Source organism: Pholcus phalangioides, unplaced genomic scaffold (assembly GCF_987345545.1).
Source record: "Pholcus phalangioides strain wild (caught in Gottingen) unplaced genomic scaffold, Ppha-v1.0 ptg000009l_1, whole genome shotgun sequence".
Taxonomy (NCBI): domain Eukaryota; kingdom Metazoa; phylum Arthropoda; class Arachnida; order Araneae; family Pholcidae; genus Pholcus; species Pholcus phalangioides.
Window position 1 is genome coordinate 49033360 of NW_028301602.1, and position 137851 is coordinate 49171210.

General features: G+C 36.6%; 3 protein-coding genes, 1 long non-coding RNA gene and 1 other non-coding gene across 8 annotated transcripts; 3 read left to right on the top strand and 2 right to left on the bottom strand.

Annotated features, from left to right (window-relative positions):
• Nucleotides 1-7321: 7321 nt before the first annotated feature.
• Nucleotides 7322-19098, bottom strand: LOC149083248 (zinc finger MYM-type protein 1-like). Its single transcript, XM_089236461.1, has 3 exons — nt 16626-19098; nt 11834-12068; nt 7322-8656 (listed from the first exon to the last, which is right to left on the bottom strand). The coding sequence occupies exon 1, from the start codon at nt 18849-18851 to the stop codon at nt 16662-16664; it is 2190 nt and encodes a 729-aa protein (XP_089092587.1). The 5' UTR covers nt 18852-19098; the 3' UTR covers nt 7322-8656; nt 11834-12068; nt 16626-16661.
• Nucleotides 19099-20026: 928 nt separating this feature from the next.
• On the top strand, nt 20027-20377 carry LOC149083249 (uncharacterized). Its single transcript, XM_089236798.1, has one exon. The coding sequence runs from the start codon at nt 20027-20029 to the stop codon at nt 20375-20377; it is 351 nt and encodes a 116-aa protein (XP_089092924.1).
• Nucleotides 20378-23709: 3332 nt separating this feature from the next.
• On the top strand, nt 23710-103455 carry bonsai (28S ribosomal protein S15, mitochondrial). Of its 4 annotated transcripts, none has more exons than XM_089236465.1 (7): nt 23721-24052; nt 37069-37144; nt 39686-39733; nt 52881-52929; nt 87340-87424; nt 91586-91644; nt 103310-103455. In XM_089236465.1, the coding sequence occupies exons 1-7, from the start codon at nt 23830-23832 to the stop codon at nt 103319-103321; spliced, it is 552 nt and encodes a 183-aa protein (XP_089092591.1). In that variant the 5' UTR covers nt 23721-23829; the 3' UTR covers nt 103322-103455. The 4 variants fall into 4 exon arrangements, with proteins under 4 accessions (XP_089092590.1, XP_089092591.1, XP_089092588.1 ...); XM_089236462.1 differs by lacking the exon at nt 103310-103455 and adding an exon at nt 94297-97488; XM_089236464.1 differs by lacking the exons at nt 39686-39733; nt 103310-103455 and adding an exon at nt 94297-97488 and having other exon boundaries at nt 23710-24052.
• On the top strand, nt 58466-58539 carry TRNAS-GGA (transfer RNA serine (anticodon GGA)). The gene has a single exon. It is a non-coding gene; the product is annotated as a tRNA-Ser (tRNA).
• On the bottom strand, nt 102465-103420 carry LOC149083252 (uncharacterized). The gene is made up of 2 exons (XR_016193227.1): nt 103290-103420; nt 102465-102749 (listed from the first exon to the last, which is right to left on the bottom strand). It is a non-coding gene; the product is annotated as an uncharacterized LOC149083252 (long non-coding RNA).
• Nucleotides 103456-137851: the final 34396 nt, after the last annotated feature.

Below are 137851 nucleotides of genomic sequence, written 5' to 3' on the forward strand. Positions count from 1 at the left end.
ATATCGCTGCCCTTTACAGCTTCACCTTTGTTTATTTTTCTACTAGCTCGAAAGTTACTTGCCGAACTATGGCGACACGGGTTTTTATCGACGTATTCAAAAAATACACAGGTTGCAGTGAAGACCTCCGGGACAAAGTCACCCTGATCTTCCTCCTCTGCAGTAATATAATTGTCATATGCTGCCAATAAGACATTAAAATTTCGGCTATCTGACAATCCGCACCCTCAGCAGATATTTCTCTTGGTTGTTTGTCATAATATCCACCCAACCATGACAAAAGCTTAATTTCAAACCCGTGGGTGTCCACAGCTGTTTTAAAATCCCTTCCAAAAATTTCATTTGCATTTCCCTTTAAAACAATAAAATGTAAATCCTTCCCCAAACTCGCGTCCAAAATAGGGCAAAATTTCAACATATTGCGCAGACAAGTTTGCAAGTGCACTCACCTGTTTTTCCGGATAAATCCAACTGCAAGGTCAATAATAGGGTCATCATCCAGCCCAGTCAGCGCCCACAGGCCACAAACGTCCTCAGAGAAAAACTCCCTCGATTGAACCTATAACACTGAAAAACACAGCAACGCCAGAGCTCCGGACTTGAAATAAAATATGCGATATTCAGCGGCTCGACGGCCCGCTCAAGCATGAACCTTCCCGAAGATGACTTCTCCAAGCTCCCGTCCAAAACCATCTAGCGACTTCTATTTAGTATAGTACACTCATGTCCATAAATTAAGGATAATTCAGAATCACACGAAATCAATATCTAAAGTAAAAATTTCACCTGTAGAATCATCACACACATCTGCAAGAATGGTATGCAAATTTCAGGAAGCCACCAGATGATGCCGATAGTACGTCACAATGACGAGAGTGGTATATAAGAGAGGGGTATATAAGGAATGGTGGCAAAGAAGTGAAATTGTTCACAAGAGTTCTGTAAGGCGCTCAGTGCCATAAGCGAATAGTTATGACACAGAGAACGCATGTGGATGATTTTTTACGTGGTAGAATTATCGGCCGCCCGGAATGTGGGCGTCTTCAGATGGAAGTATCCGAGGAACTTGGAATTGCCCAAAGTATCATCTCTAGGCTTTGGCAACGATTCCAAGATAACGGAAATGTCAGTAGACGTTACAGTACAGGTCGCCCCCGAGTTACAACGCCGAATGAAGACCGGTATTTGGCAGTAACTGCTAAAAGAAGCAGACGGAGCACAGCATCTGACCTGTCTCGTCAGCTATCTGCAGCCACGGGTACCACAGTTTCAAGGCAAACCGTGTACAGACGTTTGGGAGATATTGGTCTATATGCTCGCAGGCCTGTCAGATGTGATCCGCTCACGGCAACTCACTGTCTGCAGAGATTACCCTGGAGTAGAGAACATGCAATGTGGACATCGTCACAGTGGGCTTGTGTGATGTTTTCCGACGAGTCCAAGTTTAGCTTGCAGTCTGATTCACATCGGACTTTCATATGGAGAACGCCAGGTACCCGTTACCACCAAGACAACATCATTGAACGACACCGTTACGGTGGTGCAGCATTGCTCGTTTGGGGTGGAATTATACTGGGTTCCAGAACAGATCTGCATGTTCAAACCGGAACCATAAAAGCCCAAATTTATCTTGACATCATTCTGGAACAACATGTATGTTTGTTTAGGGGTGCCATGGGCACAGAATTTGCGTTTATGGATGACAACGCCCGTCCTCACCGAGCAAACATCGTAAACGAATGCCTTGAATCTGAGGATGTAACCCGTATGGAATGGCCAGCATTCTCACCTGACTTGAATCTGATAGAGCATGTGTAGGACATGCTTGGCCGACGAGTTGCAGCCCGTCAACCCCCTCCTACATGTATAACGGAACTTCGGAGAGCATTGCTTGCTGAGTGCGTTGTACGGACTGTATTTCATCGCATGGGAGACATACAATGTATTAATCATCACACCAACCATGTAATGTTAACGAGTAGCATTGTTTTTATTGTTAACGGGCAGTACTTTCATTATTGTTTCATTTCGCCGACTGCCAAAGGTTTTGGTTACCCTACTGCAACATTGAATCTAAACATCCCAATAAAGTAAACATCCCAAATGCCGTGATCGATTTAATTCATAAACTTACGAATTTTGTGCTCTATTAGATATCATTGCGCTGTGAAACTAAGTCAATAACCACAGGCCCGTGTAAATGACAAGTCCAAGGAAACAAAGATAAAACAGTTAATTATTCTTTAATTATTAGGCTACTATAAATAAGGGCATTAAATATACGATTTACAAATAGAAGCTAGGATAGTGCATTACATATTTTCAATTTACATGGAGAGTCATAAATGGTTCGTAAAGTCGGAAGTGTGACTTACCCCATATCATTAAGAAGATCCACCTTTCGATTTCGTTTAAGCTCTTTATGCCCATCTTGGACCTTTCTCGCGGATCCTGATAAGTATTCCGAGCTCACTCACTCTCCTCCTTGCTTATCCACTCACACTCTCCTTGACTTCCTCTCCACTCTTCAAAAACTTCATATATAATATTTTTCTTTGGCTATCCGCCTACTCCTACCTATATTCCATAAACTTCATCTCATTCGCTAATTCCGATTTTCTTTCCTAAATTTTCTTTACCAAACTTCTCTTCACTTTACATTATTGGCTAACATTTTCCTATGGACATGCGTTTCATTGGCTACTGCTATCCCTTTGGTTCGGTTGACGTTCCTGTGGGAACTATTCCCGGAATTCGCAAATCTCCTTTCACCTAATACCATCTGCTCTAACCCTGGACTTTCTCGCGCTTTTACGTGTATACAAAATTCTGACCAGCTGCAAATATCATTGAAATATGAGCGCGGCCGCTGAATTTTATTACCATATTCTTATACAACTTATACCGATTTCTTCCATAATGTCCTGCACCCTTTATGCGATTCATTTCAGTCCCCATATTTATAGATCTGTTTATCGCTACTTTTTATACTACTTCTTCGATTCTGTATTCCTTACGTACTACGCGCCAAATTTATAGGTTTCTTTCATGATCCATATTCTTTGGGACTCTAACTCCTAACACCTGGCTGGTATGGCTTTGAAATACATAATTTCAAAGTCCATCCTTTCATACCATTATTCCTCGAACGATACTATTATTTAACTTTGCTAATTCCTTTACAGTATAACAGTAATAGTAAGTTTTTGTAAAGAAGATATTTTTTACAGTTGCTCCAGGGAGCAAAAATCGTAGTTTTATTAATGGTATCATACATACACCATCGTTTTTGTTCTTTATCTTTTGTTTAATAAATGGGCTTTATGAATAAGTAACGTTTGTTTTGTTTCTGAACCTTTATTTGCCGGAGCTGGCATTATCCTCAATTTATGGACATGAGTGTAATATACTGCTAGAAAAACGGAGTGAACCATAAGCTCCAGGAGGGGGCAGACGTAAACTTTACTTCCGACTCGCCAGCACCTACAGCCCGTAACCAGCAGCCAGAGAGCTTCGAGCACCTTCAGCAAGCCGCAGAGAAGGAAGCGTTCGGCTCTACAGTGACTGGGGCCCTCAGTTATGTTGATTTCCAAAAATGTGTTGAATGTGCTCTTATTATCATTAGCTTCGCTGTGAAGAAGCCCGGACGGGCAACGTTTTGATGTTGGCCTGAGCATCTCCCATTGGCTGAGACGTGGTTCGATTCCCCATTGGTTGGAACCTGGAAAGATACATATTTCATCAGAAATGTTGATACAGATAATTTTCATAGCTCAATAACTAAGAATTGACGAGTTGACATTATTTTCAGTATTTTTTCTGAATGCTAAACGTATTGGCAACACTTCGAGTGTCTTACTAACGCATTAACGCACCAGTTCGAAGTTCCAGAAATTGTTTTAGTTCTGTTTCTGAGTTTCTACTTATTGTGCTGTGAGGGTGGTCCTCTTTAGCTCTTTATTTGACTTTGCCTTCATCAAAACATCGTAGGGAAAGGATTTTTAGATGCAATAACTCTATTTGAGTTCCGGTAATGTTATAACTGTGTCAAAAAATGTCGAAGAAAAGGATATGCAGCTTCAATTATGCACTCCAAAAAGAATTTAATTTCATCAAACTGGATGGCATTCAGAACGATTTGTCAAAAGTAATGTGTACACATTATGGTGCTCATTTTTCCGTTGCCCATGGAGGAAGAAATGACATCAATCAACATGTGTCGACCCAGCGGCACAAGAATGCCGCAAAGGCTATAGCTTCTGCTAAAACCATTAACTCTTTCGTAGTTAGACAAGATGATTATATCATGAAAGAAAAAATAGCGAGTGAAGCTCTTATAGCTTTTCATACTGTTCGCCATGGACAAAGTTTCCGGTCAAATGATTGTCTATCTAATTTAATTAGAAAATTGTACGAGACCAAATTTTCGTCCGCCCGTACAAAATCGAAGCAATAATTGTGAATGTTTTATCACCATACATACTAGACGAAGTGAAGCAGGACTTGAATGAAATCAAAAGTATTGCAGTTAGTATAGATGCATCGAACAGGCAGAACATAAAACTTTTTCCTATCATTGTGAGGTATTTCCCACCTTCAGGGTGTTCAAATCAAAATAATGGACTTTTCCTCCTTACCTGGTGAAACATCTGACTTGCAGAGTGCCATGTTAGAAGAGTTCATTTGGCTAGGAAAACAAAATTGTGTGCAGATAACTGCAACACCAACTTTGGCGGCTGCAGAAGACACGAGAAGAATAATGTTTGGCGGAATTTTCGAAGAAATATTGAAGCGGCAAATCATTGGATTGGTTGTGGTGCACATATTGTGCACAATTGCTTCCAGAGTGCTATTGACTGTCTACCTGTAGCTGTCGAATACCTCGCTGAGAAAATATATAACTATTTTCATGTGTATACAGTCAGAGTAGAAGAGCTGAAAAATTTTTATGAGTTTGTAGAAAACCACTACACTAAATTATTAGAACATGGACACACAAGATTCTTGTCCCTTATACCATCACTAGAGAAAATATTGAAAATGTTTGATGGGCTTCGTTCATATTTTCTATTTCAAGAGAAATGTCCTGTTATGTTGCGAAAATTGTTTGAAGATCCTTGTCTGAAGTTGTGGTTGACTTTCGTAAAAGATCAAATATTGTAACATTCCAAACATGCTTAAATTGCATTGAAAAAGAAAACATTTCAGCTACAGAAGTGGCGTTACAAATTGAAGAGCTCGTCTGCAACTTAGAGCTAAGAAAAAATGAATCATTTGTAACAAGTGATGTAAAAAAACAGCTGAAAAGTAAACGATGGAGAAATTAATGAAGAATATTTCTTCGAAATTGTTGGAGATTTCTATCAAACAAGTTTGGAATACATCAGAAAATGTGAAGAGAGTTTTGGCAACTCAGAGAAGTTCAAGTGGGTGCTATTAAACCAGGTACCTGAATGGAAAGATATACAGGACAGTCTGAATGAGGAATTCTTATCGCACACTGAAACAGATGAAGCTCGTGTATTTGATCAATGGTATGTTATAAGATGTATAATTTTGAGGGAACTAAATGCATGGAATGAAAGAAACATTTCTGTACCTGATAGATGGGTACAAATTTTTTCTGAATTGAAAAAATATATATTTATTATGAAGACGTCAATAACATTATTGAATTTATTCTTTGTCTTCCTGGGAGTACAGCTCCTGTGGAGCGAGTATTTTCACTTATGAATAATTTGTTGTCAAAGGAGAAATCTAGATTCAGTGTGGATACAATGCGGGCTCTGCTTATTGTTAGGCAAAACAATATTGTAACATGGAATGCGAGAAGTTTTATGATAAGGTGTTGAAAGATAAAAGTTTGCTTTTACGGGTAGCTTCATCAGATAAATAGCCTCTGCATTGTTATACCATGGATATCTTATTCTAATTTTTGCAAAAATTTACAATATTTTAGTTTATTTGTCTTGTTTTTTTTCAAATTTTATACTTATTCGGACACAGCGTATTTATTTGGAAGTTGTGAACGTGTAATAAAATATTTATTACCATTTTTGTCTTTGTTGTTGCATTGCACTTGCATAAAAGGTGAGTTGAAAAATTTTGAAATATTCAGTGAGACAGTAATTCTCAATTTAAACAATACCATACAGAATATTATGCTTTGACAGAAGTGTGTTGCTTTTCAGATTTGACAGGCAGCTGTGAACGAAAATTCATTTAACAGATTTTATTTAACATAGGATAGTGACTGATTTTTTTTTTGAACAAAACGTGGATACTGCCTATGAATTTCACAGAATATATACATATTTTTATTATATATAGCACGAAGTAGTTTTAAACATGTGAAAATGTTCTGCTAGCAGTCTTTTTTCCTTCACTTCAGGGAGAAAAGTTGAGTGAAGGATTGAAAAAATACATTTGTATCGAGATTACTGAGAAACAAATATTCTGAATTCTCCAAATCAACACAAAAGAACTCATTCTGAGTCTTTCAAACTTGGGGGATTAAAAACCGCTGTTTCTGGTACTTTAGATAATTTTGTGCCATAATTGGTGATTTAGCCGTAGTTTGTCAATAATTGGCGCAGTCCCGTATTTTCGTCGAGGAAATATGGTCATTCTAATTATATTGCATGAATATATCCACCTCAAAAGTGTGTCTGGCTCATTATTTTATATTTAATTTTCTGGGCTTTGTATTTGTAAAGGCGGTATTCACCGACATGGTTTAAACTATGGTCACAATTTTTTGATGAGAGATCGACACGGATTGGTTAAATTCAGGTTTTTAACCAATCTATATTGATCTCTTATCAAAAATTGTAACTATAGATTCAAACCATGTCGGTGAATACCGCCCACTGAGCTGTAAGTAAAGTGGAGTGAGGACTGCGCGAGCCGTCGTCCTACGCGACCGCATCACCCTTTTGGAGCGAACCGGGCAAAACATTTCCTGACCATGTTAATGCAATGGGGCAATTCCAAATACAAAACATGTACATTCCGTTTTTTTCACTTCTCGGCCAATAATTATGTATTCTTTATCTTCAAAAAAAAGTATAAAAATGACTACTTACTTTCGTACACGAAATACCCTTTCTTTTTCCAAAACTTAAGAGAAACTATTTTTTTATAAAAAAAAACAACATACATTTCTAATATTGTGTTTTGCATTTTGGTGATGGCTTCCACTTCGAAATTCGTATCAGTGAATATTTCCCATCGAGGAGATATTTCCGCGAATTAACTGCTGAAAAAAGAACTTTCAATGCAAGAAATGAAATAAAAATTAGAGAGAAAAAAAAGTGTTTAATATTTTTTTTCAAACATATATACAACAATGTGCACATACAATTTTTTCCAATAAACAATTTACAAACAGGTCCACAGAGAATAATTCGAATATTGAAATCACAATTCACAAGAGCACTCTATGTTTGCTATCAAATAATTACTTAGTTACAATGCAAACCTTTGTCTAGTATTTTACACAGACAAACTCTAAATTTGAAGCTCTACCTCTATGAAGGGATTTTTCCCTTTCCAACATATGCAATTATTCACAGCATATATAAGACAACATTCTTTAACATTTTCATTAGATTTATTTTCATCATGACTACAACTGCCATGTTTTCTCACATTGCAAGGGTACCAGAAACTGACACTTTTTCCTCTAATTAAGACTTTGTAATAATTATTGCATAAATAGCTCAGCAGTAATCAACACATTAAGAAAGATGACCAGGTGATGTCCCAAAATTTCAATAAAAGATGTTTCACAGGCGATACATTAGAATTTAAATGAACTTGAAACTATCCAAAAAAACTGCATTAAATTGGCATTTTCACAATTATGCAATCGAAGCTCAAGGGGGGGACCAGAGGTGCCAACATGAAGAAAGCAGGGCATTGTGTATTCATTAATTGGGGAGTTGACATGGAAGAACATGAAGTCACACAAATCAAATCTTACAGGACCTATCCTAATAGACAGTCAATTATTAGAGCACAATCCAGAGGAGTGCTTCCTTGTGCTGTAACATTTTCAACATACGAGAAAGCTTCACTCATGAAACCTGGGTAACATTCGGTAGAGCTCACCCATGATCTTAGCATCGCTGGGTGGAGAAGGGTAAACTTTCTTCACAAATTTATATATAATTATAAGAACAAGGAGAATAAAAATATAAAGTAAGTGCAAATTCTTTCATACACGATGTGTATCGTCTCCTACTCGGTTTCACATTTTTATTTTTTAGCTGATATACTAGGAGTTCAAATGGGACAACTCCAAAAGTGTCTTTTAACAAGGTAACAGTTTGCATGGGCATTCCACATACTTTTTGCACCGTTGTTAACATTGACGTAAGATCTGATATTTTTTTGTCCCTCCGTTTCAATCTTTACTGGATCAGTTTTATTTTGCGCCTCAGTTCAGCTTTGGTGGGACTATTTGACTTCGTCACTTCAGAATTGATCTGGAAAATTAGGGCAATCCTCCCTTAACAAAGTGACTGTAGCCAGTAGACTGTTGACAAAGGATAATGCTGTAGCAGCTGCTTCAAATTCATTTTTTAACATCTGATTCATCAGTGTTCGCCATGTTGTCATGATTGTGAACAGCAGTTTTCAACCTTTTAAAAATCTGCAAAAAAAAAAAATCCTAATTAAAATATTAATTTCATATACAGTAAAGCTCTTATAATGGCCACCTCCGAACTACTGCCATATTTTGTTGAAACCAAAGGATTCCGTCTCAGACTTAACATTACAAGTAACCTCCGATCAACTATTTCCGAACGAACACTTGACACGGAGTTGAAAAAATATAATTAGCACAATGAGAAAAATTAAAAAAAAAAATTCAAGTTGATTTTCAAGGCAGTTTTTTCATAAGAACGTCTTCAGCTATCGGACTGAACATAAAAATGCCCTGGAAAGAAGGTTTAAATTATTTTGGATGGTTCTGTTAGTGGCCGCTGTTAGGAGGTTTCACTGTAATTTTCCATTATAGAGTTTGCAAATGAAATTGTTTCTAATTTTTACGCGAAACACAGAAGTTGCCAAAGATTTTGAAAATTATATAAATATATATATATATAGATACATACCAGGGGCGTAGCCAGAAATTTCGTTCGGGGGGGGGGGGACCAAAGTGACAGAACAATGGATTTGGCCATTTTTTTCCGGTCATTTTCTCACATTTCGGGGGGGGGGGACCAGACCCCCAAGTTCCCCCCCCCCCTTCGCTACGCCCTTGATACATACATATTGCAATATAAAAGCTGTGTACTATGGTGCACAATGGCAATTTGATTGTTCGCTGCATAATTGAATACACTGGTTAATCCAATATTATGTGCCAGAACTGTTGATAACCATTTAAATCGTGTGCGGAAAATTCACCGCCAGCAATTCACCGCCGGAAAATTCACCGCCGGAAAATTCACCGACCAACAATTCACCGACAACAGTTCAATGCGAGTCAGTTAGCGAGGGAGTGAGCGATTGAGTTACTGAGTGAGTGACTCACTGAGTGACTGAGTGACCGGGTGATTGATCCAGTGACCGAGTGAGTGACCGAGTGAGTAAGTGATTGAGCGGGTGAGTGAGTCACCCAGTAGTGACTGAGTGACCGAGTAAGTGATTGAGCGGGTGAGTGAGTGACCCAGTGAGTGAGTGACAGAGTGAGTGAGTGACCCAGTAGTGACTGAGTGACCGAGTGAGTAAGTGATTAAGCGAGTGAGTGACCCAGTGAGTGAGTGACCCAGTGAGTGAGTGACAGAGTGAGTGAGTGACCCAGTAGTGACTGAGTGACCGAGTGAGTAAGTGATTGAGCGGGTGAGTGAGTGACCCAGTAGTGACTGAGTGACCGAGTGAGTAAGTGATTGATCGAGTCAGTGATTGAGCGGATGAGTGAGTGACCCAGTAGTGACTGAGTAACCGAGTGAGTAAGTGATTGATCGAGTCAGTGACTGAGCGGGTGAGTGAGTAACCCAGTAGTGACTGAGTGACCGAGTGAGTAAGTGATTGATCGAGTCAATCTTTAATTCGAGAAAATTTTAAATTTTTATTAATTTTAAAACGAATAAAATCCAGGGCCCACATCCAGTAACGGGGACCCAATACGCAGATATTTAGTGGGGCACCCAGACACTGGATTTATCTCGGGCTTCCGCTGTTGAAAATTCTACAATGTTAAACGACAGAAAAGAATGAGATTCATCCAGTGCCCCCAAAATGAAACGGGACCCCTGACTCGGAAGCCAATCGGGCATCCCCCCTGTGGGGGCCACTGCAAATATTCATTTTACCAACGAATAAAATCCACCCCCCCCCCCCACGCAATTACCCTTGACCGAATTCGCAAATTTTATGGGGTCCCAGACTGGATATACCTTGGGCTTCCACTATCGCAAGGACCCCTGGAAATGAAACCTTTTAACTTCCCCATGAAGGTATATGTGCAATCCCCCGGTACCCCGACCCTGTACGTTGGGAGCACTGGTGATATATGTATATTTTACGTACACATACCTCTCGGCATGACCCCCACGAGGGCAGGGCTGACAGGGGCCGGAACGTTTCTTATCGCTTTTTGATATTTTCACACTATAAATTAAGCACAGAGGGGCCCGTGAAAAAGCTGGTTTGAGGGCCCGCCATCCATTTCAGCTTAGGGGACCTGCTGTAGGATGTGGGAAACTCGGGGTACATGCACATTATTTGGTCCCGATGTGTCAAATGGGTCCCGATATATGCAAGAGTTAAATGAAAACTTGACCCCAAAATCGTAACCGACTTCCGTAACACGAAAACGTAACAAATTTCCATCACTCAAAAAACGTCACCGACTCCCGTAATAAAAAAATCGTCACTAATTTCCGTTGCATAGGAAGTATATATATACGTATAGAGTACATATAGATACGCACTAAGGCGGGATTCCTGAAAGTTCATCACGTGAAATCGCGGGTAACAGTTCATCATGAAAAAAATCCATTGGTTACTGATGATCAGCGATGTTTTTTATAACATCAAAGTGATAACAGGAGATGATTTTAAGCATTTTTAGGAAGTTAATTCATCGCGTATCCACTTACTTTATTATCTTTTAATTCTGTTATTATCCCTTTTAACATTTCATTAGAAGTTTCTGAGTAAAACCGAGTTAATGGAATTTTGTTGAATATACTATCTTGTATTGGGCAACAGCAAGTTGTAATTTATACAAATACAAGGCCACAACAGGCAAAATGCCCAGCGAGGTGGCTGAGAAAAAGATGCCCACAATAAATATGGATGTCATATATTTAAAAAATACAGCAACCCGAATCCGTATCATCTGAATTTCTTCTCATAAAGTCATTATTTAAACTTTCCGCCATATCTTTAGGATATGGCACTTACTCACTCACTAGATCGCTCACTCACTTAGCAGCTCGCTCACTCACTCACGGACTGACTTACTCGCTCATTGAATCGGTAACCCACTCGCTCACTCACTCACGGACTGACTTACTCGCTCACTGAATCACTTACTCACTCAGTCACTCACTCACTCAGTAACTCAATCGCTCATTCCCTCGCTGACTCGCATCGAACTGTCGTCGGTGAATTGTTGGTCGGTGAATTGCATGGCGGTGAATTGTTGGTCGGTGAATTTTCCTAGCGGTGAATTGCATGGCGGTGAATTGTTGGTCGGTGAATTGCATGGCGGTGAATTGTTGTCGGTGAATTTTCCGTAAACCCATTTAAATGGGGCCGATTGTACTTAAAGTTTTAAACCACTTAAACAAGAAAAAATAACTTGATATCTTACCAGTGGAGGGCGTTTAATAAGTGATCAGCGTCGCTTCTGCAAAGGTTGAGGGCGATGTGGAAAATTGAATATAGTAGAAACAGCATGTTCTTTCAAAAAGCGTTGAGAAGAGGACTTATAGCTGTCAGCTGCGAAATTCTAAGCTCAAATAACAAATGTTTTAGCAGGATGTCAAGACCTTCCTTTCACAGCTTCTACCCATTGTTTAAAAACTTCTGGGTTTCGAAGAGGGAACCTTTATTTAAAAAAAAAAGTATATTCATTACCAGGCTTCTCAAGAAAGCAATAGTATCAATCAATCATTGTTCATTATAGTAGCTTAACAATGATAATTGTTTGATGATTATAATACATTAACAATATAATTAGATGTGAACATAATTATAACACTTTGATGATTATGATTTTTCATATTTCGCTTTTCATATTTAGCAAAAACTGATGATGCAAATAATATTAATTGCATTTTACTACTCCTCATTCTCACATTATTTTTCCAAAATTATTTTTACCAGAAATAGAAAAGTTTAGGTAATTTGTTTCTTTGATATTTACACGGGATAATTTTAGTTCTTTAAGGCATTATCAGTTTTTTCAGACACAAATGCATATGAAGCATATTTCGTCAGTATTTCTGTAATAAAAATTGTAACCCCAACAGTAATAAGCAATTTCTACACGGTTTCAAAAAATATTTTTGAAGTTTAAAATTCATGCGATATTAATTTGTTATTTTGAATTATGCTCATTAAACAGAAATTGAACGTGAAATGAAAACTACATGCGTTTAATTTTACAATCTATATATATATAAAAACGAATGTATGTCTGTCTGTCCTTTATACATTACTAAACCGTTTATCCGATCGCCATGAAACCTTGGGAAGTTGTTGAGTACACTCCCGCGAAGGTTTCGGCATACTACATGTATCCTACGATAGGTGGCGCGCGTGTCGAAGGTTTCTGGCATAGTTGTGTAGCGGGTCTAGACAACGTTACTTTTTTACAATTTATGTTTTATTTTTACAATCATTATTTTTTATAATAATTATCATTTAACAGTTTTAAATCATTTTTTTGATTGATTTATATATTATATTTGATTATTATGTATTATGTACATATCGATTTATTAAAAAAAGAAATATTTAAAATATAACAAAAATCATCGAGCTTGGTGATACGACAATAAAATAATTATACTGGCAGCATTGAAGAAGAGGCAAACAATCGTAAAGGCATATGCATGTCTGAAACGCATTTTTTGAGAACCACAGTAAAAAAAATAAACATTCCGAAAAAGATTATTGGGGCCCAGGATCCATTCATCATGTTACTATCATTATGTTCGTTATCATTATAACGAACTGTATGACATATCCATGAATTTTTCCATTTATTTATTCAGCGAATTTATTTATTCGATTTTTTAGCGATTATTTATTTTCAGCGAATTTGCGAGCATAATCGACAGTTATGCCCCCCAAACGGAAATCGATTGGTCGATCTACATCTGAAGCGCGAAAGAAAAAGACATTACGAGCTTCAGAAAGAGACGAGCAACGGGAAGCAAGATTAGAATCCGATCGAGTACGCACTGCTCAGGCCCGTTCTTCTCAAACGAACGAGAATCGATATTGGAGACCGATCGAGTACGCCCGTGAATAAAACTATTGACTAACGAAGAGTAAGACTGGGAACCAATCGAGAACGCAATGTTCAATTCAGACGGACACTTCACGCTGATTTGAATCTTGCTGCGTCCCATTACGATGCTGATTATGATTACAGTCTTCATCGAAGTGTCGTTATTGGAAAAATGGACAAGTTATGCGAATTTTGCCGTGCATTGAAATTCAAGAATGAAACTCCAGGAATGTGCTACGCAGGTGGAAAAGTGAAATTGCCAGAATTGCATTTACCGCCCGAACCATTATCAACGTTGGTATCAGGTGACACAAGCCAGTCGAAACATTTCTTGGCAAACATACGCAAGTACAATTCATGTTTCCAAATGACATCGTTCGGTGCAACAAAAATCATACATGACAATTACGTGCCAACGTTCAAAATCCAAGGGCAAATTTATCATCGTGCTGGATCACTTCTACCACTGCCGGATTCAGATCACAAATTTCTCCAAATTTATTTCATGGGAACCACTGATGAACAAGTTGATCAACCTTGTCGATTCAATACCAGCACTAATCGAGAAATTGTTGCTGCGATTCAGAACTTATTCGATCAACACAACGAATTAGTTCGACTGTTCAGGACGGCCCTCGAGCGAATGCCAGCTGATGATTACGTTGTTGTCATTAGAGCTGACAAAACACCAGCCGGCCAACACGAAAGACAATACAACGCACCAACAATTAATGAAGTGGCGATCATCATAGTTGGCGAACAATTTAACTCGCGTGATATAGTTGTTCATCGCAGAGATAGTAATGTTCAGCGAGTCTCCGAAACTCAACGCTCATACGATGCATTGCAATATCAAATTTTATTCTGGCAAGGAGAAGGTGGATATCATTTCAACATCAAAATGAGAAATCCACAAACACATGAGACCAATAAGAAAGTCAGTGCCATGAATTACTATTCATATCGATTGATGATTCGTGAGAACCCAGACAATCACATTTTGAAATGTCGGCAATTGTTCCATCAATACATTGTCGATATGTATACAAAAATCGAGACCGAATGACTTCTCTTTATTCAATTGAATCAAACCAAACTGCGCTCAGAAGAATATATTCATTTACGCGCTGCAATTGCTACTGATGGTAATCCCAATGAACTGGGAAAAATGGTCATACTGCCAGCTACATTCACAGGAAGCCCACGGCACATACATGAATACTCACAAGATGCAATGACTTATGTTCGCGCATACGGCCGTCCAGATTTTTTCATAGCATTCACGTGCAATCCTACGTGGGAAGAAATTAAAGAACTTCTGTTGCCTGGACAATCGTCTTCGGATCGCCCTGACATCATCGCACGTGTGTTCAAACAAAAACTGAAATCTATGATGGATTTCATTGTCATATATCATGTTTTTGGGGAGACACGCTGTTGGATGTATTCCATTCAATGGCACAAAAGAGGATTACCGCATGCACACATTTTAATTTGGTTGATCGACAAAATTACACCAGACAAAATTGATGAAGCCATCTCAGCAGAAATACCAGATGTCCACATTGATTCAGGCTTATTCGAAGTCGTTACCAAAAAACATGATTCATGGTCCATGTGGCGCGATCAACAACAATTCTCCGTGCATGTAGGATGGAAAATGCACGAAACGCTATCCAAGAGACTTACACGCCGAAACTATCACTGGAAATGATGGATATCCACAATATCGTCGACGATCAACTGAAGATGGTGGCAAATTCATCACTCTAAAAGTGCGCAACAATGACATTGAAGTCGATAATCGTTGGGTTGTGCCGTATTCACCATTACTCTCAAAGACGTTCAAAGCACACATCAATGTCGAGTATTGCAATTCAGTGAAAATGGACAGCGCGTGCATTTTACAGCGGAAAATGTAGATGCAAGAGCATTTTCGCCACCGCAAACAACGTTAACTGCGTTCTTCGCATTGTGCACTGATCATTTGTTCGCAAGAACGCTACTTTACTCAGAAGTGCCAAAATACTACACATGGAATGCATCGGCGAAAAAGTTTCAACGTCGTAAACAGGGCAAACCAGTTGAAGGACATCCGAATTTATATTCGTCCGACGCGTTAGGCCGTCTGTATACAGTTCATCCAAACAATCAAGAATGTTTTTACTTGCGATTACTGTTAGTTAACGTACGTGGACCGAAATCCTTCCAAGAACTGAGAACAGTAAATGGTGAAGTATGTGTGACCTATCGAGAAGCTTGCCAAGAATTAAATCTATGCACATTGGGACACAGCACTTGCTGATTTATCGAATACTGCTCAACCACAGCAAATACGCACGTTATTTGCGATAATATTGAGAACGTGTTTCCCATCCAATCCGAAAGATCTTTGGGAAAAATACAGGGATTATATGAGTGAAGACATCCTACGTCGTTTGCGAGCAACGAATCCGGACATGCAATTCACACCAAATGTGTATAATGAGGCGTTGGTTTCGATCGAGGATATATGTTTGTCAATTGCTAACAAAGGATTGGTGCAGTTGGGAATGTGTGCACCAAATCGATCTGCAAATGACACTTATGATCGTAATTTGCAACGTGAAACACACTTCGATGTCGATGCTTAGGGTACATTTGTTGAAAAGAATCTTCCGAAATTGGTTCCAGAACAACGCATTGTATATGACACAATCATACAAGCAATTACGAATCAAAGCGGCGGATTGTACTTCATAGATGCACCCGGAGGTACAAGCAAAAATTTTCTCATTTCAATCATTTTGGCAACCATACGAACACGGAATAAAACTGAACTGGCAATTGCATCATCTGGAATTGCGGCAACACTTTTGGATGGTGGTCGAACAGCGCATTCAGCACTGAAATTGCCGTTGAATTTGCAAACCACTCAGGGCCCGATCATGACAAATCGGGGCCCTGGGCAAGGATACTTTTGGGGGCCCCCCTCCTCTCTAATCTAAAATAGATTTCTCGGGTGTAAAACGATATAAATTGCATATTTTTAGAATTTTTTGTCTGATCAAAAACTTTTGAACATAAAACTGAAAATTTAAACCATTTTGTTTCACGTGTACCCTTTAGTTATCAAGAAATAATAAAGTATGAGACAAATACTAACCACATCAATAAAATCACCAGTTGCGTGGCTAATGCATCACAAAAATGTTTTACTGTGAAGTAATTCACTTTTTTTTCTGCTTTTCATTTTCGCAAAATCAAGAATTACATTACTGAAATCCAATTTTTTTGTTACTTCTCCTTCAATGCAGAGTAATGCTAAAGAGCTTAGTTTTTCCTGCAGAATACTAGAGCGTATGGGAGACTTTAGACGCTTTAACAAAGAAAAGGATCTTTCACCAGAACAATTTGTTACTGGCAATGTTAAAAAAATTCTTATGGCACTATCAACATTGGAAAATGTCTCTTCCAGCTCTAAACATTTCAGTTTTTTAAACATATCTGCAATATTATATCCATCTTCCACAAGTGAAGAAAATTGCTGTAGCTCTTCAGGAAAAGAATCATCTAAATCCTGAGGGTAGGATTTTTGCAAAGAAATCGCTTTATCCATAAGTTTTGATTTCAACTTCATTTCACTCAGGCAAGCAAACTTTTTCGCTGTGCTATTATACGGCTCTTTACGAAAAGAAAGGTGTGAAATTAAAGCATCACAAACAGCATAATAAATACTTGATTTATAAGCTTCACGAGGTGTCAGGTCAACTTCACAGCTATGTACTGCATGAGGATCTTTGCTTCTTGGCTTTAATTTTTTTCTTGCTACATCGTAATCAACATCCGGCTCACACATATCTCTTGCTAATTTTTCATACTCCTCAAAATTGTCTCTCACATATTGAGTAAATTCAATTAAAGATTGGTACAAAAGTGTGACACGCGTTAAATTCATAGATGATTTTTGAAGTTCCACACTGGTTTGATTAAGCCTTTGTAAAAGGGTATCCCATACAACGATGTTCAGTACAGTTTCCAACTTTTTCAACGTTTTCAAAAGGGATTGTGCCTCCAATTTTGTGTATGCAGTTTCATTTTCTTCTGTACCTAATCTGTTAAGAGTAAGTACAATGGCATTATAGTTCTTCCTTAATGATTTAACGGCATGAGCATCAGCACACCACCTAGTACTACTGCGGTTCTTCAATGTTGAAAAATCGCCACGTTTTTTCAGTTCTTCATTTAGTATCTGCCACCTGTGTGTTGATGAAGAAAAGAAAGTATATATTTGTTGCACAAGACAAAAAAACTGTATTGCACCACTGCATGACTCAACAGCATTAACACCAACCAAGTTAAGAGAATGAGCTGCACAAGGAACAAAATCAGCGGAAGGATTTATGCTTTTTATTCGGGCTTGTAACCCAGAATATTTGCCGGCCATATTTGATGCATTGTCATAGCTTTGGCCACGACAATTTAATACATTGATTCCAGCATCTTTTAGAGTTGTTAAAACAATTTCTGCTAGGGTTTCTGATTTATGGCTGTACATTGGAACAAATTTCAGAAATCTTTCCACAGGTTCAGCTTCGACAACATATCGAATCACAAAACACAACTGATCAAGATGAGTAATATCTGGGGTAGAATCAATAATAATTGAGTAGTATTTGGCAAGCAGAATTTCATCAATGATTTGTTTTTCCACTTGTTTAGCCATTATATGAATAAACTGATCGATACATGTTGAGGACAAATAGCTTACATTTCCTTTGCCAGGATTCCCATATCTCTCCAAATGTTTTGAAAGAAATGGATCAAATTTGGCTATCACTTCTAAACAGCCTAAAAAATTTCCATTGTGCCTAGATCCAACAGTTTCATTATCACCAAAAAAAGGTAGACCCCGTATAGCCAAAAATTTCACAACAGCAACAACTCGTTTAAGCACAGACATCCAATACTTCGTCTCCTCTTCATATTGCTGTACCAAAGATGAATCAACTCTTTGTGAGACATTTGCCCGGAGTGACAGATCCATCATGGCTTGCTTATGTGAAGAAGAGTTTTCATGCTCTTTTAATCTGGTAGCAGCATGCTTCCAGTCCCAAAATCCTTCAATTAGCTGACCTTTACATGAGCTGTTGCTATTGGCATGTAGCAATTTGCACACCCAACAAAATAACATTTTCGATGAAGCTGACAAAACCAACCATTTCCTTAAAAGTTTTTCACCATTTCTTTTGGTATGATAAAATTGAGAAATAGTGAGACTTCTCTTCACACCTCCAAAAACTCTTTCAGTCTCCGATAGCAAATCGGTATTTTGAGGAGGGGGATTACATATAAAATATTCCACCATTTCATTATTAATAACAGTCCACATTGCTGGGTCTGGATAAAGAAAATTTTCATTTTTCTCAGTAGCAGCTAGGCTTACACAACTAGGCTTACTATCATCATCATCTTGAATCTCAACATTCCTCAAACATGCTCTGGAATTATCATATTCATTAATTATTGTTTCATCATCATCAGATTCAGCTTTAGATTGTTCATTACATGGCGCATTGACTTTTGCATGTGCTGCAAAATAATTTTTTAATGAACTAGCAATTTTTTTTTCCCCCTCATCTTTCTGTTTTTTCAACTTTCTCTTTGCAGAGCCAGATAAATAAGTTCGAGAGGACATAATTAAACTTATAATATTGAAGTTACCATTGAGCTATAAAATGCTAAACATGCTGAAAACAAACATTGTTTGCTTTTCTCTGTTATGGATTGTGATGCCTTTACAACGGCTAGCATCGCAGCACCGGTGCTTCTTCTCATCTGAGATTTAACTTTTTTTGGTATCAACAGAAAATTCCCTGAACCGACCAATCGGAACTCATTTTTCCTTTATTAGAAAAAGTAGTATTACAGTTGAATAATAGAAGTTCAATTTCTCTCCCAATAACTGTAAAAATATTTTATTAATGTAAAAAAAAAATTATATTTATAGTTTCTATTCTTTAAAAAGTTTAGATGCATTACAAAAACGAAATTCCTTTTTTTCTAAGTATTTAAGTTTTACTTAAAAAAAACAACTTTTCAGACTTTATTATTATAGATTTGGGGGCCCCCTTCAAGCGGGGGGCCCTGGGCAAAGTCCCGATTTGCCCATGCGATAATATGGCCCTGAAACCACTGAGACGCCAACATGCAATATCACCAAAAATTCCGGAATGAGCAAAGTTCTCCAAACATGTGAACTTATCATATGAAACGAATGCACAATGGCTCACTAAAAAGCATTGGAAGCGCGTTATCGTACACTGCAGGGGAAATGGACAGCCCTTCGGTGGAGCACTCATTTTATTGTCTGGTGATTTTCGACAAACTCTGCCAGTTATACCACGTTCAACACCCGCTGATGAACTTAATGCATGTCTCAAATCATCAGTTCTATGGCGACGTGTAAAGAAATTGACTTTGAAAACCAATATGCGTGTTTAACTACAAAATGGTGCATCCGTCGAACGTTTCGCAAAACAAATGCTGGATATTGGGAATGGGAAGATGGCAATCGACAGATCTACACAATGTATCACATTGCCAACAAACTTTTGTAAGATGAAATCAACCAAAGACGAATTGATTCAAAAGGTTTTCCCAAATATCGCGTGGAATCACAAAAATCATCAGTGGCTCAGTGCACGTGCTATATTAGCAGCTACGATTAACGATGTCAATGCCATCAATTTCAGCATTCAAAACGGAATACCAGGTGAAGCGACAACGTATAAGTCCATCGATACTGTGATGAATCAAGACGAAGTTGTCAATTACCCAACGGAATTCTTGAATTCACTCGATTTGCCACCGCACATTGTAACATTGAAAATTGGCGTGCCTATCATTCTTCTCTGAAACATCAATCCACCAGGACTTTGCAACGGTACAAGACTTTCGGTGAAAAAGATGATGAACAATGTCATCGAAGCTGCAATTTTGAATGGGAAATTCAAGGGAGAAGATGTACTGTTGCCACGTATTCCAATGATCCCAACAGATATGCCATTTGAATTCAAACGTTTACAGTTTCCGGTGCGACTCGCTTTTGCAATGACCATCAACAAAGCACAAGGACAATCGCTGCCAGTGTGTGGGCTAGATTTGGAGAATCCGTGCTTCTCACATGGACAACTGTATGTGGCCAGCTCACGCGTCGGAAAACCTTCTGATTTATTCGTGTACGCACCAGACGGAAAAACAAAAAATATCGTGTATCCACAAGCACTCTAATAAATAAATAGAATCAAAACGACGCTTTTTGAAAAGTTTTCCATGTGAATTTATGCATGAATTTTTCACATTATGGCTTATGTTCAGTAACAACAATAAGAAGAAAATGTTGGCTATAAATAGGGTAATAAAATGTCTGGTCATGTGATGGTCCAAAAGCCTATATGAAGACGTTAGAAAAGTTAAAAAGAAAGAAGAAATACGTAAGAGCATATTAAAGAAACGTTCAAACATAATACATACATCGAAAACGAAAAATTTCAAAAGGGTTATTTCATGTAATATGTTTTAAATCTGGTACGTTATTTGTTTTTTGTACAATTTTCTTTTTGCATTTTGTAATATTTTGCAATGTTTTCTTAATATTTAATAATATTTTTAATTTTTGTTAATTTTGAAAGGTTTTAATTCCTATAATTTTGAATATTTTTTATGTTATGCAATGTTATGTGTAGAATTATTTTTTGTGCAATTTTGTATAGTATTATTTTTGTGCAATTTTGGACAGTATTATTATTGCGTAATTTTCTATACTCTGGATATTTTCAATTTTCCACACTTTTGCATAGTTTCAATAAAAATGACACAATGTAAATTGAATGTTATCATAACGAGTTTCCTTGAATTCTGAGATCGCAGCAACGCGCGACGGGTAAGCTAGTTATAGTATAAAAATGAATGCATCTTTTAATATAAAACCACGTGTACTCACCTATGAAACCGAAGTTTATTTCCATCTTTCTTCAGTTTTCCCCATCGGTTGGTGCAATTATAGGCAGAACATGATATCAGCATTTGTGTATGTACAGATGGACGACTATATTAATGAAATAATATGAAAACAACTGAAAAAAATACCCGAAATGGAAGTTTCCCCTATTGTTTACATGCTAAAATAGCTATGTTTTGCCCGTCTCGCTCCGTCACGCCCACTTTTGTATTCCTCCGCGTCGGCTCGCGCACGTCTGTGTTATTGAACAGGCAGTCTTCACTCCAGTTTACTTATAGCCCAGTGCCCTCCAGTAATATAATCTCGATGAATTCCAAATACGGGACATCGCCAATTATTGCCAAGAATGACGCCAAAATTGAAAAAGTAACGACAAAGCCGCTTTGATTTTGGGGATGGTCATAGTAGCCAAAAGCCCTGTATAATTATTATTGTAAGCCGCTTGGATGCTGCCCTTTCTCCACTGAGCAGAGTTGCCAGATTGGCGGTTTTCCCGCCAAATTGGGCTGGTTTGAAAACGGTTCGGCGGGAAATTTTTGGCTTTGGCGGGTGGCGGTTTTTCCAAAATTGTGTTCATGGCGAATTTCTCCCTATTTTTCTTTATTTTTCTTTGCTGGCGCGGAAAGAAGTTTTGCTTTTTCACTTCAGTCCCCACCTCATGTTGTGTTTTCTTTCTGACAAGGCAGAAGGGATAGGGGGGGGGGAAATCTCACCCAACTATGGAAAGCCAGAACTTTCAACCACAATGCCTTTGCCACCCAATAATTGAAGGGACCGTAAAACAAAAACTTGGGAAACTGTCCTAGGCTCTAGATCAGTGGTTTTCAACCTTTATGATACCGCGGCCAATCGGTTATAATTTATCCAATGTGGTATAAGTAGGGTGACCATACATCCCGCATTTCCCGCGACAGTCCCGGTATTTTCTGTTTTTTTGGCCGTCCCGACTTTTTGGCAAAAGTGTCCCGGTTTTTCCTGTATTTCACACGAAGCCTACTTGAATTTTTATTCTTTATTGAAGTCAAAGATTGAAATTATTTTTCAACTCATAAATTATTTTAAGATAATTACAACTGTTACAACTCCCACATTTGCCTTGGTAAACGGCTTTTTTTTTCGTGGAATACATTTTAATCCACTGCAATTTGCAGTAATGCATCATTTCCCGCCATTGTGATTTTTCCGTAATTACAGCAATATTTGTCAACTTTGTTTGGTTTTAGCGTCGTTTTTGGCGATAATTGGCAATGTCCCGTATTTCTCTCGAGTAAATATGGTCAGCCTAAGTATAAGGGAAGTAGTATATCCAACACTATAAGGGAAATGGGAGACTTCAGTGACGTCACGAGCTTCGCGTGGAGGCCTTCTGCTATAGAAGGTGTTGCTCCGGCCCGACGGTTGGGAAACACAGTATCTAGACCACAGAAGCCTGTGAAAAAAACCGTAGCCTCGACAAACGTGAAGCTGGCAGGGCTCAAGCCCGGGAACCAGTTCTGTCTTAATGCATGGCCCGGGGGCCTCAAGAGAAGAGGGGCCTCAGAAAAACGAGAGGTAGTTGTATTTTTCGGGGATTTTCCATGTAGGGAATCAGAAAAATCACTTATCTCTCGGGGCCCATGATGCTCTTAAAATGGCCCTGCCAGGAACCCAGAAGAGTTCCTAAATTTTTTGTTTACTAGACCGTGAAAAATCTGGTCTGGAACCCATACCTAATTTTTTAATCATTGTGCCAAATTTCGTAGGCACCTATGCACAATTTGAGACAGTGCCGTCTTGACGCATGGGCCAACCCGGGCACGTCACGGAGGCCTTCAATGAAGAGCGGCGGGGAGGGATAAAAAATAAGATATGGTTAAGATTTGCGGGATTAAGCATGTGAATTGGTAAGTAAGCATTTGTAGTCTGGATGGAGGGCTGAGCAGAATCAATTTGCCCGAGGGCCCATGATGCTTTTAAAACGGCCGTGACTCCAGGCCATCTCTGGGCCGTTTTTCCAGGAGAGAGAATTTGTAGCCCTGACTTTCGCAAATTTTCAAAATCAATTCATTCGGTTAAAAAAAAAACATATTTTTTACGAAAAGGTGGAGGGGGGGGGGGGGAGTTAGTGACATAACAAGAAAAGAGAGCTATAAGCCACACCTTTGCAGACTAGAATATCGTCAAACTGTAGCTCGCTTGTTGCTTCATAGATGGCAGCACAAGCTGAAATATTTTGGGCTACTTTTTGTATACGATTTTGGCTGGAATTTTTTTAAAGACCTGGCAACTCTGCCACTGAGCTTCTCAGTGTCTTTCTTTTAATGGAACTTCATGTCAAGGCGTGATAATTAACTTGTATTTCAAAAGTATGTTGTTAGCTCTCGTGAAAAGGGGCCTCGTGACCATGAGGTCGTTCTCGATCTTGCACGGCCGCAAGAATCAGTCGCTTCGCTACCCGAAATGGCAGTTATTTCCAGTTTGCCACAACGTATCTGCTCGCAGATCCAAGAGACAAGTCAAAGAGAAACCCGTCGATTGGTTGCCGTTCCCTTGGACTATGCGACCAGTGTTCAGTGTTTTCGACAACAGCGGTACGCAACTTATAATTCAGGAACAGCTATAGTGTAATAATCCATTTTTTTTGGGGTGGGGGGAGAAAAATGTCCGAAGGCATGACGAGAAGTTGCCAAGAGTGAAATTAAATCATGCTTTTTCGAACGTCTTTTTTGCCGAGGAAAAAAATTGTCGCATGTGAATGCGTTTTGAATCGTGTGGTAGGTTTGGCGTAATAATGAAATTGTCATAAAAAATTTCGTCATGCAACTTGCAAATGCTCCCAGTATCATCGGAAGATTTAAAAAACGTATTCACATCAAAGAATAGTTATAGTAAAAGCCGTCTAATTTGGACACTCACTGGGTTCCCTCAAAATCAGTCCAAGTTGGAGAGATAATGAGTGATGGTGCTGAACTTAAATTTTCTGCAGTTGTAGACTTAAACCTTGCGGAAAAACCAAACAATATGACTTTCACCAATGTAATCAATTTTCACGTTTAATTTTAATGTTATTATTAATATAATATAAAGATGTTTCCTCCAGTTACTTTCAGTATGCTTAATTAGGAAGCTATTTTGCAAGAACTATAATAAAATTTAGGTGAATATAATATATTTAATGAAGCATAAATAATGCAGATTAATTAACGATGATTTGCGATATACAGGGTGTATATAATTAAGGTTCTGATTTCAAAACACTGTAAAAAAAAGAACGATTGTCAAAATGACTTGAAAATTGACATGAATATTCCTGAAGAAATATAATTTTATTAAGTGAAGGGAGAAAAAAAAAAAAGACTAAAATGTAAAATTAATGACATCATCCAACGAATGGGAAATTTGCTTGTAGAATGGAAACAATAGCCAGTCATGGCAGAATGATACCTTAATTATAGCATTGCACGATTTCATAATTCATGGAAACATCACAAAAGAAAATGAAGTAATTGAACAAATAACTACAACTTACTTAAGAAATGTTAAATATGTTGTCCACCGTGTGTTCTGGCTGTGAGGTGAAGGCGCAAAAATTCTTGTTTAACAGATCAGAGTATGCCATGGTCATGATATGTTCATGTGCTTGCAATTCACCTCTATTAAACCAAATGCACCCCCCACGTTAATATTCCTGAGGAACTTCTAACATATAGGGGATGCTCTGAAGCTTGCAATTCACCAAAGTTTGCGATCCGACCACTGTTCATAACATTTTGAGTTACCCTCTACAGCCAGAAGTTGCAAGGGTCAAATGAACTGATGGCCGGCCAGGTGTCGTGCAATCCTGTTATTGTCAAAATGGGTCTTAAGCAGCTACTTTGCTAGTATTGCAATGTGCATCTTGATAGAAGTTGTTCTATCCACACACTGATGCTGTGGAAGTGCCGAAATGATGTGGCTGCACACAATAGATTATACTGCAGGCCAAGTACAGCATCATCTACTTGCACATTTTGCACTACTTGCACTTTTTTTCTTTCGCTAAAGAAAATTCCATTGCTTCAGGAGTATCCATGCAAATTTCTAAGTCATTCTGACCAGTACTTATTGTATAGTTTTTGAATCAAAACTTCAATTATAATCACCCTGTATATAGCTGACAATTTTTCATAAATCTGTTATTATTATACAGTAGAACATTGATTAACTGGGCTTAACCATGAAAGTATAAAAAAAACTGTTGAATATTAAGACTGGGAGATATACAGTAGGAGATGTGCTACTTCTTGTGGGGAAAGAAAATGAAAATGTATGTGAGGTAATGTAACAACTAGTACACTAGTCTTTGTCCTTTAAGGACAGCTGGTGTCTTTATTGGATTATAGGACCACCTGCCCATAGCATGATGGTGTCACTACTGTTGCTGCTTCTTTGTGAAGGGAAAAAGAAACCTGTGAGAAGTACACCACTGCATTTAGATGTGTGATGCAATCCTTATTCATGAATTTGCTTAAGATCGAGCATCAGAATGTAGCCAAAGGTTAGAAAATGTGGCAAAAATGAGAAATTTTGGCTTTTGTATATAACTTCAAATAACTAAGATACTGCATATGAAAAATATACATATATTCTGGCCACTTTTATGAGACTTTTGAAAAAAAACCACTTATACTATTTAACGCCCAGGTAGAAAACCTGGGAGGGTCGTGAAAATACCAAGTTTTTTGTGTTCGAAGTGGACTCGTCCAAATTTCGGCCACTTCCCCTCTTCCACCACCCCTTCATTTCAATGGATTTTCGGGAGATAATTTGTCTACTGAAAACACCCCTTTCCTCACAGTATTATCTCTTTGTAAAATGCATTGAGTACCCTTAGTTCATTCTCAAGGAACATTCTAGTACATCAGCTTTTAAAATCCCATTGATAGGGCGTTGCAGTTGTCTTTCCCGTTCCCGCCTCTGACATGAGCTTTCATCTTCTTCCCCGTTGGTGACAAAAGCCCACCAAAACATACCCCCTAGCTGGGCCGACTTGAGGCGGTTATGGGCATTAACCTACTCGGCCGACTTCGGGCGATCTGGGCATTATAGAGTTAAAGATATACCATCAAAATATATCCCAAGAATATAAAATGGGATAAAAATGAAAAATTTTGGCTACTAATGAATCAATATGATAGTTTTCAAGGAAAAAATGATATTTAGGCCACTTTTATTTGACTTTTTGAAAAAAAACCACTTGGTTAAAACCAAACAACCCTGATTATTTCAGTCCCTTTTTGTAGAATATTCTCTAAAAGATTATTACCAGGAATTTTTCATCTCTAAATTAGATGCATAAAAATAATCCTGCAATTATGTTAGAATTATTGCAATGTGCAGTTTGCATAAAAAATTACGTTACTTAAGAGTTCGTGTTGTTCAAGATAGTCTGGTTATAATGACCTTCCCCCAATCATTCTGTCGAAAACATGGTAGGGGCCGTTCAAGTATTACGTAAGTAAATGTTTACTCATTTTTGACCCCACCCTTCCCCCACAATCAAAAATGAACTAAGTGGCACATTTACAGATCGCTTAAGTGTCCCGTGGTACAATTCCAGAACATTTACGCAGCTCGTGGCACATTTTTAGATGTGAAATATTATCACTTAAATGACCCGGGGAACAGCTGTCGTAAGGCCCGCCACTTGGCGATTTTTTGGTGCCACACATGTCTGATGGCCCGACGAAGTGTCACCAAGGCCGTCAGACACTACGGACGCCGAAAAAAAAAACATCAGCGTGCAAAACACATATAGAAACCACCAAGCATAAAAATAGAAAAAAATATCAGTTAAAAAAAATTACACCTGGCCCATTTTTTTAATAATAAAAAGATCGGGGCATAAGGAATTCCGGGCATAAATATTCTATGTATTAAAACTAAAACCCGGACTTTTTTTTTTTAATAAACGGATCCGGGCATGAAAAATTCTGTAGGTTCATTTTAAATAATAAACCGATAAAACAGAAGGCATAGCAATGGATGAATAACTAATAAATACAACGAAATAATAAAACGGTATGATACAACCTGAGCAGTAGATAATCCAAATAACTAGAGCTACAGAATTGAGGAATAATAATCAGAGACGTGCTGGAAATGGAACAACGGCTGTTTGGAATTTTTGAAAAAATGCGATGAACAAAAGAAGAAACAAAAATCCCGTTTGGTGAAGCCAGCGCCATGTAGTATCACCCAACGAAACCAGGAAGGTGTTAAAAAATACGGCAACCCAGAGAAGCATTATGACGGTCTTGGCGACTTATTGCGAGGGAAAAGTCGTGGCGGACCATACTGCATCTGTTCCCATAGTTTTAAAGCACTTAAGTGGTCCCCGGTGCGGTTCTACATCACTCAAGTTACCCGTGGCACATTCTCAGATTATTTAAGTGGTCTGCGGCATATAATTACGGATCACTTGAGTGATGCGTGGCACAGTTTCAGAGCACTTAAGTGGCCTGGACACATTTCCAGATCACTTGGATCCACAAAACATTTAGAGATCACTAAAGTGGTTCTGTAGGGCACTTATCAATTGGGGGGGGGGGATGTTACTTCAAGTGGCTACAAACTATCGAAAGGTTTTTCATGTTTTCGGCTCACAGAGTAAGATGTTATTAAGAATATTTCATATTTTATTTTCATAAAGGGTGATTGGCATTATCCAAACCCCCCTCGTCAGCAAATCGGAAACCTCTCTCTCTCTCTCTCTCCCCCCCCCCCCCCCCCCATCGATGATGATATGAATACTTGAACGGCTCCTCATATTGCGTAGTTGTTATATCAAGAATTATGCATATAGGATATTTCTTATACTAAAGCAGGACCGCATTAACCATGAAGCAAAATAATCCCAACTTAGGGCATCAAGAAAAAAGAAAAACCACAATGGTTTTTTTTTGTGTACAAATTTTTTCCAACATCAGCATCCGCCAGAAAATCTTAAAATTTTTGATTGATTGTATAGTTGAAGATATTCATCAAAAGAATGGCACAAATACGTACAACTTCTATAAAGTTAGCTTGAGCCATTTTAACAGCGTCATGGGGATCCCTTGACAAACTGATTTTTCTGAGCGGCCCTCTCTACCAGCTGAAAATTCCTGCCTATCAATTTGCATATTAACTCTCGCAAATTGTAAACAAATGTCCTGGATAGATCTTACTCATCTGTTGGGAGTGCATCACGTGTAAAAAAAAATTGCGGTTTTCTCTGCAAAGCATTCAGTCCAGTATGCTCGTAGTTTGAAATTTTGCATAAAAACATTTAAAAAATATATTTTTTTGCTTCTGCATAGGCTACACAGCCTAGTGCCACCTTTTTGTGGTTCGATCTAGAACTCTTAGAATATAGGTATGAAGATACTTTAGTTCGATCTACCGTAGAAGTAAAAGAAATGCTAACAGATTGCGACTCAAATGCATCGGAAGAATGAGTACCCAATGGTTATGGTTCACCAAACATCGTATAAACATCGTCAAACATCGTATGGTAAACATCGGCCATGCTACGATTCAGTGGTTGCATTTAAAGCCACTTTGTGAAATCCTAACAAGCAATCGATGGGAGAAAATATCTTTAAATGTTTTTAAAATATTTTGAAGAAAAAAAGTCTAAAGGCATTAAAACTATTCAAGTGCTTAGGGGTTTGAAATGTTTTAATGCGGCCCTGCATTAAAGCATTTGGTACTTGTATCATACCAGTCATTGTAATGGAACCAGGGTTGGTCTGATTTTGCCAAACCCGAAAAAACCCAGGTTAAAAAACCCAACAAAAACTACGCCTAAAAACTGCATTTACTCGCAAACAGTATACTTTCTAATGATGCTATTGCATTGTCATACTCTATCTCAAAAGAAATGCGCAAATAAATCTGTGTATTCAATGCTATTCAGGTTATAGGAGTTAGAAAAAAACCCTTGAAAAAACTCATTAAAAATTACACCTTAAAACCTCACTTGCAAACAGTATGTATTCTAATGATGTTATTCCATTGTCATACTCTATCTGCAGCTCCCACAAGGGTGGGGCTTGCAGGGCTCCAGCCCAGGACGAATCTTATTTTTTTACACTATAAATTCATTACAGGGGGTCCCATGAAAGATATCTGCCAAGGGGTCCTGACTCCAAGATGTGAGGGAGGGGTCATGACTCTTATCTTAGGAAAAACACTTAAATAAATCTATGCATTCAATGCTATTTATATTTCTTCCCATTATATTTTAAATGCCTTTTTTTTAGAAGTAAAAAAAAAAAAATTTTCATGAATGTTTTCTAACTCACAATTACCAATCCTTTTCAATAACACTTTTTGATTTGAGTGATCAAATTTTTTCACTAATTTCTTTGCTTTTTCACATCCAAGTTTGTTCCTCAGTTTTGACCATACCAGTCCAAAAGTAAAAAAAATACGCTCAATTGATGCAGATGTAATTGAATGCAGGTCTTTCAAAAATTTGCAAAAGTCTGCATTTAAAATCTTGTTTTTTTTTCTGCCTTGCAATGCATGATTTTCTACCACTTTTTTGCTTCAACTGACTATCACGTTTTGTGAAAACATTTATTGTTCCTGTATAGAAATCTGCATCTTCTATTTGAAACATCTTTAGTGCAATAACAAATTCTGTATTCAGTTTTTGGATCCATATTTCAGCGGAAGCTTCTTGTTCCTTAGTTAATCATTTTCCTCTCAAAGCAGCATCAGTCATATTTGCAAGGAAAGAAAATAAAGTTAGTGCTTCTTCAAAGCGAAGTGCAACACATTCCTTATACAAAGATAATTCTTTACTCTCCAATACATCTAGCCATATTTCTACTGTCTTTCGAAGAGTACAGCTATCTCTTTGTAAATTATCTCTAGGACTTTGCAGTACTCGATAACTGTACTTGCAAGTTGAGAAATTCTCTATAATCCTTTATCTAAAAACATAACAATACTTTTTTCAATTTCCTTATGTTCAATGGATATTTCTATGTATTTTTGGTAATTATGGATAAATGAAGATTCATAAAATGGGCTAAACATCCAAAAGCAAGGACATGTGGATGGTTTTGGACAATTAGGCCTATGTCATGAAATTTTTTTATTTTGTTCTTGTTATCGCAATCAGAAAAAACACTATTATACTCTTGCTTGATAGTATCCATAGCTATTTCAGCTCAGAATTCTGCTGTTTTCTTGTGCGAGTCACATTCTGCAGTCTCTATCTAGCTAGTGTGGATACTCACTGCAATGATGGAGGCAGCATTTGCATTTGGCCAACCATCCAACATCAGAGTGATAGTTGAATTTTTCAATTTCTCTGTCATTAGCATATCAACAGTTTTATCTGCTTCATCTAATAATGATCCAGCTAATTTCTTTCTATTAGGAGGGATATAACCCGGATGCAAAGCATTAATCATTTCTCTAAATGCATCACTATCGGCTATGTTAAAAGGTATATTACTAGCATAAAAAAATTTAGATACTTTTCGATCAATAACTAACCTCTGGCAGTAGTTTCAAAAATAAATTGTCATATTGGCCTTTGGTTTTTGATGTTCCGGCATCCGCAATAATATTCGAACTTCTGTGTGTATAAACATCATCTTCAAGATGTTGCTTTCTTTTCAATGAAGATGTCTCTTCAATGCATGAAGGTTCATTATCATCAGTGTTTGATGAACACAAAAGCAAGGAATTAGCTTCTGATTTCTTGCATTTATTCACATGAGCATGGATTCTTTTCACTTTTGCACTAACTATGGCATTGTAAAACTTACATAAGTCACTTGCCATTTGTTATCAGTTTTATTCACCATAGTCCATTCAATGGACTGTTTTCTTCCAGAACCTTCAGTCCTTGGCATTGCTGACTATTTTACCACCAAAACTTCTCTACACTTCTCTCAAAGTAAAATTTTAGAACTTGGACAGTTTATACACATAACTTGTGTAGCTAAACAGCAGAAAGAAATGGTGAAATGCTGTATCCAGGAGGAAAACATCCATTATCCAGTCCACTCGGATTGATGTGTTTCAGAATTTAGTTGCTTACAAATAATTTGTTAGGGTTTTTTTTTTTTTTTTTTTTTTTTAAATCACAGTTCTAATAAACTATACTCCTTATCATTTGGGAACAGTGTTTCTCCACTGGAGGTGTTTGAATTCTTATTATGCTTTAAGCACACATGAAACCAGCTAAAATTTTTATCAATATTGATTTAATGTTCTGTGATATTATTAATATACTTATATACATAATAATTGTCATAAATTACCCAGTCTATTATATTTATTTACAGCATATATAACTTCCTTTCCTTATGCTTCAATATCAAAAACTTGAAAAAGCACAGTGGGTTGGGTTTTTTTACTAACCCTGAATGGAACAGTCGTTATAACGTGGGGTCATTATAAGGAGCATTGACTGTAGCAATAAAAAAGTGCATTAGGTTAACATATTGTAGAACTCCATTTTTCTGGACCCCAGTTAACTGGTTTCCTTTGAGAAAAAAGGAAATCCGTAGAATCTGTATTTTGAACGTTTCTTAAAAGTGTGCTGGTGTTGTGATAGTGAATACACAGACAATGAGTCTGAGTGATAAACCTTCATAGTAATAGTGATAGCTACATACTAAAGCAAAAATTTTTTTTATTAAAAAACTTTTGTTTTTGTAAATTATCTTGATTGGGGGTCTGGTTCTAACTGATCCAGATAGTTGTATCTACTCTTTGACAGATTATTTTCACTAATATTTTACAAAATTCTTTCACAATCTCAGTTTTTCGAAATAAAATTAATGCGCCACGTCCATTTGTGTCAAACAGTGGTTCTGAAAGTGTCACAGCTCTTATGGATGTTGTGAGCCTTTGTCATGGGTGTCCTGATATCTTATTGTGTGGGTATTTTTTTACCCTTTCTGTCAGACAAGTTTGGTGGAGGGAATTTCTAGGATAAAGAAAACATTGAAATGAAAATAGAATCCTACTGCAATGAGAGATGGACGTAAACAAGTTCATTAACTGAAGGATGTACTTAGACAAGAAATGTATTCGGCTACTGAAAAAGGCAAAAGGGGGCAAAGAACACATTTTTTCTTAATTAGGTTTAAAATTGTAACAAGTGTTGAAAAAGAAAATTGTTTCTTTTAGTAATACAGTAAAACCTGTCTTTAACGGAATCACAAGGGACCGAGATTTTTTACTATTGAACACAGGTTTCCGCTTTATAGAGGTTCAATTGGCATAGTGTGTAAAATTATGTAACGATCTCAAAAAATTGAAATGAAATAAAATAAAAATGAATTAATGGAAAATAAAGTGAATAAATTATAAATATATATATATAAGTAAATTATAAGTAATGATTAAATATTTATCACTTGGTATGATGCATTTATAAAAATACATACTGCATTTACTTCACAACAGAATGTACTGTATATAGTCTAATGTTGAAAAACATTACAGTACACTACATACACTAACTATTTGCATCGCCAAATAGAATGTAAAAAATTAAAAACAGTACTATAAATAACTTTATTTTTACCAGTGGTCAATAATAGTCAATAACTGTATGCAGTTCACACCCTTTGCTGCCTGATTTTCAGTAAACAGTTTTGTTTCAGAAATTATATAAAAAATGCCTGAGTCATTATGGTATAAAGCGAAATTTCTGCAGTTCTCTGAAGGTTGCGACAGTATCTGTATAAAACTTTACCCTATACACTGTTTTGTCTTCTGAAAATGATGATGTTCATCTCATCTTCATCCACTTCTGTTTGACTCATTCTCTAAAATTTTCAATGAGAGTCTATATTTGTTGTGTCAGTTTCAGTTTGTACGTTGTCGTCTAGGTTTATATAATCCTCAGCACTGCGATCACAGAAAGCAGCGTTAGATGCAGTTTTGTAAGACCTGCATATATCATTTGGAAATTCAACCTTTGCACTGATTTCTTCTGTAGAAAAGCTTGTTTTTTCGAAGATTTTATAACAATTTTAGGAAGAAAATGCCTTACTACATGGCTTATTAAAATCTGCATCAAGTATGGAAACAGTTTTTGCTAATGTGGGGGAGGTTAGGTAGAACTTGTATTGGCAAGCAGAGATTGCATAAAAAAATTTCAGTAGACACTTCAACATTCTTTGTTATTCTATTGGTTTGGAAAACATTCATAGTGTCTGTATGAAATTTTCTGTTAAAAGCATGCAATTTTCCTTTCCATTTCTGTGTTAGACAGGTTCCGTTTAATCCAGGTTTTTTAATGTGTATTCTAGCATTCAAATCACAGGACCAATTTTTTTCCATTAAAGATGTTTCTGCTTAATATAGGTTGCATTAAAGATCGGTTTTACTGTATTAAAATGCAATACAGTAGGACTTGGATAATTTGAACTTGATTAATTCAAACTTTTACAAACTCTCGAGTTTTCTATGTAATTTTTGTTAAAATTTCTTGTGTAATTTGAATGTTTTGGATAATTCGAAGTTGGAGGGAAAAAATTATGATTAGTTGGGAAAAATTCTAAAAGAAGTCAAACTTTATTTTATTCGACCAAATGTTAAACAACATATTTTCAAAACAAAAAGTTTTGAATATTCAGTTTTTCTTTATTCCTTTCATAATTTAATGCCCATTTTCACATTGTTTGGCTGGAGGGCATCAAGAATATGTGCCACTTAATGCCGATTGTTTTTAATCTATAGATCAAGGTGCACCATTCAAAATCTGAATCTTTTTATAGTCAAACTACAAATTATAACATTTTGATGTAAGTATATTTCCTTGATAGCATAAAGAATGACAAGTGAAATTTGGAAAGCAGTGTCGTAACTGAATGATCATGAATTAATTGTTCCATAAATTAGGCTTTAAGCATGGTCAAAAAATTCTGCAGTGATATTCGTTCCAGAACAGTAGCTGGGATCAATTATTATAATTGTAAATAATTAAAATTCGGGAAACAGTTTTGTAACTGATGATAAAATTTTAATAATTGATAACTATTATCCCCACGTGAATGTTGATGATTAAGTTGCAATTTGTAGTCATTTTACAGATCCAGGATAAATTAATTGCATAATTCAAACTTTTTCCAGTGACTGGATTTCAATAACTGTTTATCATCATTAAATTTGATTGTCTGTATCATGACAATACAATCTTTCAATTACCTCAGTTTTAATATTTGTTTAAATAATAAATTGCATAGAGAGAGATAGATGGCTTTTTCTCAGCCCAAGATATTAAGGAAACATTTATTTTCTGGATACTATGCTGAGGTGAACTCGGAAAGAAAAGTCATCCGGTCTCTGCCAGGATGATGACCCAGGCCACAGAGTAATAATACTATAGAGTGCGCGCGAGGGGTTACAATGTGAAGCAAAGATCCGGAGTCACGTGACTCCAGTCGAAAGGCTGGTCAGGGAATCTCGCTGGCAATGCTTTCCTTATGGCTACTCGTATGACGATCTACACGGGCTGTCTTATTTTTGATTAGAATGGCCAACACTTGCGCAGCTTTCGGATGTTCTGAGCGGTTTAGGAAAGGGGGACCAGTATCCTTTCACAAGGGAATACTTTTTTGCTTATTCCTCTTCTTATAAATTAAAAATTGGAATATTAAATTGACGATGCAATGGATTTCTGACGTAATCTCAGTTTTTAACGACTCCATTTTGGATTTAATTCAATTAAAGTTCCAAGTTTTGGTAAAATTCAAATGTCATGAATCATTATTAAATGTTTTAATAGAATTTTTGGCAATAAATGATTGAAATTGTGAGTTTTATGAAGTTTTAACTGAAATATACGTCTCCGCAAGATTTGGCGAGATTTGGCGAGCTAGTGAGTTCATTCGAGTTTTGCTCAACTTGGAAGAAAATATGCTTTTCAGAAGGAGAAATTGATGAAAAATATTCTATTTAAATAGAATGTGAGGAAAACTTCCCCCCCCCCTCTAGACAATTGCAGTTTTGCATAAAAATGCATAACAACCTCTAAAAATAATAGTATTTTTACCCCTCTTCACACCTGAGATAAAGCTATTACAGAAAAGAAATTTTTTTATTCATTAATTTGTTTTTTGTATGTGAAATTGCCGCTTCAAACAAGAAAATTAATTATTCAATTGATTTTTTGAGTCAATATCTGTACTAAGACCTGAAGTCATATATTGTGTACCTCAGATGTTATCTTGAAAAAGAATCATTCTAAAAACGATTTAATACCTTAAATTAAGATTAACATATGCATACTTTTGGAGCGAAGAGATTACATATGTCACATATATATATATATGTGACATGTGTAAATATTATATTATATATATGAAATATTATATCCTAAAATATTATATATATATATATATATATATATACACACTTTAAGTTATTACATATATACTCTACATGGAATTTTAATTCTTATAATTTAGAGAAATTGATGATGAGATTCTGTAATTTTCTTGAGTAAAATCTATTTTAATCCTGAAATATTATGTAAGTGTTTACAGTTTTGTGTGATGAGGTTATAAAAGGTTTTTCAGGAATGTTAGAAATGAAACTTTTTCTTATTGTTTGAATATTGTTTCATGACTGAATATGGTATGAGTGTGAATGTGTTACATTACATAACATAATATGATGCATTATAATTAATTATACATTAATTATGAGTATATAGAGTAATTGTAATGTTCTGGAAAGATATATTTTTGTTTTAATGACCCCTAGTATAAATAAATTTTCGAAATTAAAAGCGACAAAGTGAATGAAGAGAATATTTAAAAATATAAATGAATTAGGCTTTACAACATATACGTTGTTCCGTTTTCCAATATTTGTTTATTTTATAGAATTTATTTTTTCAAATCTGATACTCCCTAAATATTTCACATAAAAATGAGTGAAATTCATTGAAAAAATGAAGGAAAGTTTTCATCAACTTGATCGAATTGAGTCAAATTTCGTTACAGCAACATCCTAGCTTCTGCGAAAACGCGCCAAATGTAATAGCGCAGAACCTGTTCTTTCCCCGACAATACTGCTCATCTTTTCTTCACGTTCGACAAGTTTTATGAATAGCGTGCGCGGTCTATTTATATCTTAAGTCTATGACCCAGGCCCTCTTGCCCAGTATGCAAGAGGGCCTGAGTTCAAGTCCCGTCGGAGACAGGATGACTTTTCCTTCTGAGTTCACCTCAGCATAATATCCAGAATATAAATGTTTCCTTAATAAATTGCATAATTGAAATGCATTATAATTTTGAGTTTTAAGAAAATCAATATTCGACCATTAAATATTTGGACAAAATCAATATTCGTCCCATCCCTACCTGTTTGAGACTTTAAGGTGGTGGTTACACTATTCTGGGGAGCTGTGATAAACATTATCAAGGGCAAGGAAGCTGCTGGTGACAAAAGTGTGAGAATCATTGCTGTAAGCTCATTCATGTGTAAGACACAATGGATGTCTCTAAAAAAATTGTTTTTTTTTAAAAAGCTCGAGCATGAAATAAGTTGTGATTTGGTGCATATATCAGATTGGAATTTTTTTTATTTATCCCATCAGGTGATCAGTTAAAAACGAGTGAAGTCGATGTGTCTCTTCTGAAAGTCGGTTTTGAATTTTCTGATGAATTGAAAATGTAAGTAACAGTGTTATTGGTTTGATTTATTTCTTGCATTCATAATTTTTTTTATGTTCCCATAGTGTGTGAGATAGTTACGATTTTTTTTTAAAAATTTGTGCGTAAATTTGTCTGTATAGCAAGACGTTGCTGAATTGTTATTTCTTTACAAATATCGGCATTATCAAATGTGTGGAGATTTCCATTTGAAAGGAAATAGTTCTGTCATAAATGCTCAGCTTTTCAAACATTTTTCCCTAGTTGTTGAAAAATATTTGAAAAGTTTTGCATTTGTGTAAAATTTCTGAAGGGATGATCTTTCTCAGAATAGGCATTTCCCATGGTGATGAATAGCATTTGCATACAGAAATGTCCTCTCCACTTGTTAATACAAGATTCATTGAGAGACTGGTTATTTGTGGAGATGAAGACCTCTTCATCTCCACAAATAACCAGTCTCTCAATGAATCTTGTATTGACAAGTGGAGAGGACACTTCTGTATGCATGTGGCCATCTGGTTGGCCTATGTCATTCACGAGCTATTAGTTGATTGCTACCACCGTCCATGTACGGTGCCTTTCAACATATATATATATACGCTCCAAGGTTGAAATGTTCTATCTGCTTCCATAGCTTAGATGGTAGAGCACTCGTCCGGCAAGTGAGAGACCGGGGTTCTAGTCCCCGTCGGGGCAGTGATGAATTTTCTTCCTTGTAATCTTCATCTCCACAAATAACCAGTCTCTCAATGAATCTTGTATGAATAGCATTGCCTAGAAAAATAGGAAGCTTCCCCGAATATAAAGAGGGAGGAAAAAACCCTCCTTTGTAATAGGAAATGTGAAAGCAGGGGGTGGGATTGGAACATCTAATAGTTGCACATACCAGCCAACCGTTACGATTTTGTCGTATTTAATATGATTTTAGCAAATTAATACGATTATACACTTTTGGTTCTAAAAATAAGATTTTTTTACCGAATTGTTAATTTTGACGTTTTCCTGCATATGTCATAAATTGGTCAGCGTTAGAAATCGATGGTCTGTTGAACGCAAAGCTGCTTGAAAGATCAAATGCAACTTTGATTGAAAGACATCACTCCGCAGAACCAGGGCTGTATTTATGTTTTTGCACCCCCCCCCCCCCACTCCCATTTCAGTTTTTTTTTTACCCCTACCATGCCATTACTAATAAATCATAAAAAAACAAAAGACAAAGTGATACTGTGTATATTTGCACCTAAATTTTACTTTTCTATCCTGTATTTGTATCCTATTCCGATCTATAATGATTGTCATATGCCGGGGTGAGGGATGCTCAACCCCTGCAGCCCACAGGCATCTACACATCGACGAAAAACACTAATAACTTTAATTTGAATGTATGGTGCATACATTCGAATATGAAAGTATCTCAGCCCCAATCAATGGTGTCGAGATACTTTCTACATACTTGGTTATAATCTAGCAGCAAAGTCAGTAATGCATTACATATTATCTTCAACCGCACGTCCTAAAGTGTATTTTGAAATAATGAAATACTTTTTCAAAATTGTTTCGTGTACCGATTAAAATTCTAGACAGGGGCCCGCCAGTGGTTTGTGCACTTGTGTGATTTAAATGCTTGCATTACTTGAATATGCAGATTGCATCCCACAATCGTCTGACGGTTTTCAAAATAGGAATAGCAAGAAAACTGTGACAGATATTAGTCATTCTTGCGGAATGTAAATGTGCGAAGTCAGGAATTTCAGCTACGTCATTCATGTTTCAAGGGATTGCATAGTTATTAAAATTACAAAAAAAAAAAAAATTTGTATGGACAAATCTGCGTCCAAAAACCAAATTAAATAGATGTTGCCCTGTTTCTTCTGATGCCAACAAAAAAAAAAAAATACCACGTTTCTAAATGCAATATTAGCAAAGATATCTGAATTCAAAAACGAAGAAAAGTTAGGAAAGAAGCGTTGTTCATTAGTTTTTGCTGCTTTTTTTCCCAACTTTCCACTAGTTTTCAAATTCAAATATCTCAGTGAATACCTAAAAAACATTGAAACTCTTATTAATGTAACTGTTTTTGTTTTTCCATTCCCTATGCTACTTTTATGTTGAAAGCTATATAATAAAAGAATATGAAAAACAAGCATGTAAAAATTTTTTTGAAAAGTTAATTTAGTATTTAAAAGGTTAGAACAATACATATTTTATAGATTTTCTCCTGTTATACCAAAATCAATTTTTTTGAAATTTTTTTATGTGATATTCAAAAATGAGCCATCTTAAAAATCAGTGACCGAAAATACACCACGAAACTTCACAGTTTCTAAAACTTGGCAGTTCATTGGTTTCCAGACAATTTTCCATAATTTCAATTCAACAGGTCTGAATAATCAAATTTATTATATTAAATTGATTCTAAATACGAATTACTGTGGGATTTACTGAGTAGCAATTAATTTTTTTTATTAGAATTAAAAACAAAATGAGCAATAACTAATATATATTTTATTGTGGTCTTTTGTTTCCATAATATTTCATTGCTTATGTTTTTTATTGCAGTGCACCTAGTTTCACACAGTACCGTATTTCTTGGAATAAGCACTACATGTATGTATGCGTCACTGTATCGAAGGAAAAAAGAACCATGAATATAATGACATTTTGTTTATGAACTTGACATAAGGCTCGCATCCACCGCACATTTCTGATATAAAATTTATTAAATGCTTATTTTTAATTTCGGAAATACTTGCTAAATGCTCAGTAATATTTGTCAAATGTTTGCCAATTTTAAAAATTCTACTCGGTCAATTGAGAGTTGAATATCATGTAATTCAATGGGCCAATCTCTTGGAAATTGGGTTTTTGAAACGAAAATGGATATACGCGTCACACCTCTCTCTAAAATAAGAAAATGTTATAAATTATCATTAAAGAAAACTCAAAATACAAAACGTATGAACTTATCAGAAATGAGTAGCTATATTTGATATTTACTTACTTTGTTTTCGTCGGGAAAGTGTAAAATGAAGAGTAGCTTTTTCCCGTTTTGTTGTAATCCTGCGTTTATAACCGAATGTAGTTTTGTGTGTAAAACTGTATGCAATTCATAAAAGTGTGGGTTCCGCTAAACTCTATATTTGCCTCCCCCTATTTTTCAGGAAAACTGTCCTTAGGACCAGCTGAATAGTCAGTCACATGACCTCGCCTACCACTCTTTACTATGATTTCTTTATTCCAATCAGTGACTGCAAACAGATGTTGTTCTGGGTTGACCAGCTTCATCACATTTCGGTTCCCAAACAAGTTTAAGAAAATTATATTGTAATCGAATTCATCCATTCAATTTATGCCCACTTAACACTGTTTCTATTCCCCCCCCACCCCCCCAAGATGGTCAACCATAGCTTGAAAACCATAGTACTGAAAACCTTGATCGAGAGGGCAAGAAGACTGTGAAGGAAAAGATCTAGGTAAAGAGATTGAGCACTTAAAATCAGTTTTCCGCTCTAATGGGTACACAAAAGACATCAAGAAAGCCTTACGCTCCATCAAGGAATCACCAACGGAAAATGAGCAGTCACAATCAATTGGAAAAGCTGTGCTGCCTTTTATCCCCGGAGTGACGACAAGAATCAGCAAGGTCATGAAAAAACATCATATAAAGACCATTTTCAAACCAACCAGAAAAATATGTGAAATGCTGCGATCAGCAAAAGACCACCGTGACCCTCTATCAACACCGGGGATCTACCGAATACACCTGTGGTCAGGTATATATTGGAACCACAAAAAGATCTGTGGCCACAAGAATAAAAGAGCACGAACGATGCTGCAGAATGGGCCAAACAGAAAAGTCGGCGGTGCATGCGCTTTACGACAACCACAGTGTACAGTTCAGTAAAACACAGGTAATAGCTAATGTTGACCACTTCTTCCCACGAATCTACAGAGAGGCTATTGAAATATACAAGCACAAAAACAGCTATAATAGAAGAGAAGAAACTTTGAAATTGAGCAGATCCTGGACACCAGCTCTCAGAAGAACAAGAACCTTCCCCTTCAAGATCCAGCAACAGAATGACGACAACAGCCAATCAGATAACTCCACATCTCTCGGGCCAATCAGGTTCTACCAGCATAACAACTGTTTACAATACGCTGCCAGCCATAGAATCAACTGACCAATCGCAAAACAATAGTGTAGTTCAAGCCACTTATGTGCATAAATACAACCTGAGACTCCGGAAAACTTGACTTTGATCCAGTTTATCAATTCTCCTGATGATGCCAACCACTAGTGTTGGGGAAACGTTGAGAACTAACTCAAACGGACGACTGGAACGGAACCCGAAAAAACAATTTTTATCAAATGATAGCCGCGAAAACCTTATCAACTATTTTACTTTGAATTCCAAAATGATGATACAATTTCCATTTGAGTTAAATATTTTATGTTATCATAAGAAAAATTTGCTAACCCTGGAGTAGGCTACTGAAGTAGCAGCAGTGACTTTATCACCACCTGCTGGGATGATAAAGTCTTGTAATTAAATAAGACACCAGCTGCCCTCTGAAGGACAAAGACCAAAGTCTTTATATCTTCACAAGCTATTATTATTTTTTAGAATCATCATCACAACAAGAAACACATCTAATATATCACCACCAGGCATTATATACATTAGGTTTTCAATTCTACTCTCTTCCATCTGCCTTTACAACAATTAGGTTGTAGCTGATAATTATTTCATTCTTTGTGATTTAATGCCTCATATTCTGGCTTTTTATCAGCAATTTTAAATTATTTCTTGGGAAAAATATATAGAGGCTTGTGTGTTAAATATTATGATGTAGATTTTTTTCACACATGTAAAACCATTTCATGTTTATCATACACATTAAATATATGTTTATTAAAATATATACTGTAAAAATCAAAGTAATTAAAAAAAATTTAACACTGTTGTGGTAAAATAACTTTATAATTAAGCATGTTAAAAAACTTCAGAAATTAATCTGTATATATAAGTATATGATTAATATTATCTGGAATTATCGAATACAAAATAATTCTTTATGTAAAAATATATCAGATTGTAAAAGTTCGTCTTTGCTGCATCATAAGAAATATTTATAGATCAATTAAAAGTGAAATTAATTATTTGGAATTTGAACACTTCTAAGAATCTGAACATGAAGGTTTAATTTAAAAAATTATTTTATTCACCAAAAACCTTTTTTTTTCACCAACTCCCATTTGACACTTTACATTAACATTTCTAATTATTTCATGAATTCATTTAATCGTAGAATTTTAAAATTTATTAATTGTTTTGAATTATTGCATCAACTACTCATGAAACTTAATTTAGTGAATACTGTAATAAATGTATGAGCGTACATGAAAAATAAAATATAAATAATGTAGTCATATAAGTGGAATTGTGTTTTGTTACTCGAATATATTAACTGTCAAAATAATTTTTACTTTTCTACAGTTTTCTTAATATATTAATGGGATTAAATTTTAAAAAAATTGAAAATTCATGCTGTGCATCCAAAAAAAAAATGTTTAAAAAATTGTGTTAAAAATAAAAAAAATAATAGTGGAAATTTCATTTGAATGTATTGAAAATCTGCAAAGTTATGATATATTTTCACAAATAATATTGTTTGAATGGGGTTAGCCTAAGAGACGTCATTCGTGAGGTTAGAAAACATTTTTTTTCTCAAAAAGTTTGAGATATGTACATGAAACTTTGCATGGTCAACAAGCATGGTAGAAACAATAAATAAAAAATAATAATTGGAATCCGGGATGCACTTCAGTATCTAGTTGAATGATTTGAAATCGGAACGATCCAGTCTTATTTCGATGAATTTTGTGTTGCGAGCCAGAATAAACATATTAACGGTCAAAAAACCATTATTTTTTTTCTCCAGTATTTTACTTCATATATTTAGGAGAAATTTAAAATAAAAGTTGTTTTGGTAACTGCTGTGCCTCTGGTCTAAAAATACGTTTGAAAAATTGTATTTTTTCTAACGAAACATTCCACAAAAACAAAGTTTACATAATTTTTTTGCATGTAAATTTCAAATATAAGTATGAATTATTTTTATTCATATTCTGCATGTTTTTGTGAACACTTTAGTGAAAATTTCACTTGAATATATTGAAAATTGAAAAAGTTATGATTTGTTTTCTCAAACAATGCCGATTAAAAATTAATACTCTGAAAAGTAATCTGCATCAGTTTTTGATCAATTTCAACATCTTTTTTCTCAAAAAGTTTTAGAGATATGCAAATAATATTTCACACGGTTAATAAGGATGGTAAATGCAACAAATAAAAAAAAATCATTGAAATCTGAGACTATGGGTGTCATTTCGGCATTTTGCCGGGTGATTTGAAATGGAATGACCCTAGACAGATTTTTCACTGTTCAAACAGACTTTTGTTAACTCTGAACTCTTTCACTGTCTACGTTACCATGTGCTAAAAATGAAAAAGCCTTCATCAAAACTGGAAAAATTTTGAATTTTGGGCTGCTGCTGCTTTCAAGGTTGCAAAGTTTGAATATGTCTGCCCAATATCCAACTATCTAATCTGTGAACTGATTTCACTTCTTGTAATTCTTTGCATAGTAGTGCACCCCATTCATCACACATAATTGATAGTTCTGTTGGTGATACAATGTTTAACAACATCCCAGCAATACGTGAGGGAGTGCAAAAAGCAAGAGAAGGGTGCAAACATTTCATTTTCTCCAACATGTTTTGGAAAGGTAGGACATTTATATATAATAGATATCTCAAAGAAGTTATGTATATAAAATGAGTATGGCCCTACGCCCCCCCCCCCCCACCAATGCAGGGGCGGACCATGCGGCCATATTGCGCGCCGCTCTAGGTGGTGTGCCAAATGGGGATGAAAGGGCGAAAAAAGCTTTGTCGACCAAAAAAAATGTGGTCAGTAGTGCCAAAAATAGGTTCGGGATCGGAAGAGATTTTTTTCCTCGAGTTGCCCCGTTCGCCAAATCCGAATTTTCGCGATGTGAAATCGTCACGATCAGCAACCGCCAACAATAAACCACACGGCGCATAGTGGCTGGAAGACAAAACTATGAATATTTTAGATCCCACTTTTTCCCAAAGATCTCAGACAAATTTTGGTGATTTAAAAGATTAAACCAATCCCCTTTTCGATTCTTCGCAAAGGCGCGTGTGCAACCTTGTGAAAAATAAAGTGAATTATTTAGATGTGTTCAACTTTTTCTCACCGCTGGGCGTTAGGGAATTTTCAGCTACTGGTTCTGCGCAGTAGTGTATTTACTGGGGGGCTAAGCGGGATATAGCCCAGAGCGGAAAATTTTGGAGTATACAGGGGTCAGCAGGGATCATGGCCTCAAAACTAGTGAAAATAGTGACCAAAATGTTTAAAAAAGTGACCAAATAGTGATCAAAATGTTTAAAAAAGTGACCAAATAGTGATCAAAATGATTAAAATAGTGACCAAAATATTTTTAGAAAGAGACCAAATAGACAATGAATTTTTATTATTATCAAATTTAATGAATTGAAATTGAATTTAGTTTTAACTTTGCATTTCAATGGAACTCATTGAAATTGTTTTTTTTTTTTTTACATAAGCGTGTAGCGGAGCATACATGCAATGGCTCAGTTTCAAGGAGATGTATCTAGGAATTGTGCATAATAATGAAACTCTCAGCCCGATACAGAAGTTCCATTATTTGAAAGGACTCCTTGTGAAAGCTCCAACCAATACCATCCGCCACATTCTGATCTCGGAGGCTAGCTAGCTATCAGGAAGCTTGGGGAAAGCTGGTGGAGCGCTACAACAAGAAAAATCAAATAGTCAGCTTGCTGGTTTGTACTTTCTTGAATCTGTCCAAGGTCACCTGTGTGAAATCTAACTTACGATGGATAGCTGACACTTCCCAACAAGTCCTCCAGGGCTTGAAAACTCTTGGTGATGGGGCCGTTAACTCTTTAATGCCCAGATAGGCGACCTGTGAGGGTTGTGAAAATACCAAGTTTTTTTGTGTTCGATTTCGGCCACTTTCCCTCTCCCCACCCTTTCTCCATGAGTTTCTATTCATGCTACCCTTTGCATTGACGTTCACCCTTTTATTTCAATGGATTTTCAGGAGATAATTTGTCAACTGAAAACACCCTCACAGTATTATCTCTCTGTAAAATGCATTGAGTATCCTTATCTTTCTATAAATGAAGACTGGTATACATGTGTGTGAGTGTAAGGAGATGTGATCCATCCATACAGGTCTATTGTGTGAAAGGAAAACACCCGATCATTCTGCCAAATCATCAAATTAGTCTGCTTATTATTCGTGAATCTCGCATTGCAAATCTGCATGCTGGTCCGACACGTCTATCCAACATCTTGAAGCAATCGTATTGGATTATTGGAGCTAAGAGGATAATTTGTAGTGTTATTCACAAGTGCATTTTGTGTTTCCGGTTCCGTTGCAAATCAACTCAGCTGATGGCTGATTTATCAGTTCCCTGAGTCACCATGAGCAGACCATTCACGATCTGTGGTGTAGATTTTGCGGGCCCTATCGAGATAAAGCTTCATAAGGGTCGTGGATCCAAATTCGTGAAGGGATACATTGCTCTTTTCATATGCTGGGCAACTGAGGCTGTACACGTCGAAATTGTGAGTGATCTCTCATCGGATTCATTCATTGCGGCCTTGAGGAGATTAAATGCTCGACGTGGCGTGGAATATATGGGTCATTCCCAAAAAAAGTTTACAAACTGTTTCCGAGACTTTGTAATTTTTTTTACAAAATTTCAGAGCGCACTGGCGGTAATTTTAATTTTTTTCTAGTTCTTCATTTAATTCTCTGTCATGCAGTGTTTCTTAATTTGTTTCAGATGGTATCTAATTTTTTTTTTAAATCATTGTTTGTAGCAAAACATCAAACTGACATCACTGACTGTCCCAGCTTCAAAAAAGTGTTAAACCTGGATTTTTTTTTCAGAAAACGTGGAATCACACTTTATATATGTGCCATAGATGAAGAAAACTGACAATAAAATTTTGAGAAAAAATTTTTTCTTATGAAAAACTATTTTTTTGTTCATGTCTCGAAGTTTTTCCCATTTTAAAATGTCCACTCTGTTATGGTCATTTGGAAAATATATTTTTATACCAGATTAAATCTGATAACACTTTTGAGCTCATTGAAAGGTTTACTTTTAATACTTGATCAATAATTTTGGATTTGACTTTTGCAATACAACTTAATATTCATTGTATGCCTTTAGTACCAGATTTTTCTCTGTCTGATGTACGTAACTGTTACGTAATTATCATAAATAATTACAATTTTTTTTTCATCTACATCAGCATCTAGTGATAGCACATGGAGATATGCTTCAAATATAATAAAAATTTTCAAAAATCATTTAAATTTATAATGTAAAAAAAATTTAGGCTAATTTGTCCACTTTGTGATGTCTTCCAAAAACTCAACCAACGCAACAGAATGAAAACTGATTTAAAGTGAAGTTTTCATAGTTAAGAGGTTTGAAGTTTTAAGTTAAATTTAATAAGTTATCTATTCAATTTAAACCCTTTACCACATCTGGTTTCACTGGATATACTCGATCACTAATGTGAGACATAAATGCGAGATTTATACCAACATCAAATTACCATTCAATTTCAAGAAAAAATTTTGAAGTAAAAGTAAGTTGGAAATATATAGGGAAACGTGTGTGCGTGTCAGAGAGAGATTGTCATGACAAGATGGTATCTATGAATAAAATTTCTAAATCACTGGATGAGAATAGCACTGTACAATGTGAAGAATGGCAGCACAAACAAGAAAAAGTAGAAAAGAATGGCAAAATGATAGAAGTTACAAAAATAACAAAAAAGCAGAGATTGTGGAACCTAACAGACTTGATCAGTGTTTTTCAAAAAGAAATGAAATTGTTCAAGAAACACGTTTTTAACATCCAACACCAATATAGAGCTTACCAAATGCGCATTAGAAACATACAAAAACATGAAGCTGTTCTTCATGTGTATTTCAGTGAAAATTATAATTGCAAATTATCTGAAGTCATCATTTCGGTGGGTGAAGAAATCAAGTATGTCTTCATACCTGTGTGCTGTATGTTGCGGAATGTGAGAAGCCAATTTCGTTCTGCTCAGTGTCACCGAATTTTGAGCATGGACCTTCATCTATTTGGGCTTGTTTGGAACTGATTTTGAAAGTGATGAAAGAATAATATGAAATAAATATGGTTCACTTTTTTTTTCTGATGGATCTTGTACTCAGTACAAACGAAAGAAAAAATTTTACTTATTGGACAAATGTGTCTCAAAATATTTCAAGTGGTGTACTTGGAATTTTTTTGAAGCAAACCATGGCAAAGGAGCAGTTGATGGTGTTGGTGCTGTATTGAAAAGGACAGCTGATAGCTTGTGGGAATGACATATCAGATGCTACTCAGTTTTTCACAATTCTCAAAGATGCCACCAATGTAAAATTGTATGAAATCAAATGAAGAAATAAAAGGTGTAAAAAAATTATCCCGAATGATATACCTGTGATGAAAGGCATTATGGCAGTCCACCAAATAATAGCAACTGGCAATAGATTGCTGTAATATAGAGATGCTTCTTGCTTTTGTGAAAGAAATGCTAATCTCTGAATGCTACAAAAAGAAAACTTACTCTTGCCAAAGAAGCATAAAATTGGAAGTTCCACAACCGATATCAGAGTTTGAATCTCTGGAAAATGGCATTCAAGAAAATAGTGAAAACTATGCTATCGACTCCAAAGGAAATATCAATGAAGGAATGTCAACTGGTCTAATTAAAGCAGGTGTTCATATGCTCATGAAATTTGATTCTGGTGTATATAAATCGACACACAGAGATACGTTGTAGCCCAAAATGACATAGAAGATGATGGGGAGGTCAAAGTTATATGCCTCAAAACTATGAATGATGCTAGGAAGTTGTTCTGAGCTGATGACAAAGATCTCTTACATCCACTTTGACCAGATTTAAAAAATTTTGCCAGAGCCGAAATTCAAACCACGAGGGGGGGGGGGGTGTGTTTTTTGAATTTCCTCATATCGTGGATGTTTTTCAGATGTCAATAGAGGAGTCTCTGGGATACCTTTCATATTGTCTATATAATTGTTGAAAAAATAAGTGTATTTAGAATAATTGTGATTGCTTACTTTAACATTTTTGTCCACCCTGTTAGGGGAAGCATTTTTGCAGTTCACAGGCAAAAAATTAAAAAGCACTTCAAACTAAGATGTTAAATTATAAGTTATCAACCCATTGTCTGCCAGAAATAAAAAAAATTTAATTTTAAGTAGTTGAAAAAATGTAAAAAATAAACTTTTATGTGCTATTTCAAAGAAATCATGGAAAAACAATCAAAACGACAGAAAAAAAGTCAATTTTTTTTTAACACTAGAATTTGACCCAAATCAAACTTTGTTTTCATTTATCTCTAAAACTTGCAGATGTTAAACAAATTTCGTGACTTTGCATGATATCATATGAATATTAATTCTCGGAAATTTTATTATCTTTCCGTTTCGTGTTCCAGAGCTATAAGCACTTATACCTAGAACCGCGGTTTGGGTCATTTTGACCCAGCATACTATTCTATAGGAAAAAAGGGGTGTATAATTTTCTTGGAAGTGGTTACTCTTTCTAAAAAGTATTTGTAAATGAAGATAGTGAAGAATAAAGGTATTTCAAGGTCAATGCCAATTCATTGTCAGAGCAGATTATCTTTTTTCAATGGAGGAATGGCAAGTAGAGCAAAATATTTTTTCAGGAATTCTGACGAGACTCAATAAAGATTTTGGGGGAGCAAAAGTTTAACTCTAGAAAAAATGTGTAGTTGAAATTTCTGTAGGCAAACGATGTCACAGAAAAAGTGTAAAATTCTGGCCTGCACCAAATACGTTTTGAATGGATTTCCAAATCTTGGGAAGTATCAGCGTCCAACGAATCTCTCTCTTTCAGAGCATATAGTGATGCAACTGATCAAGCCATTTGAGAACAAGGACAGAAATGCCTCAACCGACACTTTTTTTTCACTACACTGAAGCTGGCTCAAATGATAAAAGTAAAAAAATATGAGCTTAGTAGAGACGGTGAGACGAAATCAAAGAGCAATATTATCTGATGCAGTATGGATAGTGAAACTACATTTGTATAGAACAATGATGCCACAATTACAATTTATCAAGGAAAGAACGATATAAGTTCTTCATTACTCAGCACGATTCATCTGGCAATCAATATTGGCAATAGTAGCCCCAAAAAGCTTCCACACACACAGAAATTATTTCGCACTACAATTCAGCAAAGTATAACGATCGTAGTTGTAGTGATCAAATGCCCAGAAAATATTCGGTGAAGGTGGCATCACAGACGTTTTTTACAACATCCTGGACCTCACTATAAAAATATTCCTGTATTTTGTATAGAGCAGTACAGAAGGCCAGAATTAGTTTTTGGAAAGCAGTTACTCTAGTCTTATTGAAGAACTGCGTTCATCATATGTGTTGGCCGTTACTCAAAAGGAAACATTCGTGCACGATCAAAACAATAATAGTAATAAATAAAAATAAACGATCTGATGTGTCAGGTAACATAAAAATGTGGAAACAAAACTGTTGATTTTTGCATGGGATGTGCAACTTCAACATGCGATGAATGTGCAAGAATAATAAAAAAAAATTTGCTCCATCACAAATTCCACTTATCAGTAAGAAATCAATACTTATTTGACAATCATATTATAGACTTTCTCATATTCAATTAGACACGCTTATTTTACATCTTTGTTCTATTATAAGATTACTGAAAAATGTTTTTGGACTGAATATAGTAAATGTATACTAAATCTTACTTTTACTGAATTACATCATTTTTTACCTAATTTTGAAGCCCATTATATATTCATGAAGAAATATAATTTTACATTATGAATGCACAATTAAACAACATTGAATAAGAGTAAGGAAAAACCCAGGAATCAAAAATAAATTCCAGTTTTTTCGCTATGAAATAGTTTTTTTGCAGTTTGGGTCAATTTGACCCAGTCAGCAGTTCTAGATATACCGAAAGTGCCGCGGTTCTAGTGTTAAACTACTTTTTTTTCAGCCCATGTGTAAGAAATGAGCTGATTTCATTATTTTAGCCTAAGGGGTAAAAACAGCAGAAATAATATTTATTTTTTTACAGCAATATTTGTTTTCGTAACAGTAGACAAAATTCATCATTTTCAGTCATAAAACCCAAAAAATAAAATATTACAAAATAAAAGTGAAAAATGTTTATGAAATATTAAACTTCAAGTCATTGGCTATAATTTGAGATCAATTTTATTTCGAAAATTCAACTTCAAATTTTTCATCTAAAAATTTGGAATGTACACTTTTTTTGGGAATGACCCATATACTATGATAATGCAACGAACTTCGTTGGTGCATGGCGTAAGCTCATTGTTCACGAAGGAGATAGACAACAATCCAGAAATCTTGCATTTCCTCAACCAATGATTCATTCAGTGGCACATGATTCCTCTTCTCATTTTGGAGGACTTTGGGAGGCCGGAATAAAATCAGTCAAGTTCATTTAAAAAGAGTTGTTGGAGATTCATGCTTGAAATTTGAAGAGCTATCTACTCTAGTTTGTCAAATCAAAGGGATACTCAATTCTAGACCATTGCTGGCACACAACGACGAAAAAATAGACTCGATGCAAGTATTGACACCCTCTCATTTTTTCACTGGCAATGTTCTGTGCTCAGTTCTAGAAAAAGTCTATGTGAAGCATCGATCAACGGGATAGCAACTTGTCCGGAATCTGAGGAATAGTTTCTGGAAACAATAACACACTGAATATCTCCATTCTCTGCAACAAATACATAAATGGAAGAATACCTGCCCTTACCTGTCTGTAGGTGAGGTTGTGGTACTTAAGGAGAGCAACCTTCCACCATCACCCTGGCCGATTGTTAAAATTGTGGAAATGCATCCTAGAACTGATGGACTCGTTCATGTAGTCACAGTGAAAACTTCCAAGGTCCTCTACAAGCGTATTATCACCAAGATCATCATACTTCCCTTGTGACTGTAATGTATAATTATTAATAGTAATTAATTATGGCAGGAGCATTTTTATGTGCCATATTATGTCAGTAATGTGCCACCAGATGGCGTTTGTGTTCATTTTTTATATATTTTTTTTCTTTTAATTTTCTCGTGTGGATGTTTGGTCCTCGGAGCTCAAGTGTATCCGAGTAGTGTTGTTTACCACCATTTCCAGAAGTATGACAGCTTTTTTATCTGATCAATTCAGAGTTCAATAAAGTTTGTTTCATTTATACTAATGAAAAAACACCAAAAACCCTGAAAAAAAATCTAGGTTTTTGCCAAACTTGGTTGCAGCACTCGTTGATAATGATGATGACTTATTAGCAACTGAGAAAGTTATCTGATTGGTTCATTTCTCTTTTTTCTATTGCTAGCCTTGTGCTAGAGTTTTTTCATAAAAACAGTAACGAAAAGCTGAGGGGTGATGAGAAAAATCTAGTTTTTAACAATATTCATTGGGGTTTGCGTTAGATGAGTCGTCAAGAATTTCTGTTAAGCATGTGACGTCACTAACGACTTTGTTGTATAACTACTGCAGTGTAATAGACTCGAGAACTGATACTCTCCCATAATAACTTATACCATACATTTTTGACAACAAATTGATGCATTTTGGTTTTTTTTCCCTTCCGCATGCTTTGTTTAAAAAAACGAATTTATGGACATTAAACTGGATAAAATATGTAATACTAAACAGGAGGCATATACTCGAATCGCCAGGGCAAAAAAGGTGTCAAGCGGTGTGGTTATAACAGAGGAGTAACCCTGAACTTGAAGTTTAAAGTTTTTTTTAAGCAGCTGGGCAAATCAGGCAAAGAAACAACTTCAGATTAGCCAAACAATTTTAATGAATCCATAAAGGCATGAAATCGAGCCTTTTGTAAAATGGTAACGAAGAATTTCAATTGATCAGAATGAGAAACAATCTGTGCAAAGAAACACTCCTGAGAATCATCATCTAATATGAGTCAAAAGAATCTTTCACAATTCAAATCCTGTTCTTGCACTAAGATTAGTGATCGAATAGACCAGCGTTTTTCAACCTGTTGTTTGCATACCCCAGAGGGACTGATTACTTTGTAAGGGATGATGCATGATAATTTTCACTTATTACCATTACATGAATGACACATTTAGCACTGATTAATTACGATTTTTGATATTCACATTGTAAAAAAGATATATTTTGGATTTTATGGGGCTGGGAAAATGGAATTGGCATTAGTCATGGGGGAGGGGTCTGCGATATCACAAAGGTTGGGAAACACCAGAATGTACTATTACAAATGATGCAGATAAAGAATTTTTTGGTTCTGCTATTTTATCACATAACCGGGCAAAAAAAAATTAAAATTTGCTTAAAACGAGGTAGTTTTTTCTAAGACAATTTTTATTCATTGTGAGCCCTCATTATAACAGAATTTTACTGTATTTGAGAATTATTTAGTTTTAGTGTATACATACACAGTATACATAGTTTATATATATTTTTAATTAGTGCATTAAAATGAATATATGATAACACATTGTCACTTATTAATTTTTGTTAATCAGAGCTGATGAGGATGTCAAGAGAATATTTTCAGCTGCTACTGCTACAATCGTAAGTTTCTTTTATCTCTCTCTCCCCACCCTATATCCGCAATTGTTTGACCATGTTCTTGTGAATTTGTAGAACATTATTGGTTGATTGAGGAAAATCATGTAGGATTTAAAAACAATTCATTTGTTTGTGGGTCATTCGCACGAAAAAAATTCTTAAGGACAATATTCTTTACCTGCTGATGAATGAAATACAATGAAACCTGTATAAGACGGAACTTCTAGGGACTGAAATTATTTTCCGTTTTATAAAGGTGCAGCTAAAAATAAGTATACATGGTGATTCAGAAAAGATGGGAAAAACTTTAAGAGGTGAGAGTACACACCAATACAAACAATTGTCATCAAAGAATGTATGGTCTAACATGAAACACAAATGTGCTAGCATGTTTCAGAAGACCGGCTCTGCAAATGTTAATACAGCATTCCTGTTGAAATTTATCGGGAGAAAAAGAACACTGTGCATGCAAATGTGACCTCCAAAGAAGCCAAAACCATGTGCAAATCTGTGTCACAGTGAATGTCTGCTTTTTCAGTATTACTAAAGTGCCTTTTATTCACTGTCACCCAGATTTGCATACAGTTTCTTCTTCCTCAGTTTACATTTGCATGGTGTTCTTTTTCTCCAAATAAACTTCAACAGGAATGATGTTTTAATTGTGCAGCGGCCGTTTCGAAACATGCTATCTTGTTTGCATTTCATGTTGATAAAATATATTTTTCAAAAATTGAAAAATGCAACCAATAAGTGTATCGGTTACATCCGAGTGAATTGAATCAACAGGCTCATTGGTTGCTTTCTTTTCAAGTTTTGTAAAATATCTTTCGTCAAACTTTCATAGTGTAACCTGGGCTAACTACTATAAACCAACGAGTATTAAACAGAGACAGACATTTTATTTTGAATTTTTTTATGTTTGTTGTTTCAAATTAATATGCATTTGAAGATGCATATTTAATTCGATAATTGTTAAAATTCAATATAAAATGTCCTCCTGAAGGGCAATTGAATGAACTTTTGTCAAAAGTGAAATTTTTAATATTTGAAATAAAAAAATTACGAAATTGCATACTTTTTTTTTTTAAATAGTCACAATGAGATCAACAATCGATATCGTTTGTGAAAGAAAGATCTACATCTCTGTAACACTTGAATTGTACTTTTCTTTATCCTCTTATCACTTGCAGTTTTATGTTCAAATCCAAGACGTGTTGCTTGTGCGGCTGATGGCCATCTTTACCCTGAATGAATCGCTAAAAAAACAAGGTATCCCTAAAATTGTGAACAATACTTCAGTCTCCCTCCCCTTATTCCACACCCAAACTAGTTTAAAATGAAAATTATCAACTTTTTCTAAGAAACAGGAGTACCTTCCAACAAAAGTCATCTTCATCATAAATGAAATGCTCTAAACAGGCTTTCAATATATATGCTTCAGAAAAAATAGTAAGTGTTTGTCATTTTTCCAAGAAGTAAAAGAGTTCCCTAACAAAAGGGAAATCAGTATATCAGTACGACTTATTTTTCCCCATTCAAAGGAAAAAAATTTGCACTTGGCCAAAAATTCTTTCCATTTCAGCAGGTTTTCTATCTGAAAATAGACTAAATATGCCTTCCATTTCCACGTAGTTTGATAGGTTGCCTTCCATTCCTGATAGTTTGTCTTAAAGAGGTTTCCCATAATGGAAAAAAAAACATTCATTATCCACTGGACTATTCGTTCTGTTCAAGACAGATTTCCGTCTCGTACAATGGCAGTCTTAGACAGGTTTCACTGTATAATCAGCAGGGAAGTCTGTTGAAAATGCATGGTGAAAAAAATTGATTCAAGTTTAACAATGCAGTTTTACACTTTATGTTCCTATGTCGAGGTAGACTCGACATCAGCAAAAAGCAGTACTTCACTGCTATGATAGCCCTTACGATTACAGGAAGGGCCCCGTGAATTTGACTTCTTAGCAATGCTTATAGGTTATTCAAAAGAACACAAAAGCTAGCAATTGGGGGCCCCCTTGTGATTGCGGGAGGGGGTAGGGCTATAAAGTACCAACTAAGCAGTGCCGTAGGAAGGAGGGTGCTGTGGGTGCATCCTGCACAGGTACCAGCTCTGAAGGGCTGACAAAAAATTGCCGTTTTGTATTAATGCACCTTTTTGTTACATAAAATAACATGTCAAATAATTTACATGGACCTTTACAATCACTAATTGCAGCAAATTGCGGTTGAACAATGTGATGCTGTAATGATTTAGGGGCCGTTCAAGTATTACGTCATCATCGATGGGGTGGGGTCTAGGTCAATTCGTCGCAGTCAATTTGTCGCAGCGGCAATTCGTCGCTCTACAAACTCGTTGCGGTACAAATTTGTCACAGGGTCATTTCGTCGCGGTACAAATTTGTCGCAGGGTCATTTCATCGCGGTACAAATTTGTCGCAGGCTCATTTCGTCGCGACAAATTTGAATTGCTTTAAAATTCATATGTTTGTTGTGATCTTATAAATAGGGTAGGTGCTTTAGGCTTAAAAAATGGAACTAATTTTTTTTCTCATTTATTGGAAATGTTCCCCCTGCCCATCTGTTTTAATTTTTAACAAATAAGGGAAAGTATTCATTGAGGTCATTAAATTTTTAATTTACCATATAAGTCGCATCTCTGTCGGGATTTCCATTTCTCGCAGTGAGGGATGTTGAAGAGCTCACCCAAATAAAAAATTGAGATCAAATAAATTTTTAAATTTTAATTTTCACCGCATAAGCCGCACTTCCCGCTTTTGTTGGGATTTCTCACAGCGAAGGGAGTTGGGCGCAGATCAAGGATGGAAATGTACAGTGCTTATGAATGACGATTCGATGAAGTTTTCATAATGCCCACAGGATGAGCACCGACAAAGGCAATGTAATCACCAATAAGAAAGATGACTATGGGTCAGTCGCTTAGATATAATATAACCATTAATCTTATGTTTATAATCAGTCGCATATCTTTGGCTGGCTTGTTTGAATATTTTCACATAGTTTTCATTAGCGTCTAAGCTTTTGATACAAGGCTGGTGTGCTTGGTCTACGGCTCCAGTCAACGATTAGTAAAAATTTCTTCTCACAATACAAGTGAATTAACATTAACAGACAATGTAAGATTATTATATTCAGAGGTATATTTCCTAGGTAGGGAGGGGGTATGCGGGCTTTATCCCAAGATGACAAGTCCAAGTGAAAGGGCGTGACCAAAATTAAGTAATTGGTGATCAAGAACATGAATTAGAAAGGAAGAAGGAAGGCAAGGTTTGAATAGCCCACAGGTGGGAAAACTATAAATCCGCCTCTGATTATAGCCTACATTTATAAGGATAATTTTAATTTTAAAAACAATTCGTATCGTACATATAAACACTCCACAATATCTAAACCTTTATTCATTTTCAGTGCTTTGAGTATCATTTTATTCACACTTATATACGTGAATATCGCAGTAAAAACCCGATGATGATTTATAGAATAATACGTGATGATATTTTGAACTACCATAATTTTTTTTTAAGATACGTAGAAGATTTCAATTTATTGCAATTTAAATTGAATTCAAACAATTTAATTTTAAAAAGAACTACATTATTTTTTGTCATCCGTATAACCTGTATCTCTACTTTAAGATACAAAAAAAAAAGCTCAAATAAAGAAAATTAATAATAGTCTAATTCATTTTGAATTTGCATTAAAAGTTTTTATAATTTCGGAACTGAATTATGGGGGGGGGGGAGTGGAAACTGTTAAACACACGCACACCAACATATCATTTCCACTTTCGGTTTTGCAATATTCCACGTTTTTGCCAACAGAAAAATGTAGACCAAGCACACCAACCTTGTTCCAAAAGCTTAGACGCTAATGAAAACTTTGTGAAAATATTCAAACAAGCCAGTCAAAGATATGCGACTGATTATAAACATAAGATTAATGGTTATATTATATCTATGCGTCTGACCCATAGTCATCTTTCTTATTGGTGATTACATTGCCTTTGTCTGTGCTCATCCTGTGGGCATTATGAAAACTTCATCGAATCGTCATTCATAAGCACTGTACATTTCCATCCTTGATCTGCGCCCAACTCCCTTCGCTGTGAGAAATCCCAACAAAAGCGGGAAGTGCGGCTTATACGGAGAAAATTAAATATTAATTGAATTGAATTATTAATTAATTAAATATTCCAGGTTCTTATGGAGATACTGTAATGGTAAATGTTGGTGACTCTTGGGGGGGGAGAAACTCTCGAGCCCATGGGGCAGATAGAAATTTACCGTTAAAGATAGTGTTTTCAACGATAATTTTCAAATATAATTAAATTTTTATATGCAGTTAAATTTTTAAATGTAATTGATATTGTAATTTGAATTTTGATGACCTTTCTGCATTGACAAAAATTAATTATTTTCAGTTAACTGCGTGTACACTTTTGTTCATGTTTTTATTTCACGTGTAAGACAAAAACCTACATACAAGCTCACGTGGAACATGTACAGTGAAGAATCGACGGTTCGACGAATTGATTCTGCGCTGTAATATATAAATTGACGTCACGACGAATTGACACAGCGGCAAACTTGTACAGCTACGAATTGGAACTGCGACGAATTTGAACCGCGACGAATTGACACTGCGACAAATTTGTACTGCGACAAGTTGAGTGCGATAAATTGACCGGCTACGATGGGGTGGGGGTTCCGATTTGCTGACTTTTGATGAAGAAGGGGGGTTTGGATAATGCTTACGTCATCAACCACCCTTTATGAAAATATGAGTTAGGATTCAGAGGGGCAGAGCTGATGACGAAATTTTGCTGACAAGGGGGGGAAGCCTAAAAATTTGCTTATGTAATACTTAAACGGCCCCTTAGTATTTTTGTGTGGTGCGTGAGGGGAGGGAGGGAGATGTGTTCTGTCTCTTTTCTTATGAACTGCTGGTGCTAACAACCAGTCAACAAAGTAAACAAACAACCAGTCCTGGTGACTCTTTGTCTCATCCCAGCCACAAATATCATTCGCCTCAAGTGGTTCTGCGCAACAAGATATTTTTACAAGGATGACGTCACTCTCCGCTACCATACGAAGGTTTTTAACAACTGGCTGTTGCGAAGATATATTTCGGAAAGAGAGAAAATTCAACTGCCCTGCGGGGAATCGAACCCATGTCCTTTCACTTTCCGGGTGAACGTCCTAGACCACTAGACTACAGAGGCACAGAATCTCTCAATCTTTCCTTGGAGTTCGTGTACACTGAAATGGACCGTACATGGACGGCCGGACCAGACTCAGGCCAAGCTCACAACTGTTGACACTGCCACCAGATGGTGACTTATACAAGGATGACGTCACTCTCCGCTACCATACGAAGGTGTTTTTTAACAACTGGCTGTTGCGAAGATATATTTTGGAAAGAGAGAAAATTCAACTGCCCCTGCGGGGAATCGAACACCGGGTGAACGTCCGTCCGAAAGGACGTGGGACACGAGCTCCAAGGGAAGATTGAGAGATTCAGTGCCTCTGTAGTCTAGTGGTCTAGGGCGTTCACCCGGAAAGTGAAAGGACGTGGGTTCGATTCCCCGCAGGGGCAGTTGAATTTTCTCTCTTTCCGAAATATATCTTCGCAACAGCCAGTTGTTAAAAACCTTCGTAAAATATTTTTAACCCAAATATCATAATAATATAATCGGTGCGAAACGTTTTAGACAATGGAATGGGTAGGTATTGTCCAGTCCAGAACCGACCATAAAGTAAACAAGTATGCCTATCTCAATATGGCACGTTACTCATGTCTACTTAAGAGCGAGACAGACATACTTGTTTTTGTTTACTTTAGGATTGTTCTCAGAGATGCCACTGGACTTTTGAGTGAAAGTGGGTCCCTCTCAAAAAAAATTTATTAAAAAATTTATTTTTCTTCATTTCTTTTCACTGAGCTGATGGCTTTTTCACTTTCGTCTGCACATGAATGTAATTGGAACTATGTAATAGTACATATAAAAGTATTAATAGTCAGAGATGCCACTGGACTCTAATTTACCTGGGTCCCGGGACCCAGGTTATTTGAAAAATCTGGGTCCTTTTGAGTGAAAATGGGTCCCTCTCAAAAAAAATTTATCTTGAAAAAAATTATGCCCCCCCCCCCATAATTCACTGGTATCTCTATGAATTTTCTTCCAGTATGCCCCAGGTTTTTGATCACCTGCTTATATTCCTTTGTTGAGACTGAGCGGTGGGTCATGTTCCGAGTAAGAGAAGAAGGTATCTGTGAATCAAGTACATTTCTAAAAACATGTTCTATCCAAAGGTTCATTTACTTTCATTGTCTACTAGTAGGAAAAACTTGTAAAAAGAAGCTCATTAGCAATGAGAATTTAATGTATGGAATTCTGCATGTGTAATAAATCTAAAACAAATATACAGTTGATCCCGCTGATAACGTCTCTCCCATTTAGAATGTATGAACTTATTTCCGTGGTCCTAACAATAAGTAATTTCCTGTTTAAAGTGAGATAAAGACCCTCAGTGAGATTTCTCATTTAAAGTGTTTTCCTATTTATAACGTTTTTTATGATGGTTTTTGAAAAACGTTATAAGCAATATCCACTTTAATTAATATTTGAAGGCACACATTTATATATTTACTATTAATCAATGTATAAATTCCCTTCTGATTGATTTTACATTTCGTTAAAAATACCTTAGCATTTTCAATATCTTCTGATCAAATTTAAAGCAAATTAGACTCTCTCTCAGACACTTATCTTCTAATTCCCTATTCATGCTTTGGTTTTCCTCGCAAAATAATTTTATTTTCCTTCCCTGATGGTTCACCATTCTGATCTGTCACCATTTAACTGTCACATATTTTAACACCTGAATATAGAAGCTATGTCAGATTTGTGTTGGAGAAACTTAACAGTGTGCTTATGTGTGTGTGCCCAGCATTTAGCGTGTTTTGTGTTTAGTAGGTGGTGCCATCTATCTAGCGCCGCAACTAGATACTTTCACAAACTGGGCAAGCACACATTTTGGCACACCCATGTAATGTAGAAGAAGCAGTTATAAAGGATTAATTTGGTGCCCCCTATAGTCCAGAGTGCAGGACCCTAGGCCCGCCTGCCCCTCCCAGTTGCAGCCCTGCATCTATTCTCCAAACTGGTAATGCGTGCATTTGAAGTTCAATGTATGCACATTTGTATTGTAGGTGGGATGTTTGTGTTTCGCGATGGGAAACGGTGACTACCGCATAGCAGTTAGATGACAAAACTGGATATTCCAGGTCGAGTTTTTACAGATTCTGTTTTTTTCGATATCGGGAAGGTTTTACAATTTGAACGGGCGTTCAAATCCTTTACAATTTAAAAAAAAATACACATTTGCAATATTGTAGGAACGAGACAAATTTACGCCGTAGAGACGCGGTCTTTGAATGCCGGCTGATAGCCGTGAAAGTACCATAATTTCCCGTATATAACCAGAAGGGAGAAAATCTGCAGGGTAATAAAAATCCGAAATTTTTACATGTGCCCTCATTCAGGGAAGCAACTAGATATCCCTCATCTTAAGCCGGGTTTTCCTAGTAATAAGTTTTTTCCACAGCGTGAACCGAATTAGACGATTTTGCGCCGGCAGAAACGTGTTACATAATTACGCTACGCGTTTGTGTTTTCCTAGCATGGCGCATCAGATCAGGGCGGCTATATTATAGTACATGTCCTTGGCATCAGCTACTCTGTCGTCTGCATGCTCCGGTTTGAAGGGAAGCGAAAGAAAACACGAGAGAGAGAGTGAAGAGAATATCGGCAAAAGGCGCGGCACACGACGCATTTGACTCCTCCAGAAGCAGTGGGCCAATCTCTCCCGACGTAAAGCGCTGTCGTGAGACGTATTGCGCTCTGTAGGAAAATAGTCATGCTGCTTTTCTTATCGGTGAGTGGACGGCGTGTCGCGCAGCAAAGGAAACCTGCGCCTAGGAAAACCCGGCTTTATTCTTCAACAGCCCGCATGTATATCAATACAGTAGTGTACAAAGTAGTGAAACCAGTTTTTCAAGGTCGCGTGATCATGATACACGGTAAAAAGAAGAAGAAAAAAGAAAGGGAAAAAAGTTGGTGAGGTTTTTCTCTCTACCTTTTTCTTCTTAAAGGCCCGTTTACACGAGGCAAGTGCTTTAGTTGGCAACTTGGATAATTTTAACTTACTGATTCTTCTTGAAAGTGTCCACACGTATTAGTGGTAAGTAGACGTTCATTAGATAATTTTTACGGAGACGAGCGCAGTTGGCGCATGCGCGCTACATTTGACTCGAATCAATAGAGGAAGACAGACGGAAAGAGCGCGGGAAAAGAATAGTAAATACTTTTTTTTTATGTCGGGCATTCAGAGAGGTATTCCTTTTAAAGCTCATAGCTTTCGCAACCATGGATGAAGATGATCCAGTAGAGCTCACAAATACTATGATTAGAGCCATATTATATGATATTTTGATCGAAGTTAAAGAGGACATGAATTGTGTAAGCCGAAAAGATTATGGGAAAGGACATGGTTGTCAAGAAGAGATGAGCTGGGTGCAAGCATACTTTTGTTTCAAGAACTGGCACAGAATGACAAATGGTAACACTTCTACGCTATTAGAATGTCCGAAGAGTCATTCAATTACCTGCTATCAAAAATTTAGCTCGGTATTCAGAAAATGGACACTGTAATGAGATGTGCATTACCACCAAAATTAAAATTGCACATCGTACTTTACTTTCTGGCAACCGGAAACAGCTTTCTCACTTCTTCAGGGTTTCTAAATCCAGCATAAGCAAAATGTTACCTGAAGTATGTGACACCATATACAATGCATTGAAAGATTTCATACAGGTAAGAAAAACCATTAGTTCACATATCAACTTGTTTTATAGATAAAACAAATTCTGAATGAAAAAATGTGTGTGTATATATATATATATATATATATATACAGTAGAACTCATTATAACGGACAGTTTAAAAAATGTAGTAATAATAAAGAATGGGTATTTTTATATATCTGAGGAGTTTAAAATTCGTTTCAAGAATTTAAAGTATCAACTTGTTTAAAAACCATTTCCAAGCAAGCGATTAAACACCAAGCGTTGTGCAGGTCTGTATTAAGAACAACATGGGCACACCCAGTGAGAGGCAGAGGGGGCATCTGCCCTCGCCCTAGAAGAGAAATTTAAGTGGTAATTGGCACACAGTACAGACGTATCAATTTTGGTATCTGTGAGTTGCCCCCTTCTAGTTCAGATCTTGGGTACGCCCTTGCACCAGGGTCAAGTGAAAAACCTTCAGAACAAAAAAAAGTCTGTTATAATGAGGTTGTACTGTACCAGTAATAACAAATAAGCAAGTTTGAATGAAAAAAAATGAAAGCTTTAATTGCAATGTGAATGCTAGGCAGGTAGTTATAGACCTTGTAAGGGCATGTAGTATAATACACAGATGAAATAAATTGAGAGAATTTGCATATTTTATCGAATTTCATGAAAAGAACTCAACTGAATGTAAAACCACTGCTTCTAGACAAAAATGCAAATCTTGTACGTCAAATACGTAAGCGTACACGTGTGTGTAGGTGGAGCCAGTAAGTTAAGACGCATTTCATTTGCTAGCACACCTCGACAAATTTCTTGGTGTTATTTTGCAGCAATCGGTTAATTTCAAATTGTAACAGTAAAAATGAGTAACCACCAACATTTAGATGATGGAATGAGGTGGCGAATTGTGGGGAGGCTAGAAGCAGCCCAATCTCAAGTCCAGATTTGTAAAGAGTTCAATTTAACGCCCAACGTCGTGTGTAACTTATGGAAACAGTTCCAGGATACCAGATCCATCAAGAGAAAGCCTGGGCAAGGTCGTCCAAGAGCCATGACAGCCAGAGAAGATCGCCATTTGTCGATTATAGTGAGGCGTAACAGGAGTGCTACAGCTTCTCAGCTCTCTCGTGACTTGTATGCAGCCACAGGAACCCAACTGTTTCTAAAAGACTTCATGAGAGAGGGTTGTTTGCAAGACCTGCTGTTTGCGTCCTGCTCACTTCTATGGACAGGAGAATCCGTTTATCATGGTGCAGAGAGCATAGAGATTGGAGTATGGATGAATGGGCGACCTTTCTCTTCACTGATGAGTCCCAGTTCAGCCTAAGCACCGATTCTTGCCGTACGTTCATATGGAAAGAACCAGGGACCCGCTACCTACCTACCCTCCAATGTCCGCGCAATCGACTATTATGGCGGAGGAGGTTTATTGGTCTGGGCAGGCATCATGTTGGATGGCCGCACACCTCTCTGTGTCTTTGAAAGAGGCACTGTGACTGGTGTGAGGTATAGGGATGAGGTCTTGGAGCCCTATGTTCGCCTTTTCAGGGGTGCAGTTGGCCCTGAGTTCATTTTAATGGACGATAACGCGAGGCCACATAGAGCTCTTCTGCTCGACGATTTTCTAGAGAGTGAGGATATTCACCGGATGGATTGGCGAGCCAGATATCCAAACTTTAGCCCTATAGAGCATGTATGGGATGCTCTGGGGAGGGCAATTGCAACTCGCAATCCCCCCCCCCCTCCGGGAACCATCCAGGGAATGAAAACAGCGTTGCTGAACGAGTGGGACCAATTGCCACAGGAAATGATAAACTGCCTTATTTCAAGTATGAAATCACGCTGCGAGACCTGTATATCTGTACGAGTAGACCATACCCTTTATTAACCCATCTATTAGCCCATTATTTTGTTTATTCTGCAACTGCTGTTTCATACCTTCTTACTCCAACGAGTGTTACGCACGATCATGCATGTGTATTACAATTATTGAATGGTTATTTGTTTTGTATTGTATCAATGTATGTACATATCAAATTTCATTAAAATCAGTATAGTAGTTCTCGAGATAATCGATCAAGTCTGCAAATTCTCTTAATTTCTTACACCAGTGTATAAGACTCAGCAGCGATACCAGGTGCTGCCCTGTTTTTTTCAATGTACAAGGAGCAGCGTCGCAATTAGATGGTTGGTTAGTTGGGCAAACACACATTTTGGCGCCCCTTGTAATGATGGAGAGGTTAAAGGGTAAAATTTGTGCCCCCCCCTGTAGTTACGGCCCTGAGTGGGAAAGAACTGACAAACTATTACAACGGGATATGCATGTCTGAAATGCGTTTGGAAACCTAGGAGAAACCGTAGTAAAAATACTGTATTCCAAAATTCATTGTTGAGTGACCCCCAGTTTTTTTTACTAATTCGTGTGTTTGTCTAGCTCTGACGAAGTAGCCTATCGTCCAAATCTTGTCCCATTAGATATATATACACAAAGGATATTTGCGAAAATCGATCGAAAATTGTAGATTTGTACTGAAAACATACACAGAAAGACAGAAAATAAATTTCTTTTGAATTTGTTTATATTGTTTGTTTATTAAAACAACATACGCTGCACAATTACAAAAGCCATACAGAAAATGCACAATATACAGGTTCTTTAAATCATTCAATCTTCATTTATTTCTGAAAAATGTCTTTTTCAGCTATGGCTAATACTTAATTTTGGCTTCATTCTTTTTTTTGAAAATTAATTTAAAACCGAAACTAAAAAAACTTACATTGTAACTTTTTCCTTAAGATTTGGAAAAAAAAGATTTCCTGAATAGTTATTGATTCCAGCTGCAACAACTACAAATTAATGTTTCTTTCGCACATGACTGATTTTCTGACGGGTTTTTTTCCTGTCAGGTTTGTTCACGACAATACCAAATCTGAGCACAACATGCTAATAACACGAGGTACAAATACAACGCCACAACAGGCAAAATGCCCAATGAGGTGGCTGAGAAAAACCATAACAAATATGAATAATGTCATATATTTCAAAAATACAGCAGCCCAATTAAAAATGCAATTACAAATGTATATATACACACACACAAATACAATGTAACAATACAAATACAGTACCAATGTAAACAAACCACGAAATAGTTTAAGTAGATAATGGAATTTTTTTCTTAAGGAAAATGAAAAACAAGTACGATTGCTAATCGAAAAAGAAACTTACAATGCAAAATTTGTGTGACACATTTCTGCCAGCAGAAGTCAGGAGATGAGGGGTCAAAATGTTGATTCATATTTTTTAGGAATTGAAAAATTCAATTTTTATCATCATTTTAATTTTTCCCGGTAACAGCAAGCACAGCATTTTACTGGTGAACCGTTGATCCTAGAGACATACTTTCAATCGGAAAAAAGTATCTAAATGTCATGTAGTAATGTGACACAGAAATGTCATCATGTTGCAAGGGATTGTATAGTTATTAAAAAATTAATTTGTCATATGGACATCATGTGCCCAAAAACGCAATGAGAAAGTTGGTGCCCTGTCTCTCTCTAATTTAAAGAAAATACAGGTTTCTAATGCTGGGATTACGTTATGAAATATCTTTTACAAAACTTGAATAGAAAACAACAGTAATGTAATCAAATCAATTCAATCATCAATCAACCAGAATCAAATTGTTACCCCCATGCCCAGCTCGTGGCTGATTGTGGGATTACCAACGGGCTCAGTAAGGTCTATGAAGGGAGAGGAAACTATATAAGACTATATTTTGTTTGTTAATTTGTGTATGCATGTATGTGTTGTGTATGGAAAAGAAAGTATAGTCTAATCCAGGTCATGTTCATGACTCTCAGAATTTAGCCTCAATGCAGATGATCCACGAAGAAAATGCCACCACAACTCTTCGATGACATGTCACTGTTGGAAGGAGAGAAGTCCACCCCACATATTTATTTCAGTGGTAATTGCATGCATCAACGTGAACTCAATTGAAACAAAAGAATGGTGGTTTTAATCCCAAGCCTTAAAAATTGCCATACACTCATCAAGCAAATGCCTTCGTCCAGGGTGGTTCCCCCTTTTTTTCTCCTTTTCTTCTAAGTATATGTTCAAAAATCCAAGAATATAGGTGCCAGAAGTAAAAGTTATATATGTTCAAAGTTCCAAGTATATTGGTGCCAGAAAAAAAATTTATGTGTTCCAATCAAAAAAAGAAACATGAATGATAAGAATAAATAGGTGCCAGGAGCACAGTATCAAGCAGTATCAAATGTGCATGTGTGTTTAATAGGTGCCAGGAGCAGTATCAAATGTACGTGCGCAAAAATTTTAGATGAATAGGTGCCAGAAAATTAGAAACAAAACAAATAAAAAGATGTTCACCAAATCTTCTTGGAAAGTACAAACTTAAACTTTTTTATAAAAGAATTATCATCAAACTTTTATGGGCGTGGTAACCCAGGTCGATATAGGATACTCACCTAAACTACCAAAGGATCTATAGAAGTATCGCGAGTTCGATACCAGCGCACCAACCCCTCGATGGGGGACTCCCTGCGGTAGAAATTTTTTGCTGCGGTCATGTCGCAATTTCTGTTGTACCCCTGTGTCAGGAAAGTTTTCTGACAAGAACGAACCGGGTATCGAATTCACGACGCCTCGAAAAAATGAAACAAAAAATTAATTGAAAAAAAATATTACAACATAAAATACAGATAGCTATTTTCATAGATAGAAATTCAAAAATGGGAAAAAAGTTAAATATAGGCAAATATATATATAAAAGTGAAGAAAAAAAAGAAAACGGTATGTAAATAATTATTTTTTCTCCTCCGTGCTGGTGGAGAGGGCTTCGGAGAGAATGTCCCGGACCTCATACACGACGGGGTTAGATGGAAGCGAAGGACCTCCGTAATGTATATCCGAGGTGGATGGCGATGGAGCATCCACCACCATGCTTGTTGGTGCATTTACTATCATGCTTTTTCTGATGTCGCGCAAATACCTCAAAATTTCATGCTGGGCATCAAGCTCAACCTCCAGCGGCATCGCCTTTAACGTGGCCGCAACGAACTTCCCAAAACAGTCAAACTCATTGCCAGGAGACAAGGCAGGATTTATCACATTGCTGATTTTGTCCGCTTTGTCCAACAAGAGGTGCAGATCATGCATCTTCTCTTTGATTGACGGGAAGTCGTGGTGGTGGTCAATGCTTTCCTGGACTTGTGCAGGTTGTGGTGTAGCTTGTATATCACCAGCTACATTTACTTCATTGTTCACCTATTAAGAAAAAAAAACTGCCTGTTAGAATACTGTATTTATGTATTTTTATTTACTTGCAGGTACCGAGAAATGACAAAGAGTGGAAAGCAATCGAAAATGTTTTTCGAGAAAGATGGAATTTTCCTGGTTGCTGCGGTGCGATAGACGGGAAGCATATCTTGCTAAAAGCACCACCAGAAGCTGGAAGCTTCTATTATAATTACAAGCAGACAAATAGCATCGTGTTGATGGCTTTAGTTGGCGATGACTATTGTTTTAGTTATATAGATGTTGGTTGCAATGGAAGAGTCGCTGATGGTGGTGTTTTTAGGAGGTGCAACCTGAGCTTTGCGTTGCAAAATAATTTACTTCCAGCAGGTCACGTAATTGTTGCTGACAATGCCTTCCCTCTTAAAAACAATATCATGAAGCCATACTCAGGGAACAATTTGTCGTTGAAACAGAAAATTTTCAACTACAGGCTATCTCGGGCATGACGTGTTGCTGAAAATACCTTTGGCATCTTGGCCGCACGCTTCAGAATATTCGAAAGGCCCATTCCCGTGAGACCAGAAGTTGTTGATAAAGTTGTGAAAGCCTGTTGCTGTCTACAAAACTGGCTGCACAAAATAAAAATTTCTGTGGACGCCCCATCTCTAGACGTGGAGGATATCACTCATGGAGGCGTAAATGGTGGAAGTTGGAGGCACTTGCCCTCAGAAGGACTGGCTGATCTACCTTGCACTAACCACCACCATTCCTCTCGCAATGCATGCCAAATTAGAGATGATTGCACAGATTATTTTGTGGGTGGGGGGTCAGCGAGCTGGCAGATAAGAATGATTCAATAACTGGACACTTGGCCATGCAGTCGATTTGGCCATCATGCCAACTTCACGTCTGCTTCTAGTCTTGCAAGAAATGTGATGGCATATGAGAAGTTGAGAATCAAAGTGGTTCAAGTCACTGCATTGCAATTTTTTTCATAATAAAGCGTTCTTTCCTTTAAAAGCTCCAAAAAATCAGTTTTTCTTGGAATGTTTTTTTGCTAAAAAGACAATTCAAGGACTAACGTGTATTACAAGCAAAAAATAATTTCATGGAAAACTGCTTTTTCGGAAGCTTTCAGAGGAAAGAACGCTTTGTTATGAAAAGTTGCACTCCAGTGACTTAAGACCACTTTGATTCTCAACCCTCCATACATATTTTTGTGACATATACACTGAGTGGGCACATCATTATGACCACCTGACAGTTTCAAGCAAATGAGCTATGACGTATCGCTGTGGAGGGATAGAGAAATAAATTTTTCATGAGTATTCATTGATTGGTAAAAGCTCAGGTGGAACGGAGAGTCTCCAACTTGTGAAAGACAACAGAAAGGTAACAGCAAATTACAGTAGATCTTAATTAAAAATTGTCTCAAAGGATCTCTGAATGCACTGTTTACCGTACAAGGTCCGGGTAAAGGTGGGCGAACGAAATATTGACGAATTGGTCATACTTAAATTGGCCACACAGTGTATACTCATATATATATACCGTATTTGATCTCACATTTTTTCTCTTGGGCCCTTGTTCCCAATGTGGGAGCAATTCGAGAATGGTTTACACAGGGCTGCAACTAGTTACTTTTTCAGCCGCGCAAGCACACGTTTTGGCTCCCCGTTTAATGTAGAAGAAGCGGTTGAATGGTGAGTTCAGCAAACCCCTTTAGTCCAGCGGCCGGGGCACCAGACCCGCCAGCTCCCCATAGTTATGGCCTTGGCATTACTAACTGAGAAGTTTTTGCATTTCTTGCTATTAAATAAATTTTTTTAATGTTTATGCATTGCTCATTTTTCAATCATGTGTTTCAAAACCTCAATTTTTTTTGGTGGGAGTGGATCAGTTTTAGTAACGATAATTTCTAACTATTTCCCTTTGCTTTTCACCTTCTTTTTTCTCTTTAATGGGTACCATGTTATTTAGAAGCATTAAACAAGGACTTTCAATGCATGGCTCACGGGTCATATGTGGCCTTCGAAGCTTTTTGCAGTGGCCCGCTGACGAAAAAGCTGACATAATTACAGAATTTATAGAAATTAAAGAAAAAAACCAATGAAGAAATTAGTTAAAGTGTTCGAGAATTGGTGAAAGAGTAATTTGAAAATTACTTTTGAGATAAACATTTCAAAACAAATGAGAGGAAATAAATTCACGGGTAATGAGAAATAAAAATTACCTTTTGGGTTTGATAATACCAGGGACAGACCAACGTATGTAGACCCAAAATTAACAGTTAGTTAGCCGTGGTTCTTTTTTCACAATTTTGGGTCTCCATACATTGGTCTTTCCCTGGTATAATGAGAAATAATTTCAGAATTATTTCTGGAGAGGGGAAGGCACACAGGATAATTCGGGTTCCGCGGAAGCAGTGAGGAAACTCTCCAAGGCCATTTTGAGTTTTTAACCTCCAAAGGTATTCTAAATTCACCGAATTGATTGAAGCAAGATTAGAGGGGATTTTTTCAATATTCTAAGTTTTTCTTGCATTTTTCTTGTAATTGTTGATCATGGAGACCAATGTGATCCCCCCCAACCACATGAGCCTCTTGAAGAAAGGGGGATTTTACAAGATGCGTGGGTGGAGAGGGCTAAAAAAAGATTGGAACAGTATCTTCTGTAGATTGCTCTAGCCAGGTGTAGGGATATCATCTCCTCTCTCCCTTTTTTTTTCTCACTTCCCCTGTCTCTGCTCTCAGTTCCCCATCTTGATCTCTGACCTTTGGCCACCTGCAAGGTTCCTTCTCATGAGAAAAGAAAAAGTCATAAATGAGGAGATGTGCATATGGAACAGAACATTCATGTTTTTATTATTATTATTTCCTTAAGGTCCCTACACACGCTCAGTTATACCAGCACAGTTATGCCTGTACAGGCCAACTGTGCAGGCATAACTGAGCGTGTGTAGGGGCAGTCAGTTGACCTGCACAGGCGACCTGAAGGGAATGGTTTTTCGATTCGGTATAACTGTACAGTTATGCCTGCGCAGGTATAACTGACCGTGTGTATGGACCATCAGGTATAACTGCACAGTTTTTTTCCCTGCTTTTTTTACTACCGCCCTACTTTCTTCCCTCTTCTTTTTTACTGATAATATAATAGAACAATAATAACTGAATAATTTGTTTTGGAGAGGGATTGCATTTAATTAGAAGAAAATTTTCTAATGGCGTAATTTAGGGGGTGGGGGGAAATGGCTCGAATAATGACATATTCATTACACTATTAATGGAGTCACCGAAGTCAGTAGCTTTGAGTAGGTATCTTGATCATTCTGAGAAAATTATGCCAATCTTTTGGTGCAAATCTCAATTCCTGTAATAATTTAGCGTGTGAATATTGTTGCCTTTTTTTTAACCAATCTTTGCACCACATTACCCGTTTTTTTCTTTTTTTGAGTTAATAATTTTCAGTGCCATAACCAATCCACCTACACCCAAAGCATCATCTGTGGAAATCATACTAGAAAATTCCGAACTTTATAGACTATGAAAATCAGAACTGATCAAAAGACCGTGAAGAATGAAAATATCCCCCACAGATCGCCTAGAACCGGTTCCAGAGGCTTCGCCTGCACAGGTATAACTGAGTAGTGTGGATGCATTGAACCATTCAGTTATGCCTGCGCAGTTATGACTGTGCAGGTATAACTGAGCATGTGTAGGTTCCTTTAGAGATGGACTGGAAACTCCTGCTGGCTGATGGAGTGTGAGATGGCTTCCACAAATTGTCACCATTCCTTTTCCCACCAACCAAGGCTCCATGTACTACTGTACTTAGTTGGTAAAGTGATGATGGAGGGGATGAACTGTTATATAGTATTCACACATACTGCAAAAACTTTTACAGTCTCATCAACCCCACCCAGATGTAGGAATGACGCTTCAAAGTTCAAGCTTCTTTTTACTACCAGGGGACATTTTATGACCCCTGAACCCCAACATTTCTGGGGGGTATCATTTTAGGCACAATCAGATTTACTGATTTTTCAGTTTTTTGAGAAAGCACTTCTTCTCCCTCAACCTTTTTCCACAGCCTTTCTCCAACCTTTCACACATTGCTGGCCAAATTAAAATTTTCTGTAAAGCCTATGGGCCACAAAGCCACAGGTTGGTGTGTTCTGTTAAGCAGTGGGAATCCCAAAAAAATTATTTAATACTTTTATTTACTCTGAAATTATTTCTTTCATTTAATTAAATTAATCAATTTTTATTTATTCTGCAACAGCACAGTTGCTTTCACCGATTATGTTTTTTTTCTTGATTGGTTATTTCTTTTGTAAATTGTAAAATTACTCTGCGATTATTTTTTTAATCGTACATATTTTTATCAATTATGAAATAATTTTTAAATTACTTGACCAGCAGGCCATGCGTTGAAGACCCTTGTTAGAGCACATGAAAAGGCTCTTGGCTAACTTTGACTAAATTTTCTGTTACGTTATTGCCCTTGTGTTTGTCCTATCATTGTTGCAATAAAGGATGTAATATTTCTGTTTAGAAAAGCTGATTGCTTCAATTATTTTTATTTTATTTTACTTTAACCTCTTCGCTCCAGAGGTACTCATATGGGTACGTTCATTTTTAATGATTCTTTTTTCAAGTTAAGACTTGAGGTATGCGTAAGAGTACCGACTCAAATGGTAATAGTAAAGATATCGACCCAAATTAATTAATTTTTTCATTTTTTAAGGACATTTTGACGTACAATGAACATGAATCAGTTGATTTTTTTTAATGGTTAGTTTTTTCTTCGGTCTGAAGAGGTTAATCAGTCATCTGGCCAATTAATTTCTTATCCTTTTTTTAAAGTTTGAAACTAATGAAATACATTTTTCTGATTAAAATATTTCGTGAATACAATTGAAACTGATTTTATCATGTGCTGTGTTTATGAATCATCAACAAAATAAGTAATTGAAATGATTATCACTAATTCGTTTTCAAAAATTTAAATATTGAAATGACGTCCTATACCGTCGAAGCCAGATGACCGGTTAAAATTGGCGAATATTTTAAACTCACTTCCAATGTATTCACAAAAATAATTAAATTTTGTTAGCTTTAAACCCATAAAAAAAGAATGCATGTGCGCATGTATTAGGATGTCAGTACAGAAAAATCAGGGTCAGAACTGGAGAGGGCAACTGCCAGGATGACAAGTATTAGGAACAGACAAAAAAGGCCATTAAAATCATCTACTTTTGCAGTGGTGGGGGCAGAATCACGTTTGCCCTTCTCCCAAAAAAATTATAGTTAAAGGGCTGCAGGCAGCACACAGAGAAATTAATTGACCAGATGACTTTTAACAGAATTTTAAGTGCAGGAATTAAATTTGCATTTCGTATACATTCGTGTATAAGGGTCATTTTAAAAAAAAAGTGTAGAAACTGTTTCCGAGACTTGATAATTTTTTTACAAAATTTCAAAGTACTTTGGTGGTAATTTTAATTTTTTTTATAGTTCTGCCATATGGTTAATTTTTTTTAAATCATTGTTTGTAGCAAAACCTCAAATCTGGCTGCCCCAGCTTGAAAAAGGATTAAACAAAGAGACTTGGTGCAAATCTGAATTTTTTTTTTTCAAAAAACTTGGAATCATGTTTTATATATGTGTCAGAGATTAATAAAACTGAAAATAAAATTAAAAGAAACATTTTATTTTCTGGACACTATGCTGAGGCGAACCTGGAACGCTTGCCCGGTATGAAAGAGGGCCTGGTTTTGAGTCCCGGCGGAGACAAGATGACTTTTCTTTCCAGATTTGCCTCGGCATGGTGTCCAGAAAATTAAAATGTTTCCTGGATATATATATATCTTGGGCTGAGAAAAAAGCCATCTAACCCAAAATGAAATAAAAATTTGGAAAATTTTTTTTTCATCTTTTGAAAATCTATTTTTTTTGTTCATGCCCCAAAATTTTTCCAATTTTAAAATGTCCAGTCTGTTAACGATCATTTGATATATACATATAATTTTATACAGCATTAAATCCAATAACACTTTTGAGCGCATTGAAAGGTTCACTTTTAATGCTTGATCAACTTTTTTTGGATTTAACTTTTCAAAAAATGACTTAAGATTCATGTTACATTTTTAGTACCAGATTTTTCACAGTGGAATGTCTACTCTCTTATGCCATTCTCATATTGAAATATTGTTTTCCATCAATATCAGCAAGTGATAATAAGTGGAGATATGCTTCAAAATATAACAACATATTTCATCAATCATTTAAAATGAAAAAAAATTAGGCTAATCTGTGCACTCTGTTGCATCTTCCAAAAACTCAAGCAAAATATTAAACTTCTAGTTATTGGCTGTAATTTGAGATCAATTTTATTTTGAAAATTCATTTTTTTCATTTCAAAAATGTGAAATGTACACATTTGGGAATGACCCATAAAAGCCGACCCACCTCCTTCCTTCTTAATTAATTACTGCAGTGGTAGTCAGCTGAAATTGGTTTCCTGTGGTTCCAAACATAGAGTTGCGAATGACAGCTGATCTCGCTGTTAAAAAGATTCACCGCAGAGAGCAAAAGGCCTTCAACCATGCAATTTTTAGTCATTACTTTTCACTCATAGTTTGCAACGTTAAGGCACACAAATTAATTATCTCCAGCTCGCCGCGAGGCTCCCAGGAGCCGTTACGCGCACTTTGAGAAACATTTATATATAGGAACAAATTTCTGCCCAAAAAAAACACTCGGCTTATTACTAGGGCTTCACAAATCCCAGGTCACCATGGTGACTAAAAAAATTGATATTTATTTTTTTGGTGCGTAAATTTTCTCGTGTAAATGCAAAAGAAATTAAGCTTAGCTTCTGAAATATTTGGTTGGTGCCTAGATTTTTTTTTAATTGATTTGGCAAGCCCTGCTTATTACACAACAGTATATACAGTTAAATGAAAGTTGAATTAAATAAAACTCGCCATATCATCCTGCGATGCTCTTGCATCAATCAACAACAGGGCGTGGTGAAAGATCGCAAACCATTTCATTCTGGAATGATATATTTCATTGGCCCCAGCACCCGATGACCTCGATTCTTTCATTTTTTTTATTTCTTGAAAATATGTTGAACGAATGCTTTTTATTTTTAATTCTACTTCCCTCACACCAAAACCCTGGAGCTCCATTTTTTCTACTATGTGTATCAGGGCATATTGTTTTTTTTGCTTGTTTTTATAGCATTCATTTTGGTAGTTCCAAAGACATTCATGTTTTAAATACTCCTCAACAAATTTCATTGTAGTTTCTTCGGACCACTTCGCCATAATGCAGATAGAACTGGAGGATAATGGGAGCAGATTGCGGAAAACTCGTTTACGCTTACAAGATCAAAATAAACCCCTCCGTGAGAGAGCAAAAAGACTCGTCCAAGTGACAGGCCACGCCCACTGGCGCATGCGCATAGGTCTACTTAACCGGAAAAAATAGAACCGTTCTTATCTCACTTACCAACTAAATCACTAGTGCACTTGCCAACTAAAGCCGTGTAAACGGCCCTTATCGTCTGCATACATTGTATCGTACTTGGCAACCAAAAATTAAGTTACCAACTAAAGCACTTGCCTCGTGTAAACGGGCCTTCAGGCTCATTTACATTGAGCGAGTTTACTAGCTACTCGCCTACGATTTTAAGGCCCGTTTACACAAGGCAAGTGCTTTAGTTGGTCACTTAATTTTAAGTTGCCAAGTACGATACAATGTATGCAAACGATAAGGGCCGTTTACACGGCTTTAGTTGGCAAGTGCACTAGTGATTTAGTTGGTAAGTGAGATAAGAACGGTTCTATTTTTTCTGGTTAAGTAGACCTATACGCATGCGCCAGTGGGCATGGCCTGTCACTTGGAGGGGTCTTTTTGCTCTCTCACGGACGGGTTTATTTTGATCTCAAGCGTAAACCTGTTCATGCTCCGTCGTCTCCTGAAGTTTCGCTAGAATTCCGCGGAAATATTGAATGGTGAGGTGGCCAGAGGACACAACCTTCAAGTTTGTTGAAAAATATCTTCGCCATGAATGTTTGTTGAACTATAGAAATGAAAATTACCTTAACAAACAAGCTAAAAATTATTCGATGTTGGAAAAAGCTATGGAATATTCTGTCGACATGATGTCAGGAGTTGAAAAAATTTGAAGATTCAAAAATATATATCAGGTGTGGAGAGGAGGGTTTCGAATATTTCTCTCGTCCAGAACGAATTTGCTGCCATCTGTGGTAAAAATGCATGATCAAATATTTAACATAGATTTCATCTCTATAGATTAAATTTAAAATTAATAATTTCGAGAATTTGGAAATAATTTTCATGTTTAATGAATTTTTATTATTTAATTTTTAACCCTTAGAATTTCCTATGAATGCCAAGAATCTTCTCCCGTATTTTCGGCTTACATAATTCATAATTTGTCTCCTCTTCAACTTCGATTAAAATATCATATAATCGATATTTACAACTTAGAGGAGAAATAGAGAAATGTTATATTTCCTTCTCGATGACTTACATAAGTTTATAATATGTTGTGTATTCTTTTTTTCCCTCTTGGGTAAGTGAAAGTGAATAAATTTATATTCTTTAAAAAAAATATATAATGTGGCTCTGATCACAGTATTCGTAAGTTCTACCTGATCATCTTCATCCATCGTTACGAAAGGTATGAGCTTTAAAAAAAAAAGCACTTCTCTGAATGCCAGATAAATAAAAAATTATTACTATTATTCTCCTGCTCGTTGCGTCTCTCTCTCTCCATGGATTTGAGTAGACTGAAGCGTGCATGTGCTAACTGCGCTCGCCTCTGTAAAAATTATCCAATGAGCATCTACTTACCACTTAATTGTGTGGACACTTTCAAAAAGAATTGGCAAGTTAAAATTTAGTTACAACTAAATCACTTGTCTCGTGTAAACGGGCCTTTACTCGCTGCTACTGAACTTGCTCTGTGCAATACTACACTCGCCGCTCGCTCCGCTAGAGCGAGTAAGTTGAGGGTCGGGCTACTTTTCTCACTGCTAGCTGGCGTTTTTGCTATCTGGCTTATAAACTCGCCTTGTGCAATATGCTCGCTCGCTACTCGCTATAATATATATATCGTTCTCGAATTGTAGATTCGCCTCGTTTTATCGAGAAAATGTCTAGCGAAGTCGTTCGTGCAGGAGTTGGGATTGTTGCCCTTGAGATTTGAAAGGAATTGGAGAGGGAAAAAAGGAAACAACGAAAAATGCGGGTGAACGACTGGGTCGGGAGATGCGAAAAATATGGAGCTTCCAGTGTTTTGCTGAAGGATGAAGATTCAGTAGCCTACCGGAATATTTTGCAGTTGGACGGTGCCCAGTTCGACAATTTACTGCAAATGGTCGACGGCATCATCAAGAAGCAAGACACTAAAATGCGGATGGCGATCCCAACTGAAACGAAGCTGGAGATATCACTCCGGTATTTGGCTACTGGGGCTCGTTGAAATGTCTGAGCAATCTGTTCCGTGTTCCCGAGTCTACAATATCGCTATTTCTGCCTGAAGTGCTGTCAGCAATTCACCACGTCCTGAAGCCATTCATAGAGGTGAGTAAAATTTTTTTTTATTACACACTAGGGGACAAAGTCCCACCTGATGCCTTCGGTGTCCAACCCCCACCTCCAAGGGACTTAACTACTCGTCATATCTTGTTTAATTATAAAGCAAAATATTCCTCAGGCACTGCAAATGTCTGCAAAATAGTCATTCAATTGCCAGTTTCCCACTCTGATTTTGATAATCAATGCACTGCCATCATATATACAGCATAATACTCAATACACCACGATAGGTAATACAGCACAATAACTAATGCATCACAACACTCAAAGCACCACCATTGGCAATAAAGCACACTACTCAATCTACCACTATATGCAGTGCACCACAATGAGAAATACAGCGCAAAACGCAATACCCCACCATCAGCAATGCAGCACAATAAGTAGTGCACCATGATAAGGAATGCACCACAATATGCAATACAGTACGATATATGATGCATCGCAATACGCCATAATATGTAATGTTCCACAATACACTGTAAGCACTGCATTACAATAAGCAGTACAGCACAATATGCAATGTGCCACAATACACTGTAAGCACTGCATTACAATAAGCAGTACAGCACAATATGCAATGCACCACAGCATGCAATGTATCGCATTAAGCAAAGCACAATAATACTCAATATGCCACAATACGCAATAAGCACTGTGTTTTAATAAGCAATACAACATGCGATGCACTACAATATGAAATGCACCACTATTTACAGTGCACCACAATAAGCAATACAGTACAATATGCAATCCACTACAATACGTGATACATCGCATCAAGTGAAGCCCAATATTACGCAATGCACCACAATAAGCATGTTATGCACTACAGTACGTAATGCATAACCATATGCAACCAGCAAAATCAGCAATGCATTGCAATCAGCGAACCATCGTAATAAGCTATTTACCACAATACGTAATGCAGACTGCCCACCTTGCTCACTGGCATCCAAGCTGCTGAGCAAAGAGGACCTCCTCTTTGCTCAGCAGCTTGGCAAACAGTACCTCGGTACTGTTTGCCCAGATGCATATTGGACATACTCTCCTTTGGTCACTGTTTGGTGCTTCTTGACCATAAAAATGAACATCCAATCCTTTTGTATAAATAATTTTCTCCTGACTCTTATATATTCCAGCCTTCCACTTTAACTATATCTGTATCAGGCTTTTGCCTCATTACATGTGACATATCTTATGAAGAAAGAAAGGATTAATTTTTTTTCTGTATAAATATGAGATATAAGCAAGTAATTAAAACTTCATGCATACAATAGATTCATTCTCTTGGCAGCCTAATGACGTGTTCTATTAGTAACATGAATATTTATTTTGCTTTTGTAGGTTCCTGCAACAGCTGATGAATGGAAGGAAATTGAAATTAAATTTTCCCAGCGATGGAATTTCCCAAGATGTTGCCGTGCCATAGATTTGAAACATATATCCATAAAGCTGCCTCCACGTTCTGGTTCTATGTATTTTAACTATAAAAAAACATAGTATAATATTGTTTGCAATAGTGGATGCAGAATATTGTTTTACGTATGAAGATATGGGGGGAATGGACGGGCCAGTGACAGCGCTACATTCAGGGATTCGATGCTGAATATTGCAATGGGGAACAATTCCTTGGGGATGCCTCAAAACTCTGTCATCATTGGGGACGATGCCTTCCCATTGGGACCGAACCTCATGAAACCATACAGCAAGACCGGACTGAGCATTGCTGAAAAAATCTTCAACTATCGCTTGTCCCGCGCAAGAAGAGTAGTTGAGAATGCCTTTGGTATTCTGGTGTGGCGTTTCAGAATTTTTTCCCAACCCATCGAGCTGAAGCCAGACACCACTGACAAGGTAATCTGGGCCGCTTGTAGTTTGCACAACTGGCTACGGAAAACCAGTCCCAGTGTATACCTACCACTACAAGCGACTGATAAAAAATACTTCAATACTGGTGACATTATACCAGGGGAATGGAGAAGTTGCATCAGTAATTTGCCATCTGTCCGTAGTCTCGGCAGCAATAACTACAAACGTGCTGCCGAGGATATAAGAAAGGCCCTCACCCAACACTTCATGGATGTAAATACATTGCAGTGGCAGAAAGTTGACATTACAAAGAATATTTAAAAATTCTGCCAAACTATATGAATACCTCACAATAAAAATCCAGTATATTTTATCAACCTAGCATACAATGGTCATTTTTTGCTCACGACTGGCTAATTAGAACGGGACCTGCAATTTATTGTTGATTCTGAATGTCAGTCTTTTTTTAACACTCACCGTGAGGTTGGTGTGCACACCTCAGTGTGGGACTCCTTGCAGTAGCAATCTTTTTCTGTGTTCATGTCTCCGTCGTACCCCTATGTCAGGAAAGTTTCTGACAAGGACAAACTGGGTATCAAACTCGAGACACCTATAAACATCCTTTGGTAAAACCAAACCACGTCTAAACTTCCTAGAGAAATCATGCCAAGCCGAAACCGCTGGAGCAATATTTATGAAATTCGGTCAGTAGTTTTTTTTTTGAGGTAAAGGTTATATGAGACAATCGTCACTGAAGCTATAAATATGAAATTTGGTCAGTAGTTTTATTTTGTAAAGTAAAAGCTCACTAAAGATTGATTTTTCAAAATTCATACTGTAATGAGGACATAGAGCAGGGGTCAAAAGTCATATGGAGCAATTATCGCTGAGCTCAAACCACTGGAAGCTATAAATATGAAATTAAGACAGTATTATATTTTATAATATAGAGACTAACAAAGACAGGATTTCTGGAAATGCAACACCCGATGGGGTGATAATGGATTCAAATGTTATTGGAAGGAATCATCGCAGAGCAATTTTCAGATTACCAAATCCATGCGAGTGAAGGCACGGGTAGCAGCTAGTATTCCATAATGGTCTTGCTGTTAGGTTTCATTAAGGTTTGACCTAGTGGAATTGTGTCATTCTCAATGGAGACAGAATTTTATGCATATATATGTTAAAATTCTATTTATAATTACTGTATATAAATATTCAAGAATGAGTGTGTGTTATTCCTTACTTCAACTCATTATTCTATGAAACAACTGAATTCTAAACTTTAGCTGTAGCATTTATAATTATGCAATGTATTCTGTGTATATAATTATGTGTCTATATATATATATTACATATCAGTGTATATAATTATATGTGTATGTATTATACACTGAAGAGCCAAAAAAACTGGTACACCTGCCTAATATCGTGTAGGGCCCCCGCGAGCACGCAGAAGTGCCGCAACACGGCTTGGCATGGACTCAACTAATGTCTGAAGTACTGCTGGAGGTAATTGACACCATGAATCCTGCAGGGCTGTCCATAAATCTGTAGGAGTAAGAGGGGGTGGAGATCTCTTCTGAACAGCACGTTGCAAGGCATCCCAGATATGTTCAATAATGTTCGTGTCTGGGGATTTAGGTGGCCAGCGGAAGTGTCTAAAGTCAGGAGAGTGTTCCTGGAGCCACTTTGTAGCAATTCTGGAGGTGTGGGGTGTCGCGTTGTCCTGCTGAAATTGTCCAAGTCCGTCGGAATGCACAATGGCTACGAATGGGTGCAGGTGATCAGACAGGATGCTTGCGTACCTGTCAGAGTCGTATCTAGACGTATCAGGGGTCCCATATCACGCCAACTGCATACGCCCCATACCATCACAGAGCCTCCACCAGCTTGAACAGTCCCCTGTTGACATGTAGGGTCCATGGATTCATGAAGTTGTCCCCATACCCGTACACGTCCATCAGCTCGAAACAATTGGAACCGAGACTCGTCAGACCAGGCAATGTGTTTCCAGTCTTCAACAGTCCAATGTTGGTGTTGTCGGGCCCAGGCGAGGCATAAAGCTTTGTGTCGTGCAGTCATCAAGGGTACACGAGTGGGCCTTCGGCTCCGAAAGCCCATATCGATGATGTTTCGTTGAATGGTTCGCACGCTGACACTTGTTGATGGCCCAGCATTGAAATCTGCAGCGATTTGCGCAGGGTTGTTTGGTTTAAACCTTGCTTTTAACCAACTGGTTTTTTCAAAAAATCAGATAAAAGTTGCCGAAATATCATTTTTTTCCTTTAAATTTGTTCATTATTAGCCAAAATGTTTCATTTTTACCACATTTTATATCCTTGGGGTACATTCTGATGGTATATCTTTAAATGACATAAGATTTTATAAGCGGTTTTTTTCAAAAAGTCTCATAAAAGTGGCCAGAATATATGTATATTTTTCATATGAAGTATCTTAGTTATTTGAAGTTATATACAAAAGCCAAAATTTCTCATTCTTACAACATTTTCTAACCTTTGGCTACATTCTGATGCTCTATCTTTAGCAAATTCATGAATAAGGATTGCATCACACATCTAAATGTAGTGGTGTATTATCTCACAGGGTTCCTTTTTCCCTTCACAAAGAAGCAGCTACAGTAGTGACACCATCATGCTAGGGGCAGGTGGTCCTATAATCCAATAAAGACACCAGTTGTCCTTAAAGGACAAAGACTAGTGTACTAGTTGTTACATTACCTCACATACATTTTCATTTTCTTTTCATAAGAAGTAGCACATCTCCTACTGTATATCTCACAGTCTTAATATTCAGTGCCCGAGTGGCATGGTGGTAAGATGCTCGTCTACCATCGTGAAGGTTGTTCTCAGGGTCCCGGGTTCGAACCCAGGCGAGGATATTGATAAGATATTTTCCCTAACGAACTCGAGGCGATCACCGATAGACAGCGCCTTCATTTCCAACCCATCTCACTAATGGCAGTAAATTGCACTATAACGATGGTTGGTGTTTGGTGAAGTAGTAGTTTTAATATTCAATAGTTGTTTTTTTTATACTTTCGCACAGCTAAGCCCAGTTAATCAAGGTTCTACTGTATAGTAGTAACAGATTTATGAAAAATAATCAGCTATATACAGGGTGATTATAATTAAAGTTTTGGTTCCAAAACTATACAATAAGTGCTGATCGGAATCACTTGAAAATTTGCATGGATACTCCTGAAGCAATGGACGTTTCTTTCGCAAAAGAAAAAAGTGCAAAATGTGCAAGTAGATGATGCTGTACTTGGCCAGCAGTATAATCTATTTTGTGCAACTACATCATTTCGGCACTTCCACAGCATCAGTGTGTGGATAGAACTTCTATCAAGATGCACATTGCAATACCAGCAAAGCAGCTGCTGAAGACCCATTTTGACAGGATGCACCTTAACCCTTGCAACTTCTGGCTGTGGGGGTACCTCAAAATGTTATAAATAGTGGTCAGATTGCAAACTTTGGTGAATTGCAATCTCCAGCACATTCCCTATATGTTAGAAGTTCCACATTCCTCAGGAATATGAACGGGGGAAAGGGGGCACGTTTGGTTTAATAAAGCTGAATTGCAAGCACATCCACATTATGACCATGGCATACTCCGATTCTGTTGTTGAACAATAATTTTTGTGCTTTCAACCTCATAGCCAGAACACGTGGGTGGACAACATATTTAACATTTTTTGAGTAAGTTGTAGTTATTTATTCAATCACTTCATTTTTTTTGTGATGTTTCCGTGAATTATGGAGTCGTGCAATGCTATAATTAAGTGATGATTTTGCTATGACTGGCTATCGTTTCCATTCTGCGAGAAATTTCCCACGTGTTGGATGATGTCATTAATTTTACATTTTTAAGTATTTTTTTCCCTTTAGCAAATAAAATTAAATTTTTTCAGGAATATTCATGTCAATTTTCAAGTCATTCTGACAATCGTTCTTTTTTTACAGTGTTTTGAAATCAGAACCTTAGTTACAATCACCCTGTACATCACAAATCATTGCTAATTAATCTGCATTATTTATGCTTCATTAAATGCATGATATTCACCTAATTTTTATTACGTTTTGCAGAATAGCTTCGTAATTAAGTATACTGAACGTAACTGGAGAAAAATCTTTATATATTATATGATTAATAACAACATTAAAAGAATTTCCAAACACACAGTAATCCATTGAGTTAAGCAAAAAATAATTAAATTGCAAAAGTTGGTTTTTGTTAAAATGTAATAAATATTTATTGATTAATTAGCATGGGAATAGTGTTAATTATATTAATACACATTTTATTTTTGTTAATTATTGGAAGTTTGAATGATTTTTTAGATATTTCATTGTTTTTAATGTCAATACTATTTAAAACAAAAAAACAGGTTTAAACCAAAAAAACTGGTGTTTTTGCCAACCCTGGATTTGCGAAAGGGTTGCACGTCTGTCACGTTTAACATTGTCGTTAGTAGTCGTTGGTCCCGTTCTTGCATGATCTTTTTCCGGCCACAGCGATGTCGTAGATTTAATTTTTTACCGGATTCCCGATATTCACGGTACTCTCGTGCGCCGACTATAACACAACGTTCAAACTCAGTTAAATCTCTATAACCTGCCATTGTAGCAGCAGTAACCGATCTAACAACTATGCTAGACACTTGTTGTGTTATATAGGCATTGCTGACCGCAGCGCGGTACTCTGATTGGTTCCATATCTCTTTATTTGCATACGCATGCCTGTTACCAGTTTTTTTGGCTCTTCAGTTTATATCAGTGTATATAATTATGTGTCTATATATTACATATTAGTGTATATAGTTTGCATGTATAAAATAGCGGGTTGAGGAGTGCCAGGTTCTGATGGCAAATAACAAATTTATAATGGTGTTAGTTGTTTTTCAGGCAATAGCTCAATAACAGTTTGTGGGTTATGAAATCCCAATTTGATGACAGTTATGTCCTAATGAGGTCATGATATGGTTTCCCAGAAAAGTGTTATTTTAGGAAATGTTATTTTAGACCATTATTCATGAGCATAGAGCACGCTTGGCTCAAGAAATTATGCTGGCACCTAATTTTTTTTACTTGGGGTCATTCTAATATAATTATGTGTATTTCATTAACCCATTATATGGGGAATGTGAAGTATGGACTGCAGGTTGGTGATATTTATAAACTTATCACCAAATATTCAATATTTATTGTCATTTGCCAAAATAAAGATTAGCGAAATAAAACATTCTTTTTCCAAGCCATCCATTTGCAGTTGCATTTTTTAGCTGTAATGTTTTTTTAATTTTTTCAAATTGGTTTGTTTTTCTTCCAAAACCCAAACTAGAAATGGGTTAATGACTTCATTGTCTGCAGGCTATTCAGATTCTGCAACCCTTATCTATTATAACCTGTTGTAATTCAATGTTCTTCATTGCTAATTACTTAACCCTTACAGCAGCAATCTTGAGATATCTCGTCAAACTTCACCTGCTTTATTTCGGTCACCCCAAAATATATCTCTGGTTCATAGCAGCTATTTCCAACGTGGCAGTTGTAATGCAGATCAGGGAAATTTTAAAAACTGCCTAAAAGGTTAAACTTGTCACCTTTGGCTGTAGCCCACTTATTCACCTGCAAATATCCCATGGACCAAACAGCCTGTCACCATGAAACGCTCCAAAAAATACATTTTACCCTTCTATTTTAAATCTCAAAAAAACCTATTGGGAACAATAGAAGGAACACATTTAACAGGCACAAGTAACACATATTCATTAGATAAGGGCGCTCTGCCTTTGAGGGGGTAATGCTGCCCCCCCACAATTTAGTTTCAAGGAACGTGTTCTCATTGTTTTAATACACAGAGATGACGAAGAGAGAAATATCGCCAAAACCCTAATCAACTGGGTTACCAAAAAGCCAAATGGTTGCGAAATTTGGTGTGCACTCTTTTCTGTGCTTTGCTGATGTTCCATTGGTCTTTTTCAAACACTGCATTGTAAATAAATATGATTCTATTTGTATGGATAAGAGTATTTTAAATAAAAAATCAGATACCAGAACTTTTTTTTAGTTCTTGGTTCTGGAACCCAAGTTCCAGAACCAAGAATCTTATGCCTGAACTTTCATAGCCATACTTATAATCCTGAAGTCAATAATTGAAGGCTTTCATTTCTTAAGAATTAAGAATTCTCAAATTATACACAGTTGATGTTTTTACAAACCCATAGCGATGTGAAAAATAGTTCACAAGTGCCAGACATTTAAAGGAATAATATATTGTTTGGAACCAGACAATTCGTAAAATCAAATGTTGACTGTATTGCATGTAGTAAAGGTAACGCTGAAATACAAATTCAATCTATATGTGTTTATTAAAAGAGATTTACAGAAACGAAAATAAATGGAAACAATGCAGTTGACGGAAAGATAGATGGCTTTTTGTCTAAGCCCAATATAAAGGAAAAATATTTTTCAGACATTATTTCTTTGCATCTATGAACAATTTCATATTCTTTGGAATGTTAAACATAAAGATTACTGCAACACAAAATTAAAAGAGACGTTCTTCTCACAAATACATTCTCAGTTGGAAGTAGTAGGTCTTTTGTAAGACAAAAATCAAAGGGTTAAAAGATGTGTAGCAATATTCATGGGAAAGCATATATATATATATATATATATATATATAACAAATGAAATAGTACAGTTTACGGAGAGATAGATGACTTTTTACTCAGCTTGATATATCAAGAAAATTATTTTTCAAATACAGATGTTACTAAATCATATCCTCACATGGATAATTAGATTCCGAAGAATAGAAAGGCGACGCACCAAGTATCTCATGTTCGCGTTCATCCACACAGTCCAAACAGCGTAACTTCATGCGTGTTATGGAATTTCGGATCTGTTGCTGGAGCATGGAGACTTCTCTTTGTGGCAGACAGTGAAGTTCAGCTGCCACGTGCTTGCTGAACACTTCATGCAGCTTGTCCTCAGTTGCCCGCTTCGCTATACTTTCCAGTTGTTCAACAGCCTCTGAAATTTCAGAATGTGGACGCTTTCTACCCTTCCTCATAGGAGTTGGAGGTATAGGCGTCAACTCTGACTCATCGAGGTCCCCTCCGTCCTGGTTTGTGAAATCCACAAGGCTGCTGTTGCAGACATCACCAGCAAATGGTTGCTGGCTGCTACATGGAAGAACCTACAAAGAAATAGCAAAGAATTTATATAAATATAAAATGAGGGAAAGGCATAACGCTGTTAAAGGTTCAGACTGTTCAGTATATCAGCATTGGAAGAGATGAATGAAAAAGTAAAAAAATAGCACTATCTTCGCTAGAGATTGTTGATCATTTCTATGTATCCAACAAGGGTAAGGTTGACAGGACTCCAGCCCAGAATGATTATCATTTTTTGAAACTATAATGGAGCCCACCAAAGTCCCTGGCATAGGGGACCTGCTGCAGGATGTGGGGCTGGGGAGCCTGCCTATATCGCACATTGGTAAGAATATCACAACTCAAAAAATGTTATTCTTGCCACCAAACCAGAACATGGCTCCCTCTGTCCCAAAGATTAGTTATTCTCGCTGGTGTACGATATGCTGTTTGAATTTTGGGGCACCAAAATGAAAAGGGGATGATCTCACAAGGGTGCTGTACCTAATTTTCAGGGCTGACAGGGCTCTAGCATGGGACAATTAACATTAGTTTTTGATGCTACAAATTCACTAGAGAAGGGTCCATAAAAGGTCTGGCTTGGGGGCCCTGCTCCAGGATGGCTTCAGTCCGGGAAGATTCTCAGCTGTACTTAATTTTTAGGGGCCCATGAAAATTGCACCCTAGGAAACATTGCAGGGTATGGACCCCTGAGCTAATGCCCTACTTGCTCATGCGGAAATCGGGCCCTCACTGTATATATATGGCTCAAAAATGAACTACTTTATTTGTATTATATATATATTTAAATATATATTCACACACTTACCAGATTTGATTGACTTCCTCTAGTCAAGAGAACTTCTTGAAAGAAATGAGCAGAACAAAACCACGCCAGTTTCGGGTGGTACAGGTCTCCCGTCTCTGCGCCGCTCTTCTTGCTTCTCTCTATTTTTGCCAGCTCCTGTCTGTAGACATCTTTCAACCCTTTTATCTTTGCCTTTAATTTTTTGTCGTCAAGTCCTCCTCCCAAAAGGCCGCCTTCTTCCAACTGACAACACATTTGAGCGAAGATTGTCTCTTTTAATTTCGTGTTGCAGTAATCTTTATGTTTAACATTCCAAAGAATCGGAAATTGTTCATAGATGCAAAGAAATTTCTTTATTTCCTCAGAACTCCACTTCATTTTCAAGTGATCAAAGATAAACTAAAAAGCACGTGCAACAACAACAGACAATGTAATTATACTGGATTTCAGCTTATAAGGCTATTCCCTGATGCGCGCGCATCTGGACGAGTTCACTAGCTGAGTGTGATTCTTTTCTCGCTGAACTAGCAGCAACTTGCTCACTCGCCAGCTACTTAACTTGCTCAATGTAAATGAGCCTTTAGCACTAGGAAAGAACGCGTCCCGGGAGACGCATGAACAAAATTTTTACGCGTCCTTTTCCAAAATTCTGGGTATTTCAAAATTCAATGGCATCTCTGGTTCTACGAGCAAATGGACAATATCTCCCCATTCCACTGTCTAAAACGTTTTCACGCGACTATACCTCGTTATAAGCACCTATAGCTCATTGATAAATTGTTTTATTTCAATGTATATGAATCTATGTAACAGGTTTTTATGTTTTGTCTTTCTTAGAAAGAAAGAGCTGAAATCGAAAAAGTTGAAATTCTGAAAGCTGTGCAACGACACCCATTAGACTTTGATTCTCCTGAAGTAAAAAGTGAGTATCTGATCAGAGATACCGCTGTACTGTAATTTACATGGGTCTTGGGACCCAGGGTATTCAAAAAATCTGGGTTTTTGAGTGAATGTGGGTCCTTCTCAAAAAAAAATTATCTTGAAAAGTATGGTCCCCCCCCCTTCCCCCATAATTCACTGGTATCTCTATGAATTTTTTCCAGCATGCCCCAGGTCTTTGATCACCTGCTTATAGCTCTTCGTTGAGACAGAATGGCGGCCCATGTTCTGGGTAAGAGAAGGAGGTAACTCTAAATCAAATAAATAATTCATTTCTCAAAACATGTTCTATCTAGAGGTTCATTTACTTTCATTGTCTACTAGTAGGAAAAGCCTCTGAGAATCAAACATGTGGAATTTAGCACATGTAATAAATTTAAAACATACAGTCGATTCCGCTTACAATGTTCTCATTTAGAACATTTTTCCACTTAGAATGACTTATTTTTGTCGTTCCAAATGTAAATCTCATTATGATTTCCTGTTTAAAGTGTTTTTCTGCTTGCAACGTTTTTATGACAGTTTTTTGAAAAACATTATAAGCAGGATCCACTTTAATTAATAGATGGAAGCACACATTTATATATTTCCTAATAAATCAATCTATAAATTCCCTTCTGATTGATTTTTCATTTCTTTAAAAAAAATCAGCTCTTTCAATAATATCTTCCGATTTAAATTTAAAGCAAATAAGATTCTCTCTCTCAGACACTTATCCTCCGATTCCCTATTCATATAAATCCTCGGGAAACGATTTCCTGGTGAAATGACTTTTTTTTTCTTTCCCTGATGGTCCACCACTCTGATCTGCCGTTATTTAACTGCCACATATTTTCACACCTGAATATGGGAGCTATGTCAGATTTTTATTGGTGAAACTCAAGTGTGTGTGTGTGTGTGCGCTTTCCCCCCCCCCCTTCCAGCATTCAGCGTGTTTTGTGTTTAGTAGGTGGGGCCATCTATCTAGGGCTGCCACTAGATACTTTCTCAGATGAGACAAGCACACATTTTGGCACCCCGTGTAATGAAAAAGAAGCAGTTATAAAGGGTGAATTAGGCACCTCCTCTAGCCCAGAGCCCGGGGACCACTAGACCTGCATACTCACCACTCACCCGATTTGCGGCCCTGCATCTATCCTCCAAATTGATAATGCATTTGAAATTTGATTGGATGCAATTGGAAATTTGAATTTTGATGGATTTGAAATTTAATGTATACATATTTGTGTTGTAGGTCTGTGATTTTCCAGACCAGAGCTTTTTTCAAAGGAATAGCCAGCTCTAAAATTAGAAAACCTTAAAAAATTGTATTTTTAGCCAATCACCACTGCGCTATCTCCGGTTCCAAACCCGGCTTTTTACCAAAGGCAAAATCGCCCCCACCCCCGCAATGAAAAAATGAAAAATATTTTTGTAGAAAATTAAAATATTGGAGAAAATACAGTTTTATACTATGTTAATTTAAAATTCTTTTTGAGCGTTAGTGACCCACAATTCCTGTGGAAGAAATCCTTCTGCCCCTCCAAAAGCCGATTCTGCTTACACACCAGTGATTTTCGCGATGTAAAATGGTGACTACCACATAGCAGCTAGATGACAAAACTGTGGATATTCAAGGTAGAGTTTTTACAGATTATTATTTTTTTCTGAATGATTTCGGAAAATGTTTTATACTTTGAACACAAGTCTCAAATCCTTTATGATTTTTCAAAAAATGTGCATTTGCAATCTTATAAAAACAAGGCGAATTTCCCCCGTATAGACGCTGTCTTTGAATACCGGCAGGTAGCCACGAAAGTGTGTAATTTCCGGTATGTAACCGGAGGGGAGAAAATCCACAGGGGAATAGAAACTCTGAAATTTGAAAATTCTGTACATGGCTCCTGATTAAAGGAAGCAACTAAATAGCTTCAACAACCCTGTGTATTGACCCTTTTCAAGGTCGCACGATCGTTATGGACTGAAAAGAAAGAAAGAAGGGGAAAAAGTTTTTTTTTTTCTTCCTACTTTTTTCTTCTTGGAACTAGGAAATAACACATCCCATAGGACACATGAACCAAATTTTTAAGCATCTTTTTCCAAAATTCCGGGTATTTGACGCACTATAGCACGTCGATGGCATCTCTGTCTGATGCAGATTTGGTTTAAATAATGACTGGGTCTTAACACTAGAATCGCAGAGTGGTTCAATTTGACCCAAATCAAACTTCGTTTTCATTTATCTCAAAAACTTAAGCGCAGATGATAAAAAAATTTCGTGACTTTTCATGATATCATATGAATATTAATTCACGAAAATTTTATTCTCCTCGTATTTAGTGTTTCAGATCTACAAGCACTTATACCTAGAACCATGGTTTGGGTCATTTTGACCCAACATACTATTCTATAGGAAAAAGGGGGTATGTACTTTTCTTGGAAGTGGTTACAATTTCTAAAACGTATTTCTACATGAAGATAAGGAAGAATAAAGGTTTTTCAAGGCCAATTTATTGTCCAAGATTATCTTTTTTCCAATGAAGGAACCGCAAGCAGAGCTAAATATTTTTTCCTTTGTAAATTTGAATACCTTATATTCTGACGGTACTCAAGAAAGGTTTTGGGAAAGTAAAAGCTTAATTCTAGAAAAAACATGTAGCTGAAATTTCTGTAGGCAAACGATGTCACAGAAATAGAATAAAATTTTGGCTTACTCTAAGTGCATTTTGAAGGGATTTCCATGATGCAACTGATCAAAAAAATTGAGAACAAGGGCAGAAAGGCCTCAACCGACACCTTCTTTCACTACACTGAAGCTGGTCCAAATGCTAAAAGCCAAAAAATACAAGCTTAGTGGGGGAGGGTAAGACGAAATTGAAGAGCAATGTTATCTGACGCAATTAACATAGTGAAACTACAGTTGCATGAAATGTTGCTACTGGAATACACTTATTTTATAATGAAAATTTCAAGGAAGATAAAATAATAATAATTAATAATTATCAAAAAGATAAAAATGTTTTATTACTCAGCACACTTCATCTGACAGTCGATATCGGCAGTGGAAGCCCAAAATGCTTCCAGACTCTATTTCACACTACAATTCAACACAGTTTGCCTAAGTTGTAGCCGATCAAATGGCCAGAAAATATTCGCTGAATGTAAAGAGATCGCTTCTCTGCCTTTTGGCTAAATCAAAGTGTGGTGAATATAAAGACAACATCCTGGCTATAAAAAAATTCTGTATTTTGTATAGAGCAGTACAGAAGTCCAGAAATATTTTTTAAATGCAGTTTCTCTAAAATCGTATCTCTTGCGCAAGAGGAAACGTTCGTGGGCTCTTGAATAACATATATGTTCATCATACATGTTGCCCTTGCGCTAGAGGAAACATTTTTGTGGGCTCTTGAATATACGTAACCGTTCGTGAGCTATCAAAAAAATAATAAATAAATAAAATAAAATGTGGAAACAAAACTGTTGATTTTTGCACTGGCTGTGCAACTTCAACATGTGGTGAATGTGCAAGAATAATGAAAAAAAAATTGCTCCAACTGCTCATCATAAATTCCATTTATCAATAAGAACAATACTTATTTGACAGAATCATATAATAGACTTTCTCATACTTAATTTGACGTTTATTTGAAAAAGTTTTTGTAATGAACAGTTAATAGTCTATAAATCTAAATCTTATTTTTAATGAATTACATCTTTTTTAGCTAATTTTGAAGCCCATTTTATTTTTATTAACAAATATAGCTTCCCGTTATGAATACACAATTAAACAACATTGAATGAAAGTAGGGAAACCCCTATTAACTGAAAAGAAATTCCGGTTTTTGCTATGAAACACTTTCTTCACTGTTTGGGTTGATTTGACCCAGTCCGCGGTTATAGGTATACCGAAAATGCTGCGGTTCTAGTGATTAGAGGTTTTTTACAACTTTTATAATATATGTTAATAAAATCCATACAAATTAAATTTTGAGACATGAGCAAAAATTTTGCTGAGCGTCAGTCAATAAATTCTGTTGAAAACAGTTTAATCAACCTTAAGGTGAAAGAAGGGGGATTGATCATCCCAAAACTTTAGGAGGAGGAAAAAATTTCTCATCGGAATCATCTGTTTCATGTACCTGACTTTTGATTTTTTTTCTTCTAGTTGCGTTATTAACGATCAAAGTACGTAAATTGTTTGAACTCAGGAATATTCACAGAAAAGTAAGTTTTCACTTGATTTTGATATATTTTTACTTATTCTAATGTCTAGATGTCTGAATAACCTGAATTCAATGAGTAAATTAGGAAATGAATACAGCTTACATGACATTTTTATAAAATGTTAATGATAACCTTGTTTATATTATTTTTTTGGGAATTAAAAACATTTCACATACAGTCAGACCTCGCTATAACAAACTTCAAGGGAATCAAACTATATATTCTGTATGCAGTCTAATAAGTTGTATGGGTGATATTACACAAATATAGTATGCAAGAATACGACATGAACTAAACATCATATAAACAGGTTGTAGTGAAAAATCCCTGTTACAATAACTTCCTGGGATATATTATTTACCATGTAAAACATGGTACCATGGGCAGTTTTTTTGGAATTTTTGTTTCCCACCAACATGAAAAAAGGCCACCAAGGCCCAGAAAAGTCTGAAAGAAATTATTTTGGCTGTTTTTTCCTCCTCTTCAGGAAAAGGGTATTCTTTGCTCCTGAGAAATTCGGCTGGCATAATTTTTTTACTATGTCAAGCCCTGGTCAGAATGTTTAAGATGTTTCTTGATTATATTTTACTAGCTATAATACCCGGCATTGTCCGGGTTTTCTTCAATGAGGTTTTTTTTGGATCACGTGATATCTCCCTCTTTCTTTGAGAGACATGCAAACCGTTTCTAAGTTCACCAATATGGCGACTTCCTGTGCGACTCATGAAAGAAACAAATTTAGATTTAAAGAAACTTAAAAATAAATATTTTTTTTTTCTTTTTTCAAAGGGTGCTAGTCATTTTGATTCCCCCCCCCCCCTGAACTTCAAGTTATCCATCTCTGCCTGTTTCTGCTTCAAAATGCTTAATTAAAGCTGTGGAATTTTTTCAATGTACTTTTTATGGGCCCATAATTTATTTTAAAAGCAACCTAAACTATACAAATTTATGTAGTTGAACATTAAAAGACAATACGGAGACATTAATTTTCATGCTTGAGAAGATATAAATAAAAAGTTGAAATCAATGTTATTGCATGGATATCCAACTCAGAAGTAGGTCCAGATAATTACTTCATATTTAATCTCCTGGGTTTCGTATATCTATCACTAAAGCGAACTCAATGTTTCAAAAATCGAGTATTTAATACAATTTTTTAAATTATTGATGTGACAGAAAACCCCACCAAATTTCCGCATTTCTACATTAAAATCGACAATTTTAACACTGATTACTATGAGAATCACCCTTTTTCTGACCATCAAAACGATGCTGATGATGATTATGAGGCCATTTAAAAAACCTCATTACTGGGAGTATTGACAATGTGGCAAACCATTACAAAAAGGCATAAGCATTATACATATACTGACAGCGTTGAAGAAATGACAAACCATTGCAAAGGCGTACACATCTTAAACGCATTGCTAGGGAACCACAGTAACCAAAGTAAACTTTCGGAAAGTGATTGTTGAGGCCCAAAAACCATTGTTGCCCAACCGTTTTTTGCCCGTTTGGGGCATTTGCCCTGCTCTGACAAAATTTTAAAGTAGCCTATCGTTCAAGTTGGGTTCCATTTGGTATACATGCAAAATTTGGCGACGATCAATCTAAAATTGTAGATTTGTATAGAGAACATACACACACACACACAGACAGAAAATCAATTTTATATATATAGAAGACATGGATGCTGGTGACCAAATTTTACCTGCTATCATTATTGTTTGGGGAAACTATAGACGACCTATGCACAACAAAGTTGATTTTTTCCTTACAGGCATCCCTTGCTTTACAGCATTGACTCTGCAAAATCATCACGTGAGATGAAATTGCATAAAGTGAATTGACATAGTAAGATAGCGATTAGGGTTCCCTTCAGACAGATTAAAAAAATTGACCCTCCCCACCCCCCAACACACACACACACACACACACACACAAATTGCCAGCAGCAAATATATTTTTTTGAATGAATTGATTATTCAAACTTGTGAATTTAAGCTATTTGAATGAATTTAATTAATACTTTTTACTTCTGTCTTCAGTTTCTTCTAATTGGTTCTAGTGTGAGTGTGGGTTTTCTTTCCTTGAGAGTCTGGTATGATTACTGACTGATAAATTTTTTTAATGAAACAGTCAACATTCAGGTAACAAGCAGCATTATTGATCTCTTTATGGAAACTTCAGTAGCCACAGATTGCTGAACATCCTCGCAATATTCTAGTTTCATTAGTACCTTTTTTGATTAAAATTGTGATAGCATTGCCAATGTTACCAAAAGATGTTGCTTAGTGAGATCTGGTGAATTGGATTTGAGCATTTGTCCCACATCTGTTGCATCTAAGTCATAAAATCCAACAGATTTTACCATTTTAACTATGTGATATTTTCAATTTGCAAGCCCATGTGCAAGAATAACATTAGACTCCAGGCCGAATTTTGCAGGTTCTGATTCCTGAAACCACATTTTCAAAATTGCTTTAAAGCAAAATCTCAAAGTTTAAAGCAAACCTCATTAAAGCCAGGGATATTTGCAGACAAAAATGAAGTGGATTTGAATAAATGTAGTCCGTCCAGTAAAGATGTTTATGGTTGGCATGTTTTCTTCACACAGTTTTATTCTAACAAAACTTTTTTCTTTTTTCACAGCGTACCTACCTTAAAGTGTTACTTATGAATGTTATTCAGCGCAGAAATAAACTTCTTAAAGAATTGTATACAGCTGATTATCAACGTTTCAAGTGGTTGGAAGGTGTGTTAAAATTAGAGTATGTGCCTCAGCCAATGGGTATCGTAAAAGAAAAATATACAAAGCAATGGGACTTGAGACAACTCACTAAAGAGTATTGCCAAAATATGAAAATTGAAAAACGGGCGGCTTTTCACGAAGAACTGAATGCTCTGCAAGAGGAGTTCATGAAAGAAAAAGAAGAAACTCTTCTATGGATCAACAGAGAGGAGAAAGACCTGGGAATTAAATAAATCATTAGTTGAGGAACAAACACCTCTCAACTGTAGCATATGAGACACAGACTTTGCTCAAACACTATGCAAACTTGGCTGACTAATCTTTATTTTGTACTTACTTTATTTTTCAGTAAAACATGCAATTGGTAGGATAGTAGCTCATTCAAGGAGCTTTCATATGGAAAAGTTAGGTTTGCAGCCATATCTCTACCCTTGTGTTGTTTCCATTTCTTAAAGTTTCAATTGACCTAATATTGATATTTCAATGTCAAGTTCTTCCTTTCTTATTATTTAATCAGTCATATAAGTATAATTATATTTTTTTCAGGCAGAGTAAGAATTAAGAGGGTTACACCCCCCCCCCTCCCCATTTCTTCTGTGTTCGGGAAAGTGGAACCAATTAATATATACAGGGCTGGATTAACTATTAAGCAAAATAAGCATGTGCTTAAAGCATCCAGAGAAAAGGGTCATCACAAAAAGTTGCCAAAATGGTTTTTTTTTACGTACAGTTTCTTATCAGCATCGGGCAGAAAATCCTAAAATTTTCAATTGATTGTATAGTTGAAAATATTCATGAAAAGAATGGCACAAATACAGAAAAATTGATAATATTGCAAACTACAGATCAAATTAATGCTGAGTTTTTGGGATGAGATTTCATGCACTTTGTATAAAGTTACTTTGAGCCATTTTAACAGCGTCATGAAGGCCCTTTGACAAACTGATTTTTCTGAGCGGGCCCTCTCTACCAGCTAAAAATTCCTGCCTACCAATTCGCATACTAACTCTCACAAATTGTAAACAAATCTACTTGTCACGAGAGAGGTCCTCGGGTTGTGTCTGGGTGAGACCCCCATGCATTAATAAAACAAATCATTATCATTCCCAACCAGTATGATAAATACTAAATCAATACAAAAATGGCCAATGTAAGAGTAAGCCAAGTTCTACATTCAGACGTTCTACGATAAGGAAGTGAACTTAAAAATGCTCAAGTCTGAATCATTAACAGATCGACTGCAGGGTTTCAGGGGTTTTATCTTATAGTTAATTGGGCGGCTTTTATATAAAAGAAACCAATTGCCATTAAATCAAAACTGAGAAAAGGCTATTTAAAGTTATCTTCAATGCAGTTATCTCTTCAGTTTGGTAGTTGGTTCAAGTCAGACAAAACACACAGACAGCATAACATGTCACTTGGTTCTATTTAGATAAAAAAAAAATCCCACCTCTTTTTTTCAATAATTCAGATGTCTATGTCTCAAAAATTTTAAAAATGGCGTTTGGTTCCTTTTATATAAAAGCCGTCCATTTATTATTACTCATGCTTTTGGCCCCTCTCTGGAATAAGTCGCACTAGTAAAATGACACTGAAAACATACTGCTGTGTTCCTAGACAGATGGAATGCGTCAAAAATTATCACCTGGCGGTCCAGTGGTTAAGAAACTAGCGCCTGATTGAAATTTTATACTCTCTTGGGCAGTACATATACTAAAATTGGAATGATACAGAGAAGATTAGCCTCTGATTATGCAGGTCTGGGTTCAAAATCCGGTTCATCGATGTCTACTGACACAAAATTTCCTGGATAGATCTCACTGATCTCTTGAGAGTGCATCACATGAAAAAAAAAAAATCTCGGGTTTCTCTGCAAATCATTCAGTCTCCAGTATGCTCATAGTTTGAAATTTTGCGTAAAAACATTAAAAATATATATATATATATGTTTTTTGCTTCTGCATAGGCTACTCAGCCTAGTGCCACCCTTTTGTGGTTCGATCTAAAACTCTTGGAATATAGGTATGAAGATGCTTTAGTTCTATCTCCCGTAGAAGTAAAGGGAATGCTAACAGATTGCAACTCGAAAATGCATCAGAAGAACAGGTACCCAATGATTATGGTTCACCAAAAATAATGTAATATCGGCCATGCTTCGATTCAGTGGTTGCGTTTAAAGCCACTTTGTGAAGTCCTAACAAGCAGTCGATAGGAGAAAATATCTTTAAATGTTTTTAAAATATTTTTAAGAAAAAAAGTAGAAATTTAAGATCTTTTTGTGTATGGGAAATGGGAAAGAAAAATTCCTAAAACTTTCAAAGAGCTCCCAAAAATAAGCAAAAATTAATCAAGAGATATTGTCTATGATTTTCAAGTTAAAAGTCTCTTCTTCCCCCCCCCCCCATTTTTTTTCTATGTCTGTGCTTAAAAATATTCAAATCTAGAAGCGGATTTTAGTTGGTTGAGGCCCCGGGCACTCAGCGTTAAATTCGCCTCTGTTCAAACCACAATTCTGTCTTGGATTAGTTACTTCATGAATTTGATTTAATGTTTTTTTTCCTTTATAGATTTGATATTGAGTAATATATACTTTCAGGGAAGGGGGAAGGGGAGACACAAAACCATTTAAGTGCTTAGGGCCTTCAAACGTTTTAATCCGAGCTACTTCTATAGGCCTAAAAGGTGAATGTGGAGTATTAAAGGAAAAACAAAACTTCATAGACATGGTACCAATGCCATTCCAGAAGCAAAGGTTGGTGACTGGACTGTTGTCAACCTCACAAATAAAAGTCAGTAAAGATGTTTGTTGGGCAACTAAACCGAAGCAAAGACTCATCGGGAAGCAGAATTTGGAAGAACAATATGTGCTACATCCACCTTTTGATGGCCCAACTTTTAAAACAAAAGTATGGTTAGAAGTTCTGTCATTTCCTTCACCACTCAGTTTGATAGTATGAAAAAATTCACATTTGCTTCATGTAATGTTGGTGAATATTTAAGGGAAGGGGGGCATATAATTGTGAATTTTCTACATATCGAAGTTGTTGGTCAGTGTTTTGTAATTCAGAATAATAAAATGAGCTTTCTATGATTGTCCAGATGAATTTTTTACCCTTGGTTAAATTTCTATAATTTGCGAATGATTTTAGATCATAATCAGCCAACCATAGGTTCCACTTGCCCCACTCGTTGAGGCAAGTGGAACCTCCCTCCCAACTTAAAATAAAATCAATCTTGAAAAGGGAACATTGAAAATACTAAGTTTAAAACATTAGCCCTAAAAATAGAGCCTGATTAACCCTTTCAAATCCTGGCACCACAAATGTGCGGGTTACTTTTTCGCACCGTAGAATTTTTCCCTTTGATCTCAGAGAGTTAAGCCTTGACTTAAAGGATTCTTCAAGTTTTGAGTTAGAAACATGATGAATATGAACTTTGGGGGGGGGGGAGACTTTCGTCAGAAAGGGCAGCGCTCAAAGTTTTGGGGTGGTTAAGATGGCTTCCAGGAGAAAATTGTGATATTAATTACATAAAATGTAGCGATAAAATTCTGAGAAAAAAATTTATGTAAAGATGAATTGCCGGCATCATCTTGGCTGAAAAAATTTGAGCGAAGTGAATTATTTCTTCACAAAAATTAAAAAAAAGATTTGTATAAATTAATGTTTTTAATGCTTTTTTTTTAGTATCAAAAATGCAAAATATTTTAAAAATTCCAAAAAATTCATCGGGTCTGAAAAGGGTTAAACTAATTCCTATATCCATGGCCAGGGATGCTGGAACTATCTGCTCGTGTTGCTAAAGCAATACCAATCATTTGAATGGTATTGATGGTTATGATTACTGAGCAATACCAATCACCATTTGAACATAGCTCAAATATTGCACTGAAGGCGCATTTTTTTTAATTAAAATTTTTTAAAGGAATACCCTTTCCTTGTGAGGAGTTGCATAGCTGTGGCTGTTTTTGTTTGCAAGTCATTTCAAGTCCAAGGAACTTTCCCATACATCCTGTAAATCCATTTAAGCATGAGAATAAAATGAGCATCATAGAATCTGACTACCACAACGGTAGTCACAGCAATAGACTTGAGACAGTACGTTCTGATTTCAGACGGATCTCAACCATTTGAGTGGCATTGACAAGATATCTCGCCGCCTTGGGTAACAAGCTGGTCAGTATTTTTTACTATCATTCATTGTTTGGGAATGATTAGTTTTTTAGCATTGGTAAGCCCAAATATTTTGTAAAGTTAATCCCTCTCTCAGTGGAACACTTTTCTTTATACCAATGGTTCACAAACTTTTGTCGACCACTGCTCCCTTGCCTGATTCATGATTTGTCAGAGCGGCTCTTCAGGATAGATTAATAGATATTTTCCCGCATAAACTTTTTCCGTAACTTCTTCAAAGCTCAAATAGGTGCACAAATCAATATCTCAAGCTCGCCGCGACACCTTACATAAAGGTTGGTTATGCCCCTAGAAACAGCGACGCACACTTTGAGAAAACTGCTTTATACCATAAGTGGAGATAGACTTGGAAGTCTGGGTGGGGGGGGGCACGATGATGTCTATTCCTATATAAATATATATATATATATAGTCGATTCCACCTTTAACGCTGGGGGGACTTCGTATCTCTGAAAAAACAGTACATTCTAAATGTCCATTCATAACAGATCTTGAGGGCAGATGCCGAAACATTTTTCGAGCCTCTACAACAAAATTTGACTGGGGTGGGAGTAGAACATAGAATCAAATAAACAACAAGTGAATTATAATATTGATTTAAAAAAATTAAACAAAAAAAATAATTTTTCAAAGGTTCGGGAGCCTCTCGACCAGAACCAAGAACCTCGACTCCTCAAGAACTTCAGAAGGTTATGTTGATGATTTTATAGTTGATTTTTTATTGTATATTGTGATCCGCCCGTTGTAGAGTGTTGATTATGTGAGAAAAAAAAAAATTTCCACCACATCCCGTCCTCCGGGTACGCTTCGATATCTGTCTGAGTTGTGAAGCGGGGTGTGTCCAGTCTTCAAAGATCTAAGGAGCCATAGGCGTAAACTTGTATCCGGCCAGCGAGCCCAAGCCCCTCCAATAATTTTGAAGGACCGGCTCAGCCCCCCCCCCAAAAAAAAAAGAAATTCGCGTGGATACGTTTCCCATATTATACGGGAAAACAATTTTTATGATTAAAAAAATTGCCCCCCAAAAAAAAAATTAATAAAAAAAATTTCAAAATTTTATTTCAATACTTTTTGTAAAATCGCAATCGAATTGTCCTTGGCTTTTTTTTGTAACAATTTGTAGTATTTTTCTCACGGTCAACAACGACACTCGATCTCCAATTATCATTCTCCCTCGGTGCCAATCGTAGGTGCCCGAAGGCGTGCATCTCTGGATGGCATCTGGAGATAATATGGAATGGAGGTGGTCTTTGGTCCTTTCTTGTTCTCGCTGTTGTAAGCATCTCTTCTTTTGTTTGAGCGTGACCCTTCGGGAAGGAGCAATACCTTCTAAAGCAGAAGGCCTGCCCCCGAGATTCGTGACGTCATCGAATTCCGTCCTACGAAACCCATCTTCCCTGTAAGATCGTTTTCCAGCACCACACTAACGTCGATGTATTATAACACATCGACCCACGTTGCTATATTTTTTTTCTTAATGTTATATAAAAAAAGATACCAAATTATTAAAGACTTGCACTCGAATAGACAAGTTTATACTTATAATTCATTATTTCCAAGTATCAATTAGGGCCAGAGATTTGATAAAAACTTAATATTTAAAAAAATTACCTCTTGACCTCAAAACTTCCCCAAGAGCATTAATTTTTCAGAACTTCATTTCTGTTGACTTTAACCAAAAAAATATCCATTGAATACCAAAAGAAAATTGAGACCAATTCAACTATATAGTATTCTTTATTTCTCAACACATACAATATATATTTTAAGTCATTTAGTAAAAAAATATGTAAAAAGAACTTTTCGTGAAATAAATATAATAAATAACTTGAGACTTATATAAGTTCTTGATGAGAATATTCTCGTTATTTATAATATATAGTTACATATAATATCCTTGAGAACACTCTCTGGAAGAACTTTCATTAATTACTGGGGATTTTCATGTAGAAAATAATTATTCTGAAGTTATTAATAATAGTGCTTGCAGAGAGAATAATATAACTAATTCTAAAATAATTTTTTAAGGTTTCTGAAATCTTTATATATAACTAAACTTTTAAAACATCTATGATCTGAGAATATTCTAGAACTAAAAGTTATCGTTGGGGGTGATTATATCAAAAACTGTTTTGTTGTAAATGTTTCGGGCAAAGAAAACTGATTTACATTTCACAATATAAACAAAGTTAGTAAAAAAAAAATTTAATTTAAAAGGAAAATGAATATTCTAGATTATTCTCCAATTTTTACATCCAGGATAATATTCTCATTCTCCGAGAATATTCTCACCTCATATCTCTAGATTAAAGTAGTAAAAATCAAAAATAGTGCTTTTTTGAAAATGTCACCACTTTCCTTTTTTGCATAAAATTTATTGACAATAATTTTCCTTTAAAAGTGCATTTTTATTTGAAGGTTCTTTAGAAATACGTCACAAAAAACTCCACAGAAAATTACCCCCTCCCACATACTAAAACTTACTTCAAAGATATATTGTTAGTGCCTGTCTATATTTCCCAAACCTGGCTTTTGAATACATATTTGTATATATTTTCCAGTTAAAACATGGAAAACCCAATTCATCAACACAGTATTTTGTAATTTCTAAAGAACTCAAACTTGTTCATCATAACGCACTGCAAGTCTATTTCGAAAATGCCCTTTCTGTACCAATCACTGACAAACGTAGATTAATTTTAAGAATTATATTATGAAGCCACATGTGATCATGTTCAAGAAGGCCAAAACATGAACCTCACGAAATTTATAGGCGGGACGAAATTCTATTTGAAAAAAAAACACCTCAGTTATACAGCCAGCTTTTCTGATAATTTTAATCAGATACACTATCAGGGCAAAAATGGTCTGGCCCTGTATGTTGAAGGGCGAGGATGAACATGGAAATTTATATGGGGACTAATAGACAAACCCAGTATTTTGTTATTAATGCAATTAATTATCAGTTGCGATGGCTACAACAATAAAGCCAATAACATCCGAAGTGGATCACACAATTTTGGGAATTACATTATGAAGCAACGAGCCATATATGTTCAAGACAGGTAAACTATGTATCTGACCAAATTTATATAGACATGGGAAATATTTTAGTTAATATTCTATGATTATACACTACTCCCACGTTGGTATCAATATAATCATCACTCAAATATTTTAAGTTGTTTTGTGTATTGAGGAATCTTAATTTATATGGAAAAATAAATTGACATTTTTTTAACCTAATAGTCTAGCCCAGATATAATTCCACCACCCGTCCCAAAGAATTTTGGCATTATAACAGGTAATATGGTTGGAATAGTGTTTCAGAGGGGCTTCATTACATAAATTCACACATTTATAATGAAACACTTTGTCTTCTTAGTTATTCTATAAATATTTCAACACTTATTTAATTTTAAGAGAAAATTCATGAAATTTTAAAAACTGTGCATCATTACTTGAATATTTCTTGATATAAAACTTGAGACACATATTTTACACTTACCTTTGAAGTTATTTTAGTTCTACATTACATTGTAATCCCAATATAGATGTGTGCACTAATCATATTTATATCAAAAATTAAAAAAAAAAAAAAAATCACCCTGGCGAATAGGGTTGGTTTGACTGATATTTGAGTGACTATTGTATAACATCTTTACAAACTTTGTGATTTGACTGGTGATGGTGGTGCTGCTTGGTTTCACTGCAAATTAAGGTTTTTGCAAAAAATTATATCTTTACCTAGAAAATGAGTTATACAGAGCTTGCTTTGAACTCGCATGTAAATGACCACTGTATCATTTTTTTTTTAACTGTTTCTCTCCTTAGGAAAAGGCTCAAATGTTGTGGTGGCATGTTTTTTTTTCCAAGGCTAAAATTTTCATTAGCAATGACCGAACAGGCCCATTTATCCCGAAATTATCAACTTTTCTCTTTCACACACATCCATACACTTGCACAAAACACATATCTCCCCTTCTTCATAGGCCTATCTGGACCCGTCTGTAGTCCCACAGTCAGCCCTTATGGAGCTGGCCAGTGGGAAAACTTTGATTCTGGTCTGGTGGTTCTATCCAGTCCTCTCTCTTCTTGGGCGCTCAGCAAATTCACATGATTCTGGTCTCATCCCATGATACTGTCCAAGTCATACACACCTATTGACATGAAATAAAAGCATCATTGGACGTTTGAATTTTTTCAAAATTTGTGAAACTAAAATTATAACATCAAAAAAATTTAGAATTTTCATTGCTTTGACCCTAGCAGATCTTACCAAGGGACCCAGTTTCAGGAGGGGGCATGAAATAAAATATTTCCTATCACGTAATTATTTGAAGTTCCATCACAAAGGCTCCAATGAGAAATATTAGAGTGGGATCCACTAAAAATTTTATAGAACCCCGGCTCCTGGATGTGAGGTGGCGGCAAATGAAATATATTTTCTGTAATTATTCTAAATTCCCACCAACTGTTTATTCTTCAAAAACTTCTTCCGTTTAAGGATAACATAAAAAAAAAAAAAAAAAAGATTCAAATAGCACAGTGCCAATTATCAATTAACTTAATAAAGCCCTATCCCTATGTAAAGCACTGAGTTTATGAAAATTGGGATTATGAAATTAACTATGTTTGCAACAATAATATTAAAGAATATTCATCAATGCATTTCATGTAATAGTAAAAAATGAACTAACCTGTGTGATTTTATATGCAGCTGTACAGATAGGCCTATACTTCCTTCCACGAAGCTCGCTGGTGGCCGGATTAGCTGTTGTTTTCTCCAACTTATTCTTTTTAAAGGGCTTGTGCAACAGTATTGTTTATTACCTTGTCCATAAATTAATAAAATAAATGTTTAAAATAGAAATTTATCACTAAAAAACTGCGTGCATGTGATCTGCTTACTGTTGTCACTTGTCAATATGGCGGTCAGGGAAGAGGGAAGAAAAGCTATCGACGGGGAAAAAACAGGCCGGAGTTTTAAGCCGGAGTGTGATGACGTCACAGCATCGAAAAATCGCGAGCGAAGGCTTCTTGCTCTAGAAGGTGTTGGAAGGAGGCTTCCAGACAATACAGGAGGAAAAGAAAGGTCGAAAAATACACCGATAATGATTGAAACCGAAACAAGTACACTCCGAGAGCCATATTTCCCTTATCGAGTTCGGGAGCCCGGGCCGAAGCATTTTTGGCAAAATACTGTATGACTAATAACACTGAGACAAATAAACAATAGCTAAATGAAATGCAGTGAAACCTCGATATAACGATTGCGACCAAAAAAAAAATATCGTTGTAGAGGGATTATTGTTATATCGAGAAGTACCATTATCATCACATGCCCTGAAATTTCTGTTGCTGTTGGCATCTTTTCTGAATCGCGTTGTTAGTACCACCAAAAAATGCGTTTTTGAGTATTTATTCACCGCAAAAATAATTTAATTGATTAATGAAATTCATTTGGATGTATTGCCCCCGTAAAGAGCTTAATCGCAATACGGCATGGCCCTCACATAGGGGGGCTGACAGGGCTCTAGCCCTGAGGCCCTGGACGGTTCTCATTTTTTTTTTTGCTTTTTCACGCTATAAATTAACTACATAAGGAGCTCGCAAAAGATTTCAGCCTAGGGCCGCGGTACAGGATGTGGGGGCCATGATGACCCTCATATCCTGTAGCAGGGCGCCAAGGCTGGGATCTTTGGTGGGCCCCTACATAGTAAATTTACAGCGTGAAAAATAAAAAAAAATAAGAATCATCCCTGTCAGCCCCACCAATGAGGAGGAGGGGGGGTGAAAGTTGCTGATCGTCCCGAATATACGCAAGCGCGTACGCAGGAGAGAGAGGGTGCCACGGCCCCCCTGAACCAGATTTTGAATTTATAGCATAAAAAAATCAAAAAAAATAATTGTCCAGGGCTGGAGCCCTGTCATCCCTACCCATGTGGGAGCCATGGAGGGTGAATTGCATTGTTTTTTCAGAAATTATTCGGGGGAGGCGGCTCAGCCCCCTCACAAAATTTGTTGGAAGGGGGCCTCAAATGGTTACGTTGGTCCAGGGAGTTCATTTCAAAGAAATTAAGTTTTATTTGAATATCAGTATTTCATCAGTCATTACAGAAAAATAACGTGAGGTGTGTAAAACGCTGTGATGTTTCCACAAAAACTTTCGGCCCTGGGCAACACTTTCGGGAGGACGGCAAATTTTAGAGGAAACAAAAACTATATTTCAAAGTCATCGATTTTTACACCGTGGAGGTGATGTAAAACTACATATGTTTCACCCCCCCCCCCCCCACTCGACAGCAATAATCTACACTCTTAGTTACGGCCCTGTCCGCAGCACCCAGAAAGTGCTGCAACAAACAGATTGGGAATCACAGCCCTATAAAAATACAGTATATAATATACTGTACATTCAATATAATTTATCTGCAAAGTATCTCTCAGCAACGGGCCCCCACGTCATCGAACAAAGCTTTTGGATTGAGATGTTTTGTTTGTATCAAGGCAGGATTTTGTAATCCCCCATCTGATGTGAATTTATATGGTAAAAAACTGGAAAAAAAATTCCTCCCGAGACTCCAACCAGGAGCACTGTGGGACCTTCCTTCATGGGAGAGCCATATGGCTCACCCTCTGGGAATCATTCACATACAGAAAGACCTCGGTATAACTTCAACCACTCTTAACGTCAACACGCCTATAATGTCAGTTTCTTAAAATCCTGCTAGCTTAACTGGCAAAACGTTTACTCGTAAGTAAATCGCCCCGTTAATGAAATCATATTTATTCGGTCCTCAGGTGTGACGTTATACCGAGGTCTGACCGATGATGAAATGGCGTCGGACTCGGAAAAGTGTTTGTTGCAAGGAGCGGAGCACCCCCAGATTCAAAAATAAAAATTTGTTATAAGCATAAATTTGTAATTGTTCTGCAAATATTGAACACACATGGCCCTCACATCCTGGAGCGGGGCCCTTAGACTGGGATCTTTTGATGAGCCCCCGGTCAGACTTTCCACGGATCCGTTGTGTAGTTAATGTATAGCGTGAAAAAGCAAAAAAAATGATGAAAACTGTTCCGGGCTCTGTCAGCTCCCCACCTTGTGGGGGCCTTTATTGAGCAAAAGAAGAATGAAAAATCCGCGTTTGCCGTTTGTGCGTTTTGAGAAATTTCCTCCTTGAAACTATTGCTTGTCTTTAGGCGCCAATAAAGAGGGATTCCCCCCCCCCCTTTCTTTATCTAAATTTTCGGTTGTGTGGAGGCTTTCTTGTGCTTTGACCCAGGGATGCAGTGGGTGCATCAAATCATCGCCAACGAAAACATCGCCGAAAATTAATATACTGTATATATATATATATATATCTATCGTATTTACCTGCATATAATCAGCGGCTTTGAGTTTCAAAAAGACATCGGATATTTTTTAATTGCGCTTCATTATTTTATTATCGCTTTATTCCTTAAGATTATACACTATCGCATATTTTTCTGAGATTTTATTACAGAAATAATAAAGTACAGGTGAACTTGGTTAATTCGAATATCAGGAATTCCCTTTGAGTTTCTTGCAAAGTTGAGTTTTTTTGCGTGTGTGTAACCAATTTCTCATAAGTAGGGCTCTGATTCCTAAGTAGCACAAAGATATAGATCTATATCGGGCCACGATATCGTTCTGGCTAAAAAAAGGCATAGTGGGAGATAAATGGATCTATATCGTGAATGTGGTATATTCAAATACTTCAAATTTTGGACGATAGATGGCGCTCTTTCGGAAGAAAAAAAGTTTAACTGTCTGGATTTGGGTAGGTTTGAACCCACGTACTCTGCTCTTCCCATCTCTAACTCCGTATCTTACCACCACTACAGCACTGGTTATAGTTTCTTATTATAACATTAAATTACAAGTAATCTTTTTTTTACTTTTCAATCAAATTTATTCATTTTCATGTATGCACAAAAATTACAAAATAGAAATTGTGAGACATATTTGTCATTTTGAGGCAGATAATTGAAAAATTATATTATAATTAAGGAAGTTATATATAACACAAGAAACAAATTAATGTATTGTGTAGTATATTATTTAAAATTATTAATTTATGTTCTAATAAAACAAAAAATATGCAACACAAAAGAGTTAAAATTCTCAAAGTATGGTAAAAAATGAAAACATCAAAGGAAAAAAAGAAATAATTTTAAGAAAAACACAACAAAAACAAGAGCAATTTTTTTTTAATTAAAAAATATGTGCAGTTATAAAGTGGCAATTAAAGTTACGGTGAATAAGTTCTCGCTCCTTCTAAAATACCAACATCTACGATGTAAAACACACACAGTAAGGATTCAATTATAACTGACGAAATGATTTTGATATATCAACATAATTAATCCTATTAAAATCAAAATTTCATATGACGTTTTTAATTTTAATTCAAACAAAAAATTATACGCTCGACTTTAAATTTTCTCCAAATTTTCATTTGAAGGCAATATTTTTAGTTAAAGGCACACAATATGGTGATATATCAGCATATTGTGTATCTGATATATATCTTTATCAGGTTCACGATATAGATCTATGTTTTTCAAACTATATTAAAATAATTTATTGTCCTAAGTTGTTGTCCTTCAAAGTAGAGATTATTCACATGGAATCAAATACATATTCGGCTGAAAAATTAGACTTGATCGATTAACATCCTAAATAATTTGCACCATATAAGACGAGATCGTTCTATATCATATTTATGACATCTGATATTCCTCTGACATTTCGATATATAACGATATGGTCCAAATATTGTACTATATCGTTGTGCTACTGGGGTGATTTTTACCTAAAGATGAAACGTCGTTGCTGATAAATTATTAGCTACTACGTTTCTTCTTTAGGTCATAAAAATCAAAGTCCTTGTCATAAAAGCTTGTGTTATCAATAATTATAAGGTTTCGAGATGAATGTACATATATATGCATACAGTGTCACTTTACTGACAGTGATTGACAATAACATTTATTTGAAGACAATCAACCAAAAAACAACGTTAAATGCGGATAAAACGGTTTTGTTGGCGTCAAAAGAGACGGGGCAACAACATTGTAATTGGGTTTTTGAGCACACGTGTCCGTATAAAAAGTTAACATTTTTATTTTAATAACTATACACCCCCTTGCAACATGGATGACATATCTGAGTACTACACGTTATTTGGATAATTTTTCTAATTGAAAGTATTCCTGTAGGGTGAACGCGGTTTGCCCCAGTAAAGTAAAATACCATAAGTCTTGTTACCTATGCCCTCTGTACATTACATATAGTAGTGTCTGTTATGTGAAATATTGTGTTATTTCACATAACAGACTCACACGTTGCTTCATTCGCTTGTGGGAGAGAGGTCACATTATGAACCAAAAAGCCACTTGGAGATAGCTTGTCATTCAGCGAGACATCAGATTTTCACGAGGAATGTAAAAATCTCACCGTATCTCGAAATTATTATAAATAAACCGATAATTTTTCTTTTTTGAAATCTGATTATTTATACTTCCTGATTTGTTTGAAATTCTGATCCACCCAAATTCAAATTTACCCAAGAAAAACTAATTTGTAAATAATTCAAACCAGGGGCGTAGCCAGAAATTTCGTTCGGGGGGGGGGACCAAAGTGACAGAACAATGGATTTGGCCATCTTTTTCCCTTTTTTCGGTCATTTTCTCACATTTCGGGGGGGGGGGGACCAGACCCCCAAGTCCCACCCCCCGGCTACGCCCTTGATTCAAACTTCATCCTGAACAGTAACTTGATGACATTATGTCGTCTTCAAGCGCAATGTTTACACATTGATTGAAAATAACTTATATATTTTTTTTACTGTGTTTTAATTTTCATAAATTAAAAATAAATTAAATTCAAGCACATATTTATACTGCAAACAATATTTGAACAGTTGTCATTTAACCCTTCAACCGTCGAAGACGCGACCAAAAAATTCTCTCGAAAACGGGCGAGGATGCGTCCTGGTCAGACCAATGCCTTCCCCTAGCTGCTTTGTCTGAGACTTGTCACCCATGCTGTTTGACGAGCTCCTCCCTCTTCATTCAGTAATGCTGATCTCATTGTAGGAAGCTCTTCACTGGCACATAATACAGCAAGCAGACGTGAATAAAGGACACTCTTCTCTATTATGTACTATAGTTATCTTGAATAGCGAAATCTCTCTGTGCGTGTGTGGGTGTGTCATTTGGGAATATGTTTATAACTCTGCGTTTGAGAAAACTCGTTTCTTGAAGAGCACTTTTTTATAATATTTCCAAAGAACTTAGCAACATCGTAATATAATTGATTGTACTCTTGTTAAATACAGTAATAGTTCTGACAAGTTCAAGTTTTTAAACTTTTAAAATTAACATTCTTTAGAAATTAATATCAAGATTTCTTTCTCTAAAATTATCATTTCTTGAATAATTGTAATAATATTTATTGTAATAATACTTTGATAATATTTCTTAAATGATTCTTGAGAGTTCGAGAATTCAATAAATAGTTAATTCAGTCAGGGCTGCAGCCATAAACTCGGCCAGTCCGACAACATCCATTTTGGCACACCTCTGGTCCATCACACCGTATTTGTTTCATCTTCCCCCCAGGTCCGTAATTAGAATTTTTTCCGGGGGGGGGGGGTGCACTATGATGATCAATTAGCAAACAAAATGTTTTTTGCATTAAGTTGTGGGAAATTTTTTTTTCTCTTTAATTTTTTTAACCTTAAAAATTGTCTCCCTTTTCAACCCTCCAACTCCACCCGTTTTACCGGGTGAGTTGAAAATTATGACTTTTTCCAGAAAAATGGCTGATATCATAAAACCCTTGAGATTTAATTTCTAAATCACTGCAAATTTTTCATCTTTATATACTGTAGCCTCCCAGAAATCGATGTAGTTTCATTACGTATGGTGTTCTGAACGAATAAAACAACTTTTACTTGATATTTACTTAATATATTGTACTATCTCAGCATTAATCCCGAGATTATGTTTGAATATCAGAAATGTGCAACTTTCCATAGAAAATCACGCAAATCGTGGTAGCGTAAGTTGGGATATTATTGTATCATTGTAGAAATTACAATTGCATTATAATCTGTAATATTTTGATGAGGTAGTAAATATGGGGGGGGGGATGTTGCAGCTTGTTATAGAAAATACAATAATAGTAATGTATTCTCTCTCACGGAGGAAGTTCAGAGACGGCCCCGATTGCCCCAGCCTAGTTACCCACCTGCACGATAAGTTATCTTAGTGTAAACCGCACCTTTTTGATTTGTTATTAATTTGATATTTATTCTTTGGTAGTGCAGTCTTTTTTTGTGTGACGTAAGTTTGTACACGATAGGGTTATGGAGTTCAAAAAAATCCTTGAACAAAAGAAGTTTCTAAAAAACCATATTTCCATAATTTTTCACGATTTCCACCGTAGTTTTATATTTTGTGGTGTAAATCCATAGAAACTACGTAAATTCCATAGTAGTTGGCAAGTATACTTATAAGTAGGGCCAAGGTTTTTATGACCTAAAAACTGATAGAAAATGCTCTATAAAAAATTAATATGCCCCGAAAGACCGAAAATTTGCCTTCGAAGTAAAAAATGATACAAAAAATTTACTTTTCTATTTACAGTAACAATAATTTTAGCAAAATGATATGAGAATGAGGAATATTGAGATACAATTAATTAATATTACACAACACTCTGTACATAAAACGACGTTTTATGTACAGTGCTGAAAGAAAATTGCGGATTCCAAGAATAATCCGGATAACTAGAAACCTTTTAAATTGGGGAAGGTTTTGTACAGCCGTATTTGTGCGTGACTACCCGTGTATTCAGAGAGAAAAAAAAAGAAAATGTCAGATAGGTGTGTACCTCTGTAGTAGATAAACCGTTTCACAGAAACCAATGAACACATTGTAAAAAACACCCCCTACAAGTACATACTGAATTCATATTCAGTGACTTATCCATTCACTGACTTATCCATAAGTCTATACAACATGTATTGAAAGTAAATGGAATTCTCTTATCAGTTGGTATGAGAACTGTGTGTTTGTTGTCAGCAGCGAAGAGTAAAAACATTCTTTCATTAATATTATAGACGCATTTTACAATATTCTGGGTGATTATAAAAAACTATCCCGACATATGGGCCCCTAACTATCATACCATTCACAGAAACTGAATGAAATTTTGGCATAAGGTATTTTGATGTATGCGCTCAAGAATGATATGGAAAACAACAATGTCACTCTAACAGTTACGGTTACAGTGAGAAAATTTCGAAAATATCAAATGGCAACACCAAGTTTTTTGTGTTGGAATGCGATCTCCATACTGAAAAACACTAAATAGCTTTGGAATGGCACCTGTAGCACGAAAATCCCCGGAGCTAGGCAAGGAGAAAGTAAAAAGGACTTTGCCGTGAGCATTAATGTTCGTTTCATTCGTCATACCGTTTCTTCGGCTGAGATCCCAGCCTGATTAGTCCTCCACAAGGTCATGTGGAAAATTTGTGAAACACAATAAAATGCTTTATTTTATGCTGCTTCTCTGTCCTTATTGGTTGTCCTCACTTTTAGCCTATCTACCGCCGGTGATTTTCATGCTACAGTTGCCGTTCGAACGCTATTTAGGGTTTTTCACAATGGAGATCACACTCCAATACAAAAAACTTGGTGTTGCCATTTGATATTTTCGAAAATTTTCTCACTGTAACCGTAACTGTTGGAGTGACACTGTTGTTTTCCATATCATTCTTGAGCGCATACATCAAAATACCTTATGCCAAAATTTCATTCAGTTTCTGTGAATGGTATGATAGTTAGGGGCCCATATGTCGGGATAGTTTTTTTATAATCACCCTGTATTTTAATGTGCTACAAAAAAAAAACTGAGTTAAAAATAACTTTACTGAGGTTTGGTGTGCTAGTTTTCAACCTTTTTGAGACCATGTCCCGTGTAATTAAAACAAATAAAATAAGTCAGGGTTCTAAACATTTGGTGTTTCACGGATCCTTTGTGCCAATAAAGTAAAGGTGACGATATAATATTGTGAATGATAAATAAAGGCCAAAGAACAGTATAAGGCCAATGGCGGTCTAAGGGCAGAGCGACCTATGCAATTGCACAGGGCACCAAATAATAAGATATGCCGAAACAAGTTGAAATATTTGATGTACATCGGAGAGAGAGAGAGAAAGAGTAAAAAAAAACTTTTTTTGGTATTTAAAAAAGAATAATGCATACATGTAAAATGACTGAGAGATGGGGAAAAAAATTAAAAGTTTAATTAATATATGCAGTGTCATTTTTTAGAAAAAGAATCTATAAGCAGTACACCTATATACATGTTACTGCCAAAGCCCGAATCGCGGCCGATCTGAGACTGGGCCAGCCACTTCACGAATGGGCCGAGAGTTTTGGCCAAAGTCCGTCTGAATTGTAGAAATGATTCGGGCATAGACCGGCTATTTCGCAAAGTGGCTGGAGATCCCTTGCCAATGCTTGATGTGCTGATGTCAGGAGCAGGAAATCGTTGAGATCGATATTCACAATTGATCTTGAACAATATTTGACAGTTAGCCTATGGAACATTTTGCCCAATTCATATAGTCGCTACGTAATTTTCGATTTGATTTTCAATTTAATTTTAAATATAATAAATAGTATACTAATGCCTCTATATTGGTTTTTATTCCTATTTTACCCGTCAGCAGAACTACAAATTAATTATTTCTGTCATTTATTTATTTTTCGCCGGTTCACAATTTATCCTGTCAATTAGTTTTTGTTCGTCCGAGAAATTATTTTGTTATTTATTTTTTGTCGGGCCACAAATTATATCTCTCATTTTTGTTTTCTTTTAGCAAACACAGTATAAAACCGAACTGAGAAAAACGAGACGATGCTTATATTCTCACTAATAGACATGTATTGTCCTCATTTAGGAACGTACTTGCATAAGAAAATAAATATTCCCCCCCCCCTTTTTCTTCAAACTATTCACCGATACGTACTCATTTCTATGCTCGCGTTGCCCCTTCCCCCAAATACTTTCATCCGTATTGAACCAACACTCCCAAAAGAACCCTCCCTCTTCTTTGGGGGTGTTGATTGAGCTCTTGATTCTTGAGTCCTGATAACAGTCAAATCTGACAATGGCAAAGATAATCCGGCACTGTATTTTTTTTTTCAAGACGATCGATACACGCCTTAGCGTGAATTCTTCGCGTACCTAAACTTTGTATCAAAAATGGGTAAACGATAATCCCAGCATTGTTCTGTACTAAAGATATTTCGCTCCACAGGTGGAAACGTATAATAGTTTTCTTTGTTAATTTCGGAAATATGCGTGGAAGCATCAGATTCGTTTCATTGATTCATTTTCCACCAAGTCCTTTCTATTCATTGAATATTAATTTAGTTGGCTCTCATACACCAAGATGTTTTGTGTGTGTGTTTCTTCTGGAACGTTTTCACCGAGTCACAATTTTTGTTTTCGACAGCTAACGAATGAATGCTTGGGTGAACAATCCGTTGCCGGGCCAGATAAGCGAGATGACTACCTCTCGTGGGCACGACCTCTCCCACCCCCAATCCCACACACACACACACAAACAATGGATACGTACTCATATAGCATTCTCCGAAGGTTCATCGCGACTCATAGAGGCATAGTGGCAAGCTCGAGATATTCATTTGTGTGCCTATTTATGCACTTTGAGGTGGTTCTTTAAAAAGTCAAAGTTCAGTATCAACAAAATTATTGATGGGCAAACTACGGTCCACTTAGATTGAACACTAATCCATATTCTGAGGTGTAAAAATGTTCATAAAAGTTCATTAGAATCATCGAAGCTATAGTACTAAAAAAAATTGTCGAATAGGCCATGAGACCTAGAATTGGCCACTAACTGGAGCTAAAAATTGACTGTAAAATTAAAATGTGACACCTCTCTATTACGGAAAATTATAGCTATTGTTTATACATTTTTGTATACCAATTCGTATCAGATGTATCCATACAGTGATACGTAATTTAATTATTTTTAATCGAATGTTATGTGAATATCAAGTACAACAGATTTTGATCCGACGATGTTGCTGTAATTTTTATAATCAGTATAAATGGGAATAATTTTGTGTGAAGTCAAAGAAACGGGAGGAAAGAAGAATTTTCACTGACGGAAAACTTATTCCCTGAATTTCATGGATCTTTTCCCCTCAGTGAGGCTATTATCGTCAACTTACAAAAGACCTATTCATACCTCTGGCCTTATTGTTGCGGTGGGAGAAATCCTATCAGTGAAAATCCGGCACCCTACTGTTGACAACTGGGGGAAGGCATCGTCTTACCTCAGGAGGCCCTGCCGTTTTTCAAAGGATTTTGTTGAAATCGTGTGCCCGATTCAGAAGATTTTCTTTGAATATGCGTAACTGTCGAAGGGTTAACGGGAAAACGGGAGGGGGTAGGAAATTGATCATGGTCGCAAGGGGGCCACAGGAATGAGAAATGGTTGAAAGGGGGCCATGAGCAAAAAAAAGTTGAGAACCGCTGGTCTAGGGCGTTCACTCGATTAGGAAGTGGGTTTGATTCCCCGCAGGGGCAGTTAAATTTTCTCTCTGTCCAAAATATATCTTCGCTTCAGCCAGCTGTTAAAAATACCTTTTTGTATAATACAGAATTTATAAGAACTCTCTCTATTCATTGTCCATTACTCAAAAAAAGGCCGAATTCGAAGGATTGAGAGAAAACTAATACGTGTGGAAACAGTCGAACACAGACATACACATGACAGTTTGGCTTTGTCACAACCAAAGCCGCTTGAAAGTTTAATGCACTTTTAGTGCAGCTTTGGTTACCAGTTGAACAAAAAAAAGGGATGAGGTGATTTCCATTACAATTTTTAATCCATTAAATTTTCAATTTAAAAATTTTTCATGAGGCGATCTTTTTTCCAGGGCCATGTTCAGGCGATGTTCTGACGTGCGATGTTTTGGCGTGCGATGTTATGACGTACTATGTTTTGACGTATTTGGCGATGTTTTTGACCGCGATGTTTTTGTCACAGCGATGTTTTGACAAGCGATGTTTTTGTCGCGGCGATGTTTTGACGGGCGATGTTTTTGTTCGCGATGTTTTGACGTAGACCCGCATCAATAGGACAGGGGATCCAGACACACGTTTTACATTTGCGCTACTCGCCAGAGGCCAGGCCGCATAACTTCAAAGTAGAATAACTGGTGAGTGATTGGGAATTTTCAATACTTATCACCAGACGCAAAACACCTAAAAATCTCTAGCAGTCCAATTATAACGATGGAGGACGTATTAACCTGTTGTCAGAAATGAACGAGGAAAATTGCATGTGCAAATGTGAGCGACTAATCAGTGAAGTACCAGCTGAATATATCGTTTTGAATCGGTCATCAAGGTGCACATGAGTGGTGATGCACCGTACAGTTTTCTTTGCATGCAGTGAATTACGTTGCGAGTTTTCGTTGTGCTTTTTTCCCAGTGTAGTATTGTTCATTTATTCAAACGATAGGTTCACAAATATGAATTTTTGTTACGAATTTAGAGAAAAGTTTTCAAATTTTAGAGTAGAAAAATCGCTTGAAATTTCTAAAGTTACACAATTTACATCAGCATCTATCGTGAATACACCTAAACGAGGGTTTCGCCCAAAATTGAACAATCTCCTGCTCTTCAGCTGACTTTAATGGTGAGTTACAATGTAGAATTTTTTTATATCATTACTTTTTTAGTTAAGATAAAATACAAAATCTGGTCATAAAATATAGTTTACACTAAATTATTAACAAAACGTGCTAATAAATAAGTACAGTATTACGTCGATGTAAATCAGCACAAATAAATAAAAACAAATGTATATGGCAAGATTCTCATTTCCCACTGTGAATGAAACTGAAACATTATTCTATGAAATTCAATATTGAAAAAGACCTTTCGATTATATTTGTAATCAATTTATATTTTCCAATGAGGATGTTTGCAGTTGCTGAGGAAACGCTTCGTTCATACGTACCTATTTTGACTTCTGTGCGTTATTAATACAGTACCAAAAAGGAAAAACGTTCTAACAGTCCGTTAAGACCGTAAGCTAATAATGAATTCAACTCATAAGGGGCCGTTCAAGTATTACGTAAGCAAATTTTGACCCTCCCCCCCCCCCTTGTCAGCAAAATTTCGTCATCGGCTCTGCCCCTCTGAATTCTAACGCATATTGGTGGGATCAGAGACGTACACGGGGGGGGGGACCTTTATATATATAGTATATATCAGGGGTGCAAGAGCTGCGCCAAACTGCGCCGAAACGGTTCTCTTGCTACATGGTGCGCCAAGGCGCCGAATCCCTGCGCATTTGCGCCAATTCTTGTTTCTGGTTCGTGGAGGTACCGCTAATGCACTGTAGTGCGTCAAATACCGGGAATTTAGGAAAAAGAAGAATGAAAATTTTGTTCACGGGACGCGTTCTTTCCGAGACACCGGAAAAAAATACGGAGAGAAAGACTTTAATTTTTTTTCCACTTCCCACCATCTACCACAATCGCGTTATATCGTGACCTTGGAAAGTAGTTCTACTACCTTGAAGTATAAAGTGCTATACTGTTATTGGTTAACCGCCGAGCTATCAAAGTCCCTGAATGAATATGCCGAATTTTCCGATTTCGGAGACCGTTTTTTCTCCTGCGGGTTATATACTGAAAATTACGGTAATTTCGCGGCTGCCAACCTGCGTTCAAAGACCGCATACATCGAAATGAGGATTGGTTTACTCGTTTAAATTACCGACATTTTTCGAAGATCATTGGAAAAAAATGGGATCTGTTAAAACTCCAGCTAAAATATTCATAGTTTTGTCATCTAGTCACCATGCGGTCGTGTGATTACCGTCGGCAGTTGCCGATCGTGGCAATTTCATATTGCGAAAATCCGGATTTGGTGAACACAGGGGAGGCTCGAGGAAAACAATTTCTACCCATGCGGAATCTGTTTTTGGCGCTACTGATGGCGTTGTTTTTTTGTTGTTTTTTTTTTGTAAACAAAGCTTTTTTCACCCTTTCCATTCCATTTGGCACCCCTCCTAGGGCGGCACGGTCCGCCACTGCATTGGTGGGGGAGGGGCATGCTTTTAACAATAGTCAAAGGAAGGAGTTTGTACTAGGAGCATGTGCTCATTTTACATAACTTCTGTGAGATACCTTTTTTTTATATTAATGTCCTAAACATGTTGGAGAGAATGAAACGTTTGCACTTCCCCTCGTGCATTGCTGGGATGGTACATTACTCCCTCACGTATTGCTGGGTTTGGTGCTCAACTTTGTATCACCAACAAAACTATTAATTATGTGTGATGAATGGGTTGCACTACAATGCAAATAATTACAAGAAGTGAAATCAGTTCAGAGAATAGATAGATGTTGGGCAGACATATTCAAACTTTATAACCTTGAAAGCAGCCCAAAGTTCAAAATTTTGCCAGTTTTGGTGAAGGCTTTTTTATCTTTAGCACATGGTAACACAGACAGTGAAAGAGAGTTCATTGTTAACAAATAAATAAAAGTCTGTTCGAACATTGAAAAATCTGTCCATCCAATGCTTTAATGAAATAAGACATATAAAATCTTATGTTCAAGGGCATGAAATATTTGAAAAAAATTGTCATTGAGATGCTGAACTTCTGAAAGCAACTCGTGATTCGTAATATATTAACATGCTATTAGGTTGAAAAATTGTTTAAGTAAATAAGGTATTTATATTTTTCTCGTTTTTTGCATTTTGCTTTTAAATTTAATAATTCCTTTAAATTCTGTGAGAAGCTAATTTTTTTTCACGGAAACCCTTATTATATTCTGCACATACTTTTTTGCTATATCAGGATGAATAAGATTTTGGTGTTCAAGCAGCAGAAATTCTTGTTGCCTAGGTTTTTAGTATGCATGTTGCTTAATTTGAAAAGAGTCTCATAATTTTTATTCGTCATTTCAGTAATGCATGTTTTAGTAGTGACAGATAAGATAATTCAGAAAAAATTTAAATAGATTTTAAATGGCTAAAATTGGCTAAATCCGATAGAGACTGGTCCGCGTGTTCTTATTTTGAAAGAAAATACCGACAACGAGATTCAAGGCACAAAGAAAGTGTTCATATCGAAACTCGCGGCCTTATCCACGACCCACAGCCTACTACAATTTTTTTCTACAGAAATAGAAACCAATATGATTTTGAATTAAAACCATTAAATTATTTTAAATAGGGCTATGGCTGGAGGAGGAGAGGGGTCATTTTCAAAAAAAATTTCAGTAAAACGATTTTCGCATTTATACGTCGTTTTGACCTGTATGAGCGTCCAAACTTCGTTTATACGATGCGTCGTATAAACGAGGCTTCGTTATATTGAAACTAAGCCCCCCTTCCCCAACATTTTGAATAACTTTACGCCTATGCCCGTTCCACAATTCTTGCTTTGCCCCTCAGTGGAGAAAATGGTTGAGGCTGTCAAAGAAAAATGAGAAAAAGTGATTTCCGCTGTGAAAGTGAGAGCCGCTCTTAGGAGTGTACGATAGGAGCGGTCGCAATGGGCACCGTGCTTTGTGGGTCCCCGCACTCACGGTAAACTATTGGAGGCTATCATGCATTCTGAAATTACTTCTTGCATTAATTCTGAAGTTTCAACAATTCTGAAATCCCCCCCCCCCTCCCGTAAATTCTGAATTTTCATTGGTGCTGGAATTATTTCTTCCAATTATTTTTGATTCATCATTCTAAAATTTTTATCAGTTTCAGGATTTTTTTTCTCTCATTCGTGTAAAATTACCTTCACTGCTGAATTTTTGCCAGTTTTTGTGTTAATTTATTGAATTGTGTATTTAACATTTTCTGCATGGTTATTTCACAGCATTCTTGTATATTTTGAAATATATTTGCCGATTCCTTCCCTTCCCCCAGAGGGGGAACACTTAAGAAGGGAACACTTATCCGCGGCTCCCCAGAACAGTTTAACAAAGAGTCTCTTTTAAAAACCTTTGTAGTCCCAAAGCAGAATGTTTAGCACTGTTCTGCGACGAGCCTTCAGCTGACTGGAAATGTTGTGCGGTAAAAATCCCCAAACATGTAATAGTGTTTTTTTGCGCCCTGTTTCTTAAAATTCTTCCAAATTGTTCTGAAGTAGCGCTAATTCTTCTGCGACGTCCGTCGTAGATTTTTGCACATTCTACTTTGGGGCGTTGCAGGGTGCCGCGGCACACAGTTCGAGAACCCCTGCATTATATGTATTTGTATCACTTTCTGTTTTCAATTTTCTAATGTAAGCTTCCCCCAATATTCTGAAACACTACTCAAATGTTCCGCGACTTTACTCTGTTGTGATGGTTGTCAATTTAAATTATCCAATAATCGGTTAAAAACTGCAAAATACATACGATAGAACTATTCGATTTCGGAATACGCATTAAAAAAAAAGAAGAATTGATGATCAAAACCATCATTGATTGATGATTAAACCCATTTTCCACCACTTTATCGGTTTATAATAGAATTTCACAGTTTTATGTGAATATCATGGGGGGGGGGGGCACAGGCAGTGCCATCTTAAGGCATGGGCCCACCCAGGCGCGGCCCAGGGAGCCTCAGGAGAAAAGAAGATTTACAAAAATGAGATATGGTTGAAATTTTTGAAAATTTGTTTGGTCGGGACTTGGTTCGAGGACCCCCCATGCTCTTAAGATGGCTCTGGACGCAAGGCATCTGCCCCAGAGACATTTTAAATTAACAGAAATTGAAAAATATAGCACCTCTAAGTGCTTAGTTTTAATCTATCGAAAAAATAATTTTACTTTTTGATTGTCTTTGGCAGGGCCGTCTTTAGAGCGTCATGAGCCCCCAGGCCAAGTAATTTTTCTGAGATCCTACCTGGCAAATTCTCGAAAATTTTAACTTTTAGTGAGGCCCGCATTCTCTTGTTTAAACCTTGGTTTTAACCAAATGGTTTTTTTCAAAAAATCAAAGAAAAGTTGCCTAAATATCATTTTTTTCCTTTAAAAATATCATATTGGTTCATTATTAGCCAAAATGTTTCATTTTTACCACATTTTATATCCTTGGGGTACATTCTGATGGTATATCTTTAAATGACATAAGATTTTATAAGTGGTTTTTTTCAAAAAGTCTCATAAAAGTGGCCAGAATATATGTATATTTTTCATATGAAGTATCTTAGTTATTTGAAGTTATATACAAAAGCCAAAATTTCTCATTCTTACAACATTTTCTAACCTTTGGCTACATTCTGATGCTCTATCTTCAGCAAATTCATGAATAAGGATTGCATCACACATCTAAATGTAGTGGTGTATTATCTCACAGGTTTCTTTTTCCCTTCACAAAGAAGCAGCAACAGTAGTGACACCATCATGCTAGGGGCACAGGTCGTCCTATAATCCAATAAAGACACCAGATGTCCTTAAAGGACAAAGACCAGTGTACTAGTAGTTACATTACCTCACATACATTTTCATTTTCTTCCCCATAAGAAGTAGCACATCTCCTACTGTATATCTCCCAGTCTTAATATTCAATAGTTGTTTTTTTTTATACTTTCACTGTTAAGCCCAGTTAATCAATGTTCTACTGTATAATAATAACAGATTTATGAAAAATTGTCAGCTATATACAGGGTAATTATAATTTAAGTTTTGATTCCAAAACTACACAATAAGTACTGATCAGAATGACTTGAAAATTTGCATGGATACTCCTGAAGCAATGGAAGTTTCTTATGCAAAAGGGAAAAAAGTGCAAAATGTGCAAGTAGATGATGCTGTACTTGGCAGTATAATCTATTTTGTGCAACCACATCGTTTCGGCACTTCCACAGCATCAGTGTGTGGATAGAACTTCTATCAAGATGCACATTGCAATACCAGCAAAGCAGCTGCTGAAGACCCATTTTGACAGGATGCACACCTTAATCCTTGCAACTTCTGGCTGTGGGGGTACCTTAAAATGTTATAAACAGTGGCCAGACTGCAAACTTTGGTGAATTGCAATTTCCAGCACATCCCCAATATGTTAGACGTTAACGTGGAATATTAACGTGGGGGCGCGTTTGGTTGAGCTGAATTGCAAGCGCATCCACATCATGACCATGGCATACTCTGATTGTGTTGTTGAACAAGAATTTTTGTGCTTTCAACCTCATAGCCAGAACACGTTGGACAACATATTTAACATTTTTTAAGTAAGTTGTAGTTATTTGTTCAATTACTTCGTTTTTTGTGATGGTTCCATGAATTATGAAATCGTGAAATGTTATAATTAAGGTATCATTCTGCCATGAATGGCTATCGTTTCCATTCTGCGAGAAATTTCCCACGTGTTGGATGATGTCATTAATTTTACATTTTTAAGTATTTTTTTCCCTTTAGCAAATAAAATTGAATTTTTTCAGGAATATTCATGTCAATTTTCAAGTCATTCTGACAATCGTTCTTTTTTTACAGTGTTTTGAAATCAGAACCTTAGTTACAATCACCCTGTATATCACAAATCATTGCTAATTAATCTGCATTATTTATGCTTCATTAAATGCATGATATTCACCTAATTTTTATTACGTTTTGCAGAATAACTTCGTAATTAAGTATACTGAACGTAACTGGAGAAAAACCTTTATATATTATATGATTAATAATAATATTAAAAGAATTTCCAAATACACAGTAGTCCATTGAGTTAAGCAAAAAATAATTAAATTGCAAAAGTTGGTTTTTGTTAAAATGTAATAAATATTTATTGATTAATTAGCATGGGAATAGTGTTAATTATATTAATACACTAAAATGTGTATGTTTTTGTTAATTATTGGAAGTTTAAATGATTTTTCAGATATTTCATTGTTTTTAATGTTAATACTATTTAAACCAAAAAAACCCGGTTTTTTGGTTTTTTTACCAACCCTGTCTTGAGGCCTCCGGGCCGTTCCCGGATGGGCCCATGCTTTAAGACAGCAATGGTCTTGGGGCAGACATGGTACCCCTATACCCCCCCTCCTGCATTAAAATTTGTTACATTTTACTGTGGTAAAAATCTTACCTGCAAAAGGAGGTTGAAGATTCGAAACAAAAAAACGGAACACTCTACTTCAAAAAAGGACGTATGGTCAGTGGAAAATATACGTAAATATCGTGGCCTGTACAGAGAAATGACTCACATACTTTGAGCAACACTAGTCATTTTTGACTTCCGGCGTCCCTGTCCATGGCCATCCACAAGAATGGGGATGACAAGGCTGTGAGCCCTTTAGCCCGAGAAAATTGCCAGCAAAATTCACTAAAAGCTAACTCTGGCTTGGGAGGCTCAACAACCATCCCAGCCTAGGAGCATTCAGGATGTGGGGGTCATGCCTATATCTTCAAAAAGTTCGGGTGACTTCTCTAACGTAGGAGTTGCGTTGAATTTGCACTTTTGAGCAAGCAATTCCACTCAACGTAGTGTACCTTATATAAACAGTACCTTATGTAAATATTAAAATTAATTATGATTTAAAATTACCATATCTTATGTAAATTGACCTAGACCCGCTGTTTATATGAGGTGCACCAAGATGAGTGAAACTGCTTGACACAGAAGTGGAACAAATTGACCTAGACCAGGGGTGGCGAACTCTTCTCGCTGTTAAAGGGCCAACATAATGGGACAATATTCCAGTGTAAAGTCACACCAGTAAAATGACCTGGAAAACTCGCAGATTTATGTCTGTCGCAAGTAATAAGATGAAAAACGTGCAATTTTGTCATTAAAATCTTGCCCTGGGCTCTACTTCATAAACTTATGCACATCCACTGTTTTTCTGGTTCAAAGCTGGTATAGATGCAATGCATCAAAAATTACTTTCTTTTACAAATTAGTCCATTCAATTACATCCATAGTTTGGGTAATTGGTTGGTATACTATCGTGGGTAAACCCGCTATGGTACCTAGATGAAATGAACTAACATCGCATAAGGATGCGCATACGCACCATTACCCAATACTCCTGTATGTCCATTAGATTACACGGAACCAGATTTGCGATGCATGTATTCTTATTGATTGAGTTATGTTCTTGGAACATAATATCGGTATTTTGCTTTGAGAAAGTGTTGGTCTGCTTCAACGTGGCCACCAACATTTTTTTTAGAGATCTTTTTTCGATACAAAAAATCGTGTCTGGGGGTTGGAACTTTCTTATCCAATGGCATAATACGAAACCTGACATCCCATATGACACATTTTTCTCTTTGAAATTATTAGGGTCATTACGTGTTACGGAACACATGCGTTTTTCCCTTACGACGATTAGAAATTCGTTATAAAAGAATTTTCCTGAGAGAATTTTATTCACCGTTCCACACACAACACACAAATTGTGTAAAAATAAACAGTTGATAACACTAAAGTAGAAAGAGGTATGTATATCTATATATATAAAATTGTCATGTCATATATAAAATTGATTTTCTGTCTGTCTGTGTGTATGTTCTCTATACAAATCTACAATTTTAGATCGATCGTCGCCAAATTTTGCATATATACCAAATGGGACCCGACTTGAACGATAGGCTACTTTAAAATTTCGTCAGAGCAGAGCAAATGCCCCAAACGGGCAAAAAACTGTCGGGTAACAATGGTTTTTGGACCTCAACAATTTTAGGTTTGAAAATATTTTAGGAACGTTTACTTTGGTTACCGTGGTTCCCTAGCAATGCGTTTCAGATGTGCATATGCCTTTACAATGGTTTGTCACTTCTTCAACGCTGCCAGAATATGAATAATAGTTTGTGCCTTTATAATGGTTTGCCACTTTTTCAATCCTACCAGTAAGGAGACTTTTTTAATAGATGCCATAATCATCATCGCTTTGAGGGTCAGGTAAGGGGTGATCCTCATAGAAATCAGTGTTAAAATTGCCGATTTTGATGTAGAAATGCGAAAATTTGGTGGTGTTTTCTGTAACATGAATAATTTTAAAAATTGTATTGAATTCTCAATTTTTCAGATATATTGAGTTCGCTTAGAGATACGAAGCCCAGAAAAGGAAGAAATATATGATGAAAATGAAATACGTATGAAGTAATTAGCCAGACCTACTTTTGAGTTGGATATCCATGCAATATAACATTGATTTCAACTTTTTATTTGCATCTTCTCAAGCATGAAAATTAAGTTCTCCGTATTGTCTTTTGATATTCAACTGCATAAATTGATATAGTTTAGGTTGTTTTAAAATCAATTATGGGTCCGTAAGGTACATCGAAAAAATTCCGCAGCTTTAATTAAGCATTTTTGGAAGCAGAAACAGGCAGGAAGTTCGGGAGGGGGATCGAAACACATAGCGTCCCTTAATAAAGGAAAAAAAATATTCGTTTCTATGTTTCTTTAAATCTAGATTTGTTTATTTCATGAAGTCGCCATATTGGTTAACTAAGACACGGTTTGCATGTCCCTCAAAGAACGAGGGAGAGATCACTTGATCCAAACAGTCTCATTGAAGAAAACCCGGGCAGCGCCGGGTATTATAGCTAGTACTATATATATTTCTCAAAAAAAAAAATTCGATAGGCATTTCTGTCGTCATCATGCACCTTCGTCAAGAGTTGGGATGACGGCTACAGCGTGGGACGATTCTTATATTTTTTTGTTTTTTCACGCTACGAGTTTATTATAGGAGGACCGGCCAAAATTCCCATCCTAGGGGACCTTACTGTAGGATGTGAGGGCCGTGGTCGTTATAAAAGCTTGTGAGATCTTATTTCACGGAAAATACTGAGAAATTCTTCAACTCATTTTTATACTTACAATTACTTTTTGTTCTTTCAAACTTCAATTTTTTTTCTGAGTTAATTTACGCCATATGATTTTCTTGGGCTGAATGTGCTACTAATTATAACATAAAACAAATTATGAATAACTTAGGGTTGTGTTGCCATTTTTTATTTTTCTTGCGGGTCTGTAAATTTAAATATTTCGTAATTTTCCACGGGCTATAGCAATTTAATGGAGTCTCCCATTACTTCGTTTCTTTATTTCAACCTGTTGTTGATATCCTGTTTCCGACCGAAACAATTTCATTTTTTTAATCCACGCATACGTTGCGAGCCATGACCCCAACATCCAGCAGCAGGAGCCCCTGGACTGGGATCTTTAATGGGTTCCAGGCCAGACTTTCTCACGGGCCACTCCATAGTGGATCTATAATGTCTGCAATGAGGCTAACTGAATCAAGAATGAGCAGTATGTTTTCAAAACTTTACCTTCATATCCTTGTGATAAATCATCATACCTTTTCCACGAAACCAATATCTCCTACCCTTCCCAACGAGTTGCTAAAACAGAACTGCGAGTTTTTTTGAAATGTGTATATTTCCCATCCCTGTCTTGTGTATGTCAAAGCGTGTGGGTGAGAGAAAATCTTGTTAACAGTTGTTGTTTATACGAGTCGCGGAGCAATCCGAAAAAAAATTGCAAAGAAATAAATTTTCCAACCATGCATAGGCGGAAATGAACCTGAAAGTCGGGGGGGGGGGCACAATGATGATGTCAATTCATACACAGTTGGCCCCCCGTATCCGCGGTTTTTTTCCTTTCCTTTATCGATATTTTTTTTTGACAACACTCAGCAATTGTCATTCACGTGTTTTATTTACAAAATTTGAGTTGTGCTTGTTTAGGATGGCTCATTCTTCTAGTGCTACTGATAATGCTTTGAAAAGGTAAATAAAAGTGAAATTTCACAAAAAAATTGGATACATTGTCTGTCAAAAGTAAGTCAATACCTGCTGTGGTCCGACATTACGGAATCAACGAATCTACGGTGAGATATACCAAGAAAAACGAATCTGAAATTCGTTCAGTCGCGGCTGTAGCTGCACCCGTGGCAGTCAAAACTTTGCAGCACCTACGGGATTCATGCGTTTTTCGTACAGAAAATGCTGTTTTTGTGGATACAAGACTGATACAAAAAAGCATTCCAATTGATTGTAATATTATAACACAAAAGGCGAAAAATTTTTACTCTTCCAAAAGGAAAGGGCTGGTGGAAACGTCTATTTTATCAGAATTTTATACAAATAAAGGTTGGTTTCATAGGTTTAAGAAACGATTCGGATTACGCAATGTAAAAATCACCGGTGATCAAGCCTCTGCCGAATAAGAGGCAGCTAGAAAGTTCTTTTGTTTAACGCTGTCGTAAGACGTGTTCGTAAGACGTTCTAAGACAGTGTTTAACGCTGTCGTAGAAAATGCCGAGAAGAAAAGCGAGCTCCTGGTTTTTTAAGGCAAGTAAAGATAGACCTACTATGTCGTTTTGCAGAAATGCGTATGGGTACATGGTAAAGCCCACCATCTATTTTAAATCTAGGAATCCGTGAGCATTGAAGGGAAGGATAAGTCAAAACTCCTAGTATTTTGGATGAACAATAAAAGGGCTTGGAATATGAAAACACTTTTCCTGGATTGGTTTAAACGGTATTTCTTTCCGGAAGTCAGGAGGTACCTTGTTAGTGAATACATGCTATTCAAAGTTCTTTTAATACTGGATTGGCCGAGGAGGAATTAATGCAGCTGACTGGTCCTGAAACTGAAGCGGTACCAGATGAAGAAGATCAAGATACAGAAGTAGAAGACAAGTTCACCACAAGTAACATAGCAGAAGACCTTCTCAAGCTCAAATCAGCAATAGATTATTTTCATAACATAGATCCCTGTGTATTACGTTCTTCACATGTAGAAAAATTAGTAGCGGAAGCCTTGTCAACATACTCCAACATACTTGATGATATGAAGAAAAAGATACGACAAACAGAAAAATTACAACGTTCTTTCAGAAAACATCGCCAACAATCACTGCACCCTCTTTTACATTCCCTTCTACCTCTGCGTCACCCTGCTCTTTCTCATGATGTTCAGTAAACGAGAGATACAAAAAAAACTTATGGTTTCAGTTATTCGCGGTCACCCCCGGAACGTAGCCCCCGCGAATACGGGGGCCCGACTGTATACGCAAATACATTAAATTAGTCTGCTTTACCTTTGACGCCGGGGGGGGGGGGGGGATTTGGAAATTGCTCCTCCCTCCCATATCTCCGTCCATGCTCCTATGATCAAAAAATTGTTGCTTTTGGCAAAAACACTGCGTCAGGAATTGCTCGAAAACTGCAGAGTTTCAAGTTCCTTTGCCGTTAGTAGTGGGAAAAGGGAGTAAGGGAGTTTCTGGAACAAAGGACAGTACAGTCAAGGCTAGGACTGGAAAAAGGCGCAAAAGGCGTTCGATGTACGCATGCGCGTCAGGTGCTTCTTGGGGGGATTATTCATAGGGTCCTTGAACTCAGTGGCGGATCATGATTTTGGGAGGCCCCAGGCGCAACCTGATCTGGAGGCCCCCTATCAGGGGCGGATTAAAGGTAGGGGCTGTCACCCCCCCCCCTCCCCGAGAGCAGAAAAATTAAATGGAAAAATGTTCTCTACGTTTTTGACAGAATAACAAACCAAGAAAATAAATTTGCTTAAAAAAGGGGGAAAATTCAGAATTTTTTCCAAAAAAAATCAGAACCGTCCTGAAAAATTGAACACATGGTCACAACCACCGCCCCCACCCACAAATTTGCGTTTATCCACCACTGCACCCTTTTGGCCCTAATAAGAACGAGATGGTTCACTAAAATGAACAATATTATGAAAATCATAACTTTTTTTTTATTTTTGCATCACCAAAAACATAAACACAATAATAAGATAAGGAAATATAATATTCTCTGGTACTAGATCAAAAATAATCACACTCCCATTAAAAAAAAAATCACAGTAAAATTCTGCATCATATTTTTAGTAATCTAAGATGTCCGTCCTGGTGCCTTCAGCCACACGGCAAAAATGGAGATCCGTCATAGTTTTAGTAATTTAATATTACTGATTAATAAAGATTTGATAATATCTCAAATATAATATATTTGATTTGATATAAAGATACTGATAATATTTAATAGAAAAACATTTCTTCAATAGAGGGAATAGAGGGAAGAAATTATATCAGAGTAAATATAAGAATTATATTTTTAATGGAAGAAATTAGTTCAGAATGAATTAAATTTAATGAAAGAAATTATTTCAGAATGAGTTTATTCTATTTTATTTTTACTATTATTATATTAATTATTATTATTTTCTCTTTCAGCCACCTCGTTGGGCACTCTGCCTGTTGTGGCCTTTGCCTTTGTATTATTTGTATTCAGAGTGAATAAAAATCTTCTATATTATGCTCCAAGGGCGTAGCCAGGGGGGGGGGGACTTGGGGGTCTGGTCCCCCCCCCCCGAAATGTGAGAAAATGACCGAAAAAAGGGAAAAAGATGGCCAAATCCATTGTTCTGTCACTTTGGTCCCCCCCCGAAATGAAAGTGGTCCCCCCCCCCCGAACGAAATTTCTGGCTACGCCCCTGTTATGCTTCCCCCCCCCCCCGTTTCGTTTAATAACGAAAAATGCCACAGTATAACATTGTGGCCCGCGTACTTTATAAAATGTTTCAATATGGCCTGCTATGCCTCAAAGGTTGAAGACCCCTGCAGTAGACTCTCGCTAATCCGGTACGTATTAGACCACGGTGTGCCAGATTTTACCGAAATTGCTGGATTAACTTTGAAGAAACCCATTGAAATAATATATGAAATTTCGTGCAAAGACATAGTCAGGACTTGATCAGCAATTAAGAAATATTAGAACGTGTTAAGGAGTTAGGGCATCAGGAGAAAAGTGACACCACACCACATAAATATCCTGGACTACTGGACGTGCTGGATTAGAGCACGACCGAATTCTCGAGAGACTACTGTAGTTGAATTGAAATGCTCAAATAAAAATTTATCAGATAATTTATATATTTTTAGTTTTGCTTACCGTTATTTTTGGAGATTCTGCAATCTAAATCCTAAAGGAAATCTTGAGGATCGGCATGAAAATTTTTTTCATTACAATAACACACATTACAATTACATTAACAATAAACACTTTTCGGTCTGACACAAAGATGTTGTCTACCCAAGCCTCCTTGACCAATCCAAAAATGTAGCTCTTTTTTTAGAAAGAAGGAAAAGAAACCCCCTTGATTTTTTTCAGCTGGGGAGGGAGTGTTTAAAAGAGAAACAGAAAAATCAAGTGATTCAGAATGCATGTCATTCAGCATTCATTTCAAACCCCAAATTTTTTTTTATTCATATGGTCGTATGGTTCCAGTCATAGATTGCAAATGTATATGTTGTTTGAACCAGCTTATAGTATTTCATTCAAACAAGTGGGAGACAAAATCACAATAAGAGCTCTACTACATTCATTTTAATTAGTACGAGTGTCTCTTCCTGTCGATGTCGCCGCTTGCCGATAGCCATCTTGCCATCCATTATACTGTATACAAAAGCTTACACCAAAGCTGTCGTATTATCGGCGCCCATAAAAGCATTTAATATCACATTAGCACATCTGTTTATGCCTTCACTCCAATTTTCATTTCGGACAGACATTAGGACCTGCTGTTCTCACCCCTCCTCCTTCTTGTGCCCTTAGGGAAATACTGTTTGAAAATGACCCTCCCTGAATGATCGCTTTACAATGTCTCTTCATTCTTTGTCGGGGAAGAACTGGCCCTTGAGAGCTGCGTCTTGTAAATTGTTCTTTTCTTTCAGTTCCCATTTTTCTTCCCTTTATACGTACAGTATACATAAAAAAAAAAAATTGCGGTTAAAAAAAAAAAAGGAGAGCAGATACTGTACTTAGTTCAAGAGATTTGTTGATGCGCATGTAAATTCATATGTAGGATGAAGCACACAACTATTTGGAGGCCCCCCCGCTCTGCCGAGGCCCCAGGCGCGCGCCTCATGCGCCTGTGCGGTAATCCGCCACTGCTTGAACTTCGATAATACATTCTACAGGATTTTTTTTTCATACGAAAATTATAATTGATCCGTTATAAAAGAATAGCCAATATGATGTTCTCAAGAAAATCGCACCTGTTCCCTAGTTTCACTTTCGGAGAAGATCGTTATGCACCTGTTAACCCGGGGGACGTTCTCAAGAAGGTGCACCTTGCTTGACCTACTTTTGCTGACCTTTCCTTTGGATATAGAACACCTGTTAACCTGTGGGAATATAGCATATACTTTTTTTCCAAGAAAACTTTCACCGCTGACAAAAAGCCACTTTTACTTTCGGTCCGAACACCTGCTAACTCACTAGTATTCTCATATTAAATCACCGCATTTTCTTCCGCAAGCGGATAACGCCAACTACCTATTTATACAGGTGCTACCCTCATTTTCAGTTGCTTCATCTGCTGCTCCTGAAGTAGTTCCACGTCTTCACGAACTCACGTGTAAGTAAAAATTTAATATTTCTTATATTCTATTTTCTTTTCGTTTTAAATAATTATAGATAGACGATAAAATATTTTTCATTATATTTTCAGTTATCTGCCATGGAAACAACATCCAGCAAGGATACTATGAACGCCGTAAAACGTGTTCAGAAGGAAGATGAGACCAACTCGATCAAACGTCCGAAAATAGCACCCAGCGAAGTGAGCATGTTTCCCGTATGTGATGGCGTACACCTATCGGTAGTCATCTTCAAAAATACTTTAAAAGTTCACTTACGAATGTTTGAATCTGGTGGAGATGGGTCCCTTATCCCTACAAAGAAAGGGATATCGATGACGCCCTACGTATTTGAGACCTTACGAGAGATGATGTCGAATGAACCCCGAAAAGTATTCTTTTTTGTGGTATGCGAAGATCTGTTGGTGAAGTCAGACGGAGAAAAGGTGTTGTTTCAACCGATTTACAAAAAAGAAGACGGTACATTCAATACGGCTAAGAACTATAACAATCTACCGCGATTGTTTCATGAAGTTAGCTGATCCGGCAGCGAAGTGCTCGTCGTATTTAAGACGTGTGAAGTGCATCGACTTCATGCAGGATTGCATGAAGAAAAACGGATCATTTTCAGAGACCGCGGATCCTGAAATTGCATATGCCGAAAAACTCAGTGACATGCTCGAGGAATGTATCAACGACATCTTCCAGTGTGATGGATGTGATCTTGATGCCCCGGGTCAGAGTTCTCATGATTGTTTAAGCCAATCTTTTGACATACGACTCGTGCGATATTTCAAGCGGGCGTTCGCTAAAATTAACATGAAGAGTATTGCTAGGGATTTGAATGTTCATCCGAACTTTTTAAACAAGTTAGATTTTGAAAACTTTATTTTACGCGTGAAGGACCTCTATTCACGTAAAGATCCCCTACCCTGTTGGATGCTATGAGGGAAATAGCCCCATCAACTTCCTTCTCCCCCCCCCCCCCACCCCGTAGGTGAATAAAAACCCCATCCGCTTCGCGAACTCTCCTCACTTGAAAGATGTCGGATCTTAACGAAGATTTTCTGGACTTTGGCATACCTCTTGACGAACTGAACGCGTTGTGCGACTTCTACGAAATCGAAGAACATTTTAGCGAAGTGCAACCAGACTTCTTCTATACACCGTCTTATCCGAAAAAGCAGAAAGTTACTGTAAGTACTTTTGATATTATTACTTCAAATTTATTTTACAATTAATTCTAATAAGTATTACTTATTAGTATATATTATGTTTGGGTTTGAAGAAAGACTTAATTTTGAAATGTTTAAATTTTCCGGTTCAACTACAGGGATTTTTCTCTAATACTGGATTACACGTTACCCATATGGAAGACTGGTTGAACTCTAAACATTAAATCCAACCCAGTAACATTTTAACTTTCACAAATCAGAGTTCAAATAATAGGAGGAAAAACATTTTTCGTAGAATTTATGAAATTCTGTCATTGTGCATTTAAATCAAAATATTTTAATCGACAATGAATTCCCAAGTTTCTAGAACATTGCAAAGCATTGACGGTTACTATATTATGTATCCAACTGAGTATAAATTCTCTTATATTTTATTGGATAATAAATATTTATCAACACCGAAAAAAGGGTTTTATAATGGAGAGGGGACTAGTTTGATTCAAAATAATCATACTTTGGTCACATGAGATCTGAAGTATTTGGGGGATATCTTTATATATAAAATTGATTTTGTGTGTGTATATTCTCTGTGCAAATCTACAATTTTAGATCGATCGTCGCCAAATTTTGCATATGTACCAAATGGGGCCCGACTTAAACAATAGGCTACTTTTGTCAGACCTGGGGGTCTATTACGCTCACGTCGTTATACAACGAGGTCGTTAGTGACGTCACGCCCTTAACGCAAATTCTCAACGAGCCTCATAACGTAAATCTCAGCGACCATCGTCAAAAACTTGATTTTTCTCAGCAATCCGTGGTATATCGTTATCTATTTTACGAAAAACTCCCTGGTCCGAGAGTTGCGTTAGCTCCGAAAGGGATGGACCAATCGGATAATTTTCTCCGCTGCTGATAATCATCATCACTATCAACGAGTAGGGAACCACGTGCGTTATTATTATTTTATTTATTTGTGCGCGTTAGTGTGTGTTGGTTGTCCCTAATTTTCTAAGCTGCATTTTTTTTTTTAATTCATCCGGATTATTTTTATTTTCATCAAATATTTGAGAAAAAGGTAGGCTATGCACGCACATGATTCTGGCGCGGGGAAATTTTCTAAATTATTACGTTTAAAAAATGATTTTCTATCGAGTTCAATGATGTTATGAATTTCCAAAACGACTATCAAAAATATCATCATATATTACCATGTTTTTAACACATTTATCTACCGTCTTGATATTAAGTCAAAATCAAGAACAAGTAACCTTTTATTTACATCATTAATTAGAAAATTGGTTTCCTTGTTTCACACATGAAAATGAAGTGATACTAAATTTACACTGTTGTTAACATCTTTTTTATACTCCGATCAGAAAATGCACTCAAGGATTAGAAAAAATTTATTTGTTGATTAATAAAATTTACTTTGATTTTTTATAGTGTACTTAGTGCACAGAGTATAGTGTGTAATGGTGTTTACTGCATTACACTTCTGTGTACTGCACAGAAAGTAGCAATACTTAATTGATATATGTATATTACAAAATATCAATGTTATTAAACGAATTAAGAAGGGGAAAATTTGGAGACGTTTAAATATATATTGACGTCGATTTTGAACGAGATGTAAAAAAAATATTGAGCGAATTTCAAAATGTCTTGAAAACATCGCGATAGAGAGATTTGCCAGTTAAATAATATTCTTATATTGAGATGAGTTTAAGATTAGAATAAAGACATTTCCATACAAGATTTAAAAAATAAAATAACGTTGTGTAGAGTGATTTATCTTTGCACCGAGTATAATAATTTATAACGATTTACCACTATGAATAATTTTTTTTCCAATCAGTATGTGTACAGATAACATTTTAAACGATAATGCTGTCTCTGAATCATGTTACTAAATTAAGTAATGTAATTCAGAGAATTATTATTCATTATAATGAACAACTTGAGAAATTAATAATGAATGAATAATTTCCAATTCTAACTAATTTGTCTCCGTTGCTTTCACCATCGAAAAATGTACGCGCGAGCGGCCATGTTTATTTCCGTAACGCGAACATAACGAGTGGTCTCCGGTTCTCGTTAGTTAGTTTCATGTAGCGATGACTATAACGAAAATCTCTAGTAACGATGTGAGAAAAATCAACCTTTAGCGATGGTGACGTAAATCTATCCCACAATGCACCGCAAACCCCAAACACGTTTGAAACGCGGGCATAACGACATGAACGTAATAGACCCCCTGGGCAAATGGGTGAAAAACTGTCGGGCAACAAAATGGTTTTTGGGTCTCAACAATCACTTTCAGAACGTTTACTTTGGTTACCGTGGTTCCCTAACAATACGTTTCAGATATGCCTTTATTAATGGTTTGTCACTTCTTTAGCGCTGTCAGTGTATGTGTAATAGTTTATGCCTTATAATGGTTTGCTACATTTTCAATACTCCCAGTAATGAGGCTTTTCGAATAGACGTTATAATCATCATCGCTTTGAGGGTCAGGAAAAGGGTGATCCTCATAGAAATCAGTGTTAAAATTGCCGATTTTACTGTAGAAATGCAGAAATTTAGTGGGGTTTTCCACCACATCAATAATTTAAAAAATTGTATTGAATTCTCAAGTTTTGAAATATTGAGTTCGTTTAGAGATACGAAGCCCAAAAAAAAATTAAATACGAAGTAATTAGTCGGGACTATTTTTTGAGTTGGATATTCATGCAATAACATTGCTTTCAACTTTTCATTTATATCTTCTCAAGCATGAAAATTAATGTCTCCGTTAATATTCAACTGCATAAATTCATATAGTTTAAGTTGTTTTTAAATTTAATTATGGACCCATAAAGTGCATCGAAGAAATTCCACAGCTTTAACCAAGCATTTGTGGATGGATAACTTGAAGTTCAAAAAGGGCGGTCGAAATAACTAGCGCTCTTTAAAAAAAGGAAAAAAAATATACATTTCTACGTTTCTTTAAATCTAGATTTGTTTATTTCATGAGTCGTCAAATTGGTTAACTTAGACACGGTTTGCATGTCCCTCAAAGAAAGAGGAAGATATCACGTGATCCAAAAAGCTTCATTGAAGAAAACCCGGGCAACGTCGGGTATTATAGCTAGTATTTTATGAAGCGCAAAACTTTTCCGGATTGACCACTTCGTTTGTTAGCGTTAGATTTTTCTACTCGTTTAATCAAATCTATTAGACATATTTTCAAAATTCGTATTTACCCATTAACGGAGACTAACAAAAATACTGAGGATACCACTTCCGCCATTTATTGACAAAGGAAAAAATTAAAATTTCGAATGGCAAATTTCCATACCAACCGGCGTTAATGGGTTAAGAAACGAAGTAAAAGTTTTATAAAAAGGACCGGCGTTTTCTGGTAAACCAAGATCTGATCTTGGAGAATGAACCCCAATGTTTCCCTAGGATAGTGTAAGAGTTTTCTTGTAAAGATTACTTTAAAGTCGCTTATATACTCAGTGACCCAAATCGATGTGCTATATGAGAGATGTGAACAACTTAAGAGTTACATTAATTGAGAACAGGTCAGAAATATTTTTTTCTCAGACGAAAAAAACTTAAACACCATAAATCAAAATTCCACATTTTTATGCATATTAAACAGATAATAATTAACCAAGTCTGCACAAGGCAACTTCAGTATGGATAGTCAATGATATGTCTGACATAAGAATCGATTGAGATAAAAATCACATAACGATAAAATACTCCCATATCGTCAACCATGACCGTTTCTTTCATTATAGTGTTTGATGTTACCATTTAATCTTATGGGCACCTGATGTTTATGTATTTTGTTTTTCCATAAGACAACTATTTTTATTTATATGAATAGTGTATTATTTTAGATAAAATGAATAGATTTTTTTGTACCCACTTCGTCAGGTATTTTATCTGTTTGTATTATTATTTCTCAGACGTTGCTGCATTTCTGCTTTCAGGATGCGCAACCGAACTCTTGCAAGACTTGTAGTAAGGTGTTTAAAAGGTTACATGATTTACGTCGACATACAAGAATCCACTCAAAAGAAAAAATTTTTACTTGTAGAAAATGCAGCAGACGCTTTTCCCGAGGCGATAACGGGCGAAATCACGAGCGGCAATGCTTTCATGGGGCGGGTACTCCCCCAAACCAACAGGAAGATGCGTTGAACACTTTCACAGTTATAGTGATAGAACCAACTTCCGATAACGCATATGACCCCATTCTTTTCTTTAACGAGGTTCGAGCCAAAATACAAAACATCATACTCCGGCAAGTAGGTGTGAAAAAGGCTCTTAAATTTTATATTGTGCTGAACGTTCTCTTCTCAAGAACAACAGAATCCAATGAAATTGAATTTATACAACCTTTTTTCCGCTCGAGAGTGGAACTCATACATTCTGAGGATGAACTCGGTGATAAGATAGATTCAGCTATCAAAAAAATTCTGTCTTCGCTCGACGAGTTTACAAGAATGGGCAGCGGGTGGGTCTTTGATAAGGTTTTAAAATTAGACCTGAATATAGCTGCCTACAACCCATTAGCAGCAGCTTCTTACTTACCCATACCTCCATCAATCGTGAACAGAAAATCGATTATAAACATCTCAAACACGGATAATAAATGTTTTATTTGGAGTGTATTAGCAGCCCTTCACCCCCAAAACGAGAATCCTCAACGAGTATCAAAATATCTACAGTTCGAGCATGAGTTGAACATGGGTGGGATAGAGCTCCCAGTCAAAATAACCCAAATAAATCGCTTTGAAGAACAGAATCCACACATTTCTGTCAATGTCTATGGGTTAGCGGATAATGAAATCTTCACGATGAGGGTGACAGGGGCAACCCAACGTCTTCACCACGTTGACTTGCTATACATATGTAACGAAAATACCAGTCATTACAGTCTAATAAAAAACATGAGTAGGTTGTTATCCCCTCTAACTAAGCATAAAGCTGCTCGGTTCTATTGTCCTTACTGTCTACACAGGTTTTCTAGAGAAAATTTGTTGATCGAACATAAAGAGTATTGCAAACCTCACGGTCTACAACGAATATACAGTATATGCCTAATGAAGATGAAAAATGGCTTAGATTCACTCAGCACCAGTATCAGCTACGTGTTCCTTTCACGATTTACGCTGACTTTGAGTGTATCTTAGAGAAAATTTCTTTCTGTACTCCGAACAACTCATCCCCAACACACTCATCCACTACCCACACAGAAAAACATGTACCAAGTGGTTTCAGTTATATTATAGTAGGCCCTGACACCAGACTTTATAAACCCCCAGTGGTGTATAGAGGAGAAGATTGCGTGCAGGTATTCCTCCACATGCTGGTGAAGGAGAACGTTAGCATTCAAAACATTCTTAACACCGTGAAGCCCCTTAACATATCCCAAGAAGACGAGAAAAAATTTCAGGATGCTGCTGTATGTATGACGTGTGAGAAACCGTTGGGTGGTGATAGAGTTCAACCTCATGACCACATATCGGGTGAGTTCGTTGCGGCGTTGCATAACGCGTGCAATTTACAGCTGAAATATTCTAACCATGTACCTGTAATAATACATAATTTGAGAGGGTATGACAGTCATCTAGTCATGCAGGCGGCAGGGCTCTTCAAAGATCAGGATATCTCAGTCATCCCTAATAATTTGGAGAAATACATTTCTTTCTCGATTGGGGATTTACGTTTCTTAGACTCATTTCAATTTCTACCGGCTTCTTTAGATAAGTTGGTTGGCAATCTTACCCGTTCAGATTTTCGATTGACTGACAGCATTTTCGAAGATGCCGACCTACTTGTGAGGAAAGGGGTGTAACCGTAGGAGTACATCGACTCGTTCTCTCGATTTTCAGAGACTGAATTACCACCCCGCGAAGCATTCTTCAGCAGTCTAACTGGAACCGATATAAGTGTGGATGATTACACTCATGCACAACTCGTATGGGAAAAATTCGGCATTCAACATCTCGGTGATTATCATGACCTTTACGTAAAATCAGACGTGCTTTTACTAGCAGACGTGTTCGAACGTTTCAGGAACCTTAGCATGAGCTATTACAAAATTGACCCTGCGCATATGTATACAGGCCCTAGATTGGCTTTTTCGGCATGTCTGAGGATGACCGATATTAATTTGGAACTTCTCACAGACATAGACATGCATTTGTTTTTTGAATCCGGTATTAGAGGAGGTGTTTCTATGATCACCCATCGTTACGCTGAGGCTAACAGCCGATACAGCGAACAGTTTGAACCCAATCAACCGACCAAATAAATAGTGTATTGGGATGCAAATAACCTTTATGGTTACGCTATGTCCCAATACCTACCATATTCAGGTTTCCGATGGTTGAGCACAGAGGAAATATCTAGCATAGACATCGCAAACGTTCCCGAGGACTCTCCGAAAGGCTATGTCTTGGAAGTCGGACTAGAATACCCCAAAGAACTTCACAATGACCATAACGATTATCCGCTAGTACCTGAAAACATGGTGATAACAGAAAAGTTGTTTTCAAACCATATGAAGAGCGTGTGGGGGAAAATTAACCCGGAGGGGAAAC

Coding starts and splice junctions, on each gene's coding strand:
- LOC149083249 (XM_089236798.1), top strand. CDS start 20,027: ATGGCAATCGACAGATCTACACAATGTATCACATTGCCAACAAACTTT.
- LOC149083248 (XM_089236461.1), bottom strand. CDS start 18,851: ATGTGGACTGTTATTAATAATGAAATGGTGGAATATTTTATATGTAAT.
- bonsai (XM_089236462.1), top strand. CDS start 23,830: ATGTTGTTAGCTCTCGTGAAAAGGGGCCTCGTGACCATGAGGTCGTTC. Junction 24,053..37,068: donor CAGTGTTTTCGACAACAGCG/GTACGCAACTTA, acceptor TTATCCCATCAG/GTGATCAGTTAAAAACGAGT. Junction 37,145..39,685: donor TTTTCTGATGAATTGAAAAT/GTAAGTAACAGT, acceptor TTTTTATTGCAG/TGCACCTAGTTTCACACAGT.